The sequence below is a fragment of the Hevea brasiliensis genome, chromosome 5, assembly GCF_030052815.1.
Source record: "Hevea brasiliensis isolate MT/VB/25A 57/8 chromosome 5, ASM3005281v1, whole genome shotgun sequence".
Taxonomy (NCBI): domain Eukaryota; kingdom Viridiplantae; phylum Streptophyta; class Magnoliopsida; order Malpighiales; family Euphorbiaceae; genus Hevea; species Hevea brasiliensis.
The window spans coordinates 11,043,844-11,187,709 of NC_079497.1; the positions used below are offsets into that span (position 1 = coordinate 11,043,844).

The 143,866-nt window shown below is 33.6% G+C and overlaps 11 protein-coding genes and 1 non-coding gene across 17 annotated transcripts; 7 read left to right on the forward strand and 5 right to left on the reverse strand.

The window, feature by feature from the left end:
* The first annotated feature begins 10,063 nt into the window (after positions 1-10,063).
* Positions 10,064-10,170, forward strand: LOC131180378 (small nucleolar RNA R71). Its single transcript, XR_009149154.1, has one exon. It is a non-coding gene; the product is annotated as a small nucleolar RNA R71 (small nucleolar RNA).
* A 13,703-nt stretch (positions 10,171-23,873) lies between these two features.
* LOC110673651 (uncharacterized) lies at positions 23,874-25,304 on the forward strand. The gene is made up of 3 exons (XM_058147677.1): positions 23,874-24,305; positions 24,435-24,672; positions 24,808-25,304. Exons 1-3 carry the CDS (start codon positions 23,874-23,876, stop codon positions 25,302-25,304), a joined length of 1,167 nt encoding a protein of 388 aa, XP_058003660.1.
* A 459-nt stretch (positions 25,305-25,763) lies between these two features.
* LOC110664911 (probable beta-1,4-xylosyltransferase IRX10) lies at positions 25,764-29,623 on the forward strand. The gene is made up of 4 exons (XM_021824796.2): positions 25,764-26,238; positions 26,877-27,265; positions 28,205-28,446; positions 28,907-29,623. The coding sequence occupies exons 1-4, from the start codon at positions 26,142-26,144 to the stop codon at positions 29,418-29,420; spliced, it is 1,242 nt and encodes a 413-aa protein (XP_021680488.1). The 5' UTR covers positions 25,764-26,141; the 3' UTR covers positions 29,421-29,623.
* Positions 29,624-35,884: 6,261 nt separating this feature from the next.
* On the forward strand, positions 35,885-39,196 carry LOC110664910 (uncharacterized). Its single transcript, XM_021824795.2, has 7 exons — positions 35,885-36,266; positions 36,988-37,159; positions 37,410-37,459; positions 37,748-38,048; positions 38,263-38,451; positions 38,539-38,721; positions 38,819-39,196. The coding sequence occupies exons 1-7, from the start codon at positions 36,079-36,081 to the stop codon at positions 39,062-39,064; spliced, it is 1,329 nt and encodes a 442-aa protein (XP_021680487.2). The 5' UTR covers positions 35,885-36,078; the 3' UTR covers positions 39,065-39,196.
* A 6,394-nt stretch (positions 39,197-45,590) lies between these two features.
* On the forward strand, positions 45,591-48,659 carry LOC110664909 (peptidyl-prolyl cis-trans isomerase FKBP19, chloroplastic). Of its 4 annotated transcripts, XM_021824790.2 has the most exons (11): positions 45,596-45,765; positions 45,852-45,909; positions 46,001-46,135; positions 46,465-46,550; positions 46,662-46,712; positions 47,233-47,313; positions 47,391-47,435; positions 47,783-47,838; positions 47,998-48,073; positions 48,154-48,286; positions 48,366-48,659. In XM_021824790.2, exons 1-10 carry the CDS (start codon positions 45,682-45,684, stop codon positions 48,247-48,249), a joined length of 768 nt encoding a protein of 255 aa, XP_021680482.2. In that variant the 5' UTR covers positions 45,596-45,681; the 3' UTR covers positions 48,250-48,286; positions 48,366-48,659. The 4 variants fall into 4 exon arrangements, 3 of the variants coding, with proteins under 3 accessions (XP_021680484.2, XP_021680486.2, XP_021680482.2); XM_021824792.2 differs by lacking the exon at positions 48,366-48,659 and having other exon boundaries at positions 45,591-45,765; positions 47,783-47,893; XM_021824794.2 differs by lacking the exon at positions 48,366-48,659 and having other exon boundaries at positions 45,591-45,765; positions 47,783-47,873; positions 47,990-48,073.
* A 2,732-nt stretch (positions 48,660-51,391) lies between these two features.
* On the reverse strand, positions 51,392-54,589 carry LOC110664907 (sterol 14-demethylase). 2 transcript variants are annotated; one of them, XM_021824788.2, is made up of 3 exons: positions 54,047-54,589; positions 53,302-53,802; positions 51,392-52,576 (listed from the first exon to the last, which is right to left on the reverse strand). In XM_021824788.2, exons 2-3 carry the CDS (start codon positions 53,761-53,763, stop codon positions 51,578-51,580), a joined length of 1,461 nt encoding a protein of 486 aa, XP_021680480.2. In that variant the 5' UTR covers positions 53,764-53,802; positions 54,047-54,589; the 3' UTR covers positions 51,392-51,577. The 2 variants fall into 2 exon arrangements, with proteins under 2 accessions (XP_021680480.2, XP_021680481.2); XM_021824789.2 differs by having other exon boundaries at positions 53,923-54,061.
* A 7,576-nt stretch (positions 54,590-62,165) lies between these two features.
* LOC110664906 (mediator-associated protein 2) lies at positions 62,166-64,629 on the reverse strand. The gene is made up of 5 exons (XM_021824787.2): positions 64,496-64,629; positions 64,137-64,272; positions 63,847-63,925; positions 63,578-63,661; positions 62,166-62,865 (listed from the first exon to the last, which is right to left on the reverse strand). Exons 2-5 carry the CDS (start codon positions 64,260-64,262, stop codon positions 62,483-62,485), a joined length of 672 nt encoding a protein of 223 aa, XP_021680479.2. The 5' UTR covers positions 64,263-64,272; positions 64,496-64,629; the 3' UTR covers positions 62,166-62,482.
* Positions 64,630-67,235: 2,606 nt separating this feature from the next.
* Positions 67,236-71,594, reverse strand: LOC110664905 (E3 ubiquitin-protein ligase At3g02290). 2 transcript variants are annotated; one of them, XM_021824785.2, is made up of 5 exons: positions 71,321-71,593; positions 70,028-70,282; positions 68,258-68,690; positions 68,047-68,156; positions 67,236-67,548 (listed from the first exon to the last, which is right to left on the reverse strand). In XM_021824785.2, exons 2-5 carry the CDS (start codon positions 70,145-70,147, stop codon positions 67,522-67,524), a joined length of 690 nt encoding a protein of 229 aa, XP_021680477.2. In that variant the 5' UTR covers positions 70,148-70,282; positions 71,321-71,593; the 3' UTR covers positions 67,236-67,521. The 2 variants fall into 2 exon arrangements, with proteins under 2 accessions (XP_021680477.2, XP_021680478.2); XM_021824786.2 differs by lacking the exon at positions 70,028-70,282 and having other exon boundaries at positions 71,321-71,594.
* A 1,309-nt stretch (positions 71,595-72,903) lies between these two features.
* Positions 72,904-78,879, reverse strand: LOC110664904 (uncharacterized). Its single transcript, XM_021824784.2, has 4 exons — positions 77,520-78,879; positions 74,954-75,525; positions 74,635-74,854; positions 72,904-74,442 (listed from the first exon to the last, which is right to left on the reverse strand). The coding sequence occupies exons 1-4, from the start codon at positions 78,753-78,755 to the stop codon at positions 73,093-73,095; spliced, it is 3,378 nt and encodes a 1,125-aa protein (XP_021680476.2). The 5' UTR covers positions 78,756-78,879; the 3' UTR covers positions 72,904-73,092.
* A 22,171-nt stretch (positions 78,880-101,050) lies between these two features.
* Positions 101,051-103,879, reverse strand: LOC110664903 (indole-3-acetic acid-amido synthetase GH3.17). The gene is made up of 4 exons (XM_058146982.1): positions 103,268-103,879; positions 103,073-103,174; positions 102,099-102,961; positions 101,051-101,863 (listed from the first exon to the last, which is right to left on the reverse strand). The coding sequence occupies exons 1-4, from the start codon at positions 103,555-103,557 to the stop codon at positions 101,277-101,279; spliced, it is 1,842 nt and encodes a 613-aa protein (XP_058002965.1). The 5' UTR covers positions 103,558-103,879; the 3' UTR covers positions 101,051-101,276.
* An 11,469-nt stretch (positions 103,880-115,348) lies between these two features.
* On the forward strand, positions 115,349-116,439 carry LOC110664902 (40S ribosomal protein S27-2). The gene is made up of 4 exons (XM_021824781.2): positions 115,349-115,506; positions 115,614-115,715; positions 115,829-115,857; positions 115,981-116,439. The coding sequence occupies exons 1-4, from the start codon at positions 115,504-115,506 to the stop codon at positions 116,105-116,107; spliced, it is 261 nt and encodes an 86-aa protein (XP_021680473.1). The 5' UTR covers positions 115,349-115,503; the 3' UTR covers positions 116,108-116,439.
* A 5,376-nt stretch (positions 116,440-121,815) lies between these two features.
* LOC110664901 (nudix hydrolase 12, mitochondrial) lies at positions 121,816-125,667 on the forward strand. Its single transcript, XM_021824779.2, has 5 exons — positions 121,816-122,326; positions 124,248-124,362; positions 124,514-124,597; positions 124,854-125,003; positions 125,173-125,667. Exons 1-5 carry the CDS (start codon positions 122,256-122,258, stop codon positions 125,407-125,409), a joined length of 657 nt encoding a protein of 218 aa, XP_021680471.2. The 5' UTR covers positions 121,816-122,255; the 3' UTR covers positions 125,410-125,667.
* Positions 125,668-143,866: the final 18,199 nt, after the last annotated feature.

Genomic DNA, 143,866 nt, shown 5'->3' on the forward strand with positions numbered 1-143,866 from the left:
TACATTTCTTATTTTATTATACTTTTTTTCTTTTTCTCTTTTTTTTTTTTTTTTTTATATATATATATATATATATGGAGGAGAGAAATACACAATGAGAATTGTCAAGTGCTAGCATAGTTTACAAAACACATAAAAATGGAGGGACATTTTGATATTTTAAACTTGTATCTTGCATTTTCTTTTGATGATTGTCCCTAAAATTGCCACCCCCAAACTCATTTCTTTTGATACTTTGGGTGGATTTCTTTCATTTTGAATGGCAATAGTGAAAAGCACATATACTAGCACTTTTACAAGGTGACAAGTATTTCTTCTCCCTTTTATTGTATTTTTTCTTTTCTTTTCTTTTTCTCTTTTTTTTTATATGTACCTAATATTGTAAATAATTATTCTCATGAAAAGGGTTGGAGTGTTTGGTTCATTGGCTAGGTAACAATAAGGATTTCAAGAAAAATTAGAGGTAAAAAGGCTCAAAGGGGTTTGCAAGGGTCAATTTTAATTAGGAAAAGGGTCAAAGGTTTAAAATGAGAAGATTTAAATCAAAGAATGCCTAATCATCTCTCTTTTCAAGTACAAGCTGGTATTTCGCCTTGAAAGGTTTAGAAAATTTGTTCTAGGATTGGTGAGACATCATTTGACTACCTTATATCCAATAATTCCCTCTAAACACTTCCATCTCCAAATGACTAGTTGGGTGGCTTTTTGGCTAAGAAGATATAGGCAAGAGATAGACACTTCAAAACCTTGCACCTTTTAGGAAACTTTCAATCCACAAACCCAACTAAAAGGTGAGTCAAATCACTTTCATAGGCACATTTTCAATACTCAAGGGATTTGGCAAAAGATTTTAATGCATGGTGTATGATTCCTAAAATGAGTAATGCATGAACTAAATGGAGGAAGTCTATTTGTATGCAATTTGTACAATTTCTAAGTGATGTATAATGTGTGTGTAAATGTGTAATGAATATGTATGTATGGATGTATATGTAAAATATTTACAATATATGTAAATGAAATGGGATGAGATGCTCTTATACTCAAAATGTGAAAAATAAAGCTAAAAATCAAAATGTGCACCCCCAAACTCAAAATTGGACATTGTCCTCAATGTCTCAAACAGTAGATATCCAAAACTCAAAGCAAATAATATTGACCAGGAATTGTAAAAATAAGAACAAAAAGAAAGAGTTACCTGGTATGAGAATTCAAGTTAAAGGGATGCATAAGAAGTCGCAGTGTTATGCAGAGTTAAGTGTCATCGCAACATGTGCATAGGTAAGGTGCATAAGCCATGCAGTGCTGCATAAGAAGCAATAGATGTTGCATAGGCTATGCAGGACAGTTGCATAAGGGAAATACAACCTGTGCAGTTCTGCAGAAGTAGCAGAAAGGGTTGCACAGGCTATGCAAAGGTTATGCATGAGGAAATTCATAGCTGTGCAGTGTATACAAAAACTGCTGCATGGGAATTGGCAAGGGGAAATGTACAACCAGCAGTAAAAGTATGGAAATATAGACAGAGTATGGGCAAATATGTACAAAAAGGCAATAAGTGCAATAAAAATCAAAGAAGACGAATGTAATAGCTATTCAATAAAACTTCAAAGGAAACAGAATTTAGAAGAAACTAATTCAGAGCAAATCAACAAAATCCAAAACAAAGTATAAATGTTTGAACATATTTACAAAGAAAAGGTCCTACAAGATTGAACAAAAGTAAACTAAACACTAATCTATGTCTATTGTTTTTCCTTTGTCCAAGGATGTTGCTATAATGGTACCGCCATTTGCGAAATGATGGTGCAGGAGGAGGTGATGGAGGTGGGGTGGCATGCCCAGAAGATCATGAGTTGCTTCACCATTTCCTTCGATTCTTCTGTTTGTCCTGGTTTCCATGACAAGGTCAAATAGTTGCTCATGACGATCCTTTAGTGTATCAAGACCATCACAAGCTTCCTATCCACAAAGTAGATATCATCACTAAGCTGTCGAGGTAGGTGAATAAGGCTTTAGTGTTGAAGGGAGGAGGTGCTGTGGATGAGGTAGGTTCAGGTGTAGGAGGAATGGGCTGAGCAGAGGTAGCTGGAGTGTCCTGAGTAGGCCGAGGTGGGGTAGGGGTAGTAGGGTGCCGTGGGACCGTGTGAAAGGTTGGGTTCTGTTGTGCAATAGGCTCGGTCACTGCAGGTGGCCAAGATCATCAAAATATGATAAATGGAACCTGCTTGGTTAAGTGTGCGATATCAAAATAGGAAGTGTCCTCAAGTCTTGGGATTGAGTGCTCTGCAGATTAAAGCCAAAATGCTTGGCTATGACAGTGATGAGTCCACCCAAAACAATGTCACCAATGGATTTGGTGGCAATATGCAGCACATGTTCGCAAAAGAAGTAACCTGGAGACACCTTAACTTTGTGAAATGCACACCATAACATAAAAAGTTCAGATTTGCCCACAGCACCAGAACTAGTCCCTCTGCCCAATATGGTGCTAGCCATCAACCTATGAATAAACCTAAGTGCAGGGTCAAGGATTTGGGATGTTTTGGACCTACCAGCAGAGAAGGTTTGGGGTTGGTTTGTTATGATTCTCCAAAATTGGGCAGGATTCCAGATGCCCTTATTGGCTACCTCTACTCCAGTATGTGGTACTCTAAAGAACCCATCAATTGCAAAACCAAAAATGCTATGAAATTGATCCAATGACAGCTCTCTATTTTGCCCCAAGCATCTAAATGTCATAATTGGCTTATGGTCTACATCATGCAAGTTGAGGGTAGCAGAGAATGAAGAAATAAACTCCAAAACTAGAATTGGATAAACTACCTCTTGCTTATGCACAAATTCTGTCCAACCCATACCGTCAAGAAATGCAACTACATTATCAAATAAACCCAGAGATTGTAGAGCATCAGCAGATATATACCTAGTAGGTTGTACCCTTCTATCTTTGAGTCTTTTGAAAGCAGCTTTTTGAATTGTATCAGGGAGAGGCCAGGGTAGCTTTGATACAAATGGGGTTGCTGAAACTGTCCTTTTGCTGGAAGAAGGTGTAGAGGCTGGAGCTTTTGGCTTTTTAGGAGGTGGTTCCGAAAATGGGGTGGGTGGGTCTTTGCGTTTGGACAGAGGAGGAGCAGAGGGCATGGGTCGCACGGATTTGGATCGGATTTTGCGTTTGTATGTGGTTGATGGAGGTGGTGGTGGTGTCGTTTGTGGTGGAGGATTGGAAGGGGGATGTATCGAAGACAATGGAGAGACTTCAAGAGGAGAGGCGGGAATGTGGAGGGGAATCCATGGTCGATTGGAGAAGAGATGGAAATGTAGGGGGATTTAGGGTTTTTGTGATTAGAGCGCTGGAGAAGATGGGAGAGAGACGGCGAGAATGCCGGAAGAAATGGAGGATGAAGGGCGGTCGTGGGGGTGAAGAGTCGGGAAGTGGAGGTGGTGGGAATTTTTTTCGAAAATGAATGTGAATCGGGTTTGAGGAGACTGCATAAGGGGAAAATGATTTATGCATAACCTGTGCACTCTTTTGTACATGTTTCAAAAGGATTTAATTTTCAGAGAAGTGCTTATGCACAAGTGCATAGGTTATGCAATCGCCTTATGCATGTTTCGTGACCTGAAATGGTGAGGAGCGAAGTCATGCGGAGTGCATAAGTTATGCACTCCTTATGCATCTCTCGGCAAGAATTGTTTTTCGAAACTTGGGTCATGCGGATGTGCATAAGCTATGCACTCGCTTATGCACTCTGCGGCAATTTTTTGAATTTTGGTTGGTGGTCATGCGGATGTGCATAAGCTATGCACTCGCTTATGCACTCGCGTAGTTTTTGAAATTCAGAATTTTGGTTATGCGTATGCATAGGCTATGCACATTGCTTATGCAGTCTCGGCAACTTTTGGGATTTTCTGCTGTTATGCAGGAGTGCATAGGTTATGCACTCTGCTTATGCACTCTTCGGCTGAATTGATTTTTGGAGATCTTGGTTATGCAGAGGTGCATAACTTATGCACCTTCCTTATGCACCCCTCGGCAAGAATGATTTTTCTGGGTTTTTGGTCATGCAGAAGTGCATAGGTTATGCACTCTGCTTATGCAACCTTCGCGGACTGGAGCTTTGGAATTTTGGTTATGCGTATGCATAGCTTATGCACCTTCCTTATGCAAACTTCTACAGAGAGAAAATGAAGGATTTGAAGTTATGCAATTGTGCATAGGTCATGCACTCACCTTATGCAAGTTTTGACAGATATGAATTTTGACAAAATGAGGTTATGCAGGGTTGCATAAGCTATGCACTCTCCTTATGCACTTGCAATAAAGGTGAAAAATGGCAAGAATTGTGGTTATGCAGGATTGCATAAGCTATGCGATTCTTATGCACAAGTTAGCAAGATCAAGAATGCAATAGAACATGGATTGCAAGTGTGAAAAATACCCTAGAATGAGGAAATATAATTCCATGAAGCATAAACCATGAGAAGTTTCATCAAAAACACATCAATATATTCAAAGTTCATCAAAAGTGCATCACACAAGCATGTAAAAATGGATCCTACATAAAAGACCTTTGAGAGCTATGCCATTTTGACTCAAATTCTGCAAATCAACATTTGGCACATAAAACTCCATAAAATTTGCATGAAGTTGCATCTAACCACAAATGAGAAATGAACTCTCCAAGATTCGCCAAGAAAATGCAGCATTTCTACCTTGTATCCTATAACCCAAAGAAGCTCAAAACTGCAAAAATGACTCACTTACCACCATAATATCATTATAAGCACAAATATTAGAAAATTACCCACCCAACCTCACCAAAAACACATGTAATCTGCTGCAGATTTTATTGTTCTGCTCTGCATAAACCAGATAGCAATTTCAGCAGTTCACCAACCTTTCTCCATTGATATACATCCAACTTCATCAAAACATGAGCCATTTTGCTGCAGACACCCCTTTTTGCTGCAGAATGTACATTTCCTCTGCATGAACTAGATTGCAGCTCCTGCACAGATTATGCAGCAAAAGCTTATCAGTTCTTTTGAAGGACTAAATTTGTCAAGTTAAGAATTACTTCCCCAATAGTTCACCAGCCCTTCTTCATTGAATTACATCTACAAGAGACAAAATTTAACAATGTCAAAAATTGAATTTGGGGAGATTTAAGATAAAAACAAAATTAATGAAAATGAAAGTAAATCAACAAAAGCAAAATAAAAGGACTTGGGATGCCTCCCAATAGGGCTAATTTATAGTCCTTAGCTGGACTTTTCATGAATTTCACTGAAAAGAGGTGAGGGATTGGAGAGCTTGTAACAGCTTGCTCCTAGTATTGGGTCTCCAGTTATGTAATGCTTCAATCTATGCCCATTGACCTTAAAATTCCCAGATTTTTCACTCCAAATTTCTATTGCTCCATAAGGGAAAACCTTAGAAACTCTATATGGACCAGTCCACCTTGACTTGAGTTTTCCAGGGAACAATTTCAATCTTGAGTTGAACAACAAAACTGAATCACTTTCTTTGAATTCCTTTTTCCTCAGATGCTTATCATGCCAAACTTTAGTTCTTTCTTTGTAAATACTGCACTTTCATAGGCATCCATCCTCAATTCCTCAAGCTCATTAAGTTGTAACAACCTTTTCTCACCAAATTGCTTAAGATCAAAATTCAAGGTCCGAATGGCCCAATATGCTCTATGTTCTAGCTCCACGTGTAAATGACAAGACTTACCATACACCAACCTAAAGGGAGTAGTTCCTATAGGGGTTTTGTAGGCGATCCTATATGCCCATAAAGCATCATCTAGTTTGATAGACCAATCTTTCCTAGAATTGTTCACTGCTTTCTCCAAAATATGCTTGAGCTCTCTGTTAGAAATTTCAACTTGTCCTGAAGTTTGAGGATGGTATGGGGTAGCTATCTTGTGCACTACACCATACTTCCTCATTAAGCTCTCAAATTGCTTATTACAAAAATGGGAACCCCCATCACTAATTATAGCCCTAGGAGCTCCAAATCGCTCAAGACAAATTTTTCAAAAATTTTACTACCACTCTAGCATCATTAGTTGGAGTTGCAATAGCTTCCACCCACTTTGACACATAGTCAACCCCAACTAAGATGTATCTATTACCATATGAAGGAGGGAATGGCCCCATAAAATCTATTCCCCAAACATCAAATAATTCCACTTCAAGAATATTATTTAGGGCATTTGATCTCTTTTGACAAATTTCCACTCCTTTGACATTTATCACAATCCAACACAAATTTCCTCACATCCTTAAAAAGATTTGGCCAAAAGAAACCAGCTTGCAAAATTTTACTAGCTCTTAGAGATGCCAAAATGTCCTCCATAATCGTAAGCATGGCAATGATGCAAAATACTCTGGATTTCCTCTTCAGGAATACATCTTCTAATTAGACCATCACAACATCTCCTAAAGAGTAAAGGATCATCCCATCTATAAAACTTCACTTCATGCAAGAACTTTTTCTTTTGTTGCCATGTCATACCTAGAGGTAATATTCCACAAGATAGATAATTCACAAAGTCTGCATACCAAGGTAGTTTAGCAACAAGAGAGAAAAGTTGTTCATCCAAGAAAAACTCATCAATAGGGATTTCATCCAATTCTTCACCATCCAATTTCAACCTACTAAGATTATCAGCAACTACATTTTCAGCTCCTTTCTTATCTCTAATCTCCAAATCAAATTCTTGTAGCATCAGAATCCACCTAATGAGCCTCGGTTTGGCCTCCTTTTTACGGAGCAAATACCTGATGGCTGCATGATCTGAAAATATAACCACCTTTGAGTCAATAATGTAAGGTCTGAACTTTTCCAATGCAAAGACAATTGCCAAAAATTCCTTTTCAGTTGTTGCATAATTTGTTTGAGCCTCATCCAGTGTTCTACTAGCATAATAAATAGCATAAGCCTTTTTGTCCTTTCTTTGACCAAGAACAGCCCCAATTGCATAGTTGCTAGCATCACACATAATTTCAAAAGGTAGGCTCCAATCAGGTGGTTGCATGATTGGTGCAAGATGAGAGCTTGCTTCAACTCGCAAAAGGCATCCAAACACTCTTGGTCAAATTCAAATGGTGTGTCATTACTTAACAAATTAGACAAAGGTTTAGCTATTTTAGAAAAATCCTTAATAAAGCGTCAGAGAACCCGCGTGTCCTAGGAAACTTCAATTCCCTTGACATTGGTAGGAGGAGCCATCTTCTCTATCACTTCAACTTTGGCTTTATCAACCTCTATTCCTCTGTTAGACACCAAATGTCCAAGCACTATCCCTTCTGAACCATGAAATGACACTTTTCCCAGTTTAACACAAGGTCAGATTCGCACATCGCAAAATTTTAGAAAGGTTAGCCAAGCATATATCAAAAGAAGATCCATAAATGTAAAAATCGCCCATAAAAACCTCCATTATGTCTTCAATGAAATCGAGAAGATTGCCATCATGCACCTCTGAAAAGTGGTGGTGCATTACACAACCCAAATGGCATCCTTCTATAAGCAAAGGTTCCATATGGACAAGTAAAAGTGGTTTTCTCTTGATCATTTGGATGGATAGGGATTTGAAAAAAACCTGAATATCCATCTAAATAGCAAAAGTAAGAATGCCTAGCTAGTCTTTCCAACATTTGATCAATGAAGGGAAGTGGAAAATGATCTTTTCTAGTGGCAACATTTAATTTTCTGTAATCTATGCACATTCGCCAACTAGTCACTGTTCTGGTGGGAATTAATTCATTATTTTCATTTTTGACAACTGTCATTCCACCCTTTTTTGGGACAACATGTACTGGCTCACCCAAGCATCGTCTCGAGATGGGATATATGATCCCTGCATCAAGCAACTTCAAAATCTCCTTTTTAACAACTTCTTTCATATTTGGGTTCAACCTCCTTTGATGTTCAATAGATGGTTTACAATTTTCTTCCAAACTGATTCTATGCATGCAAAAGTGTGGGCTTATTCCCTTAATGTCATCTATGGTGTATCCCAAAACTTTCCTAAATTTTCTCAACACTCTTAACAACTTATCAGCTTCTAAAGTACTCAAGTTTGCATTTACAATTACTGGATAAGTGTTATTAGTGCCAAGAAATTCATACCTGAGCTGAGAAGGAAGTTGCTTAAGTTCTACCTTAGGTGCATCTTCTTCCTTGAATGATGATTGCTTAAATTCTGCTTTTTCCTTTTGTGTGAGTTGAAAAACTGGAGCAGAAATGAATGGTGGACTTCCCTCTAAGTGTTGAGTATATGCAGCTACATGAGGGTTGTCATAGTCTATGCCTCCTCCATGAACCAAACAATTTTCAAGTGGATCTTCTGGATATTTCTTTGAAGTGTTCTTCAACCAGCTCATCAATAATATCAACTCTCAAGCAAGTATCAGCTTCAGAATGATGCTTTTTCATAGTGTTATTGATATTGAAAATTAACTGCTCTTCACCAACTCTAAAAGTAAGCTTTTCTCCTTTCACATCAATCAATGCTCCTGCTGTAGCTAGAAAGGGTCTCCCCAAGATAATTGGAATATTAGAATCTTCCTCCATGTCCAAGATGACAAAGTCAACAGGTATATAGAACTTTCCAACCTTCAGGCACATTCTCCAAAATCCCTTCAGATACTTGATTGTTCTCACAACAATCAAGAGAAATGTGGGTTGGCTTTAGATCTCCCATGTTGAGCTTTTCATAGATAGAAAGGGGCATAAGGCTAACGCTGGCCCCTAAATCACATAGAGCTTTTGTAGAACAAGACTCTCCAATGTGGCATGGAATTGAAAAACTCCCTGGATCCTTAAGCTTTGGAGGAAGTTTCCTCCGAGGATAGCACTACATTCTTCCTCACAAAGCTACAGTTTCATCATCTTCAAGTTTTCTCTTATTTGAGAGAATTTCTTTCAAGAATTTTGTATAAGAGGGCATTTGTGAAAGAGCATCAACAAAAGGCACATTTATGTAAAGTTTCTTCAAAACCTCTAAGAACTTCACAAATTGCCTATAAAGCTTTGCTTTGTTAAATCTTTGTGGAAAGGGAATTTGTGGCTTGTAGGTCTCAGGAGGTATATACTTCTCTTTCTTCTTCAAATTTCTCCTTACTCTCTTGTTTTTCACTCTCATCGGTTCCTTTTTCATTTTCTCTCTTCTCACTGCTTTCACTCTTCTCATCATTTATAACTTTACCACTTCTTAAAGTAATAGCTTGACAATGCTCTCTTGGATTTTCTGGTTGACTTGGAAGCTTTCCAAAAGATTTGGCACTTGAGGAAGATGCTTGTTGTGCAACTGGTTTTCCAAAGATTCTGCTGTGTGTTTGCATTTGTTCCATCCTTGATTTCACCTCTATAATCTCATGATCATGATTATTTTGGTTGGCAAGAATCATTGCAATAAAGCTTCATGGTGGAATTTCGTTCTTCTTTGTTTTGGTGGAGGGTTCATATTTTTCACTGAAAATTAGGCAATGGTTGCCTATTTTGCTGATATGGAACTTGACTTTGTCGTTGTGGTTGAAAATTCGATTTTGAACTTGATTTTGCTGATTGCCCCATGAAAAGTTGGGATGATTCCTCCAATTTGGATTGTAAGTTTGAGAATAAGGATTCCCATTTGCTTGTTTCCATAATTACCAACATATGCCGCTTGTTCTCCATAATCTACTCCACAGCTGGTAGTTTCCTCTGCATAAGCCACTTGTTGTGAACTTCCAGCTGATGATGATGAACTAACCAACATACTCAAATCTTCCATTTTCTTAGCAAGGACATTTGTAAGTGCATCAAACTTTGCATTAATCATGTTGAATGGATCAAGATCATACATTCCAAAGAAATTGCCGCTTCGAGTTGAGTGGTCCTCTTGGACTACTCCAAAGATGAGTATTCTTTGCAATTTTCTCTAATAACTCATAAGCTTCATCTTCATGCTTTATAATAAATTCTCCTCCTGTTTGAGCATCAATAATTCCTCTGATTGCAGGAGTGACATTTGTGTAGAAATTCTGATTTATCATCCATTTTGGAATGGCATGATGTGGGCATAATCTTTCCAATTCCTTCCATCTCATCCATGATTCATAGAGAGTTTCATCTTCTCTTGGTCTGAAAGATGTCATTTGATTCCTCAGCTCTTGAGTTTTTCCAGGTGGAAAATATTGTGCAAGAAATGCATCAGTTAGTTGCTCCCAATTTGTAATGGAGTTGTGAGGTAAAGAATCAAGCCAATCCAATGCTCTATCTTTCAAAGAGAATGGGAATAGCTTCAATCTTGCTGCATCATCAGACACTCCAGGTTGTTTTTGCATGTCGCAAATCATAGCAAACTTCTTCAGGTGTGTGTGTGGATTTTCAGAAGGATGTCCTCCAAATTGAGAGTTTTGGATCATTTGAAGAACTCCAAAATCCATCTTGTAGCTGTTTGCATCAATCCTTGGTCTTGCTATGCTCTCTCTCAAGTCATCAAAACGAGGAAAAGCATGATCCATCATACTTCCCCTAGGCACGTTTGCATTAACAACTTCTTCCCCTTGGGCTTCATTTTCATTGTTTTGACCATTTCCAGCATTACCAACACCAATTCTAATTCTTTCATCAGCCATATCTGCTTCTAATTCAGTTTCTCTCAAGGCTTCCTTCCTTTTTCTGGTTTCTTTCTTGTTGGCCTTACAAAATTTCTCAATTTCAGGGTTGAATAATAAGGATGTATCACTTGTGCTTCTAGCTCTTCTCATAAAAGATTAAGAGTACCTGAAAAAGAACAAACAAACACAAAATGAAAAGATAACAGAGATAAAACTAAAAAAACAACTAAAATAATCAAGAATTCAATCTTAAACAAACAACTCCCCGGCAACGGCGCCAAAAACTTGATGCGTCCCAACCGCAAGTGCACTGTCGCATAAGTAGTATAGAAAATATCGATCCCACGAGGAGTTGTGTTAATGATTGAATTTTCGATATAAAAGTTGACTAAATTGAAGTATTTATGAGATTAAAATGATGAATTAATGGGTAATGGAGTGTGAAATCTAATTGTGCAAAATTAATCTTCTATTCAACAATGTATTAATTAAACTAAAATTGCATCAAATAGAAATAAGCAAGTTCAAATATGGCAATATTTAAATTGGCAAATGATTAAATTCGATTAGAAATTAACAATGGTAAAAAGGCGATTCCGGAGTTCGTGATTTCATATTCGAGCTATTTTGGGATTTTAAATTGGTTATCCAATCTTGTGAAACTAATGGGTTTTAAGGAGATTAATTCTTAAATCCTTTGAATTCCCTTTCGAGTGAGACAAAGAGTGCCTTAATCAAACTAATCCTACTTTCGTGGAGTTAGAATTAATTAAGACCCATTAAGTTCTTTAATTAATCTATGAATCCTCTTAATCCTTAGCCTATTTCTAGGTCTAAGTTAATTAAGTCCAATTTCCTGATTATCTATCACAATGCCTTCTGCTTTCTGCTTCAACCATGGATTAAGAACATTACTCAATGGGATCCTACATTAAGCATGTCATTAAGCATACAAGAAATGAATAAAACTCATTAAGACCACAAAATATGGATTACCCAATCAAAATCCTCAAAATATCTCAAATATTACAACCCTTACTCCAGAATCAAAAGTAAACTACTCACTATCCATAATGCTTACAAGATATGATGAGTTTAAATGGAAATAAAGCTTTAATCTAAGCTAAGAAGTAAGTAATTAAACACTAGAAATGTAGAAAAGTGTAAAGAAAGAAAGAAATCTGCAAATCTTAGTTGAAAATGGTGTGGAAGGTGAAATGACTCCTCAAATTCTGCTTAGCCTCCTCCTTTCTTCCTTTGCTCCTTTTTTTCTCCTCTTTTAAAATGAGAAAATGGGACTATTTATAGCATTTTTCTGACATGGAGCCCTAAAATAGTATGTTCTAGGAGGAATACATTAAGGGAATCTTCCACACTCATTAATGAACTCTTTATGGGATCGCATAAGTGGACTGCATAAGTTATGCAAATCCCTTATGCGCTTTTACTGGTTCGATCACTTATGCGGTCGCATGACTTGGTGCATAGGTTATGCACAAATTCGTGAATGTGCATAAGGGAGGTGAGAATGTGCATAAGCTATGCAGTCTCCTTATGCACATTTCGCTGGTTCTCGAATGTTGATCTTCCTCCTTATGCGAATCGCATAGCTTATGCGGCAAGTTATGCACAGTTTGGTCAATGCATATTTCAGCTTGAAAACTTGTTTTTGGCATCTTTTTGCTGTAGAAGACACTCCTCAATGGCAAAATTCTCTTTAGTCCTTCAAAAACACCATTTTTCCTACAAAACAAAGTAAAAATTACAAATTAGTGCAAAATTGACAACTATGAAAAACTAACTAATTAACTAATGAAATTAGCTAAAAAAATGACTAATAACCAAATAAAATGATTATGAAATTAGACCTAAATGACTATGCAAAATGTGTGCATCAACAGGTCGGGTGAGTCGAAAACTCCCCGTTGGAAAGTCCATTTTATGGCCGGACTCTGTCCGTTTGTTTTCTTGATACTGGGCCCAAATGGGCCTTAGAGTTGGGTTAATGAACAGTTAGGCTTACTACGGGCCTCGGGGGCTTTAGGCTGGCCCAGGTCCTAGTGCCGGTCCGGTCCATAGGTTGGGTCGTGACAAATGTGGTATCAGAGCTTAGGCTCCAGATTCATAGGGAAAAATTATCTAAGTGTTGGGAAGAGTCTACTAGGAGTCACATGCGGAGTATAGGATTCTGTTTCGTCTTTTCCTGTAATTCTTTGTTTCTAGATTCTACGTTATACCTCGGGAAATATAAGATTACCTCAGTTAGTGTCTTGATTTTCGTGGAGTACACAGAAATGTGAAATAGAGTTAGTAGACATGTGAGATCTATCATGAGGATACGTACTCCAAGAAATGTTATATTTTTGTCAGTATGGGTTTAAATGGTGTGCCCATTTCGTAAGACACGAGTACATAAAAGTGAGTCTTAAAAGTACAAATGTTGCCTAGATAAGGATGAGGATACCACTCGGCGGTCATCGGTAGATGACCCAATGTAATAAGTTTGTGATAATAGAAGATTCGGGAGAGATAAGAAATTAGGAGACCTAGTCCGTCAGACGTATCGTAGTAACTATACAATGTTCTCGATGTCCGCTCTGTAAGTCGCAGATTACGATCAGACATGAGATTATTGTGTAGAGCTGCGTGCATCCCCGTGGTGCTCCATAATGAGGGTGTTTGAGATGGCTTCGCTTTGGTACAGATTATGCGTAGCGAGTTCTATATTTGCAGAGGAGTTGGGAACTCCTGGCTAAGAGTCTAGAGTTAGAATATTGAAAGGTCACAGTTGGGTGATAACTAGAGTCAGTGACTCAGTTACCCCAGCATGAGCTAGAGTTACATCAAGAGTTGCCATCGGACTGCAGGTTTGGACTAGTTGCAAAGTAAAGGTGACACTTATAAAGTGAGAATAGTATACCTTGTGTGTATCAAGATGGAATAAAGTACAACTCTACTACCTAGAGAAGGTCGAAACTATGAATTGATGATTTATAGAGCTATGATATGATAAAAGAGTCATTAACTTGACATGGTTCTGGCAAGGTGATAGATGTAGTACCTTTGTTGCAGCAAGTTAGGATATAGTCCTATCTTTTCAGAATGGATCGAAAGTTATTACTAATAATGGTGACTAACCAAATAGTGCCCCAGATGGGACTGTAGAGTGTGGTAGAGAGTAGTTGGCTGGGGTATCCTGCAGATGATACAAGTTCCATTATAGGAATCATATATAATCAGATCATGATGGATGTAAATCCTTTGAATTGGATGACGGGTTTGGGTACCCGAAATCTTAAGTTTTGGCTAGTTGAGTAAACATGGAAATTAATAATAATAATAATAATAATAATAATAATAATAATAATAATAATAATAATAATAATAATAATAATAATAATAATAATAACAAATAAATAAAATTACTGCAGAATCAGTTCTCGAGGTAGTAAGGGTATTATGTAAGCTAAGAATATAAATCATACAATAAAAGTATGACTGTAATTTCCTGAGTTCCTTTCTAACTTCATATCGTTCAAAACAATAGTATAATCTAATTATAATAGTGTTAAGAGTAATAAAGTAGCAAAGATAAATTATAGAAGGCCAATGGATAGAGAAAGTGCAGAATGAAAGTTTGGACAATTGATTGCAGATGCAATATAATCTAAATGCTAGTGGAAGTACTAGCTAGAGTGGTCAAAGGACCAAATCTGAGTAGCATAGACATGTGATAACGTGGTAGAGACTCTGAAAGATATAGTTTGCAGGTACAGCTGTCATGTTAGGAAGAAGAATGGAACCAGGGATAGAATAGTTAAGTTCTATTTTGGGTAAGACAAAGGAAATAAATGAAAGGACAACTTAAAGAGCGCATAATAAAAGGAACAAAGTTAAGATATAGGATAGGCTAAGTGTTATTCTTGGCAAGGAGAATGACAAGGATGGAAAACCCAAAATGGGACCACATTAGTGAGAAAAGTGATGGAGGTATGGAATATAATAATAATGAGTAAATGTTAGAAGGTGTGCGATGGTATTGCGGACTACCTAAATAGGTAGAGAAAGAGAAGTTAGTAAGCAGTAAGTTGAATAAAAGTCAGTCTAAGGGATCAAATAGGTATGATGAGAGGAAAAGAATGATAGATAATGACACATAGGTTTTAGGTTAGACTTTTGAGATAGTGAGAAGGTAGTTAGAGGTTCGTTATGAATGTCAGGCAAACATTTTTAGTGTGATCAACAGAATCACTTTGTAGTGAAGCAATAACGACAGGACAATAGTAGGGGTAGAGCGAAAAGTGACAAGTCTGGATGGTTATAAATCACTAGAAAGTTCAAGGATCAAATTAATGACCCTAGATAAGGGTGGAATTAGTGTTGGAAAAATTTATTAGTGAGAGAAATCTTTCAGGATCAACAAAAGTTAAGGGCACAATAAAAATGATGATAGATATGAATCATAGGTCGAGTATAAGTAAAGTTAATAAATTATAAAATATTATGTCAAGAAGGAAAATGGTACGGTAAAGGGTTCATGCAGATGATACCTTATAGGTAGAGCATAATTGTGCTAGGAGATGATGAAATTTGGAGAGAAAGACCAAGAAACTTAGGTGAAACGTTATAATATGACAATCGAGTGTAGTTGAATATAAGAGGATATTTTCTTTCTTTTCAAGTTTAGCTTGTGCTTTTGGTTCTAGAAGGTTATATAAGGAAATGTAAACCGAGTCAAGGAGACCTAGTTATTGAGAGTTTAGTAGGCACAAATTCATACATAATTTCGATATGAGAATGACAAGAAGTGCATACCTAGTATTAAGTATGAAAGGACGAACAGAGTAATGACAGAGTTAAATTGAGTTAGCTACTAAGGCTTGCAACTGTTTTAAACTATGAGTGGAGGAAGTACTATTTATGGTTGAGATTCAATAGCTGAAATTGTTGCTGATGGGTAATTTGAGGTTGAAGTTTAGAAAGCTATGGGCAGTATATATGATTATATTAAGGAGAATGAACACGTGAAGTATCTTGTTTGGAATTAAGGCATGACACATATTTCCTAAAGCCGTGTTAGTTCAGATGGAACTTATAGTTTATGGGGCTCATATTCATCCAGGATAAGCAATTTCCTACTAAGGTGATAGGGAATGATAATGTTCGATAGTTAAGTTGGAAAAAGGGGATACAAGAAAAAAAAATTTCTATGAGTAATTATAAGTGTTACATAAGGTGAAGAATGTGCTGGTAGGAGTAAATCATAGGGTTAGAATTCTTGAAGTAATGAAACTAGTATTCAAGATAAGACTAAGAAATAAAAAGAAAGTTAAAGTTGATGATGGGATAGACATCTTTGAAGGAAAAGGTGTAAGGATGAGATAAGACTAAAATTAAGGAATAAGTACAGCAGGTTGAAATGATACCAACAATACCAAAAATAGGAAAAGGGAAGTGGATAAGATGCAAAGGACAGGAAGAGAGCTCGATAGAGTCAGTTATAATGATGAGGATAAGGAGTGTCTAACCACATCCACTGTGAAAACACTAACTATGATCGGTGAAGGATACACCGTGTCTTCGTGGCGCTTCCAGAGTTGGCCTAGGGTGTGTTTTGATGCGGAATGGAAAAGTAGTGGCTTATGCTTCAAGGCAGCTGAAGAGGCATGAGCAGAACTATCCCACCCATGATTTGGAAATGGCGGCTGTAGTCATTGCACTAAAAATCTGGAGACACTACCTGTATGGTGAAGTGTGCGAGATATACACCGACCATAAGAGTTTGAAGTACATCTTCCAACAGAGGGATTTAAACTTGAGACAGAGGAGATGGATGGAGCTTCTGGAAGACTATGATTGCCCCATCCAGTACCACCCTGGGAAGGCCAATGTAGTAGCAGATGCTTTAAGCAGAAAATCTTCTGGCAGTTTGGCGCACATTTCAGCAGAGAAGAGACTGTTGATTCAGGAGGTACATGAGTTGATGGATCAAGGTTTAATCCTAGATCTTTCAGATGAGGGGGTATTGTTGGCTCACTTTTCAGTGAGGCGGACTTGAGGGCGAGTTAGAGTTTCCCAGCACAGAGACCAACAATTGATGAAGATTATAGAAAGAGTACAGCAAGGTGAAGGTGGTGAGTTCGGATTTGCCAATGATGGCGCCCTAGTGCAAGGTTCTAGGATATGTGTGTCCGATGTGGACAACCTCAGGAATGAAATCATGCGAGAGGCACACTACACACTGGACAGTGTCCACCCAGGTTCCACCAAGATGTACCATGATGTGAAAGATAGCTATTGGTGGAATGGCATGAAGAGAGACATAGCAGACTTTGTGTCCAAGTGCTTGACTTGTCGAAGGTGAAGTTTGAACACTAGAGACCGTCGGGAAGCTGCAAGAGCTCCTATCCCGTAATGGAAGTGGGAAATGATCACTATGGATTTTGTGGTAGGTTGCCTCGTACCACGTGAGGATATGATTCGATATGGGTAATTGTAGACGGCTTGACCAAATCAGCTCACTTCTTACCAGAAGACTACATACTGCGGGCACAAGATGCCCGGCTCTACATTCGAGAAATAGTCGATTGCATGGAGTTCCGCCCATAATATCTCGGCAGAGGGCCCCATTCACTTCTCGTTTTGGAGAAAGTTACAGGAGGCACTTGGCACACAGATTGAACTTTAGTACGGCTTTCCACCCTCGCATGCATCGGACAAATTGAAAAGACAATCCAAACATCGAAGACATGCTTCGCATGAGTGTTTTGGATTTTGGAGGTCAATGGGATGATCACTAGCTTTGGTGGAGTTTGCCTACAACAACGATTATCACTCCAAAGATAGGAATGGCACCCTATGAGGCAATATATGGAAGAAAGTGTAGGTCTCCTCTGTTGGATAGAAATGGGGGAAGCGAAGGTGCATGATGTAAACCTAGTGCAGTACACTTCAGAGATAGTTCCTTTAATCAGGGAACAACTGAAAACAGCTTTCAGTAGGCAGAAGAGTTATGCAGACCCCAGACGGAGGGATGTGGAGTTTGCAGTGGGCAACTATGTATTCCTAAAGGTTTCTCCAATGAAGGGAGTCATGAGATTTGGAAAGAAGGGCAAGTTGACACCTCGGTATATTGGACCTTTTGAGGTTCTTGATAGAGTTGGAGCGATTGCTCACGGTTGGAGCTACCACCCAACCTCTCTCACGTTCATCCCGTGTTTCACATCTCCATGCTCAGAAATACATTCCCGATCCTTCTCATGTCTGCACTGGATGTGATAGAGCTAAAAGAGAACTTGACATTTGAGGAGCAGCCTGTAGCCATAGTGGACTACCAAGTGAGACAGCTGAGATCAAAACAGATCCCTATGGTTAAGGTTTTGTGGAGGAGTCAGTCAGTGGAAGAATGCACCTGGAAGTTAGAACGGGACATGCGTAGCAAGTACCCTTATCTGTTCAATGTATAATCATGTGCTTTATTCTGCCTTGTGTAAAATTCGAGGACGAATTTTCTGTAAGGGGGGAAGAATGTAACACCCCTGATTTTTTATATATTATTATTGGGCTTCGTGTAGGTATCCTCAATTCGCGGAAATTCGACAGTTGTCCGGATCTGTGAATTTCCGGCGAACAACAGACCACTCGGAAAAGTCTCGAATTGGATCGAGGTTTTGGCTACCCCACCATTGTCGACCATCGGCGCGTTCCCAAGTCGGAATCGGCAAGGTAAACCCGAACCTTGCTTTTTCGTAATTTTTAGTGCTTAAATAGGATTAAAAATCCATAAAATATTCGTGGTAGCTTAAAAATTACGATTCTTTTGCAATAGCTTAGTAATATTTCTAAGGACCGCAAGGCGAGTTTTATAATTTTTAGAGCTTATTTGAGCAGTTTTTGCAAAAATGATCAATTATAAGGACTAAATTGAAATTTTACATATTGTGATGAATGATTGATTTGATGGGCCCAGGAGGGGCTGTGTGATGTGATTGAGTTGTGGATATATGGATTGTGGATATAGAAGTGTGTTTTGAGCCCTTTTGCAGGTTGGGTAGGTCCTAGGTATAAGGGAGACTCATGGATTTTCGGCACGACTTAGGACGTATTGGGTCTTTTCTTGATTTGTTTTGAGTCATTTGTATTAAATAATTGTAATATAATTGTCAGGTGAGCCGGGACAGCCTTCTTTCTCCGCCCAGCCGCCACAGTGATTGCCGTCAAGTTTGTGAGTAAAATATTAATTTTAATTGTAATTTCGATATTATTATATGTTCAGCATGCCCATGCATTACTTATATGCATATATTTATGTAGTTAAACTCTAGGCACGATTTATGATGCATTGATAACTGTTAAAGTGCCATGATGTTGTTGTGGTAATTTGGAGCAGTGTGCGTGCGTTGGCGTGCGTGTGATGTGGTGTGGACTATGGATAGGACGGGTAGTCACGGCTTGAGTTCTTCGCTGGGACCCGATCCTTCGAGGGGTAGTCACGGCTTGAGTTCTTATTTGGGACCCTCGATTTGGTTATTAAGTGGAAGTCCGAAATGAGTTCTTCACGGCACCGAGTTGGATTTAAGAGAGTCAGATAGGGATCACGGCCATATGTTATGATTGATGCTACAGGGTGCGTGAGTGCTCCAAATTACCTTTTTGATGTTATGATGTGAAAATGATGTTGATGTTGCATTTCACTCTACAGGGTGCATTAGTTCTAGATAGTTATAGAGATTATGGTTAAAATTGATATTTTACTCTCTGAGTCGAACGCTCACTCCTGTTCAAAAATTTTTACAGGCCACAGGAGGATATTTTATTCTGGGTTAACCTGCTTTTCTACTTCGCAGGTTGTTTATCAATATTTGTGTAATTTTATTTACTCCTAGAATTTCCGCATGTGTTAGAAGTATTTATTGATTATGGTCTGTAATATTATTATCATGTTGGACCTGTAAACGTATAATGATATGCATGTTTGATGGATTGGATGAGGGAGCTGAGCTCCCATTTATTATTATGAGGATATGAGTATGTGGAGGGTGAGCTGAGCTCCCCAATTGAGTATTTATTGTGTTTACAGGTCGGGTGAGTCGAAAACTCCCCGTTGGAAAGTCCATTTTATGGCCGGACTCTGTCCGTTTGTTTTCTTGATACTGGGCCCAAATGGGCCTTAGAGTTGGGTTAATGAACAGTTAGGCTTACTACGGGCCTCGGGGGCTTTAGGCTGGCCCAGATCCTAGTGCCGGTCCGGCCCATAGGTTGGGTCGTGACAGGTTAAATTTTGAAAGGAAATGATTTGGTGGAAAACAAATCAATTTGAAATCTAAATGATAAGAAAGTAAAGGAAACATTTAACATCACTTGCATATTTTTTGTAAACTTTTTTTTTAGACAATATTTTTCTTTATAAAGTATATGCACCCATTATGTTAAATTATTGAGTTTTATTTTTTATAAATAAAAAAAAATTATATTTATGGAATACTAAAATTCAATGCTCTCTATAAGTAGAATTACTCACTAAGCGAAGAACAAATATGTGAATTGGATTGGACTCCCTCTTGAACCCACGCCTTTAGATGCTCTCCAATCAAAAGCACTGTCGATTATTGATGGCCCACCTTTAAATCAATTTATGAATTATATTTTTTTTTTTTCTTCAACTGCAAAAGAATTGCATTAATTGGCCCATGGGCATCAAAATACAGAACAGACCTAAGTTGTGCAGGATGAATTACAAGCCAATTGCAATGAAGGCTACCCCGAAGCAACACCTTAGCTATGCAGTCAGCAGCTTTGTTTGCCATTCTCTTCGTTAGAGAGAAGGAGATGGACTCAAAAAAGTTGAGATAAACTTTTGATTTCGGAGATGGACTCAAAAAAGTTTATTATTTCACCGCAGTATGCTGCACCATTAATTATTTTTATTAGGTATATTTAATATAAGTTTAAATTTATATTATAATTAATTTAATAATTATTAGATTAAATATTTATATTGAGAATATATAAATTTATATATTAATATTCAATCTAATAGTTAATAAGTTGATTTTTATATAAATTTAAATTTTATTTGACTGCATTTTTTTTTTATTAACCTTCTACTAAATATTATTAATTATTACAATATTAATTATGTTATACTCTTTTAATAATTACTCTTTTAAAATTTATAAGAGTAGCTCTTAACCTTTAATTTTTTATCAAACACTTCTTAACAGGGGCGGGGCGGATGTATGTTCAAGATAGCATATATATATATATATATATATATATATATATATATATATATATATAAAAGATGAAATATTATCAAATGAAAAACTATATTTGTATTATGTTAATCAAAAATAAAAATCTTCTTAATATTATATTGAGAGGAAAGCTTAATTGTTTACTCTAATGCTACTTGTCCTTTAATTTATTTTATTTTTTATCAATCGGTTTTGTCTTTTTTTTTTATTATTTAATAATTTTTTAATTATATATATTGAGAAAAATATTTTTTATAGTATTAATAATAAAGCAATTTTATAATACTTTTACAAAATAAAAATTTGTCAAAAACAATTTTAAATTTAAGATCATTGCAAGAATTTAGTATTTTAAGAAATTATTTTCATTTTGATTTTTATATAAAAAAATTGATATGTATTATTATTTTTTTTATTAAATAATTTATTATTTTGTATAATAATTTTCTATTTAAATTAAATAAAATAATTTTATATGACCTCACTGGCTAAACTTTCTGGCTTCACCCATGTTCTTAAGTTTGTATTTTTAAATATTATTCAATTATTAATGTATTTAATAAAATAACTTAAATAAATAATAATAATATTTAGCTGATGACTAACACATTTACTTTTTTTTTTTTCAATTTCATACTATCAAATAAGACAAAGTTCATGAAAAATTTGAGGGTCATAAACTCACTAATTGAGTTTAGTTCAAATATGAAAAAATTGAGAGTCATAAACTCACTAATTGAATTTAGTCCAAATATAAAAAGAAAAAAAGTGCTACATGTTTTGTTTGATATTTTTACTTGAATTGTTATTGAAAAAATGTCTTTATGTTAATTAAAAATTATTAAAAATTAATTTCAAATTAAATTTAATACAAAATATTTAAATAATTTTAAAAGTATTTTTTAATAATATTTTAAATAATATTTTTTAAAAAATTTATTGGAAGACTAAGTATCTTATGTTAGGGAGAATTTTTTTTTTTAATAAAAAAAATTATCCAAATATGACGGTTGTTGCTCATTAGATCCAAAGCTTATTGCTCATTTGTTGACATTTTCATTTTAACCCAACTTTACAAGAAAAGGACTTACCACCAAGGGTAGAGGGAAGGGGGTTAGTGGGGCTAGGATGGTAACGGGTTGAGTTTTTTCGTGTACTCGATCCAATTGAATCATAATAGGATGGATTTAGATAGTATATAATCGGGTTTGAGATGGGTTCGGGTTTGAAATTTAATACCCGTGAAGGGTTCAGGCCGAGTTCAAATTTTATATGTTTGGTATCAATTACCCAAACCTGTTTATATAAATATTTAATTAAATATAAAATATATGTTTTTTTAATAATATTTACAAATTTTTATATATTTTATTTTATATAAAATAAAATTGAAATATTTTTTGAAATTATTAAATTTTTAAAATATATATTATTAATAAAAATAATTTTTTATATAGATTATTAATTAAATATATAAAATAAAATGAGTTCATGTATTTTTCGGGTAATAACAATCGGGTTTGGGATAGGTTTGAGTAATTGAGAATAAATTTTAATCGGGTTTGGGACGGGTTTGAATTTTGAAAATATTAATCGAGTTTGGTTCGAGTAAGGTGATTTTCGCGGGTATCCTACCTGTTGCCATCCCTACGTGGGGTCATAGCCCCCGACTCTCCTAAATTTTCTTTAAGTAGCCATAGCCCCCCAACCCTCCTAAATTTTCTTTAAGTATATATATATATATATATATATATATATATATATATATATATATTTGAGAATATTAATTGGGTTCGATTTGAGTAGGGTGATTTTTGCGGGTATTCTACCTGTTGTCATCCCTATGTGGGGTCATAGCCCCTTGGCTCTCCTAAATTTTCTTCAAATATAAAAAAATATATATATATATATATATATTTGAGAATATTAATTGGGTTTGATGTGATTTTTGCGGGTATTCTACCTGTTGTCATCCCTATGTGGGGTCATAGCCCCCTGGCTCTCCTAAATTTTCTTTAAATATAAATAAATATATATATATATATATATTATGTATATGTATTCTTCAAAAAATTATTTTATTTTAATTATAGGCACTTCAAATAATTTTTATTATTTTATTATATTATAGATAATGAGAAATATTTTATTTTATTTTTTTATCATATATTTAATAAATTTTTATAATATTGTCACCCTCAATTTATTTTTTTTTTAGTTTAAGTTTTTAGTTTAACTATACTTTATTGTTGTATTTTTTGAATATATAACATTAACTCCTTCAAAATATATAAGCAATGTGTATAATTAATTATTTTTAATATATACATATATATATATATATATATATATACTTTATTAATTGTCAGAGCTAAAAATTTTATTTAGTGAGATCATTTATTTAATTGATCAATTTTTAGTGTGTGTATATGTATAATTTTTATTCACAATTAAAATTTGAAATAATTGTAAATAAAAAAATTAACTTCAAAAAATATAAATTTTAATAATCAATACATTTTACAATTATTTTAGTACATTAAAATATGAAAATGATAATTACAAATTAAGAGTATTTTTTTTCTCATATATAGATATGCTATCTAATAGAATTTAAACATACTCAAATTTTTATATACAATTTAAAATATAAAAAACAAAATTTTATAAATAAATTATATAAGTTTTTTAGAAAAAAAAAACTATATAGTTACTTCAACTCATCTTATATAAATTAATTCAAAATATAAAATTGATACTAATTTCATATTTTAAATTTTAATGAAAATTTATTGAAAATTATTAAAAATAATATATATATATATATATATATATATATATATATATATATATATATATATATTTAAAATTTTTTTATAAAGCTGAGTGGATTAACCCATAACAATACATAGTATATAACTCTATTATTATGTTGGTCCTCCTTATATTTTTTGGCTCCACTTTTACCTATCACTAAATTTAAAATGATATCGTAGGATGGGTTGGCACTTGTATATGAACTCTAATTCTTTGGCTAGCCGAATACTTAAAGCTAAATATTATCCTAATGTTTCTTTCTTAGAGGCTCCTATTGGGAATAATCCCAGCTATGTTTGGAGAAGCATTAGAGAATCTCAAAGTTTAATTCGTGATGGTCTTCTATGGCGTGTTGGGGATGGCAATGATATTGCTATCTGGCTAGATAGTTGGCTGCCAGATGTTGCCTTCCCTATGGTTACTACAACCTTTGACTTTAATTTTGGGGTCTATATGGTTTCGGATTTGATCACTGATGGTGCTTGGAACATTGATTTGGTGAATCGTGTGTTTAATGAAAGGGATCGAAAACTTATTCTGTCAATCCCTTTAAGAAGGAGCTCTAGCATTGACTTGCAATTTTGGAAACATGATAAGAGAGGCAGTTATTCAGTTAGCAGTGCTTACAAATTCTGAGACTCGAGAATCGACACGGTATTGGCAATAAAAAATTCTGGAAGAAGCTTTGGTCTATCCCAGCGGCACCAAAAATCAGAAACTTTCTTTGGCGTGCTGTATCAGTTCTCTACCGACGGATCAAGACTTTGTTCTCGGCATGTTCCACCACAGGTTTGTCCATTATGTAATGTTGATTGTGAATCTGTAAAGCATGTTTTAGTTGAATGCTCCTTTGCAAGGCATGTTTGGCTTGCCTCTCATCTTGGTTGGTTTTCTCCTTCAACCCATTCCTTTCAAGACTGGTTAATGCGAGCTTTAGCTCTCTTCAATCCAAATGACTCTGCAACTTTGGCGTACCTATGTTGGTCTATATGGGAGGAACGCATTCGGTGGTTTGGAAATCGCTCGGCCGCTAACTCCTGATTGAGAGGCCTTCGTCTCAAACGAGAATGGGACGATGCTCGTTAGTATACGGCCGCTATTCCACCGACTGCAGATTTGCCTACACCACAGGAATGGAAAAAGCCAGGCCCTAACTGGGTGAAGCTCAATGTTGATATCGCTACCAATGTCAATTCTGGATGGACAGGAATCGGAATGGTGGTACGTAATGAAATGGGCAGTTTTGTGGCTTGTAAGATTTCGCGCATGGTAGGATTATTCTCACCTACAATTGCTGAAATTATGGGAGTACGAGAAGCTTTGAGCTGGATAAAGGACAACAATTGGCAAAACGTTATTGTGGAATCTGATAATTTGCAGGTTGTTAATGTTCTCAATTCCATGAATGTGGAAAATTTCTCTATGATGGGTGGTATTGTTTCTGATTGTAGATCTCTTATTAATGAGATTAGTTGTGAGATTCTGTTTTCTCATGTTTTCCGTTCGGCGAACGGGGTGGCTCATGCCCTTGCTCAAGCTACTCGTTCCTTTCCGAATGCTATGGAGTGGACTCTTTCTCCTCCTGAATTTGTATCTCTTCTTTTGCTTTAATGAAATCCCATTTATTATCAAAAAAAAAAAAAATTTAAAATGATATCCCGTGATAAGTAAAATTTGCTACTAACCACCATCCAAATATAAATAATATTTAATTATCGGTACCAATATTAAGAGTTGAAATCGAGTGAGATAAAAATATTTACTAAATTAATTACCACAGCAAACGCCATTAAAATCACACATTATACATGTTGAAAATTTAAAAAATAAAAATCTTGCTTAAATCACCAAAAAAAAAAAAAAGAATAGCACCTTGATTGCTTGAAAATTACTGAAGTTCAAATTGTTGACTATCCAATCAGATGATTTCACGTGCAAAGTTTGATGGCTGATTTGCAATTAATGGTAGATGGAGTAGTCCGCAGCATATAAGTGCCAAATTCGAAGGCCAGAGAAGGGGAGGCAAAGTGGTTTTTTTAAAACGGGTAAAATGGAGGTTGTTAAGCAAAGGCAATCAGATGGACTTGTCATCCAACTGGTAAAACAAACACACCTTTCACTTAACCCACACAGATTTGAACGTGTTGTTTGCAGCTCCTGCTGCATTTTCATCAATATTCATAACAATGCTTCTTTCTCCGTTTCTTCAAGCAAATTCTTCTCTGTTTATTTCCTTTTCAATCTTTATCTCCAACTCTGTAACTCCTCCATTCTCTTCTCTTTTTTCACTCCCATTTAGCCTACTTTCTAAGTAAACTCATCAACCACTACTTCTACGACATCCCAACCGTTCACTTCTCATAAATACTTCCTTTTCTTTCTCCGTTGGACGGACCCTTTTCACCCATTTTGGTTTTTATTCAAGAATTCCTATTGGGGGCACAAAATATGAGGGTATCCATGTGGGTTTTGGTTCTGCTGTTTATTTTTGGCTTTAATCACAGAATTTTTGCTCATCAGAGGCCTCGCACTGAGCGGATTTCAGGTTTCATTCTTTTTTTATTTCCTTAATTTAGCCCCTTTACGTGTAGATTTTTAGCTGTTTTTTCTGGTTTCCCCTTGTGTGAGCTGCAAGTAGACTTCATGTGGTGTTCTTTGTCTATTTGCCATTTGAATTTTAATTTTGCAATCACGATCAATGGCTAGTAGGGATACGGATGTCTGCATTCATGTTATTTGTACTTGTGTAACTCAGCTGAGGTTCAAAACTTTTGCAATTAATCTTAATGGACCCGAACCTAGAACAAAAATTTTCACACATTTTGGTTTTTGTAGACAATTTAATACCCTTCTCTTAGGATTTAGGATCATTAATAACTGAGGCGAAGGCTAGTTGCAAAATTTATTTTCTTGATATGAATTGCATTTTAGATAAATAGTTCAAATAATCCTTAAAAGGATTGATGGATGAGCATTCTTGTTGGCATTATGGATTTATGCTTGAGGAATCTTATAACTGCATGGTAAAAATTGTATGTGAGTTTGGCCCTCTCTTTGTTTCTGACATTGCCTGCATGGACTGAAGTCTATAGAAATTGAATTAGTCTAAATTCTCGAGGGCAGTTTGCTTTTTTTGATTTTGAAGCATGAGAATCAGCTCTGCTTTGGGTTTCAATTATGCAGGAAGTGCTGGTGATGTTTTGGAAGATGATCCAGTGGGAAGGTTGAAAGTCTATGTATATGAGCTTCCTAGCAAATACAACAAGAAATTGCTACAGAAAGACCCAAGATGTCTCACCTATATGTTTGCTGCAGAGATCTTCATTCATAGGTTTCTTTTATCCAGCCCAGTTCGAACCCTTAATCCTGATGAAGCGGATTGGTTTTACACCCCTATATATACCACTTGTGACCTTACACCTACTGGCATGCCATTGCCCTTCAAATCTCCACGGATGATGAGAAGTGCCATACAGCTGATCTCTACCAATTGGCCTTATTGGAATCGCACAGATGGGGCTGATCATTTCTTTGTTGTGCCTCATGATTTTGGAGCATGCTTTCATTACCAGGCAAGATCCATGCTTAGTTGGAATCTATGTCTTGATTTCATGCTGCTAATTTATGCTTACGTGCAGTTGGTCTGATTTATATAAGTTTGTCATATGTTATGCTCGTTTTGATATTGGCCTTCCAGTTCTTTTAGGCATTAATCTTGTAGTCTATTTTCTTTGTTCCCATAGGCGGCAAATTAGAATTGGAGATTTAGATGAGTAGACCTTTGGTTGCTCAAGGTGTGTGAAATTGATCTCAGAGGTTTCAAGCCTCGAATATAAGGAATTATTAATCGAAAACCTATAGATCTAGAAACCTTAAAAGCTATGACTTTGGTTATTGGATCTGGAGATAGAATGAGGAAGACTAAAAATCTAAACAATAAAATGTGCTTGTTCTATGCATACTGGGTTAGTTCCCAATATCTCTGCCGTGTTGTCAAAGATATTATCATCATCTTTCTTTAGGCAATGTTGCCCTCATTGCTTCCTGCAGTAATTCTTAGATTTTTTTCTGCTTATTTATGTTCCTCAAAGGTGAAAGCCATTAATCCACAACCACATGGTGACAGCGTAAGTCCCAAAAATAAGACAACATATCATAAAGAAAAGATTTTCCCAGTATTTAGTTAAAACATGTCTGCTTCCACACATGATGGACATGTCGAGAAGGTTCTAGAGGTTATCTAATTTCACATTGGAATCACTTGGAGTTAAGGCCTTTTGTTTGATATGATCTCATTTTAATCATCTAAATTGCACAAATCAACAACAGTTTCTACTGTCAATAATTTGTATTGTCAAAGGATTTATGAGAGTGGAGGGTCAGCTAACTAATTGGTTAGTTCTAATATTTGGGTAATTTTAGTTCTGACCTTTTGCCAATTGTTGGTCTAAGCTGGACTCTTGCCTCAGCCCATAATCTCAATTCAGTAATATGTTTACTCAATTTTGTAGGAAGAGAAAGCCATTAAACGGGGAATTCTTCCATTACTCCAACGTGCTACTTTGGTTCAAACTTTTGGACAGCGGAATCATGTATGCTTGAATGAGGGTTCAATTATAATTCCTCCATATGCTCCCCCAAAAAAAATGCAGGCCCGCCAGATTCCCCCAGACACTCCGCGATCCATCTTTGTCTACTTCCGTGGTTTGTTTTATGATGTAAATAATGATCCAGAAGGTGGTTATTATGCAAGGTATGTTCACACTGACTGAACTTGTGAAATTAGTTTAATAAAGATGTTAGTAGGACTAACCTGCTTTAATTCCATGCCCAGATGACTCTTTGCATGGATAAAACCCCAAAGATTCAATTATTTTTTCTGAAATACAGTTGAAATTTTAGAAATTACGGTAATTAAGTGGCCATTAACTGTTACAGAGCCAAAAGGAAGGAGATCTTTTGATGGAGTTGATCGGAACCAATGACCAATACTGAAATTTAGCTTAATTAGGAATTGATTAATTTGAGTTGAACCAAAGCCAAATCTCTGAAAATTTTGATTAGTCAACTTCTGTGGCTCTAGCGTCTCAGCTTTGCCCTTGTTTTGGACTTGTGAACTTGAAAAGATTTTCTTGACCTCCTCCTTGAGTTGTGTATTTTTTGTAGCAGTTGTCATTAGTCACTCATTCCTAATCCTTTTGTTCAACTGACAGAGGTGCAAGGGCAGCTGTTTGGGAGAATTTCAAGAACAATGCTCTCTTTGACATCTCGACTGAACATCCAACCACATATTATGAAGACATGCAACGAGCTATATTCTGCCTGTGCCCACTTGGTTGGGCCCCATGGAGTCCAAGATTAGTTGAAGCAGTGGTGTTTGGCTGCATTCCTGTGATCATAGCAGATGACATTGTTTTACCCTTTGCAGATGCTATCCCATGGGAGGACATAGGAGTATTTGTGGCAGAAGAAGATGTCCCTAACTTGGATATAATCCTAACATCTATACCAACAGATGTGATTTTAAGAAAGCAGAGGCTTCTTGCAAATCCTTCAATGAAACGAGCAATGCAATTCCCACAACCTGCACAATCAGGAGATGCTTTCCACCAAATACTGAATGGGCTAGCTCGCAAATTGCCCCATGACAATAAGATTTTCCTGAAGCCTGGTGAAAAGGTTTTGAATTGGACAGCAGGACCTGTAGGAGACTTGAAACCTTGGTAAGTGTAAGTTTTGTAATGGCAGCATATACTGTTTCTGCAAATACGTTTAGTTGTATTGAGCTGACAAAGGCTTCGGCCTACCCCAAAATTTGTAAACTTCTCTTTGAAATTTGTTCCTGTAGAGATGCTTTACCTTCTTATTTTGTACATCTGAATTTTCCAAATTATATATAGTTGACGCGCCAAAGTACCTTCGTTTTTTAATTTCATATAGAATCGCAAACCTGTACCTCATTACAGTATGTGAAACAAAAATTCCTTTGAAGTTGGTTCATTTATATTATATCAAGAAAAAAAAAAGTTGGTTCATTTATATATAGGCCTGTTTATAAATTTATGAGTCAACTCATTTATATATTAATTTTTGTATATTTAAATTATAAATAACATAATTATAAAATTAGATGTACAATTAAAATATATAATTATATAAAATATAAACAATTTATGACCATTATAATTTTATTAACATACCATTATAAATCCTTCAAAAAATACATTACCATTATAATTATTAATTTAATTATTACTTCATCCTAAAATAATAGTTCATCTTTCCTTTTCTGCTATCCTAAAACAATAGTCTGATTTTTTGCTTTTAAAAATGGTTTTTTTTTTTATAAAAATTTTCCCATAATATACTCATATAAATTTTCATATATATAATTAGTGTTATTTGTTTCATAAAAAATAATTCATACATAAAAAAATATTTTTTATTCTTTAGTTATATTATTAAATTAATGATATCTGTATTATCTCATATATTATGTATAAGATTATTAAAATTTATAAAATAATTTTCTTTTTTAGAAAAAAAAAATATTTTCTATGTTCTAAGTGTTCAAATACTTAAAAAAAAATTTTCAGTAATTTAAATTAATTTAAATAAAATAATTAATTAATATAATGATTATAAACGTTGAGACGTTCTCTACTTACGACGCGCTACATCGAAACCCAGGTGTAGTGAGAAATATGCAAGGGTGTAGGGCGTTCACTAAAAGCGACTCGCCATGCCAGCGCCCGGGTGTGGTGTTAAGTGAGCAAGGGTTCCCACATCATGTGCGGGTGTGGGTAAAGAAGTTAGTCCATAGGACAGATAGTAGAATAGATAGTGGAACATAATACAGATAGACATAGAAAACAATATAAGATATTATAGAAGGAGACCAATTAGGAAGGAACAGGATAGGAAGAGGATCAGGGTTGGTACTTTGAATGTTGGATCACTTACAGAAAAATTAATGGAGCTTGTGGATACCTTGAAAAGGAGAAGAGTGAATATTGCTTGCATTCAGGAGACAAAATGGGTAGGAGAGAAAAGCAAGGAAGTGGGTAATTCAGGGTATAAATTGTGATTTATCAGAAAGGAGAGAAATAAGAATGGAGTGGGCATAATCATAGATAGGACATTGAAAGACGCTGTAATAGCTGTGAAAAGAGTCGAAGATAGAATTATACTAGTAAAGCTAGTACTAGAAGAAGAAATAATAAATATAGTTAGTGCTTATGCCCCACAAATAGGACTAGATAGTGAGAGTAAATAAATATTTTGGGAAGATATGGATGATTTAATGCAAAGCATACTGAATGAAGAGAATGTTTTCATTGGTGGAGATTTGAATGGATATGTAGGAAGTGATAGGCAAGATTATGAGAATGTTCATGGAGATTTTGGTTTTGGCAGTCGAAATGAGGAGGGAAAAAGCATCATGGATTTTGCTATGGCATACGACCTAATACTAGCAAGTACTTACTTTATAAAAAGAGAGTCACATTTAATGACTTTCAAAAGTGGGCAACATAGAAGCCAAATTGACTTTCTCTTAACTAGGAAGACAAATAGAGTTCTATGCAAGGATTGCAAGGTCATTCCAGGAGAGACTTTAACAAGTCAACATTGGTTAGTGGTCTTGAATGTCAAGTTTAGGAATAATTCAAGTAAGGTCAGAAGAAATAGTGTAGCTTGAACAGAGTGGTGGGAGTTCAAAGGAGTAAAGCAAGTGAAGTTCAAAAATGAGCTTCTCGAGTCCGAAGCATGGAAGCTGGATATGGAGGCCAATGATATGTGGATACAGATGGCATTGGAGATTAGAGAAGTAGCTAGAAAAGTACTTGGAGAGTCTAAAGGACATGAATCACCCTCAAAAGAGAGATGGTGGTGGAATGAGGAAGCACAAAAGGCAGTGAAGAGAAAAAGAGAATGGTATAAGAAATTACCTAAATGTGATAATTATGAGGCATTTGAACAGTACAAAATAGCAAAGAAAAGTAGTATAACATGACCTAAAAGCATTACACATTTTTGAGGATTTAACCCAAAATCGTTTAGAGTGGAGAAAGCGAATCCATATAGCCGACCCCAAATTTTTGGGATAAATGCTTAGTTAAGTTGAGTTGAGTCATATGAACAGTACAAAATAGCAAAGAAAGAGGCAAAAAAGGCAGTTAGTCAAGCAAGAGCACAGGCCTTTGAAAAGTTATATGAGAAACTTGGAACTAAAGAAGGGGAGAAAGATATTTATAGATTAGTAAGGAGAAGAGAAAGAAAATGTCAAGATCTCAATCAAGTTAGGTACATTAAGAATAAAAAAAGAAAAGTGTTGGTGAAAGATGAGGACATTAAAGAAAGATGGAGAAATTATTTTAATGATATCTTTAATGATAGTTAAAATGGTAATAGCGTGAATATAGACTATAGAACAATAGAAAAGAATGTGAATTATACTAGAAGGATTAGATCTTTAGAAGTAAAAGCACTTAAGAGAATGAAAGTGAGTAAAGTCTGTGGACCCGATGGAATACCAATTGAAGTGTGGAAGTGTTTGGAAGATATGAGAGTGGCATGGTTAACTGAATTATTTAATAAGATTCTAAACTCAAAGAAAATACCTGATAAATGGAGGAGGAGTATTTCAGTACCTATTTTTAAAAATAAGGGAGACATGCAGAGTTGCTCAAACTATAAGGGAATTAAATTCATGAGCCACACTGTGAAGTTGTGGGAGAGAGTTGTGGAGCATCGACTACGTCATGATACTTCTATCTCTCTCAATCAATTTGGCTTCATGCCCGGTCGTTCAACTATGGAAGTGATCTTTCTCATTAGAAGCATGATGGAGAAATATAGAGATGTGAAGAAAGATCTACACATGATTTTTATTGATTTGGAGAAGGCTTATGATAGTGTTCCAAGAGATGTCTTATGGAGTGTGTTATAACAAAAGAGGGTATCTATTAGGTATATACAAGTATTGAAAGATATGTATGAAGCAGTAAATACTATTGTGCGCACAGTGGAAGGGGACAAAAAAGATTTTCCGATCTCAATTGGATTACAACAAGGATCAGCTATAAGCCCTTACCTTTTTATATTAGTTTTAGATGAATTGACGAAATATATGCAAGAGAGTATTCCTTGGTGTATGATGTTTGCGGATGATATTGTTCTGATAGATAAGACACGTGAAGGAGTCAATAGAAAGCTAGAGCTTTAGAGAAGTACTCTAGAGTCAAAGGGCTTTAAGTTAAGTAGAATGAAGACAAAATACATGCATTGCAAGTTCAGTGAAGGCCAAACTGGTGATAAGGAAGGAGTTAGTTTGGATGGAGTGGTACTGTCTCAAAGTAATCACTTTAAATATCTCGACTCAGTCATTTAAGTAGATGGAGGATGTGAGGAGGATGTTAGTCATAGGATTAAAGCCGGATGGTTGAAGTGAAGACGTGGCACGGGAGTTTTATGTGATCGCAAGATTTCCAATAAGTTGAAAGAAAAATTTTACCGTACAGCCATACGACCGTCTATGTTATATGGTAGTGAGTGTTGAGCACTAAAGGAGTCGTATGCGTCTAAGATAAAAGTTGCAGAGATGAGAATGTTAAAGTGGATGAGTGGCCATACTAGACTAGATAAAGTCCGTAATGAGAGTATTAAAAAAAATGTAGGAGTGGTGCCAATTGAGGATAAATTGAGAGAAGGGAGATTGAGGTGGTTTGGTCATGTGAAACGTAGACATTCGGAGGCTCCAGTTAGATAAGTAAAGCACATTAGGTTAGAGGATAGAAAAAAAAAAAAAGGAAAAACCTAAATTAACTTGGAGTAAAGTAGTATAACATGACCAAGAAGTATTACACATTTCTGAGAATTTAACCTAAAATCGTTTAAAGTGAAAAAAGTAAATCCATATAATCGATTCTAAATTTTTAATATAAAAATTTAATTGAGTAGCTGAGTCGAGAAAATAATTAATTAATATGTAATTTTAAACTAAATAAATAAAAATTATTTAGAAAAGGCGGAGATAGTAATAAAACATGGCATCAGAACTTTTCTTTTATAAATTTTTTTCCCCAATTTTTTGGTGGGTTGGTCCTAGAAAGAAGCACTCCATCGCCTGGGCAGAGATTTTTTTGACTTGCGAATTTTTTTAGTGGCGAGTTAGAGAAGTGAGATTAAAACTTAAAAAAAGGACAATATTTAAAATATTAAAAAATTCATGGAGATGTTAGTCACTAAACAGTAGTTTTCTTTGTTATATTTTGTATAAAATACTAATTTTAAAAGAAATAAATAAAAGTTTATTTTAAAAAATGTAATGTTTTAATCTTTTAAAATAATATTTTTGTTTTATAATTAAACAAAACAGTTATACTTCGAAAATAATAAAACAAAAAAAAGCAAACAAAGGATTGTTATTACCGTGACTCGAATAAACGGCTAATAAATTGCGCATCCCTTCAACGACGAGAATGGTCAGACTGATCGCAGTGACAAAGACAACCAAATTTTAAGGAGCTTTATCCGTTTCCTACTGGCTCTTGACCTCGATTAACAACATCAATAATTTAAAAAATGTACGTGACATATTTTTTATATAGTAAAAGTTGAAATCTTTAATTTAAAATTTTATCAATTATATAAAATTTCTTTAATTCAAAAGTTTTTATTAAATTATTAAAAATTAAAAAATTTAAATAAAATAAAAAATTTAAATTTATTTTATTAATAAAAGCAATTTAATTTTATTAACGAATTAATTCCTATCGTTTAAATTTTTGTTAATTAATTTTCAATTCAAAACAATTTAATCTTTAAATTTTATTTAATAAATTTATATAATTATTTAAATATAAAATAAATAATTACTTAAATATTAAATTAAATTTAAAGATTATTTTATTAATAAAATAAATTAATTTATTTTAAATAAAAAATAGTAAATAATAAAAATTAATTTATTAAAAAAATAAAATTTGAATACCATGTTATCATGCAAAAACATATCAGAACTAACATGTAGATTTTTATATAAGAGATTTAAGTATAAGGTATCCCCAATAATAATAAAAAATTAATAAGGTGCCACCTACCACCAACCATTTCATGTGAAATCAAAATCGACATCTTACCTTATACAATTGACAAAGACCTACAACCAACTCCAACTTACATATTATGATAAAAAAAAATAAAAAAAAAAACTCCGACTTACATAAAAATGAAGCTGGAGGATACAACTAAATAACGACCTACTCATCACTTTAATTTGAAAATTAAATATTAAGAAATTATAAGATTTGAATCTCATAAGAATTTCCAACCGTTCCTCTGGTTCTGGTCCAATTTAGACTAGAAATTGTTCCAAACTTTCTATGGCATTGGAATCAAATTGTGGATGCACCGATAGGTCCCAAAACTGTTTGTCAAAATGTCAAGCCGGCCGTTCTCAATTTTTGTATCATAAACAGTAATACTAAATTTAACTGGTAAAACCTCTCCTCCTCCTTCTCACATGCTCATCCATTGTCGTTTCTAAATATCACCCCTTCTCCAGATTCACGATCGGTGTTGTCCCTCTATTTGTTTCATCCTCAACCTTTAGCCTTCTTCAACCAATGACCAGGTTCTGGTGCCATCCAACACGTGTCTCCATCTTCTTTCTCTTCACAGGATAGCAATCACTTAATCTGTGAAGTAGCAAGTGACTCGAGCCTTCGTTTTCATCATCACATGGTTGCACATGGCTTCACTCTTCTCATTTTCACAATGGGCTTGTTTCATTATTTGGGTTTGTTAATGTTATGAGATGGGATTGCGAATTTCCAGAAATTGTTGTTGATGCGGATCTAATAATTCAGTCCTTCAGATGATTACAGATGCGCTCATGAGAAGTTCAATTTGACAACGATTAGGTGCCTATTTTCTAAATTTTTAAAATTTTATTAAAATGTATAACACATATTTTTTTATATAAAAATTATTTTTTATAAAATAAATAAATTTTTAAATAAAATTCTTTCTCTGCAATATTCAATTCAATTTCTATCATCTTTAGTTTTCATTTAAGAGTTATTCAGCTCTTTCATTATTGTAATCTCATTGAATTGAAAATCGAATTGACTGTTATATAGCTATGTAAGTGTCTAAAAATTAAAAATAATTGCCACTAATTAGTTGTGCCTACTTCCTACCTCTGGCTTTGACCATCTGCGCGCTGCCTATAACAATTCACTTTAACGCACCTTCTCTTTAGAGACCCTTTTGCTTTTATTGTTGGTATCGTATCGTAAGAAGAAAATTCTCTCCTCCATCGCCTACCCAACACGAGATCTCTCTCTCTCATCTCTCTCTCTCTTTGATCCCAATCGCCTACATGGCTACGATTTCCAAGCTCGCAAATTCTAGCCCTGCTGCCTCTCTATCTCCTTCTTTTTCCTTCACGTCCAGATCTTCTGCACCTGTGTGCTTCGTCGATTTCCGTGCCAAGGCGTCTTTCCTTGCCAGAGCTGCATCGTCTAAGTTGTCCGTTCGAAGTAGGCAGCCTATGACCCGCTTCTTGGTGTGAGTATTACCTAGATTTGTATAATCTTTTAATCTCTCTCTCTCTCTCTCTCTCTCTTTCTCTCTCTCTCTCTCTTATATGTAAAGAGTTTCCCTTTCCAGAACTATTGTTGTTTCACTGTGCATTATGTTAACATATCAGGCTGGTGTGATCCTATGACATACAGACTTTTTTGACCCTTGTGCATGTTGATTTGGGTCCTTTCCGGTTTATCTTCTCTATGATTCCTGTATTCATTTGCACTATTTATGTATCTAATCTTATATTTGACCCTTAAGAATCACAGCCACATCTATTCTGTTTCTCATTGATAATTAGTGATTTTTTGTAAATCTATAATATTTCATCCATACAAATGGCTTACATCCGTTTCTGTAAAGATTTGGGTGCTGTCAATTATCTAGGCCACGAGTCTAACTGTGTCCTGTGTTCTGTTGAGCTGAAAAATGGCTACACATTTATGAAAAGAATTATGTTTCTCAAATGTGATGAAAATATTCAACATTATATTAACAAAATGTTGAATAATGTTCAAGGATTGCTTCTACCCTCTTAGTTTAGAGCATTGATGCTCATGGGCCTGATAGCACATATAAAAATGGATAAAGTTAGTAATCAATCCTATTGTTGTTCGCGTTTATTTCCTGGTCTGGTTGCTTGTCTTTTTTTTCTCTAACTCTGGCACATTTCAATTTGTATTCTAATAACATCTTGTTTCAGTGTTAGGTGTGTTCAGTCCACTGGAAATGGTAGTCCGATAAAGAAAACAACTCTTCATGATCTCTATGAGCGAGAGGGCCAGAGTCCATGGTATGATAACCTTTGTCGGCCTGTGACCGATTTGATTCCTCTGATCGAGAGTGGTGTAAGGGGTGTAACTAGCAACCCAGCGGTAATTGCTAATATGTTATTCTTGATTAAGTATATCCCATGTGCGTACACACAGGCACCTGCTTAAAATATGATTTTGAATGAAATAAGTTAAAGTCAGTTCACTGAATGAAAAAAGAATAAAAAGAAAATAAATTAATTAGATAATTGCAGTATAACTTAGAGATAGTGTTCAACATTTGTTGGTGCTTATTCTTTCCTAATCTTTTGTGATCTAAATCTAATGAGCTATGTGAAATGTGTGGTTCCAGATTTTCCAGAAAGCAATATCATCATCAAACGCATATAATGATCAATTCAGGTATTGCAAAAAAACTTCCAAATTTATAGTAATTAATTTGTGATGGCTGAGGATTAATTCCATTGTTCTGTTGTGTCCTGATGTATGCCAAGTGTAACTCCTGTGCATACAGAGGGACAAGATACTCTGCAGATCTCTCCTCAGTCCCTGACTTTGTTGATTGTTACAGACTCTTGGTTTTTGAAGTTGGATGTTGATTTATGAGTCAAAAATTTAAAATTGTTCCTTTTTTTTTTCCTGATCAGTTCAGCATTTTTTGTTTTCTAATCTAGATTTTTGAATCTTCAGGGAACTTGTACAATCAGGGAAAGACATTGAAAGTGCCTATTGGGAACTTGTGGTGAAGGACATTCAAGATGCATGCAAGCTTTTTGAGCCAATTTATGATAAAACAGATGGTGGCGATGGCTACGTTTCTGTTGAAGTTTCTCCCAGACTAGCTGATGATACTAAAGGGACAGTTGAGGCTGCAAAATGGCTTCATAAGGTGGTTGATCGCCCCAATGTATACATTAAGATTCCTGCTACAGCTCCATGCATTCCCTCGATCAAAGAAGTTATTTCAAATGGCATTAGCGTCAATGTGACTGTAAGTTCATTCAATACATCCTGGTTTTGGCTTAGTCATCATCTCTTATAACTGGTATAGTGATTATAATAAGCTGCTAGTTGCAGGCATGGCTCCTAAGGAGAAATCTTAATTTTTTGTTTAGATTTAATGAGTTACTTTCTTTTAATAAATTGAATGAAATTCCTATATAACACTTTTCTGACATTCTGTCCTTATTTATGTTTGTGCACAGCTTATATTCTCTCTTGAAAGATATGAAGCTGTCATTGATGCCTACTTGGATGGCCTTGAGGCTTCTGGACTGAGTGACCTCTCCAGAGTTACTAGTGTTGCGTCATTCTTTGTCAGCAGGGTAGACACTCTTATTGACAAAATGCTAGAAAAAATTGGAACTCCAGAAGCCCTTGATCTTCGAGGGAAGGTAACTAAATTGCAATATTCTTGTTCTTAAATATTGGATGTACCTGTAGCATATAATTTTGATATTTGTTCTTGTTTATTGTTTTAGGCTGCAGTTGCTCAAGCAGCTCTGGCATACCAGCTCTACCAGAAGAAATTCTCTGGTCCAAGATGGGAGGCTCTGGTGAAAAAGGGTGCCAAGAAGCAGAGGCTACTGTGGGCTTCAACCAGTGTCAAGAACCCTGCCTACCCTGATACTTTATATGTTGCGCCCCTCATTGGACCTGACACAGTGAGCCATCTTATTCATTGAAACTTTGTCTTGTGAACTTGATGTGCATTTTAAAAGTTAAACTATTAAGTTGTTAAGCAAAAAAAATTATCTGCAGGTTTCGACTATGCCCGACCAAGCTCTCCAAGCATTTATTGATCACGGAAGTGTTGGGAGAACAATCGACTCAAATGTATCTGAAGCTGAAGGAATTTACAGTGCACTTGAGAAGTTGGGAATTGATTGGAGCTATGTAGGGAATCAGCTTGAGGTTGAAGGAGTGGACTCTTTCAAGAAGAGCTTTGACAGTTTGCTCGATACCCTCCAAGAGAAGGCAAACTCTCTGAAACTTGTTAGCTTGTAAGTCTTGTTTATCGTATGTTATACTGTCATCATGAAGTAATAAAAGTGGGTTGTCAATCCTGCTGTAAAAAAGCTAGTTGGTGTCCATGTAAGAATGTTAATTATGTATCATAAGTTTTCTGGTTATGTGGGAGATTCTGCTTGCAGTTGCTTGCTCTTTGTAGCAATGCGTAAAATGGGTGTGGTATGTGGATTTTTCGCCCCCACTATGCAAAATACGATGGCGAGTCTTGATAAAATCATGCCAATCTGGCGAGCCTGGATGAAATCGTGCCAATCTGCCCTTGTTTGCGAGCTTTGGCGGCAACACTCGGGTGAGGGAGAATTATTAAATTATTATTTAGTTCTTAGAATTTGCTACTCAGTCGCTTAATTTTAAAAATTACATTAGTTCATCTCTAAGATTTGAAATCCATTAAATTTAAAAGTTCTTTGGTTGCATATAGCATTAATGGTAAGTAAAATTATAAAATTACCCTCTTAACGCCCCTTTTTTATTCAGAAGCTCCGTCCGCTTTTCACCCTTGGCTTATTTTGCCCCTCTGCCTATTGCTCTCATTTCCACTGCTCACCCTGCTCTCATTAAAATCATATAATTATTATATTAAGAATTATAATATATTTTTTTCTTATAAATATAATTATTATTATTAAAATAATATTAAAATTATAATTTATATTAATTATTGTAATATTAAAAATAGAAATTTTTATGTATTTAGCGATAAATAATCTGTTGTTAAAAGTTATTAGAGACGGAAATACATAAAAATTTCTCGAGTTGTGAAATTAAAAAATGAGCTTCTCGAGTTCGAAGTATGGAAGCTGGATATGGAGGCTAATGATATGTGGATGCAGATGGCATCAAAGATTATAGAAGTAGCTAGAAAAGTACTTGGAGAGTCTAAAAGACATGGACCACCCTCAAAAGAGAGATGGTGGTGTAATGGGGAAGTACAAAAGATAATAAAAAGAAAAAGGGAATGGTATAAGAAATTACCTAAATGTGATAATAATGAGGCATAAGAACAGTACAAGATAGCAAAGAAAGAGATAAAAAAGACAGTTAGTCAAGTAAGAACACAGGCCTTTGAAAAGTTATATGAGAAACTTGGAACTAAAGAAGGAGAGAAAGATATTTATACATTAATAACGAGGAGAGAAAGGAAATGTCAAGATCTCAATCAAGTTAGGTGCATTAAGGATAAAGAACAAAAAGTGTTGGTGAAAGATGAGGACATTAAAGAAAGATGGAGAAATTATTTTAATGATCTCTTTAATAATAGTCAAAATGGTAATAGCGTAAATATAAACTATAGAACAATAGAAAAGAATGTGAATTATATTAGAAGGATTAGATCTTTAGAAGTAAAGGAAGCACTTAAGAGAATGAAAGTGGGTAAAAGCCTGTGGATCCAATGAAATACCAATTGAAGTGTGAAAGTATTTGGAAGCTATGGAAGTGGCATGGTTAACTAAATTATTTAATAAGATTATAAACTCAAAGAAAATGCCTGATGAATGGATGATGAATATTTTAGTACCTATTTTTAAAAATAAGGGAGACATGCTGAGTTGCTCAAACTATAGGGGAATTAAACTCATGAGCCATATTATGAAGTTGTGGGAGAGAGTTGTGGAGCATCAACTACGTTATGATACTTCTATCTCTCTCAATCAATTTGGTTTCATGCTCGGTCGTTCAACTATGGAAGCGATCTTTCTTATCAGAAGCTTGATGGAGAAATATAGAGATGTGAAGAAAGATCTACACATGGTTTTTATTGATTTAGAGAAGGCTTATGATAGTGTTCCAAGAGATGTCTAATGGAATGTGTTAGAACAAAAGAGGGTATTTATTAGGTACATACAAGTTTTGAAAGATATGTATGAAGGAGCAACTATTATTGTGCACACAGTGGGAGGAGAAACAAGAGATTTTCCGATCTCAATTGGATTACACCAATTTTTAGCCATAAGCCCTTATCTTTTTACATTAGTTTAAGATGAATTGACGAAACATATACAAGAGAGTATTCTTTGGTGCATGATATTTGTGGATTATATTATTCTGATAGATAAGACGCTAGAATGAGTCAATAGAAAGCTAGAGTTTTAGAGAAGTACTCTAGAGTCAAAGGGCTTTAAGTTAAGTAGAACGAAGACAGAATACATATATTGCAAGTTCAGTGAAGGCCAAATTGGTGATAGGGAAAGAGTTAGTTTGGATGGAGTGGTACTGTCCCAAAGTAATCACTTTAAATATCTCGGCTCAGTTCAGTCCTTTAAGTAGATGGGGGATGTTAGTCATAGGATTAAAGCCGGATGGTTGAAGTGGAGACGTGCCATGAAAGTTTTATGTGATCGCAAGATTCCCAATAAGTTGAAAGAAAAATTTTACTGTATAGCCATATGACCAGCTATGTTATATGATAGTGAGTGTTGGGCACTGAAGGAGTCGTATGCGTCTAAGATAAGAGTTACAGAGATGAGAATGTTAAGGTGGATGAGTAGCTTAGACTAGATAAAGTCCATAATGAGAGTATTAGAGAAAAGGTAAGAATGGTGCCAATTGAAGATAAGTTGAGAGAAGGGAGATTGAGGTGGTTTGGTCATGTAAAGTGTAGACATACGGAGACTCCAATTAGACAAGTAGAGCACATTAGGTTAGAGGATAGAAAGAAAAAAAGGGATAGACCTAAATTGACTTTGTACCATCTCAAATTTTTAAATTTATTATTTTGTGAGTAATATTAATATTTTATTTTATTTAAATTTTAGGAAATTATTTGAAATTTTTTGGATTTTAGAAATCGGGTTTGATTTCCCGAAAATATAAAACTTTGATGATTTTTAAAAATTAATTTAAAAATCACGTGGCAAAACTAAAAATATATTTGGACCCTACGAATTTTTCTGAGTTTTTTAGAATTTTTTCCGAATTTTTGGGCCTCGTTTTCGGTCCCAATGTAGAGTAAAAATTCAAAATTTTGTATCCTAAATCGAACTAGCCGAATCAAACTGGACCAGATCCGACCGGTCGAATCGGACCAGCCTCCCTCTATCTTTTCTTCTCTTCCCCGTGCGTCCCGACCTTTCTTCCTCTCTCTACCGTTTTCTCTCTCCTCCCTCCTCCCCATGCTGGCCAGCCACCGCCCCAGCCTCTCTAGCTCACCGGCACGCCGCCTTGCCCTTCCCTCCTCCCCGGCCGCCGCCTGGAACGACGGGAAAGCGCGCGTGAAGACCCTAGACGCGCAGTGCACCGCTTCAGCTTCTCGGCTAGAATCCAGTCGATCCGGCCACCAATTGGGCCGAGTCTTGTGTCAAACATCATCTACACCTCGAGAGTTTTCCATAGACACCAAGAACACCAAAATCCATTGAGCAGTTTGTCCAATTTTTGTCCGGAAAATTTTAGCCCATTTTGATTTTTGGGCTAGATTTCTCTCAAACTGTGAACCCCATGAAAAAACTGAGAGTACCAGAGAGATCCACTAGTCGAGAGCTTCGCGGCAATTTAAATTTCAAAATTTTTCGACACCGTTTTTCAGTGGGTCCCACGAAACTTCGTAGTATTTTTCCGAGTATTAAATGAGCTTATAAAATTTCATAAAAATTATATACTAACCACTGTGTTGTGGGCTTCGTGTAGGTACCTTCAATTCACTTAAATTCTACGGTTGCCTTGGTTTGTGAATTTTCGGCTAGACAAACCGGCTACCGAAAAAGTCTTTGAATTGAATCAAGATTTTGGCTACCCCACCGTTGTAAGACGTCCCGAGCGCTTTTCCGAGATCAGAATCGGCATAGGTAAACCCAAACCTCACTTTTTCTTAATTTTCTAGTGCTTGAATGGGATTAAAAATTCATAAAATATTCGTGATAGCTTAGAAAATTATGATTCTTTTTGCAATAGCTTAGTAATATTGCTAAGGACCGCGGGGCAAATTTTTAGAATTTTTAGAGCTTATTTGGGTAGTTTTTGCAAAAAGGGTCAATTATAAGGACTAAACTGTAATTTTACATATTGTGATTGATGACTGTTTGGATGGACCCAGGAGGGGCTGTGTGACGTGATTGAGTTTTGGGTGTATGGTTTGTGGATATAGAAGCGTGTTTTAAGCCCTTTTGCAGGTTGGGTAGGTCCTAGATATAAGGGAAACTCTGCCGGATTTTCGGCACGACTTAGGACATCTTTAGTCTTTTTCTTAGTTTGTATTGAGTCAAATTTATTAAATGATTGTAATAAAAATTATCAGGTGAGTCGAGATAGCCTTTCTCCTCCGTCCAGCAGCCACAGTGACTTCGATTGAGTCTGTGAGTAAAATATTAATTTTAATTATAATTTCGATATTATTATATGTTCAAGCATGCCCATGCATCACTTATAAATATGTATTTATATAGTTAAACACTAGGCACGTTTTATGTTACATTCATAATTGTTAAAGTGCCATAGATGTTGTTGTGATAATTTGGAGCAGTGTGCGTGAGTTGCCATGTGCGTGGTATGGTGTTGGCTATGGACAGGATGGGTAAACACAGCTTGAGATCTTCGCTGGGACCCGATCCTTCAGGGTAGATACGACTTTAGTTCTTCACTGGGACCTCGATTTGGTTTATTAAGCGAAAGTCCGGCTTGAGTTCTTCGCTGGCACATGTTGGATTAAGAGGGCTGTATAGGGGATCAGCTCCCATATATGTATTATTTGACATTATCGGGTGTGTGAGTGCTCCAAATTGCCTTTTTGATGTGATTTGTATGAAAATTATGACGATGTTGCATTTTACTTCACAGGGTGCATTAGTTTTAGATAGCTATAGAGATTATGGTTAAAATTGATATTTTACTATTTGAGTTGAACGCTCACTCCTGTTCATTATTTTTTTAGGCTACCGGAGGATATTTGTTGTGGTTAACCAGATTTTCTTCTTCGCAGGCCTTTTATTAATATTTGTATAATTCTATTAACTCCTAGAATTTCTGCATGTGTTAGAAATATTTATTTGATTTGGGTCTGTAATATAATCACCATGTTGGACCTGTAAACTTATTATATGCATGTATGTTGGACTGGATGAGGGAGTTGAGCTCCCATTTATTTTTATGACATTTGAGTATGTGCAGGGTGAGCTGAGCTCCCCAATTGATTATATATTGTGTTTACAGGTCGGGTGAGCCAAAAACTCTCCGTTGAAAGGTCCATTTTATAATCAGACTTTGTCCGGTTGAATTCTTGAAATTAGACCCAAATGGGCCTTAGAGTTGTGTCGATGAATAGTTATGCTTACTACGAGCCTCAGGGGCTTTATGCTGGCCCAAGTCCTAGTGCCAGTCTGACCCATAGGTTGGGTCGTGACATAGAGGAGAGTAGTACAAAATGACCTAGAAGCATTACATATTTATGAGGATTTAACCCAAAATCGTTTAGAGTGAAGAAAGCGAAAGCGAATCCATATAGCCGACCCCAAATTTTTGGGATAAAGGTTTAGTTGAGTTGAGTTGAGTTGAGTTGCTATAAATATATTTTTAATATTTTTATAAATAATAAAAATTAATAAATGATATTTTTAAAAATTTCAATGTTCTCCCTTCTTTTATATATATATATATATATATATATTAATTGTATTTTTTATTTATTAATTTTTTACTTTAATTAATTATTTTTTATAAAATTTTATATTTAATTGAAATTATAGTATAAGTAAGACTAAAAATTTTAAATTTATTCAAACATTAAAATTATTTTAAATAAAAAATATAATTATAATTAATTTAAAAATTAGAGTATATTTTGGAAAAAACAAATTTTCCTATTCTTAGTATAGAAAAATTTTCAAAATATGATAATTTCAACTTTTTAAAGATTACATATTGTGAAATTATTAACTCAAAATTTTATCATATATTAATATGTTTAGCATAAAATAATCTCACTACACATTAACATATTGAGAAATAAGTATTCTTCTCCAAAATAACGTTGTCACCTCGCACGTATTCATTCGATTTTAAAAGAAAGTATATCAATATTTTATAATGACAATAAACAAAATTTAAAAGTAATATTTAAATATTATTGTAAATATGTATTCTAAATCAACTGCAATAATGATATTAAATAAATCAAAAAATCATGTAAAATTAAATGTAATATTATATTATTATTTACATTGATTATATCAATTGTTTTTTTAAAATTTTTATAATGTAAGTAGTATGTAATATTATATTATATATAAAATATTAATAAAAAAAAAGTAAAAGGTACATGTAATGTGGAAAAATAATGTATCAGTATATACAAAAAATTGGGTAACAGAGAAAATGACATGTGATCTTTTTAAGAAAATAATTTATTTTTTTTAAAAAATAAACTGTTTTATATTTCATAATTTTTAACGGTGATAATAAAAAAAAATCTTTTTCAAAAAAAATAAAAAATAAAAAATTATAGGGCATGGGGCCCGCCCAAATGGAATACAGAAACTAGTTATCCCAAGGGAAAGCCGTAGAAGCTGAGGCGGTTATCTTCCGGCCACGTCCTAATTAATATTTAATACACACTCTCTCGCCTCATTGGCCCATGATAAATAATTAAATATATCAATTCAATGGCTTCCATTTCAGTTCTCCGAATTCCACCGCTATCTGCTGGGAGAGCTTCAACCACGACCGCCACCACCACCACAACCACCGTACGTCGTCTTATTCCTACTTATTGAATTTTCGCTTTTTCATCATTCAATTTTGAAACATATGTGAATTTTGATTGATGTTTCAGAGATGGCGCATATCAAACGCTGCTCAACCGTCCGGTTTCTCCCATTCCACTTTATGCGGTTGCTATTTCACCTTTTTCTTTTTTAAAAAAAAATCATTTTGCTCCTGGTGGTTGGATAATGCTAATATTCAAATCTTGGGTTTGTGCAGTGCAAAGAAGCCCCATGAGTTACACAAGAGACATTGGGAGAAGAGAAGTAGTAATCTTATCCGTTGGATTGGTGAGTGGAGCTCTGTGGAATGCTTCGATTGACGGAGTAGCTTTGGCATCTGAATTCGCTGACAGTAAGTTTTGCTTCTTCTTCTTATGGGTTTTATGTATGCAAGCTCTTCCTGGTAATGCTCTTCTTCCTATTATATCCACTTACCTTCCTATTGCAATTGCGAATATTCCATTTATCAATCCAAGTTCAAGCAGTGCTTGTTGTGAGGAAGCAAAAATCATAATGTAGGAACGAATTTGAGATGTTAGTTTGCTTCAAGAGCTTAAATTTATTTTTGTGAACAATACAGCGATGTAAAAATAAAATTGTTGAGAATTGGATTTCAACACATGAGGGTATGGGACTTGTAGGAAGGACTCAATCTTCTTGCCCATATTTTTGTATATGCAGTGCCAGCAATCCGGGGCAAGGATTATGGCAAGTCAAAGATGCGGTATCCAGACTACACTGAAACAGATTCAGGTCTTCAGTTTAAGGTCAATGATTGGACAGTATATATGTTTCTAAATTTGTATTTTACATGCATGCATTCAAAAAGAGTTTATTTTTGCTTTTTAATTCCTTAATCCTAATCAAAATGAATGCAGGACTTGCGAGTAGGAGATGGCCCCAAGCCTAAGATGGGAGAGACAGTTGTGGTAAGGGGAGTTTTTTTTTTTTTTGGGTAAAAAAGGCGTTGCTTACTGTTTGGCATAAATTTTCTGAAAGTCAGCCAATTTAATAAAAGTATTTTATGGCTGTTGCTTTCATTCTGATTTCTGTTCCCCATCTTGTGGGAAATAGCACTCTTTAAAATAAACTGAAAGATTCAGTTTATTTTGCTGAAAGTATGAACTACATGGAATAATATAGAATCAGTGAGAGAAGAGATGCCTCTACTATGCTGTTCAATACTTACCAGCCTTTCCTCACTTTTTACTATGACTAAAAAATTTGGCAAAAACAATGATGATGATTAAAGAGTTTTGAATTACTAAATTTAGATGATTTCATGCTTCAGTTAAACAGTATCCTTACAATTTTTACTATGAGAATGGATTTCTTCAATGCTGACTATGTAGCTTTCAACTTTGAAGTCCAAATCCAATATTCAACTTGGTTATTCTATTCTCTAGTTGGCATAATGAACATAATTTATGAACTATGGATTTGTTTTAGGTTGATTGGGATGGTTATACCATAGGATACTATGGCCGCATATTTGAAGCTCGAAACAAGACAAAGGGTGGTTCCTTTGAGGTATCAAATGCTTCCCCATTTCTGGAGTGGAGGCGCATGACTAGTTTAACAATGTTCTGTAATTTCCTGATATGCAGGGAAATGAGAAGGACTTCTTCAAATTCAAACTAGGATCTGGCGAGGTGAAACTTATTTCCTTGATTGTGCAATGTTATCCCTGTATTCATATGGAACTTCACATTTGCACTCATGCTTTTGTTAGGAACTTTCTTTAGTATTAACCTTGGGTAGTGCTCATACTTTTCTTTGGTCTTATACATTTACAGTGTCTACTTAGCAGTTTGTCCTTTTAGAGTCAATGAGATTATATCAGAAGCTGGCAATATTTATATTCAGTTGTGTGGTGCAAGTGCACAGGCTGGGATTAAGTTGAGATTTGAGGATGATTTGACCATATTAATTTTGCAACGTGGCTCACTTGCTTCATAAATGTCATTTATACTCAAAATAGAGACCTTTTAATGTTCAGGTAATACCAGCTTTTGAGGAAGCTGTTTCTGGCATGGCTTTGGGTGGAGTTAGAAGGTGCTGCAACTGGTTTTCTCAAATCTGTAACCCTTGTAATGGAAATATCATTGAAGTAATATACTAATATATGATTACAATTTTGAATCTTTCTTTCCTTGAAAGAGAATTTGCTTTTAATATGTGCTCAATTTTCACGTTTACTTCACAGTGATGCAGGATAATTGTGCCCCCAGAACTGGGATATCCTGAGAATGACTTCAACAAGAGTGGCCCAAGACCAACAACATTTTCGGTAATGCTCGAGTCTTTTTGCTGGTTCTTGCATTGTATTTTTGTGCTTTTCCTCAAACAGGAAAATTATGGGCTTGGCAGGGCCAAAGAGCCTTGGATTTTGTGTTGAGGAACCAGGGACTGATAGACAAAACTCTACTGTTTGATATTGAACTCCTCAGAATTATGCCAAGCTGAGTAATCAAGATGCTCCGCTTGTACCATAAAAAATTAGGTTAATTTTTGTTCCCTCGTTCTTTTATCTGAACATGGATTTGTAGTTCCATGTGTAACGAGTCATTTGTCCAATTCAGGTGCCGATTCTGCTGGCACAGAATAGCTCATTACGGGAGCCATGTTAATAAAACACTACCATTCCAGGGACTTGAAGAATTTAATTCAAGAAGCTGCAAAGGTTTTGTTCATCATTTAAATATCATAGCTCTATGTCTGTAGGCATACCAAGATATGAAGGATTGGAGAATTTAGATTTTATCATCTAGTTGGTCAAAATTTTTGTCTTGTCTAATCTTATTTTAGTGTAATATCACTAGTGAAAATTTGGATTATATTGTGGCTTGTTCCCAATGGATGTAGATTTCCTCTTTCTTCTTCTTCTTCTTCTTCTTCCTTTTTTTTTTTTCAATAGATCATTGGAGATTAGAGGACCTCAACGATAAGGTAGATAGCCATTAACGTTGCTAACCATATCCAAAGGAATACAGTCCAGGTGCAAAGTCATTTGATGGTCCAACTTATTTTCCCACACAAGGCCTTGACATTTAGCATCTGGGTTCCAAATATTATGAACTTGTGATGCATTCAATATTCAAGGAAATCGACATTAACTGGCCAATGAAAAACACTCGATTTTGTTTGTTGGAAACGTGAATGAGCTCAGGATTATCATCATTGTCATTCGCTGCTATAGATACTTATTTTCTGCTTTCTATTTGAAGGCTGTGACATCTCTGTTTTGTTCATATTATTTTTTAGTGTTACTAGAACTAATTCTCTGATCCCTGTTAATATGATGTCTTGTTATTATTGAAGATATGACGGCTTCTTAAAACTATTCTCTCAAACAAATAGACTGAGCTCTAAAATACCTTCACCATCCATTTTATCCTTCCTCTTCTAATCTCTTGCGCTTTCTACTCTCCCTCCCACGCACTCCCATTTCCTACCATTTTGGAGTCATAAATCCCTTCCTTTACATACCCCGACCTTCCACCAAACACATAGATGGGCATCAAAGAGATTATTGTTGTTATAGGAAAATTAAGATGTGAAGAAACCGAACTGCAGCAGGTAAGTGAAGACCAGGGAGCCCAGCATGATGAAGGCAAAGTTCTAGTAGGAACTAGGAAGGCTGCTAACTGTAAGAAACTTCAGTGTCATAACTGTCAAGGAAGTTATGTCTAACGCCCAGGTAGATGGTCCTTCGAAGTGGAAAAAAATAAGAGAGGAGCCGGGGGGGTGGGTGGGGTGTTGTGGTGTGCGCGCTCTACGTTTGTTCCTTAGCTCACGAAGTGAATGCCCGCCGTGTACTAGAAGGCCTGCCTAGTTTAGTAAGAATGGACTCTGGTTGCAACTCTCCAAGATGTTGAGTTGAACAACTCCCCTTTTTGGCTCCAATCCCATAGAGTTTCACCAAATCAGGTGAATGAATTGAAGGCCAAATTGGTTGGAAAGTTATTCGTACTTCTTAGAGCTGTTTGGAGATAGACCTCATCCAAGAAGGCATTTTGGGCTGGAAAACGTTCGTAAAGCTGAAGGTGTTAGTTGATATAAATAAACCATTTCCCGACCAGGCTCATGAACCGAACACAAGATGGGTAAAGACAATGGGTTTCTTTCAAACATGAGATGTCAAATATCTGCTATTATTGTGGAGTTACAGGCCATATAAATCGCTATTGCCCTCTGACGAAAAATGAGCATCATCATTTCCAATAAGTGTGTTAATGTTTATCAACTTGAGCTGCCCAACTTAATAGCTAGCTTAGCTCTTAGGGTGTGGTTCTTCCAAGTTTATATCAAAGACTTAGAAGCCAACCTAAGTAATAAGTATGGGCCGAAGACAATAGTTTCAACCCTCACGAGATTTTAGTCAGCGGCGATGCTACATGCAATGATGTGGGGTCAAATGACCCTACTAATTTTTTTTATATATATATTATATATTATTGACTTAATTTCACCTCACAAAATAGTTAAAAATTTCAAAAAAAAAAAAAAACTTTTAAAAGGCCAATTGGGAAGGTAAATAAATTTTTCCAGTCTCCCTCTCCTCCATCCACTATTATATCACTTCTTTCCTTTTATTCCTCTCTTAATCTCCTCTATTTTTACTGGATTCTTGTCATTCCATTATCTAAAATTCAACATAACCCTTTAAGATTTGTTAAGTTTTTCTCGAAAAATTGAGCAGCAAAAAGTATTATTCTAATTATGTTTATTTCAATTGAAAATTAGTTTATAATTTATGAATAAGATAAATAATTAAAAATCCTCTTTGCTCATTATATGGATATTATTTTGTTTCCTTGACTTAATTAGCAAAATTTTAATAAATTAATCATGTTAAAGTTATTTCAATACATTTAGTGTGATGTCAATCTAATATATATCAAAATTTCTATTTTATTTCAACCCATTTAGTTTGATATCGTTCTAATACAATTGCATCCTTTATTTATTTATTTATTTTGTAAAAGTTGAATTTAATTATGTAAACGGATAAATTTCTTATCAAAAGAAAACCTTATGGTAACCACAAATTGTCAAAAAAATCAATGGGCAACAAAATGAGTAAAAATCTTCAAAATAATCTTGTGTGTCAATTGACTTAGAAAATCTTTATAGTGATCCAACACTGACCCACTAACTAAAGTTTCTAGTTCCGCCATTGACTCTGGTGATAGCAGGAAAGGGGAAAACTCCAGGCAAGACTAGACCAAGAGGGTAGGGCTCCTTGAAAATCATGTCCATCTGGGATGGAGATGAGGCAAAGAAAAAGAGTAACATCAGTCTGCAAGGGGATGAGAAAAACAAAGCTTAGAAGAGGGCTTAGATGGTAAGAATCTTACCCTCAAAGCCTCAAGCAATGAGTAGAGAAACCATTTTCTCTGCAGAAAATGAATCTATAGTTTTGATGCCTCTATCCTTTCATCTGTGTTTGGAGAAGTTAATTTTATGTTTGAAAGGAGGGAATGAAATTGAGATGGCATAGGAAACCATTCCACTTGTGACAACTTTTCACTTTTTAATGAACATCTATTCTACCTTTGGCTACATAAATTGCATCATTAACAGGTATAGAACAGAACCACACCTATTGATCCCCACAAACTACATCAATTATCATAAAATTTTGGAAACTAGAAAAGGCCACAATCCAGTGAAGGAGGGTGAAGCACCTCCTAGAAACATAAAAGGAAAAAAAAAAAAATCAAAGCACAATCAAATCCTAGAAAGCATAACATTTTAAATCTGCAAAACATCCACAATGCTGTTATTCCCGCTAGGTAACTGAAAGCTCCCGGCGCTTGTAACGCACCATTACCTTTCCTTTCACACCTACGACCATTGCATTCCAGTCAATCTCAGGAAAAGGAGACACCAGCTCCAATTCAAAATTCCTCAGCAAATGGCTCCATATAGCTTTTATCTGCAAATATGCAAATGGTTCACCAAGGCAGCCATGCCTGCCACCTCCAAAAGAAATATACGAAAATGCCCCTGCCGCCTTGTCTTCTTCCCTTCCAACAGCGAATCTGTCAGGATCATATCTGTCTGGATCCTTGTAAATATGAGAAAGCCGATTCGCAAATGCTGGAGATGTTGCAACAATGTGGCCCTTTGGGATGTCATATTCTTTTCCCTCTCGGGTTGTCACACTAAAATCACTGTGAGAGCTGCGTAGCAGCATTATTAGTGGAGGATGGAGCCTTAGGGCTTCCTTGATGCACCGATACAGGACATCCATCTCAGACAAAATATCATGATCAACCTTATTTCCATGCTTTCTCATGAGAGTTTTTTGCTCCTCCAATACAGCAGATAAGTACTCCTTGTAACGAAGGAGGTATGCCCCAGTCCAAGTGGAGGTGATGGAACTGGTGTGCTGCCCAGCAAAGAGAGCAGCAATGAGCAAGCCCGTAATCTCAGATTCACTAGTTGGGCGTCCATCTTTGTACTTTGAATCTATGAAGCACTGCAACATGTCATTCTCTGATCTTCCAGCAAGTTTACGAGAAGCTATAATGCTTGCAAAGATTTCTGCAAGCCTCTTGCGAGCCCTGTCACGGCGGCGGTGGGCTGGAATGGGCAGGTATGGGAACAAGACACTGATAGGGAGCATACCATTGTCCAGGTCATGGAATAGAGTAGATACATCATCAAAAAGCTTATCACGAACTTCTCGACCCAGTAGACATCTACTTGCAGTCAATATAATCAGATGTTCGAGCTCATACTTTAGATCAACTTCACCACTGTCTCCCCATTTTGAGAAGTAATCCTGTCCGATTCCACAATGGAAACACAAAAATTAGGACCATGGAATTCCTACATCATGTAGGTATATTAATCTGAAAATTGTATAAAGGAATCTTTTATCTGAAGCAGGAACATGCCAATGTCGACACCATACTGAACAAAACCATTTTCCAGAGAATATGATTGAGATCATTTTTTAACAACTAATGGAAAACGATAGACAGAAACATTTTAAAAAGTCACTTTGTTCATAAATCAAATAGCGGCTGGTTTAGACTTTAATTAAAATAACGAAGCATCTTACATGAAAATGTGTTTTACATAACCGCGAAACTTATCTTGAACAGAAATAAACAGATTTGTATTAGTCAAATAGAACTGATATAGAATTATTTATTCCCAAATCTTTTGCACGGAAAGATGCACATTTCTTTTCCCTCCAGTGAATATACTTCGTCTTTCACTGATGTACCTATCCTACCAAACTCCAGCATAAATGTATTGTTAGTCTTAGTGCCTCAGCGTTCTCGAGGACTGAATGCATTAATGAAAGCTACCAATGAATAGAAAAAGTGGTTGAATACATCTCTTTCTACACCTCCTTTCCTTTCATTAAATGACTCGGAAATGAAAAATGACCGCATCGACTTCCAATGAATACAATACAATCTAAAAAATAAATAAAAAGCAAAGCCAAATAAGATACGTAATGATTAAGATTGCCACCAAAAACCTCAAAAAGCTTACCTCTGCTTCCATAACCATCTGATCCACGTAGCCTTTGAGTTTGTTGACCCTCAGAGACTCTGTAAAGAAGCGGAACTGCTCTTGTCGCACGGTGTAATCGACATCAAACACAACACCTGGGCCAAATGTAGGCACATTGAACTGATATACCTCCTGCTGGCTAAGGTCTGCCTCTGGGGCCTTGAAGAAGTGAGCTGATACCTCAGGCCCAATCAAGAAAGTAATCTTCCAGTGAGCTAGGTTCACAGTGAAAACACTACCAAGCTTTGGGTACTCTTCACGAAGCATTACAATCGGGCCTTTCAAGAAGCGGAATAACCCTCCAACCACTGGCCAACCGCTCATAACTGGAGGCAGACGTTTTCTAGATCTAGGCATAACAAAGGCGGAGATAAGCTTGGCCACTATTAGAGTGGCCACGATGAGGACACCCATATTGAGGAGCTTGTTATCAGAATCCATGGCGATTACGGCGAAGAATACAGATTTGAAACTAAATAACTGAAAATCAAAACAAGAAGCAGAAATATCATATGAACAGTAATCACAATACTAAAAAGACAGCTAAAGTAAACATTTAATTCAGATCTCAAAACAGTCTTTGAATTCGAAATCTTAGACCTAATTGGAGAATGCGCATCTCAGTGAAAATCCTGATTCAAGTAAAATTATCCATAGAACCGGAGAAATCGAGAGAATGCAGTAACGTCAGCAAACACACAGGTGAGCGAGAGAGAATGAGTACCTGATATTGTGATTGAGATGCAGAGAGATCAGCGATGGAAAATGAAGATGGAGATAACAAAGCGGATCATGTGAACTAGGAATGGCATCTCTCTCACAGTTGCTATTACTACTAATCAAGAGTATGAGAGTGTAATTATAAAGATTAATTTAAGGTTAAAGCTATAAAGCAGTATGCGTGTGTGGTTTTCACGAGACTCATTAGGCTAGTAGTGGGACCACCTCATTGAGTTGTTTACAACAGGGAGAGGTGGTTTGGGTTGGGTTGGGTTGAATTAGGGTGGGCTCATCGCTCAATGGTTTCATAAAACAGTGGGCGTGTGCACTGCAGCCTGCAGGGCGATCCACGTATATTTGTCGTGTTAAGAATAAAAAATCGCCCTGCAACATGTGTTCAAGACATTGTGGAATAGAATCAATGGATCGCGTGAAATCACCGTGGACTGGTTTGGACGAATCGGATTTATAAAGTTAGGGCGTGAGGGTTGCTTGGTTGAATTATTGGATTTTGATAAGCATCTAAATTATTAAATCAATGTATTTAATAAATTCACTAAAAAATTGATATTGTCATATACATTTTTTATCAGATTTATAATATAAATAGTTCATGTTTAATGTTTGCACCGGTTTTTTTTTTTTTTTACAATATAATTATTCATAACCTCACGTTAATGTACTTTAATTTTATTAACATATTTTTGTTTTTATTAGTGATATAAAACATAAAATATTTATTTATTATAAAAAAAACACATTTTTTACATGTAAAATTTAAAATTATAATATTCTTTTCTTAATAATTAATTTTTTAAAATTTTATTCTTATAATATAATTTTATAATTTTAAGTATTTTATAAATATATAAATTTAACTATTTATTATTTTATAAAGCATATATCATTAATGTGGAAAATGTAAACTTTTCTTCAATACTACTGAAGAGTTTATAAGCCTGATAGTAAAATAAATTTAATTTAATATAATTTTATATAATGTTAATTTTTTTTATTTCAAGTTATTTTTAATTTATTTTTTTTAATTTTATTTAACAAAAATTAATTACACACATCTATATCAATAAGTATCAATATTATTAATTTTTATGTAAGATATAATATTTTATGTAATTTCATTTTTTTACAATATAGAGAAAAATTTTAAAAATAAGGTTGAAAAATATATTAATATTAATAAATTATTTATAAATAATAAATTAATAATTAAAATGCTCTTTTTCTATAAAAATAAAAAATCGAATTTAATAAAATAAAAAACACTGATTTTATTATAGATTATTTTTAATTGAAATGATTATAGTAAAAAATATATGGACAATTATTCAATTTACAATAAAATATTTTATTAAACTAATTTATATTGTATTTTTAAATTTAAATTTTTTATAATTATTTTTCTAGAAGTAAACATCAAATTTTTTTTAAAAAAAATATTGAATCTAAATAAATAAAAATTCTATTAAATGATATAATATTCTATTCATATGAAAATTATGACTTTTTTTAATTAAATTATCAATTAATATTTATATTTAAATATAAATTTATTAAATTAAAATAATAATTTTATATTCAAAGTATGATTTTTATTTTTTTTATACATATTCACTATTTACCAAGTTAGGATATATTATAGTATTAAAAAATTTAAAAAAGATATTATATTTTTTATATGTACAACATTAACATTTTTAAAATTTTAATAATGTATCATTTTAAAATAAAAAATAGTATAATAAATTATAATCTTTCTATTAATTATATTAACTTTATAATTAAATTGAAAATTAACATATTTTGTTCATTATTAATTTTTAAATAACATATGTTTATTTATTTAAATATTTTTTCTTGTATATGTAATTTATTTTTTTTATGTTTTGTACGTAATTATTTTTTATAAATCAACAAGTTTTTCATATATATATATAGCTTATCAATTAGTAGTTACATAAGACTTATAAATTTAATTTTAATTAGAACTAATTTATATATTAATGTAATAATTAAGAATTTTAAAAATATATCTATAATTAAGAAAAATATAAATTTACTTGAGATGAAATTTTTTTTAATGAAATAATAAGAAATTGAATTAAAAGTGAATTTCAAAAACATTAATAAAAGTATGTTTGGTCGATAAAAATTAATTTATTTTCTTATTATTCTACGTAAATTTAAATATAATTGCATTAAAATAAATTTACATAAATAATAATGAGATAGATATAAAAATACGTTAAAATTTATTAAAAAAATTATTCATATAAATAAAATACCTTCCTATTTTTATAAAATAATATAAATTATAATGGTGTTTTTATAAAATTTTCTTCAAAATTATATTATAATAAAAATTTAATTAAGTAGACATTAAATATAAATAAGATTATATGAGGGAAAATTTAAAAAAAAATTGAAAAATATATTAATATTAATAAATTATTTATAAATAATAAATTAATAATTAAAATGTTCTGTTTCTATAAAAATAAAAAAGTGATACTAATAGAATAAAAACACCAACGTTATTATATTATTATTTTTAATTAAAATAATTATAATAAAAAATGTATAGATAATTATTCGGTTTATAGTAAAATATTTTATCAAACCAACTTATAATATATTTTTAAATTAAATTTTTTGTAATTATTTTTTTAGAAGTAAATGTGAAATTTCAATAAATTAAATTTTTTATAATTATTTTTTTAGAAGTAAATGTGAAATTTCAATAAAAGAAATTGTTGAATTAAAATAAATAAAAATTCTATTAAATAATGTAATGCTCGTTTTTATATGAAAATGGTTACTTTTTTTAATCAAATTATTAATTTGTGTTTATATTTAAATATAAATTTATTAAATTGAAATAATAATTTTATATTCAAAGTATATTTCATTTTTTTATGTATATTTACTATTTACAAAGTTAAGGTAACATTATAGTATTAAAAGATTAAAAAAATTATATATTTTTTTTATATATACAACATTAACATTTTTAAATTTTTGATAATACATCATTTTAAAATAAAAAAATATTATAAATTATAATCTTTCTATTGATTATATTAATTTTATAATTATATTCAAACTTAACATATTTTATTAATTATTAATTTTTTAAATAATATATATATTTTTTATTAATTTTTTTTCATATATATAATTTATTTTTTTTTATGCTTTGTAAGTAATTACTTATTATTTAAAAATTTTAGACTCATATAATTTTATTATATTTACATACTAGTTATTTATGTCACGACCCAATCTATAGGCCAGACCAGTACTAGGACCGGGACCAGCCTAAAGCCTCCAAGGCCCGTAGTAAGCCTAACTATTCCTCAACCCAATCCTAAGGCCCATTTGGGCCCAATTTCAAGAATTCAACCAGACAGAGTTCGACCATAAAATGGACCATATAACGGGGAGTTTTTGACTTGCCCGACCTGTAAACATAATATATAATAATTTGGGGAGCTCAGCTCACCCTCCACATACTCATAATATCATAAAATCCAATGGGAGTTCAGTTCCCTCATTCAATCCAGTCATGCATGCATTTAATGTTCTTACAAATGCAACACAATATTATATTACAGTATCAAATTGATTAAAATACTCCTAACATATGCGGAGTCTAAAATTTGACTAAATTGAATAAAATACATTAGATATTACTAATTGACCTATGAAGAAGAAAAGCAGGTTAGTCACAACAAATAATTCTCCTGTAACCTGAAAAAATAAGATGAACATGAATGAGCGTTCGATTCAGAGAGTAAAATATCAATTTTAACCACAATTTCTATAGCTATCTAAAGCTAATGTATCTTAAGGAGTGGAATGCAACATCATCAGAATTTTTATACAAATCATATCATAACAGCAAAAAGGCAATTTAGAGCACTCATACACTCAATAATGTTCAAACAGTATATATATGGGAGTTGATCCCCTATAGAGCTCTCTTAATCCAACCTCTGCCAGCAAGTGTCTCTCAAGCCGAACTTTCGCTTAACAAACCAAATGCGGGGGCCAGCGAGATCATCTCGAGCCATGCCTACCCCGATTATCCATAAAGGACCGGGTCCCAGAGAATGTCTCTCAAGCTGCATCTACCCGTTCTATCCATATCCAATACCACACACCACATGCATGCCAACGCACGCACACTGCTCCAAATTATCATAGACAATAGTCATAGCACTTTGTCAATTAAGAATGCAATATAAAATGTGCTTAGTGTTTAACTATATAGATACATATTTATAAGTGATGCATGGGTATGCCTAAACATATAATAATATTGAAATTATAATTAAAATTAATATTTTACTCATAGACTTAAACCGAGGTCACTGCGGCGACTGGGCGGAGGAGGAAGACTGTTTCGGCTTACTTGACAAATTTCGTTGCAATTTTTTAATATATTTGACTCAATACAAGTTTGAAAAAGATCAAAAACACCCTAAATCGTGCCAAAAATCTGATAGAGTCTCCTCTATACCTATGACCTACCTAACCTGCAAAAGGGCTCAAAATGCACTTCTATATCCACAAGTCATACATCCACAACCCAATCACATCACATGGCCCCTCCTAGGCCCATCCAAACAGTCAACCACCATAATTTGTAAAATTACAGTTTAGTCCCTATAACTAACCTTTTTGCAAAAACTACCCAAATGAGCTCTAAAAATTCAAAAACTTTATCTCGCTGTCCTTAGTAATATTATTAAGCTAATGCAATAAGAATTATATTTTTCTAACTTATCACGAATATTTTATAGATTTTTAATCGAAATCAGGCACTAGATAATTAAGAAAAAATAGGTTCGAGTTTACCTATGCCAATCCTTACCCTGGAGACGCGTCTGGGACGCCTGAAAATGGTAGGGTAGCCTATACTCTTAGCCCGGTTTTAAAAGCTTTTCTGGTAATCTGTTTGTCTGGCCCGAAATTATAAACCCGAGCAACCGTCGAATTTTCGCGAATTGAATATGCCTACGCAAAGCTCACAACACGTGGGTTAGTATATAAATTTTACGAAATTTTCTAAACTTATATAATACTCGAAAAAACATTGCGAAGTTTCATAGGAACCATCGGAAAATGGTGTCGGAAAAATTTGAAATGGGTATTGCCGCGAAACTCTCGTCGAGTAGAGCATTCCAGTGCTCTCCGATTTTGGTGGGGTTTACAGTTTTCGAGAAATCTAGCCCAAAATTTAAAATGGGCTAAAACTTCCCGAGCAAAAATTGGACAAACCACTAATTGGATTTTTGTGTTCTTAGTGTCTATGAAAAGCTCTCGAGGTGTAGATGTGTTTTGGGACAAGACCCGGTCTAATCGGTGGCCGGATCAGCCGAATCAGCCCGAGAAGCTGAAGCATCGCCCGACATGTTGAAGAAACTGTGCGCGCGTTTTTCCATCCACTGAAGCTACAGCGGGCTTTGGGAGATGTTCCTGGAGGCGCGCCGATGAGCTGGGGAGGGAGGGGTGGTGGTGGAGCGGTAAGGGGAGGAGAGAGGAGAGAGAAAAAGGAAAGGGAAAGAGAGGGAGTTGGCGCGCAGAGGAAGAAAAGAAGAAGAGAAAGAGGGCCGGTCTGATTTGATCGTTCTAACCCAGTCCAGTTCGATTCGGTCGGTCCGATTCAAGATACCCGAATTTCAATTTTTGCTTTGCTTTGGGATAAAAAACGAGGCCCAAAAATTCCGAAAAAATTCTAGAAAACTCAAAAAAATTCGTAGGGTCAAAATATATTTTTAATTTTACCACATGGTCTTTAAATTAATTTTTAAAAATCACCAAAGTTTTATATTTTCAAAAAACCGAACCTGATTTTAAAAATTCAAAAAATTTCAAATAATTTCTCAAAATTTAAATAACATAAAATATTAATAGCTACTCATAAACTAATTAATTTAAAAAGTAGGGGTGTTACAATATATATATATATATATATATATATATATATATATATATATATATAGCTTATCAATTAGTAGTAGTTATATAAACTTATAAATTCAATTTTTAATTAGAACTAATTTATATATTAATGTAATAATTAAGAATTTTAAAAATATTAATAAAAGAATTTATATATTTAGTTGATAAAAATTAATCTATTTTCTTATTCTTCTACGTAAATTGAAATATAATTATATTGAAATAAATTTACATAAATAATTATAAAATAGAGATAAAAAACGTAAATTGAAATATAATTATATTGAAATAAATTTACATAAATAATTATAAATAGAGATAAAAATTTATTAGGATTCATTAAAAAAAAATATTCATATAAATAAAATACCTTCCTATTTTTATAAATAATATAAATCATTAGGATATTGTTATAAAAGACTTTAAATATAAGTAAGGTTAAGAATTTTGTATTTATATAAATTCTAAAATTATATAAATAATTAAATTTTAAGTTCTAAGAATTTTAAATCTGTATAAACTTTAAAATTAAATTAAATATTAAAAATATAATTACAAATATTATAAATAATGAAGGGTAATTTGGTCAAAGCTAATGTTCCTTTTTCACACATTTATATACTATATAGATAATTATTTATTATTTTACAATTACATTTTTTTAAAATTATTTTATTTTTAGTTATTTATTTTAATAATAACATAAATTATATAATATAAAATTAATAATTATATACTTACTTTAATAATAAAATAAGTTATATAATATAATAAATTAACAAATATATATATATATATATATATATATATATATATATATATATATATATATATTTATTTTAATAATAAGGTAATTGTATAATATAATAAATTAATAATTATATATTTTATTTAATAGTAAAATAAATTATATATTATATACCTTATTAATTATTATTTTACACATCAATAACAATAGTTATACATAATTTTCTTAAAAACTAAATATAAATCAATTATTATCAGTAATCAATTATTACAAACTACTCTATATTTAATTTGATAAAATTTTAATTTAATTTTTTAAATAAAATTTAATTTTATTAGTTAAAAAAAAATTGTATTCAAGTTTAATTTTTAAGTTTATTTAATAAATAAATCAGTTCCAACATATTAATACTCTATTCATTAAGTAGATTCATGAACAAACCTGCTTCATTTAACAAATTCATCAGCTGTTTCGTATAATAGGCTCGTGAATTGATTTAGTTGTTAATGTTGTATTATATAATATTATAAATATAATAATTTTTTATTATTATTTAAATCTGCAGCATAAGTAAATTATGTAAAATATAAATTTATTTTATATATTACATATTTAAGTATATTTGTATAAAAATATATAATTAGTTATATTGATATGATGTAGCTAAAAAGTTATTACAAATAATATAATTAATTTTAATTAAATAATACAATTAATTCTTTTTATTCGTTTTTTTTTCATTATGGACAAAGAATGCAAAATGGTGAAAGAAATAAAGGCTTATCCCATATTGGAAGCTGACAAGTGACAATGGGCGCGGGTTTGATTCTCTGTAAAAGACTGCCTTGTTTGGTTAGGGGATAAGTTGGCTAAGGAAATTCAATTTTTTTAGCAAGTTAATACTCTTAGTTTTCATATTTGTGACTTGTTTAGTTTGCTTATATTTTAAGATTTTTTTTTTTAATAAATTATTTATAAGAAAGTATTCAAATGAGTTCTTATGTTATTATACTTAATTTTTATTTTTTATCTCAAGGCCTAAACCTTAATGAAGTAGACAAGCAAATAGAATGCTCAACAAACACCTGTTGATGCTTATTTTAAAAAAAAAAATAGAATGGAATTAGAGCTTCTAAACCAAATCCTCACAAGGAATTTAATGATCATCGGTTCTTGAATCATATGATATGAGATTACGAACATTTGAGAGTTTAGAATTTCAATACATTGGGTTGCAAATACCGAAACACCATTTATACAATAATGAAGGTTTGGCTGACCCGCAATAACTACCAGAAAAGCAACATCAGCCACATAATAGAATGAAATAAGACCTCATAATGAGTGCATTTTAACATTCCTGGTATTACGAGGACAATGGCACAGCATATGATAAGGAATTCAACATCGATTTCCAAAATATCCATCATAACAAGAAAAGGTTTGTCAGGGAGAAATGAACAAACAATTACTTGATAGTATAAATAAGATTTTTGCACAATGCTGCAACTGACACCTATGGTCTAATTGGGAAATAAGACTTTCAGAATTACTCAAAGGCTAATCTTATAAAGGAAGACAAGAGGAAGATCAGCATACCATCTCTCATCACTGCTAAATCATTGATATCTATGAAGCAAATCAACAAAATAGAAAATTCCAGGGGAGTACCCAAGGCAAGAAGGGAAGAATTACTCAGTTTTTTTTTTACTCCTCCACTTTCCCCCGATGTGAATGCTCTGATGACCCTGAAATGGTATATCCACTGTGACCCCGCCCTGAATCTAAAGTAGACTGATCTGTCGATGCAACGCGTTCATGCTTATGCTTTCTCTTTTTTGCACCTGATTGTTCTCCAACCTCAGATAAAGAACTCTTATATCTGCTACTGTGTGTTGAGGTTGGATGTCCCCTTGACGAATATGAGTTTCTGAGCTTGGTGTTTTGAGTAGGAGTCCCAGAAGAGTTTATCAATGAAGATCCAGCTGACATTTGATATAGTCGTTTTGACTTCTTTTCAGCTTCTTGTTTTTCAAGTTCTTTAGGATCATGGTAATGAACAAGAGCAACTCGCCGTGAAATATTCCCCACTATAAATACAGACAACTATATCAACAGCACATAAATACGCAATATAACAGAATTCACACTGTTCAGTCATTCATAGAGCAACAACTCCGCATTTATTAACAATGATAATGACTCATACAATTCAATCATTTTCAATTTTAGTTATACCAAGATACAAGTAAAAGTGCTAATATATTACTTGTTAGGAATTGGGATATAATCATAAATGTTTTGTTAAGGATTCCCACAGGGCTGGTATTTGGAATTCTCACAGGTAGTGATGAAAGTTTACTCCTCATCACCATTGAGAAGGAAACCATGTATCTGATGGGGGAAAAATAGGGATTCCCAGATCCAAACGGGGAACAGGGAATCCCTACCCATTGTCATCTCTTGCATTGATTCTGAAGAGTTTGAGTTACAAATCCATTAGGATCATTCAGCTCTATCTATAGTAATTTTCTTCAATTATAATTGACATACAACTCTTACTAAAAACAAATAACACCCAGCCACAAGATTTTCAAAAGCATCCTTTGGAACAAATGGTTTTCCATAATCGATCTCTAAAGACAGTAAAAATACAAAGAATTTGCTCTAGAAAGAACAGAAAATAACCGAAACAGAAATAATAAATACAAGTAGAGTTAAGTAATTCCAAACAATACATAATGATAAACAATTGACCTTAGAATCTGAGGAATGAAAATGAAGACAGATTTGTCTAATTACCAATTTTTGTTTCAGATGCTGAGGATTGGAAAACTATTGCATCTGGCTCTTCCATAGCACAGCTGACTATATCATATACTTTTCCTGACATGGCAAGCAACCAAAAATCACAATTACTGTCAATTGCTAAAAAATGCATATAATCGATATTGGTCCATATGTATCAGAAACAAGCACTTTTAAATGATGAAAATTGCATTAACATGATAATATGTTTTTAAAATAAAAATTTCCTTTGCATGACAATTGGAGAAGATTTTTATGGATACCTGATGAACCCTCAAAACTGCCCAAACATCCATCACCATGAAGACTAAGTGATATTTCTTTCCCTTGAAAATCAGGAAGCTGCAACACGCGCAAAACAAGAGCAAGCAATCAAACTCGGATTCCGTATATTTGACTCACACAAATAAACACTTTCACTTTGGGATATTAAACAAGTTGATTTTTAGTTTGATCCAAGAAATCACTACTAACATCATCTCCAACCAACCAAAATGTTTTATTAAACAACAAGAAGGTGAGGTGACTGAAGGGCATAGAAATAAGAACTCACTTCATTATGAGGCCATTGAATGAGCCAAAGCTCTGTGGAGTCCGTCAACGAAAGATCAACAAGAGGTTCTCTAGAATCTTCTTCAAATCCCGCTTCAGGCCTGTAAATCTCCTCCTCAACACCCATTTCTCAATAACTATAAACAAATTAAATAATTAAATAAAACAAATAATTAAAGAGCCATTTCGTCGAACACCTATAGAGCAGGAAAAGACTGCTTGACAAATTTCACAAAATTACAATCTTTTTATCCGTCTTTAAAGTTGTAACAGCTGCTTACGTTTTCTGGGAAAATCAGAAACAAAACACAAAACAAATAGAGAAAATTGAAAAAGAAATTGCCAAGGAAAGAAGAATACCTGCGCAAAGGCGTAAGAAAGAGCCTACACAAGAGCGGGTTTATGTTGGTCCGAGTGGCTCTCCTCCAATTTTAATAATCCCAAGCCTAAAACCTTTTTTTTTTTTTTTTTTTTTTTTTTTAGATAAAGAAAACGAAAAATTCAAACATTACCCGTTTATTTGCCGGGATATTATTGGATTAAAAAAACAAATCGATTTATCATCATGCAAAAATTAAGTTATTAAAAATATTAATTAATATAAAATAAAACTTGCTAATTATACTAAAATAAAATAAAATAAAATTTTATTATAAATCATATTTAAAAATACTTATATATAATATTAATTGTTAAAAATACTATATAAATTTCAAAAATTAATAGTGCTCCTCGTTTTAGCTACATTAACAACTGGACAAGAATTCCTATCCATACTTATTTACTCATATTAATATTTACTTTTAAAAAATAAAATAAAGTCTAATAAATATTTTAGCAAATCACTGTTTTAATTTGAATTTTAAATATTAATTCAATTTTATTTAATTTAAATTTAATTGTTATTCTATAATATCTTATAAAAAAAAGAGTACAGTATTAAATTTATGTATTTCTAATTATAAATTAAAATTTTTTTTAATATAATTAAGTCTGATTGAGACTTAAACTTAAGATCTTATAACTCTATAGATTTTATAACTCTATACACGATTCAATATGACTAAGCTAAAACTTATTGAATTTATCATATGCGAAATTTGAATTTTAGAATCACGAAGAAGCATAATAATAATGCAAATATGCGGCTTGTTTGATTTGTTATTAAATGCGGCTACTACTAATATATTGGTAAAAATTATGTTTAATTATTTTTATTAATACGTTAAATAATTAATAATAATATTTATTATATTATTTATTATTGGATCTAGAGGTTTTCATCTATATTTTGATGATAATAAATAATTAATGTGCTATTAATCTATCTCGAAAGTATTTGTGTTAAAATTATAGGTCCCAAGTTCAAAATTAAGAAATTGATTCAAATCAATATTGAAAGAGAGCAAGAAATTGAAACAAAGATTAAAAAAATATTACAACTACAATTAAGAAATGAATCTCGTGAATCTCAATTGGTTGGTTATAATGATATAGGTTTCTCTAAATTTCTTAGTGTTTCTATTTTTAACTTTTTTCTTGATTAAGGGGAACTAAAATAAAATTTTTATTTTTGAGAAATGTAAATTTATTTTTGAAAGTGTTTTGATTAAAAAGTTTATCAGCTTAACTTTCTAATGATTTAAACGGTTCGAAAATCCGAGTTTAGGTCAAAAAGTTATGAGTTTTTAACTTTTTCTTGACTAATGGAGACTAAGATGAATTTTTTATTTTTGAGAAATGCAAATTTGTTTTTGAAAGTATTTTCATTGAAAAGTTTATCAAATTAACTTTCCAACGGTTCAAACGAATTAAAAATCTGAGTTCGAGTTAAAAGTTATGAGTTTTTAAAGTTTAAATGTCATTTTTGTGCCTTTTGTCTAGATAGCATTTTGATAGCGGAAAGTGAAATTTCGATGCCAAAGTTCACTCTTTAAAATGATGGTGTTTTTAGTTTTTAAAATATAAGCGACCTTTTTATCCAGAGAGTACTTTGACAGACAAAAGTGAAAAATTCGACAGCCGAAAGTAAGACATTCGGCAGCCAAAATTTACTTTTTAAATGATGTTTTTGGGTGCCTCAACCTTCAACAGCCAAAGTAAAAGGCTTCGGTAGCCAAACTTGTGTTTCTGAAACTCGATAAAATAAGGTTTTGAGTTGTTGCATGGCTATTTTTGCATTTAATGTACCTTCAACAATCAATTTCTTGCCAAAACTATAAATAAAGACCTTTTATGATTAAATGGACTATTTTTTTGAAAATTTATTGTGTTCTAAATATTTTTTTTCCTCCTCTCTCTAGAACTTGAGCTACCATAATTAATTATTGAGAGCCTGATATTTTAAACTGTAATTTCTTTGTTTTGAGAGTTAATTATTGTGAATATTCATTTGTATCTTGAATGTAATAGAGCATTAAATTACTCATGAACAAAGAGATTTATAAAAGAATAAAAGTTTATTTTTGTGATAATTGTAAGGGATTTATTCTTCATCAAAGAAGAATTTTAGTATAATTACCTTTTAAGAAGGGCTTTGAGGATAAGACGTAGACTTAGATAGCCAAACCTAAATCTATTGTTTTCCTTCTTTCTTTCTTTCTTTCTCTTTGCACATCTCACTTAAAAATCTCAAATTCACTCCCATCTTAGATTGCTATAAGAGACAATATTTATTTTATTACTAAAATAAATATATAATTATTATTATTTTATTATACAACATATATAAAATTAAAAATATAATTATTTTTTATATGTTATTCATATTTTTTGTCATATACGATCAATATTATAACTAATTTTATTTTTTATAATCTTTTTTACCTAATTTTTTTATAATTATAAATAATTTTTTATATAAAAAAATAATTTGAAGACACAAACATTTTATAATTAATAAATTTTAAAAGGATAATATATTCTAAACAAAAAAACTTTAAAACTGAAGATGATGGAATCAGAAGCTAATCGAGATTGAAATCAAACTATCAGCTATCCCAAAAAGGCTAAATCAAACACACCCCAGCAAACATAGAACTTGATGATAAGGTGATGCAAAATTACTAGATGCGCGCGAGCATACACATACCACCAAATGTAGAAGCAGAGCTTGCAACTGATTTTACTCAGCATGCATCATTAATAGGATCGCTTGAAAATAATGTTTACAATCAGTTGATATAACTATACATTGATCGATGGTTTTCTATTTAAAAAAAGGGCGACAAGCATTTGACCAAGTAAAGAAGACAAATTACAAGGCACTACATAGTAGATACAAGGTACAATCACTTTCTCTATTCAATAATGTTAATAAGAAGAGAGCATTTATTTCTACAGCCAGGCCTCTCCACATTTCTTTGCAATCCAATGCCGCCGCCAACTTAAGGGCTTTCACAAAACTCCATCTCCTAAAATTCCAGAAATAAGCAGTTCGTATTAGATATACCAAAACAAATCTATTATTTATTATATCTACAAAGGGTTCTCCTTGCATTTGTAACCAAGCAACCACACATATGAAGGTGGATGAACATATTTTCAAATTGCAACCATCCTGATTGGAGGAAAACATTAAGTTACATGATGCTCTCTATGTTGACACCAGAAACAGATAAATATAAGAATTATTGATTGCAGTAAATTCTGAACACACACAGGCAAGTGGAGAGGAGTCTAAATGGTCAATGGGCTTTTTAGCTTCACTTGTGCTATATCCCCACCATAACAGAATGGATACAAACACGAACATTACAAAATTAAATTTTGAGAGTATGGTATAAAACTAGCTGCAAGCAGCTTTCAAGTCTAATTTGGTAAATAAAAACATTAACTGAAATACCATACCAGAGGTACTAGCTTTTCAGACTCAAATTTGAATCTTTTCTAAAAGAGCAAATCAAGCATACCTTGCCACATATTGGACAATTTTCACTTCTTTCCAACCATTCATAAATACAACCAAGATGAAAATGGTGGGAGCATCTTGTTGTGATTTTGGGATTTTCTGGAGTGTATTCTGCAAGAAAATGATTGTTTAAAAACTATTAAAGTATAGTAGAATATTCTTATTACTTATAGGCTACCATCAGGATGCAATACAAAGATACATTAACATACCGTCAAGACAAGTAGGGCAGACATCTTCATCTTCAAAAGACTGTTGCACATAAGACAGTCCATATGTAACTTTTGTTTCCAGAGCTTTTTCTGAGGACTCTGAATGACTCAGTTTATAGTCTTCCTCCAAATCAACCCCATTCCATTTCTTCCCAAAACCAGATGATTCCATGCCAGAATTGCTCATATTTCTCCTCAATGGTTGTGATTCTTCTTGAAAATGAGTCATTGACTTTCTAGATACTAAACCATCTCGCTGTAAACGAGTGTATCTTTGGTCAGCATCATAAGGGACTGGCCTGGTTAATGAGACATGAGTATCACTAATGGAACCATCTGGTAATCCCGTGCCAACTCCTGTTGATGTCAAAGAAGTACCTCCTTCGGTTGAAGATATTGGCCGACCTTCAAGTCTATGAAACATTGCACCATACTGCAAGTGCATGAAAAAGGTAACTTCAGGAGGCCATGAAATTAGAATGAGATAAGATAGCACAAAATAATGGGAGTGATTCTAACCAGATTCAAAGAGTTGCTTGGAAAGGGAAAAAGTATAAAAACGGTAGCTTTAAAAATTAGATTCTTGTCAAGATCAAAAGACATGGTGTTAAGTAATTATGTGATTGAAATATTTAGTTAATCCATTTTGTGGTTTAAAATTTTTATGAACTAAGTGAAACACATTTGATGTAGAACCAATAGAATGAGATAAGATAGCACAAAATAATGGGAGTGATTCTAACCAGATTCAAAGAGTTGCTTGGAAAGGGAAAAAGTATAAAAACGGTAGCTTTAAAAATTAGATTCTTGTCAAGATCAAAAGACATGGTGTTAAGTAATTATGTGATTGAAATATTTAGTTAATCCATTTTGTGGTTTAAAATTTTTATGAACTAAGTGAAACACATTTGATGTAGAACCAATAGAACAATCAAAGGAGAGAGGAATAAAATTCTCAAATTTTTATTGATTCTCAATTATCAATAACAATCATCACAAGCTCTACTAAAATACGTAGATCACATGGGTATTTATATAATAACTACTACTACTAATCTAGTACTAAGATTAGGAATCCCAAAATAATAAAATACTAAACCAATGCTAATTAGAAATATTAAACCAACTCAAACTTCCTAAATAGAATACTACTACCTAAATCTCTTCCTAAAATAGGTAGCCCTAAAATCCCTAGTAGAAGGTCATCTCATGCATCAATATTATATGTTAGAACTTTGCCTCTGCCTCACCTCTCCAAATCACAGTGCACACATGCAAATATCACTTTACATCACTTTACATAGTCTCTGATGCATTGGAATATATATATATATATATATATATATATATATATATATATATATATATATATATAAACCAAAATCATTTAGAGTGGATAAAGCGAATCCATATAGCCGACCTCAAATTTTTTGGATAAATGCTAAGTTGAGTTGAGTTGAGTTGTATATATATATATATATTCACAATTACGTAGAATTTGAGGATCTATGCAATCACAGAATGGTATAAGTTGTAAAGAGGCCTACATTGCATATGTAAAAGACGGTGATAGAAGGGATACTAGCTCACATTTGGCTAGGCAACCCCCACACAAGTTTTTTCCAGATACAGCAGTTGAATAATCCCAGACAAAGCAGAAGAGAGTCAAACAACTTCCATAAGAACCTAGCAGATGGGATTTACAGATCCCGGAAGACTAAAGATAAAAGAGTCAAAGAGTGTTTAGTAGCTGAAAATTTCAATGCTCACCCCACTGAGTAACTGATGGAAAAAGAATCTTAGGCAGATGCAGTGCCTATATATTGAATTGCCAGCATAAGCATATTCTTCAAATTCATCACTGCAAGGACAGCAGCAGAAGGCACCCATATCTGTGCTTTAAAAATATATTGTAAGGAATGAATTGTTGCCAGCTACGAAGCAATCAACCAGGACTGTATCTTCAGTGTTTCTTACAATTCAAATCCAGAACAGCCGTCCAAATTATGGGATTCGAGACTGAACCTGTGAGAAATTAGGACGTTTGAATTGTTTTGTGAGAAGAAGTATCAGCAAACGAAATGATGACAAAGAAAGAGTAACAGCCAAGCCCATTAGTTATGACAATAAGAAAATCACAAATGAGATAAATCACCCCTAAAAACAAAAGGCAAAAAGCCCTTTTAAGGGCCTGACAATTACTAGTAGAGTTAAATAAGCTCTTATCAATTTAGTTGACCCTGAAAATTACTCTAAGAATCAAATAAGACCTTGTCAATTTAGTTTATTCTTTTAAGCCCCTTATAATTATGTTTGGAGTCAAATAAGTCATTATCAATTTAATCCTATGAATCAAAAATTCAGTAAAAGCCCCACTCCAGGCTATGTGTGTTCCGTTAAACATGAGTCCAGTCCAGCACGCCCAGTGCCACACTGAATTGAGCACTGCACATGCTGAATGGCAATAATTGTGCATAACATTTACATTTTCAATCACTTGTCTTCTATTGATAGAATTAAGTCACGAGAGAGAGAGAGAGAGAGAGAGAGAGAGAGAGAGCAACACAGAGGCTAGCTTATAAGTTATGTAACAACTAAAAGTCCGTTGTGTAAGTCACCTGATACAGATTAGTAATTGGTTTAAATGGATCAAGGGGCTTTAATAGATCAACTAAATTTACAAGGGCTTATTTGACTATAAGATTAATTTTGAAGGGCTTAAAAAATCTTTCTACCAAAATAAAAACACGAAAGTTCCTATTTTGGGAACAAAATCTAAACACCAAATTGATGAAGAATTGTAGCAGCTAAAGAAAACTTGTGTTCTTGCAATGGAAAGGGCAATGCACCCATTGTAGAATGTATTAACCAGACAGCAAAAAAAACATACATTGCATTCAGCAACAAGATATGTAAGATGAACTGAAAGGCCTCACAAGCAAAGCAGAAAGAAAAGAAAAGACGATAAATAAGAGCAAGCCAAAGCATATAATGTTGTTTATCTGGCAAAAAGCACAAATTTTTAGGAAAAGAAGTAGGCAGAAATTCCTTTAAACTACAAACCTGCAAAGAAGAACATAAAGAATTGAAGATTCTGATAGATCAATGTTGAGGATCGCAGGTCTCCTTAGGGTTTGTGCAGGTGGAAACAAATAGTGGAACAGAGAGAAAAGAAGAGTGCTCTCTTCGTCCCTTCTAGACAAGTGAAGATAATGATCTGGTAGAATCAAACGTTCCAAAGACTTGTGCAGTCCACAGAAGAAACAAAGGGGAAAATTGGCTCCTCTTTTGGGCGGTGATTTTTTGGTAGGAATAAGACCATACTACATTGCAAATAATTTTCTAAAAAATATGGATTTTTGGAGGAACAAGACCCATTCAATTAATTTTAATCAATTTTACTCGATTTTAAATTAAAAATTAACATTTTACTATTTAAAAAAAATAAAAAAAAATTACAAAAATTAAACATAAATTAATTGAGACAGTAGGACATTAATTAACATTAATTATTCTAATAACTATTAAAATTATCAATTATTTTATTAATTATTATAATTATTAAATATTAATAATTAATTATTTATATAATAATTTAAAATAAAAGTGTTTAATAAATAAGTCAAAAATCAGTATTTTACTTATAATTAGACAATCTATAATTTAGTGGGAAGCCCACTTTCTTTGACTCCAAATGTAAGTCACAAATTAGTATTTTAGTTTAGATTGCAGTATTGCAAAGGAAATATATAAGATTTCAAAAGTTTGAAAAAAATGGTTAATAATGATTCAATGAATTAAAAAGAAAAAGTTGTCCATAAAAACATTGAAAAAAGCATAATTATTGTCCATTTTTCAATAGATAAGAAAGGATTTAAAAAAGAAATGTTGTTAACAAAGTTAGGATGATACGTTTATGGTTGGTGAAATAAATTTTACTATTATTATTGGATGTGATGGGATTGGCCGTTCATAAAATAATCTATGAAAGGGACTGCTCAACTTATTTAACGCCAGAATTGGGAGTACCACAGCGGGCCATGTGAACGTGTCACGGTCATAAATACTAGGTTAATTCAGTAGTTTTAGAGTAACTTTTAATAAAAACTAATCAAATAAAAAATATAAAACAAGGTGAAGGAGGCCAATAACAGAAGATACAAATCTTGCCATATATCTCCAGACCTCCATGTTAATTGTATATTTAGAAACACTATTAATTCATTAGCCATCAGATCGAGAGTGCCATGGAGCCTCTCATAACTCTATCACCAATATTAGCAGATCCAGCAGCGTTTGAGTTCTTGTGAAAGCTGTAATCGCACTCGAGCGTAGCTCCCACTTCGAACTTCATGACACGAGCCTTCTTCCGAGCACATTTTCCAACACAAACATTTTTTAGAGTAAATCATATATATAAAAAAAAGAATTAAATTAAATTTAAAACTTTATATTTAAAACCTTTAAATATCTTTAAAAACTCTATCTCTCAAATAATAAAAAATTATAAAAATGTAAAAATCATTAAAAAAAAATGTATTTTACTACACCTTCTATACCAGTGTTAGTGTGATTTTTCCGCATGCCTACAGACTACGCTGTCACAAATAAATTAAAAAGAAGAAAAAGAATATACACCATTGCCATGAAAAATCAGGTTTAGTGTCGAGCATGAATTTGCTTTAAATATACTCCTACTACAAGTTCAAGTGCAAAAGTAGCTGTAGAAAGTGAGAATACAAGTCAAGCACAAGTAGAATTAAGTGCAACTCGAACCTGAAATTTAAGACCTCACTTGAAAATTGCCAGAAACATATTGTACAGTTTCTATTTGTCTAAATATATTTCATTCCCGAGATATATTGCTGTCTAGAGATTATAGTCTGTGCTATCGTATAAATAATTCCTAAGATCCCCAATATCTTAATCTTAATCACATCTGATATGATGATAGATGGAAGATTAAGGGGCACCGTTATCAGTGGCGTAGAGTCTGTCTGCTTTGTATAACTCCACACGAACCTGTTGAAAAGGATATGACTTGGGAATGTTAGAATGAGAAGGGCTAGATTCTTTACTGCAAAGAACCAATCAGGACCCCCAATGTCAATGCCCCACCCAGTATTCCCATGCCATACATCTTCCCACATGCTGTATAGGGCCGTCAATACCAAATAGGCTGATATAGCCACTGCAACAGGGAAATACCTCTGTTTGTCCCCAAAACCAGCGACAAAATCAGTGTCCTGGTTCAGAAGCAGCAAAATAGGAGCAAGGAGGAATATTGCTTGATTTGAGCCCCCAGTCAGATTAACATTCAGGATCAGGCATATAGCAAAGCACATTATTGTAGCAACATTACCAACTGCAGGCATCCAGGCACCCTCTGCTGCCATTCTCTTGATTGTGAAGGCTGGCACAGTAGATACCCGTCGCTGCTGCATGAATCTCATTCGTGGAGCAAAACTTGCAGAACTGCTTTGACTAGATTGGCTATGTCTAATTCCACCCCTTTCAAGAGCCTTTTCCCGCATTAGTGAGGCAAGTTCAAACTTAATCTCCAGTGCTATGAGCATAAAGATTGCTGCATATAAACCAAGAAGAGAGGTCCTTGCCCCCTCAACAGCCAGTAGAGTTGTAAGCTTCCTATCTTCTTCTACCATGTCTGCAACTCGACCATCTTCAAGGATGCTTTTGATTCTAACCTGACCTTCCAACAGATATGTCACAGGAAAGAGAGCTACAAGCAAAGCAAATACCCATGGTAGCAGCTTTGTGCTTGAAGCAGATGGAAAATGGGTGAAGACGACAAACACGGAGGTGCAGACCATGGTCACAACAATGAGAGCATGCAGAACCGCAGCTTGCAGAAAGTACTCAGCTGATATATATATTCCAAGAGCAATCCCAACTGCAATGGAGTAAAGTGCTCTTAGCTCTACCATGTACTTTATGGGTATGATAGACGTCACAGCTGCTAAAGTGAGTAGAATTGCCACGATAAGCAGCCAAGATGGCCAAGTAGGTTTTGATGCAATGAAGCCATAGATGGAGATGTCATCAGATGACTGACGAGCTGCTTTAATTATGTCAGAATGATATGTCCACGCCAATGGTATTGGTGGCTGCATTAAAATAAACAATGCACCTGTTGCCACCACAAGCACTAAGCATCTCTTTGCAGACTGCACAAAGAGGAAAGAATCCAGTCATTATTCAGAAACATTCATTTTGAATTAACTGAAATAAAGAAAATTAGAAAAATAATTCTAATAAAAAGGAAAAGAGATTTGTATCCATAGGTTATATTAGTTATCCCATAAATTCAAATGAAAACAGCAAGAATTAAAAAAAAAAAAAAAAAAAGGAAACCAGACCAAGACATGAGAGAAGTGCATAGCAACAATTGGTACACAAGCCAATCCCGTCAAGACAATACAAAAGCCCAAGAGTAAACCATCCAAGGGAGGCCTCCCATTCCACCATTGGAGAGCTTCAAAAATAGTTTCGCGGCAAAACCAAACTGAAAGAGCAACCACAACAGCATGTACACAACCTTGCCATGGTTTCATCTTTGACGCTGTTCGTGACTTATCCCTGCGAAGCAAAAAAAGAGAAGATCAAATAAGCATGAAGAAACCTGGATAAGTAGATTGAGAAAAATTAATGACTCAATTCCAAAAAATAAGTACACACTTGTAAAGAAGTAACGGGGGAGAAACAGCCAGTGATAGAACAGCGGAAACCCATACAACAGATTTTGATGAAATAAACAGCATGGCCAACTTCGAAGAATATAGGCATGTCAAAATCCAAACTGTCTTAGGTCCAATCCGATGATCCACAGATAGTCTTCTCACCAAAGCCAAACCCACAAAAGTTGTCATAATAACCATATAGCTTGGGTACATCACATCATCGTCCAATCCATAGAAGTATATGCCCGAGTAATTAAAAAAACGATTCTCAATATGGCATAACAGCAAGGCATGGCTGATCAAACCAAACTCAACTAAGAAATGAAGTTTCGGTGGAAGAAAAGCTAAACCAGGAACAGCCATGGCTAGGATGACACTTGCAACTATGAGTTTGCAAAAGGACTTTAGGGACATGCCTGCCAACCAAATATTTAGATCCCAGAAATTATGCAGTACAAACCATATGACCATCAAGCTCCCCAGCACAACAAAAACAAAGTATGATGACAGGCTTTTCTTTGTGAAAAAGCGAGCCAAATAAAAGCCAGCGACTGAAGGCAGTGGAAGAAACTGCAAAATAAAGGATAAATGAAATAATATCTGCTTAACACTTAAAAATAATTTATTTCTCTATTAAGTTAGACAGAAATTAATTAAGAAGACATTAAACAAAATGTATTTATATAATTTCAACCTCGACATTCAAAAATGATATCATTTTTCCTCATGAGATTAGTTAGAATTAAATGAGTAGACCTTAGGATCTGAAGCAACAACAGAGAATCCAAAATAATTTTAGTTGCATGGCTATGAAAACCCAAAGGGCACTGCTTCCCAAATAGAAACCGACACATTAAATAGAAAGCCAACATGCAAGAGGTTGTTTTCCCCAAGTACAAGCATGATAAACTTTAGATAAGGTGTAGTTACGTTATTAAAAATAATAATAATAAAGCGCAAAAGTAGAGAAAATTTAATAACAAATTCTACATGTACGACTACTGTGTCAGTGATTATACATGCAAGCCAATAAAAACCAATTATAAACGTATGCCATTGACAGGTTTTAGAAGTATGAGAAAAATTGCAAAACATGTAAAATCAAATGGTAACTTTGGTCACTGAAATTTGGTCCAAACTAAAAAGCAGTTACTGATGTACACTTTTTCTAAATTTATTCATTGAATTTCTATTATTGTATCAATCTTTAACAATTCAGAAACTGAACTATATTTAACAATGAAGAAATGACGACTGGCCTCCATGATGTAAAACAGTCCAACTTGACAGGTTTGAGAAAGGCAGCTTTCCTTTTTATTGCCTTTCTCATCATGCAACCAGGTTGTGGTCATTATATGGAACATGAAAGAGAAACACCTATTTCCATAATGGCAACATGAAATGGTGAATTTCCTTCAAACTTTTTAATTGAATTGCCTAGCCCAACAGGAGCATTTTTTTGAGGACAGGCAATCATGCGTGCAGACCCTTTTTCCCATTGAAGTCATAAATATACCTCTCAACAGTTATCATGTAGTCTCAAAGCCGTAATTTCCCTATCCTTCGAAGAGTAATAATCCTAGACCTTTCAAGAGCACTTTCAATTTCTAAGACTGCAACTCTAGCCTGAAGTTGAAAATTGCCTCAGAAAGTCAATCTCATGTAATACAGTCTAAAACTGAATACATTGATTTTCAATGAAAACTTATCATCCCATGTTTTAATCATTACGCCAATCATTTCCGGATAAGCATCTAAGCACAAGTGTTTTAGCATCATTGATTCCCCATTCTTAATAATGCTAGATAGTAGATGGTGAACTATTTTCTGAAAGCAAAAATACAAAGCAAAATATCTTTTAGTATCAGACACTTCTTATGGAAATCAATAACACAAACAACTCTTTTTAGCTGTCAAAACATGAGAACAATGTTTGTTATCTGCTCAAGGGGCTGTTTGTTTATTTCTATCCTACGAGTTAAACTTCCTGTGTTTTATGAGAACCAAAATTAAGAGATGCCTTTATTTCTTCACTCTACTTATCATAGAAAACCACACAGCAATAACTCCCCAAAAAAATTTTAAAAATACATGTCCAGCAGAGAAGTATCTTCATTGGCTAGGGTAACATAAACTTACTGGAGTATACATTAAGCATCCAAACTAATACAGAATACCATGAACCCCAAACAGAAATAAATATTTGAATCCAAAAAATAGATTCCAAAATCCTCACTCCGGTTTTCTTGTGATATGAGCTGAAATAACGCCACTTTCAGTTTCATTTAAATGCAATGCCTCATACATTTAGACAGGATTTCAATGATGAACTTCAATAGAGCTGTTTTCTGATTTTACAATCAGACTACAACCTAAAAGTGAATAACTATCAGCAACTGAGAGCTATAACCCACCTAAACGTTTCAACATCTCAACATTGAAACACAACAATCACATACTAATATTTTATTTATAGCTCATGATTGTAAACAGAGATTAAAAAAAATAAATAAGAAATAAAAAGAAGAAAAGACTGGAGTAAGTATTAGGGAGAATGTCCATACCAGTATGGGAAATCCCACAACGATTGCTCCTGCAGCACTGACAATTACAGTCAAGGCAGTGAAAGCTACAGAGCTGAACGCATCAGAAATCATACCCAGAGCATAAGCACCAGCTCCAGCAGCCCCTCCAAGCATAGTCAGGGTCACAAGAAGATAATTCAATGGCGGAGGAACCTGAATATACCGCCCAAATGAATGGAAAACAACTCTAATCTCCAAACAGAGCACGGCCACTACCAATGCAAAAGCACCATTTACAACACGTATACTATGAATCTGATGCGCATTCTTAGTAATCCACCAAAGAGCGCCCCTCGTGGAAGCATAAAGTTGGAACAAGAAAGGGATGAAAAAAAGAAGAAACAAATCACAAACAGATGCAGCCGAAGAAAATATTACTGAATAGTGAGACGCAATATGAAACACCAAAGGAAAGAATAGCAAGTTCAAAGTATGAATACAACTCTCGAGAGGAGAGAGGATGAAATTATCATCAGGAACCTCTCCCCCGTGATATTTGGCTTCCCGTTTGGATTTGAAGGAAGAAACCCGAGGAATTGCAAAAAGCCAATAGAAAATGCAATTGAAGGCCATGAGATAGTAAGAAGCGTTATTCATCCCAACTGACGAGATGGTGGCCCAGGTGAACAGGGCGGAAGAAGTGAAAGGGACGCAGGCGAACAAAAGGCGCTCGAGAGCGAGAACGATAGTAGGATTCTCGAGTTGGATCCACTTGAACTGAAGGGAGGCCCATACCCCAATTAGGAAATTAACGAAGGCGCAAAGAAATGCGGCCAGGAGGCCGAGAGGAACAGAATAGAAAGTGGTGATGAGGGAGGAGCTGAAGAAGAAGGCAATCTGAGCTGCTATTAGAGAAAGCCAGACTCCAAAGAATGCTCCAGATTTGAGGCTGAGGGAATCAAGGATGTAAGCGACCATGAGGCCAAGCGTTAGGGTAGCCACCACGGGGGCGCCGCCAAGGTCGAGAAGGAAGGCAGCGCAAGGGACGAGAGCGATGGCGATTCTAGTGTTGTGAGCGAATGAAGAAGGCAAGAAACGAGATCTAGAAGGAGTGGAGGAGGAAGAAGAAGAAGGGGAATGGAAGTGGCTGTTAGGGCTAGGATTTGGGTCAGGGGAGTAAGGGCGGCCATTATCGAGCGAGGAGAAAGAAGGGGCGCTTACGGAGGATGCTATGTAAGGTCGAAACGGTCGGGCTTGGAGCTCCGGCGGTATCATCTTCGCCGGATTAGATTGAGAGAGAATTACTGAAAGTTACTGTGGTCTGATCGCAGGGAACAAAGCGTGACCAAACAAGGGAGAAAATCTCAGAACTGCGAATCAAGGTTATCAAGGTTGTTTTGGTCAATCTGTGGGTTTTGTAGGTTGGTGACGTGTTTGGAGGAATGGGGATCGTTGGATCATCGATTAAGTTGTGGGCTCCATTGCAGAAACCTTTTGATTTTTTTCTTCAAAAGGGTAATTTACATTTAACTCGCATAACTCACATATTATTTACTAATTCTTCATTTTTTTTAGGCAATAATATAGTCTTCAAATATAATAACGTTAATAAATTACTTAAATATAAAATTTGGATATAAAGTTTATTTGGCTAATAAAATAAAAATTTTGAAATTATTTTATTAATAAAATAAATTTAATAATTAAATTATTTTAAATTAAAAATTAATTAACAAATTAACAGTTAATTTATATAGTAGAGACTAATTTAATAATAAAATTAAATTTTAAGAACTAAATTATTATTTAAAAACATAAAATAGATTAATTTATGAGTTTTCTTATATTTTAAGAACTTAATAATAAATTATCTTTTTAATTTTTTATAGTGTATATGACAAATTATTAAAATAATAATAAATATTATTATAAGATACGGTTGATTTTATTATAAAATATAATTTCTTAAATTTGAATTGATTGATTGTATTATGAAATTTATGTATTCTAATATATGTAAGAATTTCTATGATTTTTTTTCTTTATTTTCTTCCTTTTTTACATTAAAATTATAGGAAAAGAAAAATTCTCTGATTTCTTTCTTTATTTTCCTCCTCTCTTTTACATTAAATTTCCAGAAAAAAAAATCTAGCAGTAAGGCACATATTCACAAAACCATTAAAAGTGTTTTGAAATGACAAATGAACTTCTCATAAGAACAGGTGATTCCCATAAAAATGAGCGTAAAGTAGCTAATTTCCATAAGGGAATGAACCTTTTAGATGAAAAGACATAATGGTGAAGATATAATGGTGATTGGAGACCAATATGAAGGAGCAACAAAGCTCGAAATCCTTAACAACACTTAAAAGTGACCAAACAAGCAAGGTTGAGAGAAAAGTAGGCGATTTGACTTAAAATGAGCCCCAAAGCAGGTGATTAGTGATCCTATAGCTTCCATAAAGTGTGTTGCAATGTCAGGTTATTTGGGAGTAATTGGAGTATAGCAAAATAGAGTTTCAAGCTCCGGGATACTTAAAGAGTACTAAAAAGGATCCAAAACAAGAGAGCAATCAATTGCCATTAAGGAACCCTTAAAAATTGGCGATTGGAACTCCATTGGCTCTATGGGGATGCATTATAACTTAGTGCAAAGTTTAATAGTACAGACTTCAATAATAAGATTCCAAATAAAGGAACCACAATAGGGCCTCATGGCACCTAAGTGAGCCTATAGTGAATGATTGGTATTCCTCTATATTGTCCCTTGTGGCAACCTAAGACGAGAGGTGAATAGGGTGTTAATTAAAAAATTTAAAGGCTAAGAGAAATTTTTGAGTGAAAAGCACAAATAAAAAATAGAAAAGAAGGAACACAAGAGATTTTATAGAGGTTCGGCTATCTCAAGCTTATATCCTCTCCTCAATGCTCTCCTTGAGAGTTAACTACACTAAAATTCTTCTTTAAATAAAGAATAAACCCCTTTCAATCACCACAAGAGCAAACTCTTGTTCTTTTATAAATTCCTTTACACTCAAGAGCAATTAATACTTTATCACACTCAAGTAACAATAAATGCTCACAACAACCTTGAACTAACTCCTAGAACTAAGAAATTACAACTCAAAATATCAAGCTCCCAATAATCAATTATAGTAGCTTAAGTTTTAGAGAGAGAGAAGAAGAAAATATTTTGAATACAACAAATTCTCAAAGAAATAATTATTGTTGTAACTTCCCTACAGTCATAAATGGTCTCTATTTATAAATTTGGCAAGAAAATGACTGTTGATGGTACATTAAATGTAAATTTAGCTATTCAACCATCTAAAATTCCATTTTATTGAATTGCAGAAATCCAGGTTCGGCTATCGAAGGTTAGGGCGCTAAAAAACATCATTTAAAAACTAAACTTGGCTATCGAAGTTTCCAACTACGGCTGCCAAAGTGCATCTGGACAAAAGAGCAAACAAGCTTCAAAAATTAATAACTTTTTAACCCAAACTAGGATTTTTGATCCGTTTAAACCGTTAAAAAGCTAATTTGATAAACTTTTCAATGAAAGTATTTTCAAAAACAAATTTGCTTTTCTCAAAAATGAAAAAAAAAAAATTCATTTTACTCCCTCTTAGTCAACAAATTGACAAAATAGAGACATTAAGAAATTTTAGAAAATCCTAGACTTGAGCCAACATAACTAACTATGAGATTTACAAGATAAAAGAAAAATATATATTTTAGTGTCTCCTTGATATTTGCTTCAATTTCTTGCTTTCTTTCAATTTTAATTTAAAGTAATTTCTCAATTTTGAACTTGAGACCTACAATCTTAATACAAACACTTCTAAGATGGATTAGTAGCACATTGATTGTTTATTATCATCAAAACATGGATTACGACTCTTAGGTCTAACAATCTCTCCCTTTTCGATGATGACAAATAATTAGTGGATGAGAAAAATTAAGCATAAGTAAAGTATGTGTTTTTCAAAAATTCTCTCCTTTAATGTACTCCCCATTTCAAAAATAATTTATGCCTCAATAATTAGAATTTGGAGAGCACATAAGAGAGGTTTTGACTAAATGAATGTAATACCATAATGTCATGCGTACTAGATAAATGATGATGTAAAGGTATTTCTATATCAATAACAATCTAGTAGATCAGATTATGTATCATAAGTATACCAAAAACTATCATATAAATATATCAAAAAATATGTATCCCAACTAAAAAGCATATATACCATGTATAAAGCTTAGAATATGAAACTATACATCCACTATCTATAAATCTCTCCATTTTGACATCATCAAAATACACTCTAAAGGGGAAGACATATAAAAAAATATGATCAAAAGTACTCCTAAAAGCATTAAGACTCTAGAGGAGGCAGAGAAGCTATATCTGGTGGAGGAGTGTTAGAGGCCATCTGCTGAAGAAGAGTGAATATCTGGGCCATCTGCTCCTCCACGTGCTGGTGATAATGTAGCTAGCAGTCCTCTATCTGCTGTAAATGATCCTGTCCTGTAGAAGCAGTGGCTGCACCAGCCTAATCAAAAGTAGCTCCTGCTGGTGTGCTGTGTGGCTGAGATCTCTATGGCTATGGCCTCTGTGAAGATGCAAGGCGATGCCTCCTAGCATACTCATAGTTATCCTGGTAGACAGTGAGCCCCATGTGTGGTAGAGTGTCCACAGTGTAGAAACCATAGTCTCTGGGAATAGTCATGGCAGCCTCTATACCCGGATCAACTCTAAGGGCCATAAGAAGTCTCGTAATAAGACGACCATAGGGGAGACACATAGTAGAATGCCTAAAAGCTATGGCCATAGTGTGAAGGATTAAGAAGGGTAAGTTGAGAGGTCAACTCTCTGGAAGGCAGGTCATGATAAACATGTCTGTGTAGGTTAGGTCAGACCTATGACCAACTCTAGGAATTATCTCATGAGTAACTATATGGTGAACAACCTTGGGTACTACCCCAAGGTATGCAGTATGGAGACGAACAGGGTCATCAGTATGCTTACCCTAAGAGACAATCCTGACTTGATCAGTAGGAGTATAGGGCTCAGTGATCCATTGATGAGTGTTAGTTACTACTACACCATTATTTGGAATCCCTAAATGTTGAGCAATGGTAACAGGAGTGAGGGAGACTCCGATTTGGTGAACAAAGCTAACTAGAGTGATGGGGTTAGACTATTGGACCATATGTAGGTTAGCATAAAAGTCTCTAAAAGGTTCTCTCTGGTGGAACTAAGAGTGGTAATGAAAGAGTCCCACCTTTGGGCAATAAAAGGGGTAAGAAACCCATGGATAGTGAAGTGAACAACAAAGTTAGGGTCAACTGGTCTACCTAGGTCTACGAATCTCCTAAAAAAAGATGTATATCTCTGAGTTCCTAGTGATTATATCAAACTCAAAGGCTGGAGGAGAAGTTTGGGTAGATGGACCTCTATTGGACTCTCCCCTAGGTCTTTTTCCATGCCCTCTTATGACCCATTGAGACTAAAAAAACAGAGTGACAGTAATGTTATAGTACCAAGCGCAAAAGACCATATTTCAAAGTCAAGAGCAACATAATCCAAACCAACCATAAGATATATATTTAAACTCAATCGACAAAAATATGGAATTATGCACACAACTACTTGGCAAAGCATAACTTTGATCATAAGACACAAGGCAACATTAAGCAACCATAGGTAGTAAGCATAATATGTCATAAAGAAAATTAAGCACACTTAAATTTGTAACCAATATGGTCAATTGTCATATGTTTAGACATATAAAGCAGCAATAAGTTGCAACACATTTGCACTTTATCATGAAAAGGAAAAAAATTTTAGACAATAACAAAGAATTTGGCTTAAGATCTCCAAAACATTTCACAGAGTATCCATAGAATATGGTCATGAGCAACTTTAGATACATGAATAGTTTCAATAACAAATCACTAGACACCTAATTGTACTTGAACATAGTAAGGCAGTTAAAAAAAATTAACTGACATATTTTGATCACAGAGCCATATACATATATATAGATCAACAAACACAAGGTGCACAAATTTCTCAAAATTAACTCTAGGAAAGATATTGCATTAATAACTTTAGAACCATGGCAATAGCATCTAGGAAATAGAAGTAAATTCTCAAAAGAGAAAGTCAAGACAAAAAGTATAACTGAAAGCATATGTTTCTAAAAAGAACACATGTAAGTATATCTCAAATTCCACAAACATACATAAGCATAGTGAGCAAGACACAAGCTTGTGTAATTTAAAAAAAAAAAATCAATGCTCAAAACTATGGCAACTTTAGTTTCAAAACACATAAAAAGCAATTTTAAAGCAAAAAGAGTCTCAACATAAGATAATTTTGTACATAGTGGTTTTGGCATTTTATGATGTACCAAAAAGAAAAGTTGCCAAAGTAAAAGGAGTTATCTACATAAAGCAGGTTAAAATAATAAGAGCAGTAGCGCATGTTTTCATGGTAGGTAATTTTATGACATATGTAACTACACAAGTCACACAAAGCTCAAGATTTTTATCTAGATGCACACATAGCCGATGGATCAATCATTCAAATAATTCTTAATGGGGCACATAACAGATCAAGGACACAGCATGCATATAGAGATTTAGAAAGCAAAAAGTAAGTTTGACACATCTATTAAAGAAAATTTAGGATTGAAAAAGTATATAAAATTAAAAGAAATTTGATAACTCACATATTGTGCATAACAAACACCAAATTTAACAATGTCCAATCTGAGCATCAATAAAGGAATTAAATAAAAGCAAGAGAAATTCACATTAACAATCTTAACAAAATTCTCAATCTAGCATAGCTTGAAAGAAAAGGAAAAAAAAAAAAAAAAAAAAAAGAGACAAGGTTAGGGTAACTTACCGGAAAAAGAGAACAACAAAAATTAGCAGCCCACAAACGAATTAACTAGCAAATTTCATAATAAAAAAGAAAGCAATAAGTATAAAAACTAGTTAAAAATAGGTGAATTTGAAAAAAGAACAGAAAACACCTGGTTTCACAAGAAAATTCAAATGTAAAACCCCAAAAAGATGTTAAAGACTTTGAAAACTGATGATAAAGAAGGTTTAGGTTGTAAAAAGACAAATTTTGTAGGGAATTTGAATGAAGAGGGAAAAAAAAGTGAGAAAGATATGGGAGTGAGAGTCACAAGAGAAAGAAAGGGGTATAGGAATGTGGTTGCCGAATATCAAAGAGAAAGGATTGGGGATTTTTGAAAACCCAGGTTCGACAGTCGAAAAGAGGACTTTCAGCTGCAGAAAGTGCCTCTCTTGAAATTTTAAAAACAAAATTTCAAGGCCATATCAACATCAAAAACCTTTTCTTTTTTAGTAAATAAAACTTCTAACACATTAAAATTTTGAAAACATTGAGACAAATCTTAAAAATACCAAACATACACCAATTTAACAAGAATTTTTAAGAAGCATATACAAATTCAATCATTATAATTTCAGCATCAAAGTTATCAAGCATGCCTAATTCTCTCTTAATGAAATTGTAATGATCGGGCTTCAACCACTAGAGGAAGTGTTTGCTTTGGCCATAAGCCTCACGGTTTTGCCCTATAGGTAGAATGGAGAACTTCCCAGGAGGTCACCCATCCTAGGATTTCTCTCAAGCGAGTACTCTTAACCCTGGAGTTCTTCCAACTCTCCAAGCCATTCCACCAAAAGACGCCTCTAGTTATTAGTTCCGCCATTTTATATATCATTACTTTTTGAACCCAAGACCAACTCCGTGCTTTGCCGATGTGGGATTTACCTAAGGGACCTTTCTCCTCCTCTTTCAGGACTCAGCGTCCTCACTGAGGATTGCCCCACTATCGCCCAAGAGGACACGCGAGAGGCTCTGATACCAATTTTAACGATCGGGCTCCAACCACTAGAGGAATTGTCCGCTTTGGCCATAAGCCTCATGGTTTTATCCCATAGGTGGAATGGAGAACTTCCCAGGAGGTCACCCATCCTAAGATTTCTCTCAAGCGAGCACGCTTAACCCTGGAGTTCTTCCAACTCTCCAGGCCATTCCACCAAAATGCGCCTTTAGTGATTAGTTCCACCATTTTATATATCATTACTTTTTGAACCCAAGAACAACTCCGTACTTTGCCGATGTGCGATTTGCCTAAGGGACCTTTCTCCCCCCCTTTCGATCTAAATGTGACACCTCTCACCCGACTATAGTGTAGCTGAGCAAGGCGTGCTATATTCGGTGCCGGAGCACCCTATCTTATCTTACTTTATTCCTTTAATTATTTTCAAGTTATTATCTTTTAATATCAATTATTTTTCTATGGAGAAACGAACGGAATTTCTCCTGTTTTATTATATTTCGCCATGTTTTACTATTCACCTGTTTGAAATTTTTAATAATATATTAAAATAAAAATCTCATCATTTCATGCATCATCTATATATTTCAATTCCGTATTCAAATCTATACAATTTCATTCATATCCATTTCCATACATTCCCATTCATGCTCAACTCATATATGAAAATTTTCAATCTTCATTAAAGAACACGATATACAATTTAATCATATATGAATTAACCGATTTATTAATTTACATCACACACCTATTAATTACATTTTCATAATTTATATTATAATACTATAACTAAGCATTTTATATAACATACAAATTATGACCTATATGGGTCCTATCTACATGTATTGCTGAGAAGGTGACAACCTTGAATACTTCAGACACTTCCGCAGATCAGAACTTCAAAATCTCTATTTAATATTCGCTGGGCTTTACCTTCAGTATCTGCGCGAAGAAACAAATCAATCGCGCTAAGCATTTCTGCTTAGTGGCGCAATAATATAACAAGAAAATAATATATACAAAATATAAATGGAAATAAAAACCTAATTTGGGTAATCAAGAATTATTTTCATTTCATATGGAATTCCTAATATTAATTATCTTTTGTCATATTATATTGTTCTTTGGAATCGCTTGTTTCCTTAATTTACTATAATGATATACAAAATACGAAATATATTAGTATATTACATTTCTATTCATGTTACTTCAGAAGATGCAGTTGTAATTATTTATTTAAATGATATCTATTTTGCTAATATTTTTATCCTTTTACTCAACATTTCCTTGGTGTTTGGATCATTTCATAGTAAATAAAATTTTAAAACTAATTCTAGTTTCTTTTTTATTCATTCATTTAATTCACATTATTCTTAACAAATTTCACTGCCCAAGTAACCTATGATAGGCTGGCTAAACTAGATAACGGTTCGTTGGCTCTGGACACCGCGGTGCCTCGGGCAGTCATATCATGGAATGTGGAACGTCAACTACGTATGCAGTTAAAATGGCTAAAAAGCCATGATAACACATAATCAGACATAAAAGCCATGAGTGCGGGCGCAAAGCCATGAATATGGGTATAAAGCCATGAATACAGGCATAAAGCCTTTCGCAGTACTGCTAAAACAATACCCTACTGGCATGCCAATCTATCCAATCTGACACACGTGTCTAGGCAATACATGGACATATAGTACCATTTAATGTTAGTATATTGTGTTTTATGACTTCACTATTTCATGACAAATTTCAATTATAATTTATACATTCATTTGATTATTCATATGATCGCAATTCACATCAATTATCTTTCTATACCATTGTACTCAAAGTATTAGTCCTTTCTACAATAATGAGAACTAATGTCTCATTCATACATTAATATGATTCATTTATTCATTGATTATATCATTCATATTGATCACAATTTATAACAATTATTTCATTAATCACATTATCTATATTAAACATCCTAATAGTTTTTCTAATTTATTATACTATTTCCTATATCATTGGGGTTACTATTTACTTGACCATTTCCCTTCAAATGTTGACTTTTTAATTCATAATAGAGTTGTTAAGCCTAAGTTCACCAAGATACCACATTTTGCATTTTATTTTTGTTGGCATTAATTGCCAAACTCAATTCCTAACCCCTAGGTTTTATTTCAAATTTTCAGTTTTTGTGTCCTAAGTTTACTATTCCATTGGTCTAAGCTACAGTGATAATTTAAATAACTTGTCTTAATCAAAGTTGTTTCTTTATATGTCTTCTTTAATTTCCTTTTTGAATCACTATATTTGGAGTTTTCTAGCTAAAGTTATGGCCTAAATACCATAACTGGCCGGATAGGACAGTATCCAAAATTTCTGGGCAGAATCCATTCTGACAGTTTTGATGTCCTGAGTTTGGTGGGCAATTTCATTAAGTTCTGGTCAAAATTTAAAGTTGTGTCCCTCATTAAAGTTGTCCTAAATTGTCTAAGCTTTCTATTGATTTAAATTTCAGGTTAATTAGACATTTCTACAGTGAGTTATGACCAAATGAACAAACACTGTTCATTTGGTCATTTTCCAGGGACAACTTATTGGTCACCCAGATTGGGGCAATTTCTAGGTCATTATAACTTGGTTTTCTGGGCAGGTTTCCTTCATTAAAGTTGTGTCATTATGTGTCTAATTTCATGTCCAATTAGCCTTGCACTAATTGAACCTACACAACTCAAGTTATAGCTGCCCAAACTTGCTGGACTCACATCCAGTCCTGTAGGTCACTCAAGGCAACACACTCAACCTCAAATCCAAAGCTACAATTCACTTCAATTCCTCATTATACTCAGCCAAATGGTTACTAATTGACCATTAGAACTTTCATTCACCCACAAATGAGCAAATCTAAATTTTGTGCCCCAAACCCTAACTCCAACAACTACAATTCTTCATACACACAAAATCCATGAATTAAAACACCAAAATCATGTTCAATGGCAGCCATACATAATTATTATGCAATTAAATTGATGAAATCCTAAAGTACCCTAAGGCTGCTGAAATTTCATGGGATATAATCATGCATTTTTAATTCAATTTTTAACAAGTTTTCAACTTAGCTTAGCTTAAATTCATGTTTAGAAGGATGTAAGAGCAAAGAATATGGCACTAACCTCTTGGATGATTTTCTAAGCTTGTTCACACCTCACTTTCTTTCACTTTCTCTTCTTCTAATTGCTGCCCAAGTCTTGCTCTAGTGGTAAGGGAAATTTTTAGTGAAGGAAGGATGAGGTTTTGAGGTGAATTGAAGTGGGAAATGAAGCTTAAGGGAGCTTTAATGGTAGAAAGGGTTTTGGGAATGGGTTCTGCTGGTTGGAGGTAAGGGAAAGATAGAAAATTTGGTTAATTTTTCTGCCTATTTAACTCTTTTAATGGGTTGTATAACATGTGTCACAAGGTGATTGGATAGAAGTAAGCATGAGGTCAAAATTAAAATTTTAATTCATTTTCTTTTCTTTTCTTTTCTTTTCTACTTAATTTCAATTTAATTTTTAACAATATTTATTCACATTTTATGTCATAATACTTATTTACTTAACTGGACAAGTCGGCCAAAAATCATCTCTGAAGACGAAATGACCAAAATGCCCTCCGTTTGGCTTATTGAGCGAAAATCATTTGTATCGATCAAAAAATTTTTCTAAGCCTTTTCTTGGCATTATAATGCCATAGAAACCTCAATGACTCTTCTCCGGAGTCCCAAAAATTATTTCATAAAATTTTCCCTGGGTTTAGGGCTTCTAGCTATGAGGACCGCAACTTCCACAAGGTTACCCATCACTAGAGCATCAGCTCATTTAACTTGGTTGTATTTTATTTCTAAAATTTTTTGTAAATTTTTTTTACTATTATTTGAGTTATTTATGACTCCTCACTCTAGTCTAAATATTTTTTCAAATGTTCTAGCTGTCCGGACTGACACCGGTTACCGAAATAGTAGAATGTACGAAAATGGCTACAGTGAGGGTGTTACAGAAATTTAACCTATCTTCACACAAGGGTTTTGTAAAGACATCAACTAACTGGTGATTTGTATCAATAAATTCAAGAACAACATCACCATTCAACACGTGATCACGTATAAAATAATATCTAATGTCTATATGCTTAGTTCTAAAATGTTGCATAGGGTTCTTAGTCAAATTGATTGTACTTGTCTTATCACATTTAATAGAAATGTGATCAAGAGAAACTTTGAAGTCTCTCAATTATTGCTTGATCTAAAGAATTTGGCTGCAATAAAGACCCGCAGCCACATATTCAGCTTCCATCATAGAAAGTGCAATTGAGTTTTATTTCTTGTTACACCAAGAAACTAAAAAATGTCCTAGGAGTTGATAAATACCTAAGGTACTTTTCCTATTAAGGATGCTTCTAACAAAGTCAGCATTCGAGTAGCAACACAAATCAAAAGATGCATTTCTAGGATATCATAGACCTAAATGCAATGTGCCATTCAAATATTTGAGAATGCGTTTAACAGCATGCAAATGAGACTTTTTAGGACATGATTAAAAACGTGAACATAAACATACAAAAAATATAATATGCGGTCTACTAGCCATGAGGTATAAGAGACAATTGATCATACCTCTATAGAGCTTTCTATCAATCAGTTTTCCATTTTTATTCTTATCAAGTTTGGTGTTTGTGTTCATTGGAGTTTTATTTGGCTTGCTATTCTCCATCCCAAACCTCTTGATCAATTCTTTGGTATACTTGGCTTGGTTAATGAAAATGTTATCCTTAGCTTGCTTAATTTGAAGCCCAAGGAAGAACTTGAGTTCTCCCATCATGCTTATCTCAAACTCACTTCATGGTGTTAGCAAACTCTTCACATAAACACTCATTAGTAGCACTAAATATAATATTATCAACATATATTTGCACTATAAAAATGCCATTTTTATGATTTTTAACAAAGAGAGTTGTATCAACTTTTCCTTTTGAAAAATCATTTTATAAAAGAAAGCTATTAAGCATTTCATAACAAGCTCTAGGAGCTTATTTCAAACCATACAAGGCTCTAGTCAATTTAAAAATATGATTTGAAAACTCATGATTTTCAAAACTAGGAGATTGTTCAACATAGACCTCTTAATCAATAAAGCCATTTAGAAAAGCACTTTTAACATCTATTTGAAAAAGTTTAAAATTCATATATAATGCATAAGCAATCAAAATTCTAATGGCTTCTAATCCGGCTACGAGGGCAAAGGCTTCATCATAATCAATGCCCTCCTCTTGGTTATAGCCTTTGGCTATTAATCTAGCCTTATTCCTAGTTATTTTTCCATCCTCATCTAACTTATTTCTAAATACCCATTTGGTGCCTATGGATGGATGGTTCTTAGGCCTAGGAACTAAGGTCCAAGCCTTATTCCTTTCAAATTGGTTAAGTTCCTCTTGCATTGCAAGTATGGTTGCGTTCCTTTTGCATTGCAAGTACCCAACCCTCATTATTAATGGCCTCATCTATACTCTTAAGTTCTATTTGAGAAATAAAGGCAAGATTATTTCATATATTTCTAAGAAAAAATCTAGCTGTTACCCCTTTTGATGTATCACCAATGATTTGGTCCTTAAGATGATCCTTCTTGAAAGTTCAATCTTTGGACAGATCTTGTTGAACTCCTTAATATAGAACTAGCTAACCTTGTTGCTCTTGAAGCTCAACTTCATCATCTCCCAAATCTTTCAAGTGATTTTCCTTAAGTTAATCTTGATTTCTACTTGATTGAGGATCTCTACGAGTCAACTCATCAAGATTACCTATAACATCATTATCATAAGAAATATTCTTTCTAGGGCCAAAGGGGTTAGCTTTATTAAATACAATATGCATTGACTCCTCAACAACTAAAGTTCTCTTATTGAAGACTCTATATGCTTTACTAGATGTAGAGTACCCCAAGAAGATATCTTCATCAGTTTTGGAGCCAAATTTATCTAAATTGTTCTTGGAATTTAAAATCAAGCATTTGCAATTAAAAATTCTAAAATAACCTACTTTAGGTTTCTTGCCATTCCATAGCTTATAAGGGGTTTTCTTCAAAATAGGTCTAATCAAAACTCTATTTAAAATATAACAAGCCATACTAATGGCTTTCGCCTAAAAATAGGTATGCAAGTCATATCCATTTAACATAGTCCTCCCCATATCTAAAAGAGTCTTTTTTTTTTTTTCAAAAACCCCATTTTGTTAAGAAGTCCTAGGAGAAGGAAAGTTGTGAGTGATCCCTAGTGAGTTACAAAACTTTTCAAATCTCTCATTTTCAAATTCTTTACCATGATTATTCCTAATAGAAGAAATTTGAAAACTTTTTTTATTTTGAACCTAAATTTTTCTAACAAATTGGTTGGGTTAGGATCAGAATTGGGCTCTATGTTCTCCATGAAAAAAGTGGTCCTATGTCTAATCTTTCTAATGGTTTAAAAATCAGGTCATTCTGACCTTCCTAGAGTGAGTTATGGCCATTTGAACATTTACTGTTTATTTTGTCATTTTTCCAGGTCCAGCAATAGGTCATCGAGATTCAAGCCAATTTTAGATCAACTTATGGTCAGTTTTTGGGCAAGTTTTCTTCATAAAAAATGTGGCATTATGACCCTAGTTTCATTTCCAATTGGCCTCACACTAATTAGAGCAACACAACTCTACTTATGGCCATTTAACCTTGCTGTACTCATTGGTCCAGAATTTAGCAATTTAATATCCCTCACTTATCTTAATTCCATTCATCAATTCATGTTAATTCTCAACTCAAAATACACCAAATGACCACAATTAGGCATAATAGTACCAATGGTCAACATTTCATCAAAACCCTCATTGTCATAAACCCTAATTCTTCCACCTTACAAATTTTCATGCAATTCATGCAAGCATAACTCAATAATCATATACACATCCCAAATCAAGCTAAAATCCACGTTTAATTAGATTAAAGCACATCAAAACCTCACTATACCATGGCTGCCGAAAATTACCTCTTTTATTTTCCCATCATTTTCTTAATTTTTTATGCCAATTCAACTTAATTCTATATGTTTTAAAAGATTAAAGAAAGGAGATGGCTTGGAAGATCACTTACCTCTATGAAGCTTTTTCAATCTTCCAAAGCTTTTCAAATTTTTCCTTTCTTCCACTTTCAATCTTTCTACCAAGGCTAATTAACAAGGTTTAACTTTGGTGGGTATGAAATTTATGAAGAAAAATTAGGGTTTAAAGAGCTTATAGTGACCATTAATGGAGGAATTTTGGGTAAAGAGAGAGAGAGAGCCAAGAGAGGAGCTGGCTGGATTCTTTTTTGAGGGAAAAAGTGATTTATTTTCTTTTAATTTTGGTCTAATTTAGGTTATAATTATTTCCAAATTTTCCTAATTTAAAATTATAAATTAATTAGGTCATGCTTGCATCATCGTGATGTGATAAAGCATTTTAAATTTAAAATTTTCTTTTCTTTCATTTTCTTTTTACTACACATCTCTTCATTTTTAATTATTTTTCATTATTTTAATGTTACATATTTTAATGGACATTTAGGTCAAAAGTCACCTCTGAGAGTGAATTGACTAAAATGTTTCTTATCGAGTCTGATTAATTTTTCTAATAGTACTTTGTTAATTCCTGAATTCTGATTCAATTATTTGAACTCGTTTTCTATTCTTTTCTGTGGTTTTCTCATTATAATTAGTTTCATAATTATCCCTAGACCTGGGGTGTCATAGGGTCCCACACAAATTTAGGGTAGCAACTGAGCTCGCAGTCGTTTCCGAAGTCTATCACCTATCACTGGGACCTCTGCTCATTTAACCGATTATGCTTTATTTTTCTTATTTCCATTTCACCTTTAAGTGATTTCTATTAATTTTTATTTATGGCTTTTCTAGATGACTTAAATATGGTTTTAAACATCCTGACTGTCCGGACAGATACTAGTTACCAAAACAGTAGAATGTGTAGCCTACTTAGTATGGGGGTGTTACAGGTTTGGCCTAGATGTAACTCTCCTCTATTTATATATCTTATTTACATTTTATCTAGGAGCATGTTGATGAAATGAAGTCTTTCTAGTTTCATTTCCACTTGATATCTTTGGTTTTTGTCCTTTAGAATTGGACATCTTTGGACTAGGCAGTTGGGGACTAGGCTCACTTAAACTAGATGCTTTAACAAAGATAGTCTTAGAAGGAGATGCTTGAGCAAATTTGTTGTGTCCAAGTCCATACTTGATACTTGGAGACCTTTGAGAATCCAAAATTGTATCAAGTTTGTCCTTTCCTTTTACAAATTTGGAAAGAGAAGTTCTTAACTCAATAATTTTATTCTTCAACTTCTAATTTTCTAATGAGAGCTCATCTAAGGATTTTTGCATATCATTACCTAATGGTTTGTCATTCTCAATTGAGGTCTCATTCTCCTTCCTCTAACTAACTAGTTCCTTTTTCAAAAGTTTATTTTTCTTATGAATTAACTCAAGTTCATCATTCATAACTTTAAGTGTATTGATAAGTTCATCATAAGAAAATTCAACAATATCATCATTCAAAGTTACCTTATTGGAGCTTTCCTCCATTGCCATGAAGCATATTTGGGCAACTTGATCACTAATTTCCTCATCTTCGGAGTCAGTTGATTCATCACATTTTGCTTTGAGAGCCTTCTTCTTGAACTTCTTGAAAGGTTCTTCAATTTGGGATAATTCGTTCTAATGTCTCCTAATTTGATGCATTTGAAGCATATGGGAGGATTCCTCTTGCTACTTTTACCCTTGTCCTTCTTAAAGTTCCTCTTTGGAATGAACTTTTTATTTTGGAAAAGCATCTTCCTTATCCTTCTTGTCACTAGAGCCAATTCTTCTTCATCAAATTCTTTATCATCATCACTAGAGTTTTCAAAAGACACTTTGAAGGTAATGTTCTTCTTGGCCTTGTTGGGTTCCTCCACTTGCTCTCTTTTGAGGGTCATCTCATAGTTAATGAGATTTTCCAAGAGCTCATCAAGTTGCACCTTACTCAAGTCTTTGAAATCCTTGAGTAAGGTTACTTTAGGTAGCCACTCTTTAGGAAGACTTCTTAGAATCTTCTTCACTAGCTCCTCATTTGTGAATGTCTTCCCAAGGGATTTAATTCCTCCTATGATCTATCTCCACAAACCTATCATACATTTGACTTATGGTCTGATCCATTTTCATCTTAAACAACTCATATTGTTAGATTAGGGAATCCATCTTATTTTTCTTTACTTGATTAGTACCCTCATGAGTAACCACCAAAGCATCCCAAATTTCCTTTGCGGTAGACTTCATACACACCTTATTATATTCACTTCTACTTAGTGCACAAAATAAAATATGAATAGCTTTATCATTTAGTGCTACTCTTCTTTTCTCTTGCTCACTCCATTCACCCTTTGGCTTAGCTACATGCACACCATCTACTATTTTAGTTGGGGTGAATGGCTCATTTTCTACAACATCTCGCAAATTAACACCTTCTGATTGAAAGAAATAATACATCCTATTTTTCTAATATAAGAAGTTTGATGATTAAGTTAGTGTGGATCTCTTATGTTAAGTTTTTCCTAATTTTTTAATATAGTTTATTTAATTTAAAAAAAAGTTTTATCTTTTCCAGTAATGAGGTCTGTGAGTGAGTCGGGTGTGTCCAAAGGCCAGTCTTTCAGGATTCCACATCAGATGTGAAATGCGCTTGTGTGTGATTATGTAGAAAGGACTCAGTTAAAATTGTTATGGTTTAAACAGTGGTACTGATCCATTTCTATTACTAACTTATGTGTGTGTGTTCTATTTATGAGGAAAAAAGAAAGGTAACAATAGAGTATCAAAATTATAAAATTTCAAGTTTAATTTTCAGTAAAAAAAAAGTTCTTTTTGGTTTCAACTTTCTTAGGAGCATGAATAGTAACATTCAGGCACCTTCATTTTCTCAACCTATTAATTGACATCGGTTAATCATTAATCGATTAACTACTTCTTTAATTTTTTAAGTTTCATATTAGAGTCCAAGTCCATTTGGAATTAGAAAGTATAATTAATTTAGAAAGTATAATTAGTTTAGGAAGCTTAGTAGAATTTAAATTATGAAGTTTAATAATTAGAGTCCTAAAAAGACTAGATTTTAATGGCCTATATATATGAAAAGTTGGTTGGCCATTATATGTAATGTATTACAGAGAGCCTACAAAGTGGAGAGGTGTGTTGAATTCAGTGAGTTTTGTTTAAGTGATTTTGAGGGTAAGGAAAATAATTAGTGATTGTAATATTTTTCCTTGATAGTGAATTTATTTGGTGAAGTAGGCCTATGCCGAACCACATTAAATTTTATATTCTTTATTTTGTGTGGGTGCAGTTTTTAACAACAAGTGGTATCAGAGCTGTGGTTTGAGATGTCAAAGATAGCAATCACAAAATTTGAGGTTGAGCTATTCGATGGGAAAAATAATTTCAGTTTATGGCGAAGCATGATGAAGGATGTCCTTGTGTAACAAGAATTAATCAAAGCATTGAACAAGAAGCAACTGGCGACCATGAAAGATGATGATTGGGAAGAGCTTCAACAAATGGCTGTAAGTATGATTAGATTAACGTTAGCCTCAGATGTGAAGTACAATATCTTGGAGAAGATTTCGCCAGTTGTTTATAGAAGAAATTAGAGAGTCTGTACATGTCAAAATCACTCACAAATCGCTTGTACTTGAAGGAGTTATACCAACTCAGAATGAATGAAGGTACTTATATGAGAGATCACCTTAATATTTTTAATAAATTAATTACTCAATTGACTAGTGTTGGTGCAAAGGTTGATGAAGAAGATAAAGCCCTCTTACTTTTAACCTCTCTCCCACACTATTATAAAAGCTTGATGACAGCTCTAACAGTTGAGAAAGAGACTTTGAAGGTGATGGAGGTTACCGCAGTTATCTTGAATGATGAAAAGTTTAAGAAGACAAGTAGTAGCAATGAAGGTAGAGCTTTTATTACTGGTTCTAGTCGTAGTAGAAGCAATTCATGTGGAAACAATTGGAGAAGGAATAGTAGATCGAGTTTGAGACCACGAGTAGACTATAAAAATAGAGAATGCTACTACTGTCATGAGAAGGGCCACATTCAATACCATTGTATGAAGATGAAAGAAGATCTTCTAAAGTTTAAACAATTCAAAAGGAGTCACAGAAAAGAAAAAGAAGGAACTGCTGCAATTGCAATGGATGATGGTATTGATAGTGAATGTTTGAATGTGGATGATGATAAAAAAAAAGGCAAAAGATCCATTACAAGATAAGTGATTAATGGATTTTGCTTGCCCATTCCATATTTGCTCAAAGAAGGAGTGGTTTAATGTGATTGAAGAAAGAGAGGAGAAAGAGTGAAGCTAGCCAATGGGAACAAGATGGAAGTTGAAGGTATTGGAAGAGTGAAGATCAAGCTGCATGGTGATTAAGTAAAAGTGTTCGATGAAGTGAGATATGTTCCTAAATTTGAAAGAAATTTAATTTCCTTTGATAAATTGGATTCTTTGGGTTATGGGTGTTCGATTCATGGTAGAGTTATGAAAGTTAGCTGAGGTGCTCTTGTGATCATGAAGGATGAGAAGATTGATATAAAAAATCTCTATAAATTGGAAGGAAGTACATTAATTGGAAGAATGCAAGTGGAAAGCAAGAGGCAACATCAACAATCAAGAGTGCAAGGAAGTACCTAAGAGAAAATTGCCTTTTGCAGAAATTGTGAAGACTAATTCTATTTGACTTGGAGGTGGAGATTGTTAGGGTCAAAGTCCAATTAGAATTAGGAAATATAATTAATTTAGGAAGTATAATTAGTTTATGAAATTTAGTAGAATTTAAATTATAAAGTTTAATAGTTAGAATCCTAAAATGACTAGATTTTAGTGGCCTATATATATAAATAGTTTGTTGGCTATTATATGGAATGTATTGCAGAGAGCCTACAAAGTGGAGAGGTGTCTTGAATTTCGTGAGTTTTGTTTGAGTGATTTTGAAGATGAGAAAAATAATTAGTGGTTGTAATTATTTTTCCTTGATAGTGAATTTGTTTGGTAAAGTAAGCCTACACTGAACCACATTAAATTTTGTGTTCTTTATTTTGTGTGGGTATAATTTTTCACAATATTTCGATTCAACAATTAATCAATTTTGAAGTAATAAATTAAAATTAATTTATATTAATCAATTTAAATTTACGTTTTATTAAAAAAAATTTAATAATAATTTTTTTAATATTCATTACTATTATTATAAAGTAAATATGAATATTGTTATTTTTATTATTGTCATATAACATATTAAAAATTCAAGGGATTGACTGTGGCTTGGGACATAGATACGCCAGAAATTCAAGGCATTCTATTTGGTCATGAGATCCTGGGGTGCATGAATGGGTGCCACGTGGAAAGAGTGGGGGTATAAGGACAGGTTATATGAACACTGTACAATCTCTGAGGATCGTTAGACAACCATTTAAATGCTTATATGACCACTTCTAGTGGTTGGAGATATGAACTGGCCGAGTCTTCCCTACATAGCATTGTAATGGCCAAGTTAGTTTGGATAATAGAGAGGAGTAAAAGAGAATAAATGAAATGAGGCAGAATTAATGCGAATGTTAAAATGGTTAAGGAATGTTCTATACTTGATACTTACAAGTCTTATATTTTGTCTCTCAGTTAATACAGATTGTTCATGTAGTCTATTATAGCAAGTTGATCATTTCTGAGAGGTTCAATCTCTACTGATAAGTTTTATCTGTCATGCTCATGGAAACAATAGTCATATTTTGATTCTTCAATGGTATTTGACTTAGGATATGTACTTTAGGATAACTGTATCAAGGTATATAGGTTCATAGAGTTCTAATATATTAAATGTGTGCAGTCATCTATTTAATACTTTAACTAACTCGAATTAACTTGAATGTAATGTATTCATCTTATGGGCCTTAGAGTACACACTATTTAGAATTACGTTGCTCGGGCGCATTAATTAGATCTAAGCTAGGCAATTGTGGTGGTTGAGATGAGTCATGAACATTTTGCTTTCTTATAGGATTAAGATAATTGGATCAAAGCCAAGTGATTGTGGTGGTCACCGTAGAGGGGAACCATGAAAACCTTGCTCTCTTATGAATTAATGGTTGAATCTCCTTTTAGATCGTACAAAATCTGCATCTCACTACTTATTATGATTTATTAGTCATAATCAATTATATATAATATAAGAGATTTCATAACTTCAACCAAATCAATTAATTATTATATTTATCAAAAAATATATTAAATCATTTAAAATTAACTAATTGATTAATTTTATTTTAATTTAATTTTTATGATTTATCAAAATTTATTTATTTATTTTGGAATCATGAAGACGATGGGAGACAATCGGATGGACGTTCATGTGTACAGAGAATCTAATTTCCCGGCTGATTGGATTGTTGGCTTTGCCAAGACCTTTCCTTTGGGCCCGCATTTTTTCCGACTCCCTCCTGTTGTAATCCTTACATGGTGGCTATTGCAGGAGAGTGGGCGTGTCGTGTGCTATCTTTTTTTTTTTTTTGGCCCAACCCAAAACATAATTTGAATACTACTTCCTCCATTCCATTTGAATAATTTTTTAAGATTTTTACATAAAAATTATGAAAATAATTAGATTGTATAATTTTTATAAAAAAAATAATTAATTAAATTACTCTTATAATATTACTGAAATATGAAAAAGTGTTAAGGAAAGATAAATTTATTGAAAATAATGATAAATAAAGACAAAGTTAAAAAAAATAATTAATATTTTCTTAATTTTCTAAAATAATAAGTAAAATGGGACAATTTTTTTGTTTTAAATCATCTATTATAATATGACGGCAGTAAATTTTATTATTGGAATTTGAATAACAAGATATAATGCAGTGCCATTGAATTTATGCCTCATGGTGCAAAAAATTAGAGAATGTGATTTGGTTAATTTTTTACTCCTTTCGTTCAAAAATAATAGTTGTATTTAGAGTTTTCATGTAGATTAAGAAAATGATTGGATAATTTCATTTTTATAAAAAAAAAATACTAATAATTTACTTAATTATTCTTTCTTGAAAATCTAAAAAAATGAATATTAATGTTACAAATAACTAATTTAATTCAGAATGATGTGATAATATTGATTCTAGAAAATTATATAAATATTTTTTATATTTTATAGAGTTAAAGAGAAAAATGAAAGAAAAAAAATTAATTCTCCTTATTCTTATAAATATGACAGATAATTTTGAATAAAATAAAAACTTAAATTTGAATATTATATATATATATATATATATATATATATATGAATATTATATATATATATATATATATATAATATATATATATATATATATATATATATATATATATATATTCCTGTAACGCAAAGGGCATTTGTTGAAGAGTAGCATTATCGTAGTCCCTTAGTGTAGCAAAAGTCCAAGTGATAATGCAGAGTGATAGCAAATGATCACATGTACCCATACAAAAACAAGGGCCAATACACACTTTTGCTCACCATAATTTGTTCTCGTTGGTGCGAGCGAACAAGAATGACCCACCCAACATTGTTCTTTCACTTTCACTCTATAGACTATAGCACAGGACGTGACCTTATCCCTCAGCCTCTAATTTGAAGTTAAAAGACAGGTACATACACAAGCTTGTCTTTTCATTCAAAACGTCCCCAACACGAGTCCAACACACGGGTGCCTGGGTCTTTATAGCCCCTTAACTGCCAAACCCAAACTTACATCCTGTACCACTTTGGACATTGATTGGAATTTAGAACTGAACACCCTTTTTAGCTTTATCAATGTGCGAGCAGTACTTTTTCAGAAATATATTTTTTTTTTTGGGAAAAATACAAGTATAATGAATGGCGAGGGAGGGGGAGGATGAGAGCCTCACTGGTGTGCTAGGTAGAGCTGGTGGTGTGGTTAAGGCCACATGTTCCCCATAAATGTAAGAGGCAAAGCTGAAAGGCCTGCTCATGTACAAATTCCTTCCTATTGTTTGCACAGTTTTATTTGTCTCCTTGGGTTGTTCTCAGTGTCCCCTGCTATGTCCATGGTTTATGGATCTCCGCCTAACTTTCAGGACTCGTGGCCTCATTCTGGCCTTTGCCTGCATCGCACTAATAAATTAACATGTGATCTGAACTTCTCTCTGCTTTTATTTCCAAGTTTCCTTCTTTAAATTCTTATCAATAATGTAATTTCTTCCAAAGTTGACCCTTGTAGAGATTAGAGCTTGGGGATTGGGATTCACTTCCATGGATGTCCATTGATCCTTCACTTTATACTAGTTGGGTTTATTTTGGATTTTTATTCAATGCAGACTGGTAGATAACTACAGTGTTTGAAAGTTTGAAAGTGATAGTGCAAAACTCAACCTCATCTGAATTTAATATATGAAAAAAATATTAATCACAATATGGCATAAGCATTCTCAAAATGTTTCCCTATTCAACTCATCAATGTTACATCGCTGTCCTTGTGTGTGTCGGCACGCCATTCTTTTGTATTTATTTGCTTTACAAGGACTAATCAAACCATTCTCAAATAATTATCAAGCGTTAGTTGAAAATTTTACTAATTAACTTTTGAAAAAGAACAAGTAATTCTCAGTTTGAAAATTAGAGACAGATCCCTCTGAGTAATCTAGTTCTGATAAAGATTCAGGATACGCAGAAAGGAAAAATGGCAGGACAAGATTAGAGTTAATCAAAATGCGGAGGAGATTCATAGCAATTAGCATCAGCATGAGAACAGGAAATAAAGCAGAGTTTTTACTCGGTTTGCATTCTGAATGGCTCCCAGAAAGGAGTTTTCTTGCTGAAAAAATTTCCAACCACCCTTGAATCCAAAATCTTTAGGGCTGCCTCCGATTTGATGCACCTTGGTGTCTTGTATTGATTAACAGAGGATCCTTGAGAGAGGCAAAAATCCATGAGAGCATCAAATGTTCCATGTTTCACCACCCTTATCTCCAGGGGTCCAATTGACTTGTCTTTCTTCCTGCACCTCCTATAAACAGAATCCAGAGATTCTTCTACTGTGGAACAGCATTGCTCCATTATTATCGGATCAAGCTCCGCTGGATAATTATTTCCTCTCGTTATGAGTTCCCAGAAAAGTACGTAATGACCTGGGATTGAGGAAGTGTCAGCAAAGCTGGTGTACTCTGTGAGAAGGAAACCAAGTGGCTCGAGAAGAATCTTTGCTTGTGTCACTGCCTTTAATAGGTCTTCTTCATTAGTTTTGTCAGTATCTATGCTTAAAACCACATTTCTCCGGTGAACAAATCTGAATTGGGGGGCATTTTTGTGGAAGCCTGTCACCATAAGAATGTCTCCGACTCTGTATCTGTATAGGCCTGAAAACAAATAAAAATAAAATACTTATGAAGTAAGAAGCAGCAGCTTATGACCAATATAATTCTCTAAGGCTATCTCCTAGTCTGATGTACATAACGGCAGCAAATCTAAAAAATATTGATTGATAAGTTCTGGGATTAATCAGAAAATAATTACTTGTGGGGTGTATGGAATGTTGCAAGCAGATGACAAATTTGGGGCATCACTCATCTCTCACAGATAGTAAAAACATACCGGTAAAAGTAGTGACAACAAGCTCGTAGTAGTGACCAAGCTTCACATCGACAAGATCCACAGTTTCCATTTGTTTATTCTCCTTCTCATCCTCCTTGTTTATGCAATTCTGATCTGAAACACCATTGCATTGTAAATCCTGTATCACTTCTCCATAGTCTCTCTCAACAGGTAGGAATTCAAAGTAGGCCATATTAGGGAGGAGGGTGTAAGAGACATCAGAAGGTGTGCTTAGCGGCTTAAAGTTGATCCCAAAGTAACATTCAGAAGAAGCATACATGATTGAAACTAAAGGGAGCCCACCACTGTAGAATTCAAGAGTTGGGATGTATTGGGCCATTGAACCTGTAACAATGACTTCAATGTACTTTGTTCTAGGCCAAAGTCTTTTAATTATCCCTTCCCACGTTCTTTCACTACATTCATACTCAATCAAATCGGCCAATTCTGAATTCGGATTTTTCAAGATTGATGACACAGCGTTTCTGCAATCGGGGTCATTAATCCAGTCACTGATGCTACCTGTTCTTATGTTAGAGCATAATTCTCTCCAGTAGTTCTCCAAGAATTTGATTGCGCGCAGGAAAGCAGATGCAAAAATTGCACCAACCCTTAAAACCTCATCGCGCTGCACTAAACCACATAGTAATTGGCAGTACATACTCTGCTTGTTATCAGGACACAAGATTGTCTCATCAGGGCTTGTATAAACGTTGTACCGGTTGAAAGGCCGGTTTCTGAAGTTGCTGCTTTTGTAGTAGCTGGTTAAAACAGGTCTAGCCATCAAGCCAGAAGGGGTGCTAATTTCAGGTTTGATAAACAAAAGGTACATTCCTTTTCCCTGGTCCAAGCCATCTAGATACCTGAGAAAAGTTGTGTTTGCTTTCAATACAGTTACCCTTGTTTCACTGTTACATTAATGGTACAAGAAACAGTAAAATTTAAGATAATGGGATTGGAGACGATTATCTTACTTATTCAATATAGGCACAAGGAGGTTGTAGAAGAATGTCTTCCTGTCCAAATCTTCAGCAGTTGAAGGCATCATTTTCGGCAGTCCTCCTGAAGTTCCCGAGCTGCATCAAAATAATAAACTCGATTAAAAAAAAATTGAGGAAATTCATGGAAACAACACTCAGAAAAAAGATGAACAAAAAAAAATGTTATGCCTTGTGAGGAGCTCAGTGATTGGCTGAGATGAAATGATAGTTGAAGGCTCTCCATTGGCAATTCGCTCGATGCAAGGCCTAATATCTTCATAATTTACAACCGGTACTCTCTTCTTGAAGTTCTCCTTATCAGAAAGGCCATGGAGGAAGCCCCTAAGATATTCTGTGTGCGCATTTTTTTTTAGTATCTCCTCTAACACCTGCTGTTGTATTTGACATGCATTTGTTGTCAAGTCCTCCAAAACCGTCAAGCCTCGTTCATTGTCATTTGGATCATAGCTTGGCAACATCTTTGGAAAAATTGGAAGGCAAGTACTGAAATTTATGGTTTAGGCCTCAACAACATGTCATATGAGCCTTCAAATTTAATAAAGATTAACCTAAAAGCTGTTGGTAGCTTATCCTGTCTTCCTACTTAGCTGAATAATGAAAAGCAGCCTTAGCAGCTAAGGGCTAAAGCAAAAGCGAAGAAAACTTATTGAGCTAAAGATATAAGCAAAAGTTAAAAGGACTCTCCTCAAAGCAACTGGAATTTGTTTCTCGGTAGCTGCTGGTAACAGGGGTGGAAAGCAAATGATTAAATAACAGACTCTGGAGGGGATTTTGGGAAATGATGTATATATACAAAAATATATAGAAGGAGAAGGAAATGTAAAGGAAGTAGAGGCTATGGAGGTCCTACACACGTGGCCTTGTCTGGTAAGCTGTGATTAGATGCTCATGCTGCTCTCATTGGTCAAAACGACCTGCAAGCTACAAGTACCTATTTATATATTTATTTTCTTTTCTAATCAACCTATTACAGAATTTTATAAGAATAAACTTGCTTTGTCAAATTTCAAACCCAGTCACCAGCTGAAGATAAGCCTTAGTCAAAAAATAATTAAGTATTCAATCATAAATGCTCTCCTAATATAATACATACGATTAGGAAGATGTAATGTGCAATTAAAAGAAGGAAATGATTTAAGCAATAATTATTATGGGCAAGCATTAAATCAAATCCTTGTAGAGTCTCCAGAAAAGAATAGGACATTATTAATGTTGTCAATTGGCAGTCTTGGAGAAGCTTGCTTTATATCTCTTTTCATTTGTGCAAAAATAGAGTAACGGGAAACAGCATTTCAAAAGGACGAGCCTCCATTCATATTTCTATTATAAAATTAGTCCATGTTTTGCTTTCTGTTAGTAGAGGTCTTAGGCAGCACTACATATGGGGAAATGCATGAAAACACGGTAGATTATACATCCCATGACCTTCAATAGGCCTTTGTTTGTCTCATTTTTGGCTAAAAAATTAGCTTGGACTCTCTAGTGTTACGATTATGAATTCTATGATGATCGACAAGTGATAAGAGATTGTCTGCAGAGTACAGTGGGATGTAGGAAGTTTCCACTACCATGCATATATGTTGCTGAGACCCACATATAAGGCTTTTACGGCTCTGAGAAAATGAAATCTGTTCAAGGCCAATATAACTTATGTTTTTCAAACCATCTCACATGCATATCTAACCATAGAACTCTAATGCCAGTAGAACTTTTGTAGTCTGCTAATCATGCAAGTTAAGTGACTTTCTAAAGAGTATGTGTACAAGTTTGGCTAACCTGGAAAAAGGTTGTCAAATTTTATACGCACTCTTCCATTTTATTTTCTGGTTCACGGGTTGCATACGCCTATGCTAGTTTAGAAAGAAAAGTGGCTTTTTCCAAGCTTTTAGATTGACTTGCAATTCATCAATTTATATATTAATTCACAGTGCCAAAAATGAAAATATTTTTGGATTGACTTGAGCTAAAAGAATGAAGCAATGAATGAATATGACATATGGGTTGTCAAAGAGGTGAATCATGTGTCGTTTCAAGGACCCTACTCCATGATATCAACAAAATTATGATTGGAGGCCGACCACTGGAACCCAAAAAATGTTATCGGGATCTAAAAATGGGAAGCTGGTATTCAATCCAAAACATCCATGTTTGATTTTAAATTTCTTCTAGGCTACAAGTCAAGAAAGTGCATGCTTGTATATCTGATCATGACCCACCACCCAATTGAAGGATTTCATGAGGACAAGGTGATTAGCACTGTAGTGGTAAGTGGTAACCATTTTCAGTAAATTAAGCATTGCCATATGGTCTACAGCTAGCTAGAGTCCCATCTTTCCAGGATTCATCGTCTCCCAAGAAAAGCCAAAACTCTTTTCATCAGCTGATGGTACTCGATCAAAGTTAACACAAAAAGGCCATACTAGTTGGGCAACGTTGTTTTTTCCCCTAGAAGTTGCATAATAAAGAAAAGTGGCCATTTAAAAATAAAATGCACACACAAACAACTAAAAGATCCTACTTTGCTTGAATGCACAAAAGGCAATGCAAAGTCTCCGCTGATTTTACTGAAGCTTGAATATTGGAGTAGCTGCAAAAAGCTGTGTGTGCATGGCAATACGTTATAAGAATTTGTAAACCATTGTTGTACAAGATCATTGAAGATGAAGAAAATAGTAAAATAATGATTGGTGAAATATATTTGGACATGTATATCGGGATATGCTAGATTTGGTTTCAAGGTCTTCGTGTTGAAAGAAAAAGACAAAGTAGGTGTCTCATGGAGGGGACAGAGTGCCCTTGAAATGGGCAGGGGAAGAGGAGCAAAACAAATTAAACAACACCAGGAAAACTTAGACTATATATGTCCTTCCTTCGTTTCTGCTCATCAAGAACTAACAACCAAAATCTGGGTCTAAGATTGATTTTTAGCTAGACCCTATTTTTATATTACTCAATGTAACCAAAAAAACTTAAACTTTCCTTACCATCTGCCGAAAGCCAAGAGAAGGTGTGGCCTTTGGTGCATTAACATGATTTTTCAATCTTGGTCACCAGTGGTTTGACATCAGTTTACTCTGACAATATCCCAAGCACCAATACTTTGACGAAAATCACCAGATCCGAGACCAACAAGGCCTCAATATAAAATAGCCAACTTGGGAATTATGGATGTCACACTAACATTTTGATCCCACATTATATTATATATATAAAAGAAAGATCACATGAGCATGCATGATGATTTTTATCACACTAAACATTGTAGGTATTAATTAGCAGGAGTACGGTGATTGATACATGGTCTTTCATTGTTTCTTCTGTGAGAGTTGGCGCTTGGCAGTCAAAGGGAGAATATTAAAGCTAACAAGCCCATTAAACCTCTTAATTGATTAAAAAAAATCCCAGCTCTGGATTGCCAAAAAACAATGCATGTGAGGAATGATAGTTGAGGTCCACCAACATGCTGTTCTTAGATGTTTGAAAAGCATCAGTTGCATCATAGAGAAACAACGCATAATGAAGAAAGCCCAATTAAAGACAAATTAATTGCAATTTTGATAATAGTTGAGGTGTTATTACGCACTCATTGCATGTGACATCACAAGGCTCTGGTTTCTAAAAACCCACGAAATAAGTGAAGACATTCAGTTGAAGGACTGGGTTATGATTAATTAGTTCTAGTGTTTTACTACTCTGGCAATTAAGCAATAGAAAAAAGATGGTGTGCACGTTCCTTTGATTTTGACAGAGCCCAAAAGCAGCACATGAGCTCTCAATTCTTTTTCAAGGATAGTAAGGCCACGCACATGCTTCTACTTCAACACTCTGCCACCCCCGAGAAACAAACTACAGCTTCGGCTTTTTTTTTTTTTTTTTTTCCTTTAAGAAATTTAAAGAAGTAGAAACTCCAAGCTGAATGTACCGATAAATGATATCCACCTAATTGGACTAAATCAGACCAGGCCAAACTATAATTAATTTGGGGCTGTGTTTTTATTTTAATTTTTACAACTTAAAAGCCTTTCAGCCCAAATGCCATGAAATCACACTGAACAAATGTTTTGAGGAACCATAGAATTAAGCACTAAATAATTACAATTAATGTGTAAAATGTGTGAAACTAATCAGAATGAGAGTTATCTTTTATTGTGTAATTCGTTAAATTATTATTTATCTTGTTGAGTTTAATAAAAAATAATATTCAATTCACTAAAAAAAATATAAAAAAAAATAAAAACCTGCAACAATTGTGCAGATCACCTATTCTTGAGGCTGCTTTTTTAAAGGTAAATACAATATTGAGATATTTGAATTTTTTATATATATTATACTGCTGAGGAAAGAAATTAGTTAAATAAACAAGTAAAACAGTGAATAATTATTAGATGTGGGGAGTCTTCTTTTCTGGTGAGGACTCTTGCTAGAGTTAAAATTTTTGTTTTCCTCTGGAATTTGCGTCATTTGTTTCATTCCCTTCACAGTGGGATTATTGTTTGGGATGGTGAATGAATTGGAGAGATTGTGAGAGCTCTTCACGTTTACAGAGAACGAAGAACAAGTGGTAGAGTTAGTTCCTTTGTCTCAACTTTTTTGAGGGATAAAATTATCGTTGTTTAGTAGGTGTGGACTGTTGTCCCGTAAACCTATCAGTGTCAGTGGCCTAACCCAAGCTGTGGTTGGGGCTTGGTGTCTCCCCCTCAAGTTTTCCTATCATAAACTGTTTACTTGTGTTTTCATTTGTGATTTTGAATCAAAGGTGAATAAGATAAAGGCGTTAAGAGAGGAGCCTTGGCACTTTAAGTAATCTACCTCTTAATTTTAAGACCTTTGTGTCTTGTATTTATGCAATTGTGGGCTTATTAAAGGATGTGAATAATGCTTGCCTTAACACTCATTAAAACCAATAGACAGAGTTGGGTACAAATCAATTCCAGGCCCAACACACATAAATACTCTTAGTAATAGCCCAGCCCTTAAAGCCCAAAGAACCAAGGTCCAAAGTCCTGAAAAATACAAACCCCAAGCTAAACAAAGAGATGAAGCACAAGCACCGACACCTAGAGGTCTCAGCCTAGACGAAGGACCTACATGGCTGAACTAGACAAATTGCTACCAAGCATAGGTTGCATACACATCATCTTGTAAGAACCAACCCTAAAGTAGGAGAGAAACAGAGAAAACAGAAGCCTAAGAACTAAAATAAGCCAAAGAAGATAGCAACAACTTCGACAATGGCCAGTAGAGAGTGATGGCCAGAGCTCCATGGCATCTCTGAGCCTTGAGAGTCGCCATTAGTGGCAGAGCTTGGTACACGACCACTGAAGATACACCATCACTAAAATAAAAGCCCTCTTGCACAGATCAACTCTTCACCAGAATAAACGGAAACTCTCACAAGACCTTCAAATCCCTCACCATGAAGAACAACCTGCAAGAACAAAATAAAGCAAATCCACATATACAAACCCTGTCCAGAGGTGGGGAGAGAAAGACCCACGCTTCGAGCAAAGGGCCTTGCCCAAAAGGGGCAGGGAAGGCTGAGATATTTGACAGAGAAGAGGACTTTGCCTCATCAAAAAAAAAAAAAAACCAATGATGTTAAGAGTTTTCTCTCCCTAGCAAACTGTGTCCTCTTGCCAATGTGTGTTGCTCTGTCTGTTAGAGGTGTTAGGGTGTCATTTATGTGTCTTTGATGTGGCTCTAGGGTGGGATCACAAATACATATTTTCAATGAGTGCTCATGGGTATGGGGCCTTGTTAATGTCACCATTGCCTTTTAAAGATCTCGTCCATAACATATTGAACCATCTTTCCAATGAATGTGATTTCTGTGGAGAAGTAGAAACCCATAAGCATCTCTTCTTCCCTTGTCTAAGGGCCAAGGAATACTAGATTCACTCCCCCTTTCAGTTGAGATCCTATGAGATTATTGGATCAACTTCCATGGATATATGGATAGAATTAACTTCTCATCTCTCCAACACAAGAAAATAGTACTGACCTCATTACCATGTTGGTGTTCTTTCTTTGGCATCTATGGAAGAGGAGGAATGCAAGATCTTTCAACAATTTATCTATTCCTCTCCAGCTTGCTATTGATAGAGCCATCAACCACTATGGTTTTTATGGAAGCTCAAGCTAATGCTCAGATTATTTCATTGCCCTTGAGAGACAGGCAAGTAGCCGAGGGAGAGAACTTTTGGAGACCGCCCAATATCAATTTCATCATGCTCAATTTTGATGGGGTAGTTAACAAGCGTAAGAATCAAGGATCGGTGCCCCAAAGGCTACCCTTACGGCTGGGTATGCAAAGTCTTCCATAATGCGAGGGACCCCCTTGTTCTTGAATGCATGGCATGTCGAGAAGCCGGGATTTTTACTAAAAAGGTGTAATAAAATAAATTATATTAAAAAAATGTGAGTTTGAGAGTAATTATTAAAAAAGGAGTAAATTATATTGAGTTGGATAAAATGAGCGTGAGATGCTAACTATAATAGCGTATTTTTAAGGTTTGAACGCTATTTATAAATAGCATGCGTATTAAAAATTTAAAAGAAAAGCTGAACGCTATTATTCAGCTTTTTTTAAATAATAAATAATTAATTAAAAAAAATTTAAAAGTTAGAGGCTACTCAGTATCATCCAACTTTTATTTAAAATTTTAATTATTTTATTTTATATTTTAAATAAAATATAAATATTATTTTAATAAATAAAGTCATAATATTTAATATTATATATTATAATATTTTTATTATAACAATTATTTTTTAATTTAAAATTAAATTAAAATTTAATAAAATAAAAAATTAAAATTAAAAAAAATAAATATAACTATTATTTTTTAATTTAAAATTAAATTAAAATTTAATAAAATAAAAAATTAAAATTAAAAAAAATAAATATAACTATTATTTTTTAATTTAAAATTAAATTAAAATTTAATAAAATAAAAAATTAAAATTAAAAAAAATAAATATAACTATTATTTTTTAATTTAAAATTAAATTAAAATTTAATAAAATTAAAATTAAAATTAAAAAAAATAAATATTTATTTTTTTTAATTTTAATTTTTTATTTTATTAAATTTTAATTTAATTTTAGATAAAAAAATTTATAATAAAAATTTTATAATATATAATATTAATTATTATAACTTTATTTATTAAAATAATATTTTTAATTTATTTAAAATATAAAATAAAATAATTAAAAAAAAAGTTGGACGCTGCTCTGAGTAGCGTTCAACTTTTCTTAAATTTTTTTAATTTTTTATTTTATTAAATTTTAATTTAATTTTAAATAAAAAAATTTTATAATAAATAATATTAATTATTATAACTTTATTTATTAAAATAATATTTTTAATTTATTTAAAATATAAAATAAAATAATTATAAAAAAAGTTGGACGCTGCTCTGAGTAGCGTTCAACTTTTCTTAAATTTTTTTAATTATTTTTTTTAATTTTTTATTTTATTAAATTTTAATTTAATTTTAAATAAAAAAAATTTATAATAAATAATATTAATTATTATAACTTTATTTATTAAAATAATATTTTTAATTTATTTAAAATATAAAATAAAATAATTAAAAAAAATTAGACGTAGTAGCGTTCAACTTTTCTTAAACTTTTTTAATTATTTATCTTTTTTAATTTTAGTTTTTATTTCATTAAATTTTAATTTAATTTTAAATTAAAAAATAATATTTATAATAAAAATATTATAATATATAATATTAAATATTATGACTTTATTTATTAAAATAATATTTATATTTTATTTAAAATATAAAATAAAATAATTAAAAATTTAAAGAAAAATTGAACGTTAATATAAGTAGCGTCTAACTTTTAAAATTTTTTTAATTAATTATTTATTATTTATAGAAAAGCTGGACGCTATTTTGAATAACGTACAGCTTTCCTTTTAAATTTTTAATGTGCAAGTTATTATAAATAGTATCTGGACTTTAAAAATCTTATTATAGTTAGTGTTCCGTACTCACCTCTTCCCTCTCAGCATAGTTCACCTCTTTTTTATAATTACTCTCAAACTCACCTTTTTTTGTATAATTTTTTTTTATTACACCTTTTTAGTAAAAATCCCCGAAAAGCCATTCTCCTTGCTAGAGCAAAAGGCTTCAAGAAGATCATGGTTGAAGGAGATTCTCAAGTTGTCATTAAATCCCTAAAAGATGGGGGCGACTCCCCCTCGTATCTAGGGTACTATTTAAGACATCAAGGCCTTGTTAAAATCTTTTGAAGAGATTTCCTTTTCCTTTGTCTGAAGGAATCACAAACTTGCTACTTACACACTAGCATCTTGAACACTTAATAGTAGTTCCTTTGTGACTAACTCCTTAGAGCAGTTATTTTTTATTTTGGCTACCCTTGCAGAGTAGCTACCTCATTGCTGTTATCTTAAATAAAAAAAAATAAAAAAAAAGAAAAAAAAAACCCTCTACATTATAGGGTGGTTTCAAGCCTTGTGAGAGTATTTACAATAAACTTGACACTAGTTGTCTTATTTCTTTGGGCTATTTGGGACAATAGGAATACACTCATTTGGATAAGAATCACAGTCTCCATAGGTGGCATGCAGTGCAGTGTTGATTCTGTATTTCAGTATACATGCCATGCAGGTTTTTAATGGTGCTCCATGTATGTTGAGCTCTATCATCTGGTGCCCTTTACAAGGTACTTTAAAGGTCAATGTTAATACATCCATTTTAAATCAATTAATTCCACAAAAGCAAATCCATTCAACTCTAAACAAAATCAGGCTCTGTAATGCATCAATGCCTGCTTCAGCTTTGTCTCCAGATTTTATGTCTTCTTTAAGACTTAGTGGTGATGATAGATGAGAAGGCTGCCCATTTGATCCAAGAGAACTATGCACGATAGAGAAATATTCGGTGGCTAAGCGATGCCCCTCATGACATTTCCTGGCTTGCTCGTTGCCATCCACTCTTCCCAAAAATCTCCTTTAGCAACAACACTTTCAACACCCCAAATATCGCAATTGGATTCTAATTGAAAACCATTTGCATCATCAATGCCTGAACTATCCTTGTATCGGTTGCCACTCACCAATTAACTCTCAATACGTTGATAGTGTAGCCACCAACGCCGATGGCTTCCGTGGTCAATGTGAGTTAGACTGGGTTTACAATTGACTCAAGGGAACCTAGTGGATCTGCAAAAGCAGAGTCTGTTGGGATAGAGATAGTAATTCTAACTCCTCTTTCATCGACTTCAAAGTCATCCACCACCCTAGAAGCTGATAGCATCAATGCAACAACAAAAGAATATTTTATTATTTTTATAAATATTTTAAAAGATAAATAATATTTTTTATTTTTATTTTTTTATTTACTAACTGCATTTTAGTTATGTATTTTTGTATAAATTTTATATTTAATTGAAATTAAGTATAAGTAGGATTAAGAATTTTAAATTTATATGAATTCTAAAATGAAAAATTTTAAATTTATATAAACTTTAAAATTAATTTCAGTAATGAAAATATAATTATAATTAATAGATAAATTAATAATATTTTGTATTTTTTATTTATTAATTTCTTATTTTAGTTAATTACTTCTTATAGAATTTTATATTTAATTAAAATTAAATATAACTATGATTAAGAATTTTAAATTTATATGAACCTTAAAATTAATAATTTTAAATTTATATAAACTTTAAAATTAATTTTCATAATAAAAATATAATAATAATAATTAATTTTAAAAATGAAAAGCAATTTAGGTAAAACGAATATTCCCTCCTCCCTTCATAATAATAATAATAATAATAATAATAATAGATTGATTGTATTTTTATTTTTTACTTATTAATTTTTTATTTTAATTAATTATTTATTATAAAATTTTATATTTAATTAAAATTAAGTATAAGTAGGACTCATAATTTTAAATTTATATGACTTTTAAAATTAAAAATTTTAAATTTATATAAAAATTAAAATTAATTTAAATAATAAAAATATAATTGTAATTAATTTAAAAATAAATAATATTTTTGACAAAGCCAATATTTATCTTCTTTCATTTATATATAATATAGATTATGTGAAAATATAATTAAACTTATTTTTTGAGATGAAGACAATAATTTAAATATGAAACTTTAATCGAAAAATCTGTTATATCACTATATTTTTATTTGAATCCATTAAATTCTTTACATTTAATGTACGTAAAGAATTGCATTATTTTAAAATTATAAAAACAAAAATTTCATAAAAATTTCTCATATTGTGGTAAAATAAGATTTTTTGAAACATTACTATGTATATAAAAAAGAAAAAAAAAAGATTTTTTAATGTGCAAATTATAGAATAAAAATTATTAGTTTTACTGACAAAATTAATTAAAATTGTTAAAATTGAAAATCTACTTTTAATCAATTGGATAAATTAATGGAAATCACTAAAATTAAAATTATTAAATTAATTTCAGTTTTTTTTTTTGTAATTAGACCTATTTAATTTAATGTTATTACAATAAAATTATTAATTTTCTATGAGTGATATCAAAGTAAAGATAATTTTTTATTACTATGCTTTTTTTATCTTTCATTTATAATCAACTATATTAATTAAAATTTGTTTTATGAATTTCAATATTTTTTTTAATTGTTACTGTGAATTGGTGCTAGAATAATTATTGTTATTAAAAAAATTTATGTTGCAATATTACCCAAAAAAAAATTATAATATATTTTTAGTATTTGCTAAAGTAATAATCTAAAATTTTGTTATTTGTGTTGCTAAAATGTTTTTTCTTTCTATTAGCTTGATTAATAATATTTAGATTTTGATAAATAGAATTAGAAATTTTAAATTTAAATTATTTTTGAATCATCATTTATAGATTTTACTTTTTATTCAGAACGAGCAATTATTTGATAAAAATCATAAAAATTAAAATATAATTTATGACCTATATAATGTTATTTTTATTAATCAAAATATATAATTAAAAAATCAAAAAGTCATTTACATATAAATTGATTAGTGATATGTTAAAATAATTTATTGAAATATAGGCTACATATTAACTTATTTTCACTTTCTCTAATTTTTTTTAAAAAGTTTTATTATATTAAATTATTTTATTATTAATATTTACATGATCTATTTTTAATTATTTTGTTAATTTTTTATAATATAAATTTATAAGAAGCAATAATTATGAATTATTAAAATCACAAATTTTATATTGTAAATGTTTAACTAACTTATATATATATATATATATATATATATATATATATATATATATATATATATATATATATATATATATATAACCTCTCTAAGACTTGAGATTAGATTTGCATGTGTTTTTGATAATAACTCATTTAAAATACAACAGTTATAGCTTTGTTAATTCCATAGTTGTTATTTGTTGATTTATAATTTAATAAAATACAATTACATAAATAAAATGTTTAAATTATAAATTATATTACTTATTTTTTACCTCATTATTAATCTAAATTATTTTTTTTTAGTCTATTACGGTTGATATGTGATCTTATATGACCTTTTTGAAGTACCATGGCATGAATGCTCCATTTTTTTTTTCTTCGAGTAAATTTATTAAAATAATTTGAGATAATTCTTTTATATAAGTTGATATGTTGATTAATCTAAAATAAGAAAAAATAAAAAATATATAAGAGTTTTATTATACAAGATAAATTATAATTGACAAATAATATTAAAAAATAAAATATGAATAAATTATTTTTAGAATCAGATTAGTTATAAATAGCAGGTCACATATTATTGTGATTTAGGATTCTATCTGGTTTATATTAAAAAGGTGTTCAAAATGTTTACATTAATTATTTTTTAATTACAAAGGTAACTTATCATTAATAAATTAACAATATGTTTACTCGAGGGTAAATTTTTTTTTTAAAGTTAAATGTGGTAAATTAAGTATATCCAACCAAAAATGAAAAATAATATCTGAGTATTGATAGGCTTGTTGTTGGATGATATTGGCCCAACTCGCAAATTGTTGAACGATATGACCATTGACCAAGCACGGCCCAGATCAAAACTTCGCTCAAGTTCAAATTGAAGTTTTCGCAAAAAAAAAAAAAACAAAAGGGAATAGACGATTATACCCCCAGCTCAATGTTGCCCTAGAAAATTTTTGTATGATGAAAGGCTGAGATGTGATGGCACTTAAAAATCTAACGGCCGACATATCTCATCCAACTCCTTTATATACATCCTCATAAGACCCGCAGCATCCTCTACTCGTACTCGCAGCATCCTCTCGTCTCGCGCCCTCTACTAGTAGCAGCGCGTTTTCTAGGGTTTCTGATTTCTGCAAAGGCGGTTAACAGAAAAAATGGTGAGTTGAATTGTCTCAGGTGGATTCATCTTTGTTTTAATAAGTAACTTTCATGTATTATTGTTCCTTATTGGCCTTCTCATGTCATTCTGTTGTGATTCTTGCAGGTTCTTCAAAACGATATCGATTTGCTCAATCCTCCAGCTGAACTGGAGAAGAGGAAGCACAAGCTAAAGCGTCTCGTGCAGTCTCCTAACTCATTCTTCATGGTAAAGTTCTATTTGTAAATCAATAATTGGGTCTTTTTTTCCATGTTGATTGTGTGATCACATAAGATTAGATATTTGATATGTATGCTTTTTTGGATTTTGTACTGGGGCAGGATGTGAAGTGCCAGGGCTGCTTCAATATGTAAGTTTTTTTCTTTTAAATGTTGTTATTTAGCTATTCCTACTATTTTAACTGATCAAGACTTTAGGATTGGTCTTTTCAATAGTTAAGCTTATTTTGTTGTTAAAAAAAATTGTGTTGCAGAACTACTGTGTTCAGTCATTCCCAAACTGTGGTCGTCTGTGGCAATTGCCAGACCGTCTTGTGCCAGCCAACCGGTGGGCGTGCAAGGCTTACAGAAGGTTGCTCTTTCAGGAGAAAGGGTGATTGAAGATGATATGCTCGCACTGCCTATTGGTGGTAAATGTTTGTTGAGTTCTTTTTAAGGGATGATGGTGACAGCAAATGAGAGCTCTTCTGGGTTTTGATTCTGATGTGGAATTTTGTTAGCACAAAGATTATAGACCTCTTATTTATATTTTAGGATTGTTATCTGATTTTGGTTTGTTGCACTGTAATTTGGTTTCATTTGACAAACTAAGTTTATATTATTATCCTTTTGCACTTTTCTAAATGTTTGTACGTGTTGTTTCTTTGTTGCTGCTATGTCTTGTTAGGTTAACTCTTATGTTATCTTATTATGACCAATGCCAGTTTTGGAAATTTGATTGGTCTTCTAATTTTGCATATAGTGAAAAACTGCCTTTTCTTTTTCTGTGTTATAGTCTTTGTTGCAAGGTCTCGTCACTCCTGTAATTTGTTGATTCTTAAAGAATGGATATTACTTTTGCTAGGATAATAATATTCCCATGAAATGCTGTTTATTGTTTTGGTTAGTAAAAAAATTCCCCATGGATCTTGGTATGATAGAGCATAATTTCACCTAGTTGTGTTTTGCTTCAAGTGATTGTGTATGACCTTAAATTGCGTGTGTAAAAGATAAACATCACTTTAAATGTTGATTCGGCATGAACTTTCTTGGGAATAGCGAATTGCTTGTTTGGATGATTAGTCGCATGAAATTCTGACTTATCACTAGTTATACAACTTTTGAATTATTAATACTTGAGTTTTAGTACTTCTTTGATCTTCATTTGCAATGATTTGTATTCTGTTTCCTCACTCTTGTGGTTTTCTAGTGAACATTTAAAGTTCTTTTCATTCAACCCAAACTTTTATAGAAGCAGTTTAAGTTTTCAGTTAGCGGGTCTGTATATATACTCTCTGGTATTTCTTTCTGATTTGAAATTTTGGCTGTTGTTTTTCTCTGTATCGAGGCATTGAGGGTGCTGATTTTTGTATCTTTCCCCAGCAGTAATATTTATTGGTGTTATTGATTGGCGCTTCATCCTGTGTTTCCTGGCCATACCTAGTGTGGGTAATGTTTGGGTGGGCAGTATATTGGATTTCTTCTATCTGGAAGATGCATCATTTTAAATGCTTCATCTTTAGTAGTATTCCATGTGGGAATGATATCTGATTTAGTGGGTGCATTATTGATTGTTCTTCTAGTTTGGTAGCAAGAGGGATAATTGAATTGACTGTGTCATTAGACATCTTAGCTTTGTGGAACGGTGAGAAGTTTTAAGTGTCTCCTAGAGTTTTAGCAACTAGTTTGGGAAGATGAGAATTGATCAATTGAATGCTTCTCTGGATTTTCTGTGTTATGATGTGTGTTGTAGATATCTTCTGTTGCTTTGGAATTATGATCTTGGGTTTGGTTTGACACTGTTGCTGCTGTGAAAAAACACTATTTTTAATATGTTTGAAGCTAGTAAAAACTATTTAAAAAAAAGCATATTATTTAAAATTTATAGAGGCATATTATTTTGTAATTAACTATTTATTAGCATTTTTATTTTTATAGTTATCTATTATTTAAATAAAAAGATAATTGTATTTTTTAATTATATATTATTCAAGGTGCCTTTTATGGTTATTTTGATTCTAATTTGTTTCTAATTTCACCATTGGATTAAATTTTCATAATTCATGTAATGGTAGTTATTTATAAAGTGAGATGTAATATGTAAAAAATAAAGTTCCTATGCAAACTCTCACTATTTTAAGTACAAATTTTAATATAAAATAAATTATTATTTAAATATAAAATTTTAATGGAAGAATTATTTTGTTGATGGTGATGAAATAAAATCTTGGCGATTAAATTATTTCGCTCAAAAGTTATTGGAACTAATTTATAGTTATTGAAAGATTTCAATGTGTAATTTGTGTTTTATCCAAAATTAACAGGTTGGTATTTTATTTCTTTGATTGAGTTGAAAGTTTTGCTTCTCGGTGTTAATTTGTTGAAAAAAAAAAAAGAAACTTTCGATTCCTTCACTTCTGTTTTGTATTCTTTTATCCCCATTTATTTTTCTTTAAATTTTCTCCTCATGACTGGAGTCTTGTCCTTTCCTTTTCCTTCTCTCTTTGCTTTCTCAACATAATTTCTCTTTGGCTCTTCTTTTTGCGCAAGAGAATTAATTAACCAGGGATGAGATTATCTTTTGTTATCGGTTTAGTGAATTAGCTGTTACTGTTGTTAATGGTTTGCATCTTGGCTGTTGCTGTTACTGGTTACCGAAAGCGTAACAGGAGTTGCACAACCTTTTTTTTTTTTTTTATTATTCTTTGTTTTGGAATTTGAAAATAAATTTAGCAATGCATTTTTGAGATTATTCAAGGGTTTTCATGTTTCATTTTAGTTTTCTGTTCAAGTTAATTCCCATTTAGTTTGATTCAATTTAATTTCTTAATAAAATCAGTTTTATATTTTAGATGTCTTACAATTGTTCATTTTATTTTCAAGCTGTTAATCAGTAAAATTATTTTCACAGCAAATAAGATAATTCGGCTTATTTGATGTGATGGATTCGTTCAGATGAGTAGTTATCTTTTGTTTGATTTGTTTTGCGTTGCTTAAGATTTCTCAATGATACAAGCGGCATTGACGCTGGTCGTGGTTGGAGTCTAATTTGCCATTCCTTAAATTTGATATCAAAATAACGACTCCAGCTAAACCTAGTGTGGTAGAGTTTGTTAGAAGTGTTGAAGAAGGTAAGTGGGGTTTAAAAGCGACGTAATGAATCTAGTCCTCTCATTTTACACGGTTAATTATTGGATGTACTGCAGCACTAAAAAAAATAGTGTTTATTAATATTTTTAAAAAGATAAAATTCATATTTTTCAAGGAGGAAAGTATGTGTGTTGGATAATAATCTCCCGTTTTAGACAATAAACAGGGAAGGGAACCGGGGATATAGAACCGCATTGGGGTATATAAATACAGCACAGATAGTGTTTAAACTATCTTTAGCGTGGGCCTCTAGCTTGTTCTGGAAATTTGGCTCTCATTTCCATTGTATCATTACCGTAATTAAAATGGAGGACTGGGCGTCTTTTACAGGGAACATGACTAAACAGCCAGCTACCCAAGATCGCTATGCTGAAAAGAGAATAAGAGATCCACGTTGAATCTCAATCTCTACATATTACTTCCAAAAGCCCCCAGCAAAGGCGTTAACCAACCTTATTATTAATCTAAGCTGTTCCTTTTTTTTTTATAATTATTTTCCATACTTATTTATTATTTTGAAAAAAAATTAAGGAGTATTAATTATTTTTTTTTAATTTTATTTTTTTTCTAAACATAATAATTATTTATATAATTTCTTAAATTTTATTTTATCAACTGCTTTTTCTTTGTTTTAATTAGATGAGAGTAATTTAATTAAAGTAAGAAATATACAAAAATTTTAGGGCAAAAGTTATAAAAAATTCAAAATTTTGCGATTATAGTTATTTTTTTTTTATCAATTTTAGCATAATTTGAAAGTTTAGTATTTATTATCGTCTGATCAAAATTAGGGATTGGGAAGTGTTGATGTGTCGGCTGATGTGAAAAAAATTATTTTTTAATATATTATTATTGACATGATAGATGATATGGTAAAACTTTTATTTTTTTGTTGGCGTGGTAAAAATATTATTATTTTATATATTATTGATATGACATAATTTTAATAATTAAAAAAATTCTAAACTTTTCGATTTTTATTAATTATAATAAATTCTATAAGTTTATTTTATTTATAGTTAATTGACTAATTTTGATCTAACTTGATCAAAAATTAATATTTTATTACCTAATAAAATTGTAAAATGAATATTTATATCACTTAGTATAATTAAAAAAAAAAAAAATTTCCCCCTCTCTCTCCCCTCGTATTTTTTTATTTATTTAAAAATTAAAAATTCATGTTGAAAAGTCAATAACAACAATATTCATCATTTTAGCAATAATAATAATAATAATAAGCATATGTTGAATGCTTATATATTATTGGATGAGATATATATATATATATATATATATATATATATAAATATAAGGATATTTTTTAGATAGATAAAGAGAAATAGGGAGAGGTAGGTATGGGAATATTATTTAGAGGGAGAAAGATGGGTGGAGGGTGTATATATACATATTATTGGATGACAATGAGAGAGAGAGAGATGGGTGAAGAGATATTTTTAATTTTACAAAAATAATAATTTATCTATTTTCATAAATAAATTTCATAAATACCAAAAAAAAAAGAGATAGGAAAATTTTATTTTTTGTTATGCTAAATGATATAAATATTTATTTTTTTACAGTTGTACTCAGTAATAAAATATTAATTTGACCAAATTAGATAAAAATTAATCAAATGGCCACAAAATGAAACAAATTTATATAATTGGTTATAATTGGCAAAAGTCGGAAAGTTTTGAATTTTTTTAATTATTAAAATTATCACATCAGTAATAATATATAAAATAATAATATTTTACCATATCAACCATTACGTCATCAAGAACGAAAAAATTTGTGCCATGTCACTGTCATGTCAGTAATAATATATTAAAAAAATAATATTTTTTCTACATTAGTCACAATGTCTGTACTCCTAAATTTTTAATTTTGATCGCATCATAATAAATACTAAACTTTTAAATTAAATCAAAATTGAAAAAAAAAATTGATTATAAATATAAAAACGCCCAAAGTTTTAAATTTTTTATAACATTAAGTCAAAATTTTAAATAATAAATAAAAGTAGACGAAGAGAATATGCTATCGCGATCCAACGGTAAATGTTTTGAAATCATGTGAAATGGATGTCTTCTTGTTGGTGGGGATACTTCATACTGGATGAAGAGATCCATGACTCGCCATTTGTCCTTCCATTTTATTATATATATGAAAAAGAAATGTAATTTTCCATATTCAATATGATAATCATTATTAGTTTACATCGCCCACTTGTGGATTAATTAAATACAGATGATAAATCATATATGGCCGGCAGATAATGTGGCTATTAAATATTGAAGCAAAATTTAACCGTCGGATTTGCTATATGCTTACGTCTTCTGCAACAATATTAATGCAATAACCAATAAGGGTTTGAACCATCTAATTATAAATTCACTGAACAAGCAATTCAGCGTACATGTACGCAAATATGATTAAGTTTGTATCTAAATTTCTATTTTTATGGTAATTAAGGATTTGGTTATCCAACTTTCAATTCCAATTGGATCCATTTTCAAAGTTTTTCAATTGAGTCAATTTAATATTTTTTTTAAACATGATTTATTATAAATTTAAAATATAAAACATACAATGAATTCTATTTATTAAATATATGAGTTTTATATATTTATATATTAAATTTATAATAAATTAAATTTAGACGGTAATTCATCAATTTTACAAGCTAGAAATACCTGATAAGAGAGGAGAATTGATATTTGAGGTCGTAAAAGAAGTCAATGCACTCAAAATTTGCCCATTTTAACATATATGCTATATATATGACCAAGTAAATTATTGAATATGGTCAATGAGAAGAGACAGTGAAGTCCACCCCACCCAAGTCCTATTCATACGGTTATAGGAGCAATAATTTATGCTATACAAAGTGTGAGGTTAACAGGGTAGCGTTGACCTGGTCTTCTTTGAAGAACTCTGAAAGCTTTTCCTCTCTTTCTGCCGCGTAGAGTTGATGAGAGCTATTTCTGTGAAGGAGCAGAGCCAGCATTTCCATGTTGTGCAAGTTGTTAGAACTTAACAGATATGAAATCATTCACTTCTCTAGAGTTGCCATTGTTGACTGTCGACCCTCTTCACCTTTTTAATTCAAAATATTGTGATGAGAGAGAGATCTAGCTCTTTGGCTCTTACTTCTTTCCATCGGGTCATCGTCGGTGTCAACCCCCTCTTTTTAGTTTTTCATTGATTTCTCATGACAGGAGTCTTAATCATCTTTAATAAGTGACAGGTATAAAATAAACGAAGGGCTCTAAGGCTAAGGCAAAGGCAGGCACTGCATGTGCTCTTGTTTTTCAGCTTTCAGCTTCTTCTCTTTGCCAGTGACCAACTGCCCATACCCTGGATTAGAGGACACACACACACGCACACACACATCATGTCATCTCTTTCAGCGCGAACGGGCAGACACAAACAACGTTACCAAGATCAACTCAGGCTCGTAGCAGGGTAATGTGTATATTTCTGTCCTTCTTTCTGTATTTTCATTTAATTTTCAACTTGAATTTTCCTGGTAAACGAATTATATGCATCTTTAGTTGCTATCTTCGATCCCATGCAGCAGATTTTCCTTGATTAATTACTTTTTCCCTTTGGAATATGTAACTAATATATCACATAATTAGGGTTTGCTCTTCAGTCTTCAGACAAGCGTTACAGCTTTAAGCAGGAAGTTAGCAAGTAGAGTTCATTTACTATTGTGTGCTATTAAGAAGTTATTCCAATTCCAATCTGACAACCCTTCTATCTTAATTTTGGTTCATTTGATTCAGACTATGACTTGAATTCAAGTTCTTACGTTCTAAATACGACTTCAGTATAACGATAATTTTTCAGTAATGAGGGTAAAGAGACTCGGACACAGATATTGTCTTCTTGTTCACTCAATTGTGGCATAAATATTTAGTTTATCTGCGCTTGTATGCATAGAAGTTATATATAGTGTTAAAGGAAAAAAAAAGATGCCACTTTTAGACATTAGTCGTTTTCCGCAGCAATAATGATATTGGTTAGGTAGGTTGGTCCTATTTTTTATCTTCCTTTCTTCCCTTTCCGCACCTTCCTTTCACCTTCCACAGATCTTGCATTATTTTAAGTGCATGATTGAGATTGAGCGAAGCTCAGGATCAGATTGTGGATTCTTTTGTTTTCCTGGGCCAGTTTGGTACGTACTGCAGGCCTGTGAAATTCTTCATTCTATGCAAAGAATAGCTAGTTAACATTCCACAAAATTTACTTACTGCAAGTATTGAATGATGCAACTAAAGAATCATGCGAATTTCTATATAGTTGGTTTGATAATTTAAATGGGTATGATGAGCAATTAATTAATTATGAACATGCTTGTCAGCCCTAGTTTTGTAAGAAGTCATGAGCTCAAGAAGTTCAACTTTCTGGAATAATCATTGTTGCAGGTTGCAAGGAAATTAAATATAATAATAATAATAAAGGGAACTGTTTTTCGGTTATTTAACTTTCTAAGTACCAAGGAAGTAACTTTGATAAATCAACAGAAATTGATAAATGAATCAACCATAAAGTCGGTGTTCTTCCTGAAAAGAAGTTTGTAAGCCCAATACTAATTAAATAGATGAGCTCGTAACAAATAACTAGCTATTCGTAGCCCATGTCATTTCCTAGCAACTAATTTTCTAAAAAGTAGACATATATAAACCAAGCAATGGATTTTGCTCTTGATTATCATGCAAGTTTTGAAACCTGGAAAATTTACATACATACTTGCCATCACATGGTTCAATTATGGTAATTATAATTGACTTGGTGATCTAAGAACTACTTAGAGCTTGTCTCAAATTCATTAGGACTTTGGTTTAACTAGAACAAGCATAGATTTTCATGATTTTGGGTTTTGGCTTTCAGACGTATTTTTTTTTCAGGGTTTCTTTTTAGCATGTCATACCTCCAGGTTGGGTGTTTGTAAGGTATATATATTAACCTGATTTAGATTGTGATGTGTTGACACTAAGTTTTTAGTGGACCATTTTTTTCTCTAGAATAAAAGTTCTCTAGCTTCTAAAAAAAATTATAGATTTTCTGTAAATAAGGCTATATAGTAGAAATTTGTTATCCTTCGTCTATCAGCATAGATTTAGGAGAGATTTTGGTATGGGAGCTCATTAGGAGCACTGGCATTTCCTGATTGGTTGGGTGTATGCAGCTGAGTGTAGAGAAGACTTACTTGATAGTAATAGACACTAATATATTTTATCTGCAGTGATGAACTTCGGAAAAAAAAAAATCTATAGTGATGAAACACTTAAATTGGTGCCTTTTTGATTGCTTTGATGATATCTTTTGCGGACTCCTAGCTTATTCTTGATTAATTTACCCTTTGTGGTGCAAAATGTAGGTGCATTCCTTATAAACTTGACAAGAACGTTGAGGATAAAAACTGTAGGGTGGAGGACAGTGTACGTGTCCTCATGATTTCAACACCAAATCGTAAAGATCTTGTATTTCCAAAGGTATATTTTTATATCTTCCTTCCTGCTTTGTTAATTTCTTCCCAATTTGGCATAGACATTATTGACATTTGATTAGACTATACTGCAAGTCTGCAACTAAATGCATCGTGTGCAGTCAAAATAAATTGATGCCATTGTTTGATTTTTCAAGGGTGGGTGGGAAGACGATGAGACTCTTGATCAAGCTGCTTGTCGAGAGGCCTTGGAGGAAGCAGGAGTTACAGGACTACTTGGTGTAGGTCACCTTATTTTCTTTGCTTGGGATTTGGATGATTTCTCCTGCTTAAAGAAAAGAACTATTTGTTAATTGTCTAAGTTAGTCTTCTTGCAATTGAATTCTTCTTATTTGTTCTTCTTCCCTCGTGTAAATTTCTAATAGCTATTCACTGCTTACCAATGAGATTAAATTCTTTACCTGCATTTCCATTGAAATTCAAGTCCTGAGAGCTTTGCATTCAGGTTTTGCTCTGTTTTGAATTCACTTGTTATAGGAAAATCCACTAGGAGTTTGGGAGTTTCGAAGCAAGAGCAGCCAGAATAGTAGCAGTTTGGTAGGAGGCTGTAAAGGCTATATGTTTGCACTGGAGGTAACCGACGAGCTTGACCACTGGCCAGGACAGGCTAGTTACAGTAGAAAATGGGTCAGTACTCACTCAGTAGCCTTTTACTTTTCCTCCATATGCAATGAATACAATCTGATAATTAATTATGATGGAACTCATATTGAATCGACTATAATCAATGGTCATAATGAGACTGTTAATGTTCATGGCTTAGTAATAGAAGGCTTATTTGTGTGGATAATTTCAGCTTACCACAGAGGAAGCTTTCAAATTCTGCCGTTATGACTGGATGAGAGAAGCTCTTAAAAAATTTCAGGCAGGCCTCTCCAAGGACAACACTGTACACGTTAAAGAGGAAGAGCCGGCAGAGAGTCAAATGGTGTCATCAGGTTACTTTGTAAAGCCACCTGGTGTCCAGCACCTTGAAGAATCCTCTACCAAGCCTTGTTTATTGACAATCTATAATCAGTTGTTAAAGCTGTAGCTCATATTCCGATTCTGTAAAAAGCTTGGACCATTGTACAGCTCTCCAATTAATTTAATGGATAAATCTCTGATTCTTTTCTAGAGAAAATCCTAGTATTACTTGTGGTGGTGGTGCTACTCATTCAATCTTTTGTTATTTTTTCAATTCACTTCTTTCAATGTATCAAAAGAAAAGCGAATTTCTATTGAATTCCACACTGTAATAGAAAGCCATAGTGTAAAGATTCCTTTCTTCTTGTGAAGAAAATTTCAAATACTTTTGGAGACCTTTGGCTTTTTAAAAAAAAAATTAATATTACAGTTTAACATTACAATCCAATTGGAATCAACAATGTATATATTTTTTTTCCTTTCATTTTATTCAGTTTTTTGAATTATAAAAGAAAAAAGGACTTAGAGGTTTGTTAGTTATTGTCTTCTTTTTTTTTTTAGATAAATTACTATTTAATCCTTATATTTTTAATAAAACTAACTATTTAGTCTATATATTCTAAAAAATATATTATTTAGTTTATTTATTTTGCTTTCGTTGAATTATTTAATCCATATATTAAATTTTTCATTAATCAATACCTGTCAAACTACTACTTAGTGAAACTAATTATCATCAGTGAAACCAATTAGTTGTACATGTATTTTGAAAAATATCATTATTTATTTTTTTATTTTAGTTAAACTAATTAGTTAATCCTTATATTTTTTAAAATAATATTTTGAAAATATTCCTAGATGAAAGTGAAAATTTTACTATGTAGAGACTAAATATGAATTTATTTTTTTTTATATAAATTATTCAAGTACTTTCATTCAATTTTTTATGCATCATTTTTGTGTTTTCTCTATTGAAAAACAATTTTCCTAAATTATCACCTTGATTACCTAGAAATATAGGGGAATAGATTAACCATTTTATGCACAGTTTGTACTAAATTCTATGTAAAGATGAAAAACAGAGAGAGAAAAGCGTAGTTCATAGGGAAAAAATATGGGGAGAGAGAAAAAAAAAGAGGGTAAGAGAGAAATAAAAGGAGAGGGTCAGAATAGTTTAGGTGTAAAAAAAGAAAGGATTAAAGAATTAACGGAACTAAATTACAATAATTAACTAATGTGTTCTTCAAAATACAAGGATCAACTAGTTAATTTCACTAAAATAGAGTGACTCAATAGTAATTTGACTGGCATTAAAATCCTTTAACTGATAAAAAATTTGACGGGAACTAAATAGTTTAACAAAAATAAAATATATGGATTAAATAGTATTTTTTTAAAAATATAGGAATTAAACAGTTAGTTTCGTTAAAATACAAAGACCAAATAGTGATTTTTCCTTCTTTTAATAGCAAATTGCATTGCATAAAAACCCAATAGGCAAGAGCACATAAATCAAGGCCGAAGGCTTGGAATACAAAGAAAAGTCCCCAAGCTAAGAAATAAGCCTAGCAAAAAGGCCTAGAACCCTAACCTTCCAAACCTTAGACCTAAGACTCCCGAGCAGAAACTCAAGGACAACAAACCTTGCACAACGCCATTATCGAGAAGCCAGACTGGAGAAACCCATTAAAAGCTAAGAAAAGGAAGTCCTTCTGGCAAAGCCAAATATGACAAGGCAAGACCAATGAAAACCGAAGAACACTTGTTAACCTTTTTAGACAAGCCAATCACCTCCAGAAAGTTATATAGGGTTCAAAAGTGAATGACTTAGGAGAGAAGAGAGGCAGAGGCTGCAGCATCTCAATTTAATCTAACCATGGGGAGTCAGCAACCACATTTAAAACGCCGACTTTTTAGATCCTAAGGCACCTTCCTTTGGAACTTATCCCAGAGCCAAAAGCCTTCCACCAAGCAGAGGATATTTACAAGACCTAGGGAAGTAGCTCATACAAGCAGAACTTCAAACTATAGCTCCCTTAAAACTGATCTTCTCCTAACTACCCTCATTATGAAACTCTAAGATCTGTAAAACAAAACGATCAAACCAAAAAAATTATAGACAATTCAAATTAAGGAGGAGAGGGAACCCATTACCAAGCCAGAGAAACACCATTCCCTGCCCCCTGCCCAAAGGGGCAAGGGAAGGCCATCGAAGGTAGGCACCCATCAAAACCCAATGTCACAATCCGATCCCACAGGCCAGACCGACACTAAGACTTGGGTCGGCATAAGGCTCCCAAAGCCCATAGTAAGCCCAATTATCTTTCAACCCAATTATGAAGCCCATATTTAGCCCAATTTCAAGAAAATAACTGGACAAAATTCGGCCATAATATGGATCATCCAACGGGGAGTCCTCAACTCACTCGACCTATAATATCAAAACCAAACCATTTGGAGAGCTCAGCCCACCCACACAATCATCCATACTCAATATAAAATCAAATGGGAGTCCAATTCCCTCATCCAATATAGGCATCCATCCTCACAATTACATATACATGTAGATTATAAATTGCATCTAATTTAATAAATCTTATAGTACCAACTAAATAATATGTTCTTACACATGTGGAGATCTAGAATTCAAATTTAACATTACAAATTTCAAAGATAATGGCAAGAAGACCAGCGGAGAAGAAAGCAGGTTAAATACAAAAAAAAAACTCTCCTGTAACCTGAAAAAATAAGGTAAACAGGAATGAGCGTTCGACTCATAAAGTAAGATATTGATTTTATATACAATTTCTATAACTATCTAATTCTAATGCATCCTTAGAAATGAAATATATCATCTTTATACAAGCCATACAAATCAGATCAAGTCACATAAAAAACAATCTGGAGCACTCATACACTTGTGTCAAATCCATACTCACACATACATATATAGAGAGCTGATTCCTCTATACAGCTCTCTTAGTTTCAACTTCTACCAGCGAGATCAACTCAAAACCAGACTTTCTCTTATTATCCAAATGCAAGGGCCAGCGAGATTAACTCAAAGTCGTGCCTACCTTGACTTATCCATAATAAGGATCGGGTCCCAGCGAGTCAAACTCCAGCCGCATTTACCCGTCCTACCCATATCCATATGCACCACATATACACTAACTTACACACACAGCTCCAGATTGTCATAACACATCAACCCAACTTGTAAAAATACTCAAATAACATTTCTAAATCTCAATTTCCCATAACCACAACTCATCAACAACATATAGTCCCTCCTGAGCCCTCCAAAACAGTCAATATTCATAATTTTAAAAAATTATATTTTAGTCCTTGAAATTAACCTTTTTGCAAAAACTATCAAAACAAGCTTTAAAAATTCTAAAATTAGGGTTCGGGTTTACCTACGTCAATTCTGGCATTAAGAACGTGTCCGAGGAATCTGAAAATGGTAGAGTAGCCTATAATCTTGATCCGATTCTGAAGTATTTTCGACAGCCTGCCTGTCTAGCCCGAAATTGCAGACCCGAGAAACTGTCAAATTTTCTCAAAACGAAAGTACCTATGAGAATCCCACAATACCAGGAGTTAGAGAAAAAAATATTTACGGTATTAATTAAGCTCAATTGAAGCTCGAAAAAATACTATAAATTTCGTGGGACCCACTAAAATTTCGTTATCAAAAAATTTTAAAATTTATATCCTCGCGAAGTTCTCCTCGTGTAGAGTATGCCGGTACTCTCGGAATTCCCTTGGGGTTCTTAGTTTGGGAGAAAAATAGCCCAAAACTCAAAATAGGCTAAAACTTCTCGGGCAAAAATTAGACAAACCGCTCAATAAAATTTGATGTTCTTAGTGTCCATAAAAAGCTCTTGAGGTGTAAATGAGATTTGAGACTGGACTTGGTCTAATCGGTGGCTGGATCAGCCAGATTTTGGCTAGAAAATGGGCGGTACTGTGCCCGCGTGAAGGGAGTTTTAAGCCTATTTTCCAACGACCTAGAGGGCAACCGACAGTGGGTTAGGGGTGGGGAAGGGCGCCTGTGGGAGAGGAGGGGAAGCAATGGCTGGTGCGGAGAGAGAGAGAGAGAGAGAGAGAGAGAGAGAGAAGCATCGTGCGACGCGAGAGGAAGAAGAAGAAAAAGATAGGGCTAGTCCGATTTGACTGATCCTACCCAGTTCAATTTGATTCGGTTCGTTCTATTCAGAAAACTCAAAATTAAATTTTTACTCTGCCCTGAGACTAAAAACGAAACCCAAAAATTTCTAAAAATTTTAGAAAACTCAAAAAAAAAAATTATGGAGTCTAAATATATTTTTAGTTTTGTCATGTGGTCTTTAAATTAATTTTTAAAAATTATCAAAATTTATTATTTTGGAAAAATCAAACCCAATTTTTAAAATTTAAAAAATTTCAAATAAATTCTGAAAATTTTAATACAATAAAATATTAATATTTACATATAAAATAAGTATTTTAAAATTGGGGGTGTTACACTGTAACACCCCTATTGGTATAGCCTGGTATATTTCACTATTCCGGTGACCGGTGTCGGTCCGGACAATTAATGGGATTAGGGCCACACTTAAGACAACTTGAGAAGCCATAAACACAAATAATTAGTAATGTTTAATTAGTTAACTATAAATAAGAAAAACAGAACATAAGAGGTTAAACGAGCCGAGAGTCACAGCGATGGGTGACCTCCTCGGGAACGTCTGCGAAGTTGTTTTAAACTCAAATTTCGAACCGTAAAAAGTGACGCTGCGGTCCTTAGGACCCTTATGAACACAGTGGAAAAGAGAAAATTACGAAAAAGAACTGTTAAGTCAGTCAAATAATTAGGTTAGGGAGCCGGAAGAAATATTAGATTATTTGCAAATCGGGATTAACCGGCGATGGGCAATTTGGTCAATTGACCCCGAGAGCTGACTCCTGACCTAACTGTCAAATAAAATCAGAGAAAAGAAAATTTCAGAATCGAGAATTAAATTAAAGAATTAATAGAAAAAAATAAATAGAAAAAAAAAGAAAGAAGATGGAAAAGTCAAAGGTGATGACATCATGCATGATGTCATAAAGGATTAATTAATTAATTTTATTAATTTGGGATTTTTGGTCTTCAAAAAGGGGATAAGATTAAAGAAAATAAAACAAAAAAAAATTTAGAATTGTCTTCTTCCTTTCCCTTGGTTGCCGCCCCACTTCCTCCATGAATCTCCATGGAATTTTCTTCCTTTAAGCTTACACTTAAGCTTAATTCTCTTCACTTAACCTTCATAACTCCCTTAAATACCTCACTAGAACTTGTAATCTCAACTTAGGAAGAAGAGTATAAGAAGAAAGAAGGGCTAAAGCTAGAGATTTGAAGCTTTAAGTTAAGGTTAGTATGTTAACTCCTTATTTTTCCATTTAAATGCATAATTAGTGTTTGAAATGAGCTTAGAACTTGATTAAATAAAACAAATATGGGGGAAGGACCCATGCTGAAATTTCGGCCTGGTTGAAGGGAGTATGAATTGCATGAATTTAATGGGTTTGAATGAGTTAGAAACCTTCCTTAGTTGAATGATTAGCATTAAAACCATTAAGTGTGATTGATTGCAACAAAGTAGTGAGATTAGGGTTTGAATGTTAGGGTTTGTGAACCAAAATTTGGAGAAATAAGTAAATGGCATGTTTGACCTTTTGTGAGGTGAAAAAATGGTCAATAATGACCAAAGGAGATGTGTTTGAATTGTTGGAAGTGAAGCCAAATTCGAGGTTGAGCAGCATGACCAAACCAACTTTGAAGGACCAAAACGGAAATTTTACAAGTCCAATTGATATGCCATCAATTGGAGATGAAAATAGACATAAAATGCCACAATTTTTATTAAGGAACCATGGCCAAAAACTGACTAAAACTTAGTGAACCAATTGACCAAAGTGAAATGAGAGCAGGCTGCCGCTGTACAAACTGACCAAATGAACAGTGTTTGTTCATTTGGTCATAAATCGAGCTAGGCAGGTCAAATTGACCTGAAATTTTACCAGTAGTTAGATCACATATAGACCTAAAACTTTTATGAAGACCACAAGTCCAAATTCTGCCAGCAACCAAGCCATTTGGCCACCCCAAGTTGGTGACCCAAATCTACCAGCACCAAAACTGCCCAGAAAATCTGGGTTACTTTCCATCCGGCAGCCCTGATTCAAAGGGCCATAACTTGAGCTACAAAACTCCAATTGGGGTGATCCAAAAATGAGAATAAACTTAAGACATTAAGGAACATTTTCTATGAAGGAAGTTTTGTCAAATTCTAACAGTAAAATTGCCAATGGAACAGTGCAACTTGGAGAACTAAAACTGAAAATTTGACAATTTGGCCAAAAGGATTTAAGCTTTGAGAAAATGACCAAAACCAATAAATTTAATGACCAAAATGTGGTATGTGGGTGAAGTTGGAGTTCCCATACCTATTAAGTCTTAAAAAGTCAACAATTTGACTTGAATAGTGTAGTGAATAGTAACCCGAAACATAAAAACTTCGGGAACGTCGAAATTAGTACATTATAGCTAGGTAAAAATGAAGTGAAATTTATTTTTGGATTTATGTTAAGTTATGGTACTGAAACACTGTGAAATTGTGTGTTTCAGCTGAAAAAGACTTGGAAATTCGAAGAGACTGAGTCAAGGCTTCAAGGCGACTCAAGTCAGGTTTGTGCACAATAATAATTGTTTAAATATTTTAATCTAAAAAATTTAACTTCTTTGATTAATTATGTACTGTGTTGCCATTTTATAATCGTAAATGTGACTTTGGAAATTAATTAGATTTCTCATAAATTGTTTGAATAAATTGATTTGAATTGATTTTATGTTCACACTTAGCATGACAGTATCACATTATTCCTCCTCCATTTATGGGGTTGAGATCGTTTATTTTCCTCCCTCTCTGGCTTGCAAGTTGAGGTTGTAGATCGGATGAGTACTCATTAGCTAGCTAGCCACCTCCCTCATTGATTTCGATTAATGGGGTTGAGATTGCTTTGTCGTGGTGTACAACGCGGCATTGATCGGAAATTTTGTGTCATGGCTTAAGTTGTGTATGACTTTGGCAACACTGTGTTTATGAAATTGTTTGACTAAATTGTGTTTAATAGATTATTTGACAAAATGATGTTATTATGAACTTTAATATTTGTGATATGTGATTGAGAAACATTTAAATTGTGTTTGACAATGAATGATTTATTTATTGCATTTTAAATTTTTATTGTGCACCACTGAGTATTTTTATACTCAGCGATAGCTTATTTTGTTATCGCAGATAAGAGCAAGGAAAAAGCAGCAGAGTGAGCTGCTGTTAAATCGATGACTACTCTGACCATTTTGTACGGGTATTATTTTATACCCTTGTAGATAATCTTGATGTAAATATAAAAATGTTATATGTATCAATGTAGTTGAGCATTTGTAAATAAATTGTAATAATATTATTTTTGATTTTCTTCTGTAAATTTAATATTTGTACATATAAATTTCCTGCTTTATGCTTTGTGAATGGAAATATTAAATATTTTGAGATGAGAAATCTTGAATTGTATTGTGAAATTATTTTGAAGTGTGTTGAACTGAGTTGATTGAGTTATTGAAGGTTGGGAGTTGTGAAATATTTTTGGAAGTGTTTTTTTTAGGTAATTGAAGAATTGTTTCCTCCAGTTTTCAAACAGAACTCTGTCAAAATTTTTATAAAATTTGCTGCAAAATTTAAAATGGACAAAATTTTTACTAGTATTTAAGTTTGAACAAATGGTTTTTAATTCTCATCAAAATGCTCACCACTTTCAAAATGTAAGAAAATTGTTTTAAAATCCCTTGTAGGGTATTTAATGAGTTATCAGTAAGTGAAGTTCGGTAGTTCATTAAGTATTCTACGGGATCATGTTATGCCTTACAGAGGGGTAAGGTGTGACATGTTTTAGTGGTATCAGAGCATTGTTTTTCAATAAATTTTGACTATGTGTACGAACATTTTATTGATAAGTACAACTGCTCAAGTGTCTTTAATTGATACATATGACGTATTTACATCATGAATATGCACTAACGAAGGTCAACCTCCTTGTGTTTGATCTCAGGAAGTAGAAATTTTGAGAAAACGGAATGGAAGGTGGAGATCATTCCGAAGAACAATCTGTTGAGGCTGAGGTTCAAGGGGAAGCCCCAGCACTCCAGAATGTGAGTGGGTCAGCCACTCCAGCTCCTGCTCTAGCACCGCAGTTTCCTGCTCAATTTATGCAGCAGATGGCTGCCTTCTTTTAGCAAATGGCGGGTAATGTGCCACCCCAAGCTCAGATGCCAGTACCTATAGTACAACCACAGCCCTCAGCTCGACAATATGAAAAATTGATGAAATTTGGGGCTACCGAGTTTAAAGGCACTGTGGATCCACTGGAGGCAGAACAGTGGTTGGAAAGAATGGAACGAGTTTTCAGAAAGCTGCAATGTACGGAAGAGCTGAAGTTTGAGTATTCTGTTTCCTTGTTGCAAGAGGATGCGTTTGAATGGTGGAAGACCATCCCCCACAGCCTGGTTGAGCCACCTGTGCTGACATGGACAGACTTTTTGAGGGAGTTCCGACAGAAATGGGTTCCTGATGCATATGTGGATATGAAGTTGCAAGAATTCTTGAGTTTGAAACAAGGGAACTGAACTGTAGCAGAATATGAGAGAGATTTCTTAAGGCTAAGCCACTATGCTGGAAGCTTAGTCTCCACCCCCAGAGACAGATGCAAGAGGTTTGAGTCCGGATTAAGGCCGAATTTGAGAATACAAGGTGTGGGTTTTCGACATCAGAATTTTGCTGAATTGATCTCACAGGCTTGGAACTGGAAAGGATAGAATCAGAAGGGGCAGTGAAGAAGGGTCCTCAAGAGAAAACTGAAAAGACTGTGGGGCAAGCATCTGAAAGTGGTTCTGGGAAGAGGAAACAGTTTGGGGGATCTAGCTCCCATAAATCTGGCAGAGGCACATTTGCTGGCCAAAGACCACCCCGGTCTGGTCAGCCGACCCAACAAGCTTCTCGAGAATCTCTATCAGTACGACAGTGTGAAATTTGTGGGAAAACTCATGGCGGGGTTTGTTTCAAAGCTACTGGCGCATGTTTTAACTGTGGAGGGAGCGGACATTTCATGAAGGATTGCACTAGTCCGCGCCGGTCTGGATCTTTTACTACATCCGAAGGATCAGCCCAAGTCTCTGCACCTAGAGGGTCACCGTCAGCCTCTAGAGGTAGAGGCAGAGGTAGGGGTCTTGGTACTACTCCTAGAAGTCAAAGCACTGTTAACTAGCCAGTAACCAGTGGCGCACCAGTCAGAGTGTATACTATGCGTCAGAGGGAGGAAGCTAAAATATCAAACGTAGTAGCTGGTATTTTCTCCATCCTTGACCAAGATGTGTATGTGTTATTTGATCCTGGCTCCACACATTCATATGTTAGTGCTAGTGTGATGTGCTCTACTGCTATTCAGTGTGTACCGATGGACTATGATGTGCTAGTAACTAGTTCATTAGGCCAGGAGGTCAGGGTAAATAGGCTATATAGGGATTGTCCTTTGGTGATCCGAGGACACACTTTTTGGTCTGATTTAATTGAAATGCCCTTCAGAGATTATGACATTATCCTGGGCATGGATTGGTTAGCCAGGCATCATGCGATGATTATTTGATCAGAAAAGATCACTTTTGGTCTTCCTCAGTATGGTGATGTAGTAATACATGGGGAGAGACAGTTATTACCTTCAAACATCATTTCAGCTGCACTGGCCAGGAAGATGATTAGAAAAGGGTGTGAGGCGTACTTGGCACATGTGATAGACACCCAAGTGGGGAGTCCAGCACTAAAGGACATTCCTACTGTATGTGACTTTCCGGATGTATTTCCTGATGAATTGCCAGGATTACCTCCAGAAAGAGAAGTGCAGTTTGAAATTGATGTTATGCCTGGTGTGGACCCAATCTCCATAACACCATACAGAATGGCACCAGCAGAACTAAAAGAATTGAAAGTGCAGTTGCAAGAACTGCTTGATAAGGGCTTCATTTGCCCTAGTGTGTCACCTTGGGGAGTGCCAGTGTTGTTTGTAAAGAAGAAGGATGGCACTCTCCGATTATGCATTGATTATCGGCAGTTGAATAAGGTGACAATAAAGAACAGATACCCATTGCCTCCCATTGATGACCTATTTGATCAGTTGAGGGGTGCAGCTGTGTTCTCCAAAATTGACCTGAGATCAGGTTATTATCAGCTGAAAGTACAAGAGCAGAGTATTCCTAAAACTGCCTTCAGAACCCGCTATGGCCATTATGAGTTCTTGGTTATGCCATTCGGGTTAACTAATGCTCCGGCTGCTTTTATGGATCTGATGAACACTATCTTCAGACCATACCTCGACCAGTTTGTTGTGGTATTTATCGATGATATATTGGTCTATTCAAGAAATGCAGAAGAGCATGATAAACATTTGCAGATTGTACTACAGACTTTGAGGGAGAAACAGCTATACGCCAAATTATCGAAATGTGAATTTTGGCTGAAGGAGATATCCTTTTTGGGCCACATAGTATCAGCAGAGGGTATTAAGGTAGATCCTAACAAGATTGAAGCTGTCCTTAATTGGAAGCCACCCAGAAATGTCACAGAGATTCGCAGTTTTCTGGGATTAGCTGGATACTACCGTCGATTTGTGAAGGGATTCTCTATGTTGGCATCTCCATTGACCAAGTTACTTAGAAAGGATGTGAAATTTCAGTGGACGGACAAATGCTAGCAAAGTTTTGATGAATTGAAGAGATGTTTGACAGAGGCTCCAGTCCTGACTTTACCTACACCGGGTAAAGAATATACATTCTGACGATGCTTCTCACAATGGGTTAGGCTGTGTATTGATGCAAGATCGAAATGTCATTGCCTATGCATCACGCCAGCTAAAACCGCATGAGAGGAATTATCCGACACATGATTTGGATCTTGCAGCTATCGTGTTTGCTCTTAAGATCTGGAGACATTATTTGTATGGGGAGAAGTGTTACATCTACACAGATCATAAGAGTTTGAAGTATTTGGGCACCCAGAAAGAGCTTAATTTGAGACAGAGGAGATGGTTAGAGTTGATAAAAGACTATGATTGTCTGATAGACTATCAGCCAGGGAAGGCTAATGTTGTGGCTGATGCCCTAAGTCGCAAGACTATGGCAAGTCTACAGGTTACTCCTTTGTCTTTGGTATATGAGTTGAGATTATTACATGCCAGTTTAGAGATTAATGATGAGGGGCAGATAGCAGTTGCATGGCATGTACAGCCAATGTTAATTGATCAGATCAGAATGGCTGCTCAGAATGATGAAAAGTATCAGAAGTTGTTGGAAGAAGTTCGGCAGGGAAAGAAACCAGAGTTCTCAATCAGAGATGATGGTCTATTGCTACACCAGGGAAGAATATGTGTTCCTAATGATATTGATTTAAGGCAGATCATTTTGAAAGAAGCACATGAGTCTCCTTTTGCTATGCACCCTGGTGGTACAAAAATGTATAGAGGGCTAAAGGAGCATTACTGGTGGATGGGTTTAAAGAGAGATGTGGCAGAGTTTGTATCCAAATGCCTAACTTGTCAGCAAGTAAAGGCAGAGCATCAAGTACCAACTGGGTTGTTACATCCACTGTCAGTGCCAGAATGAAAATGGGAAAGAATAACTATGGATTTTGTAATGGGACTTCCAAGGACACAGAAGAGTTATGATGCAGTATGGGTCATTGTCGACAGACTAACTAAGTCTGCTCATTTTCTGCCAGTCCGAATGGACTACGCCTGAAACAATTGGCGGGTTGTACATTGATGAGATTGTGAGGCTTCATAGAGTGCCAGTATCCATCGTATCAGACAGAGATCCTAGGTTCACTTCTAGATTCTGGGGTAGTCTTCAGATAGCCCTAGATTGAACTTCAAGATCGCATTCCACCCACGCATGATGGCCATGCGAGAGGGTAATTCAGATCTTGGAGGACATGTTACGGGCTTGTGTAATTGAGTTTGAGGGTAGTTGGGATACACACTTGCCTTTGATTGAGTTTGCTTACAACAACAGCTACCAATCAAGCATTGGGATGCCTCCATATGAATCTTTGTATGGCAGGAAATGTAGAACCCCATTGTGTTGGGATGACATGGGTGAAAGAAAAATGATCAGACCCGAAATTGTTCAACAGACTGAAGAGAAAATCAGGGTGATCAGAGATCGACTTAAAGCTGCATCAGACCGTCAGAAGTCCTATATTGATTTGAAGAGAAGGGATATTGAGTATGCAGTGGGTGAGAAAGTTTTCCTCAAGGTTTCTCCTTGGAAGAGGATTATGAGATTCGGCAGGAAGGGGAAACTAAGTTCCCGTTTTATCGGGCCATATGAGGTATTGGAAAGAGTGGGTCCTTTGACTTATCGTTTGGCACTACCTCCAGAGTTGGAGAAGATACATAATATCTTTCATGTGTCTATGTTGAGGAGGTATCGATCAGACCCATCTCATGTACTACCAGTAGAAGAAATTGAAGTAAATCCAGACCTCTCATGTGAAGAAGAACCCATAAAGATTCTGGCTTAAGAGGTGAAGCAGCTACGGAACAAGTAGATACTATTGGTAAAAGTGCTGTGGAACCATCATTCAGGCCAAGAGGCTACTTGGGAACGAGAGGAGTACATGAGGAGACAACATCCACAGCTGTTCAGAGATTGATACCAGGTAAAATTTCGAGACGAAATTTATTTAAGGGGGGGAGAATTGTAACACCCCTATTGGTATAGCCTGGTATATTTCACTGTTCTGGTAACCGGTGTCGGTCCGGACAATTAATGGGATTAGGGCCACACTTAAGACAACTTAAGAAGCCATAAACACAAATAATTAGTAATGTTTAATTAGTTAACTATAAATAAGAAAAACAGAACATAAGAGATTAAACGAGCCGAGAGTCATAACGATGGGTGACCTCCTCGGGAACGACTGCGAAGTCATTTTAAACTCAAATTTCGAACCGTAAAAAGTGACGCTGCGGTCCTTAGGACCCTTATGAACACAGTGAAAAAGAGAAAATCACGAATAAGAACTGTTAAGTCAGTTAAATAATTAGGTCAAGGAGCCAGAAGAAATATTGGATTATTTGCAAACCGGGATGAACCGGCGAGGGGCAATTTGGTCAATTGACCCCGAGAGCTGACTCCTGACCTAACAGTCAAATAAAATCGGAGAAAAGAAAATTTCGGAATCGTGAATTAAATTAAAGAATTAATAGAAAAAAATAAATAGAAAAAAAAAAGAAAGAAGATGGAAAAGTCAAAGGTGATGACATCATGCATGATGTCATAAAGGATTAATTAATTTATTTTATTAATTTGGGATTTTTGGTCTTCAAAAAGGGGATAAGATTAAAGAAAATAAAACAAAAAATTTAGAATTGTCTTCTTCCTTTCCCTTGGTTGCCGCCCCACTTCCTCCATGAATCTCCATGGAATTTTCTTCCTTTAAGCTTACACTTAAGCTTAATTCTCTTTACTTAACCTTCATAACTCCCTTAAATACCTCACTAGAGCTTGTAATCTCAACTTAGGAAGAAGAGTATAAGAAGAAAGAAGGGCTAAAGCTAGAGATTTGAAGCTTTAAGTTAAGGTTAGTATGTTAACTCCTTATTTTTCCATTTAAATGCATAATTAGTGTTTGAAATGAGCTTAGAACTTGATTAAATAAAACAAATATGGGGAAAGGACCCATGCTGAAATTTCGGCCTGGTTGAAGGGAGTATGAATTGCATGAATTTAATGGGTTTGAATGAGTTAGAAACCTTCCTTAGTTGAATGATTAGCATTAAAACCATTAAGTGTGATTGATTGCAACAAAGTAGTGAGATTAGGGTTTGAATGTTAGGGTTTGTGAACCAAAATTTGGAGAAATGAGTAAATGGCATGTTTGACCTGTTGTGAGGTGAAAAAATGGTCAATAATGACCAAAGGAGATGTGTTTGAATTGTTGGAAGTGAAGCCAAATTCGGAGGTTGAGTAGCATGACCAAACCAACTTTGAAGGACCAAAACGGAAATTTTACAAGTCCAAAATAGACATAAAATGCCACAATTTTCATTAAGGAACCATGGCCAAAAACTGACTAAAACTTAGTGAACCAATTGACCAAAGTGAAATGAGAGCAGGCTGCCACTGTACAAACTGACCAAATGAACAGTGTTTGTTCATTTGGTCATAACTCGAGCTAGGCAAGTCAAATTGACCTAAAATTTTACCAGTAGTTAGATCACATATAGACCTAAAACTTTTATGGAGAACACAAGTCCAAATTCTGCCAACAACCAAGCCATTTGGCCACCCCAAGTTGGTGACCCAAATCTGCCAGCACCAAAACTGCTCAGAAAATCTGGGTTATTTTCCATTCGGCAGCCCTGATTCAAAGGGCCATAACTTGAGCTACAAAACTACAATTGGGGTGATCCAAAAATGAGAATAAACTTAAGACATTAAGGAATATTTTCTATGAAGGAAGTTTTGCCAAATTCCAACAGTAAAATTGCCAATGGAACAGTGCAACTTGGAGAACTAAAACTGAAAATTTGAAAATTTGGCCAAAAGGATTTAAGCTTTGAGAAAATGACCAAAACCAACAAATTTAATGACCAAAATGTGGTATGTAGGTGAAGTTGGAGTTCCCATACCTATTAAGCCTTAAAAAGTCAATAATTTGACTTGAATAGTGTAGTGAATAGTAACCCAAAACACAAAAACTTCAGGAACGTCGAAATTAGTACATTAAAGCTAGGTAAAAATGAAATGAAATTTATTTTTGGATTTATGTTAAGTTATGGTGCTGAAACACTATAAAATTGTGTGTTTCAGCTGAAAAAGACTTGGAAATTCGAAGAGACTGAGTCAAGGCTTCATGGCGACTCAAGTCAGGTTTGTGCACAATAATAATTGTTTAAATATTTTAATCTCAAAAATTTAACTTCTTTGATTAATTATGTACTGTGTTATCATTTTATAATCGTAAATGTGACTTTGAAAATTAATTAGATTTCTCATAAATTGTTTGAATAAATTGATTTGAATTGATTTTATGTTCACACTTAGCATAACAGTATCACATTATTCCTCCTCCATTTATGGGGTTAAGATTGTTTATTTTCCTCCCTCTCTGGCTTGCCAGTAGAGGTTGTAGATCGGATGAGTACTCATTAGCTAGCTAGCCACCTCCCTCATTGATTTCGATTAATGGGGTTGAGATTGCTTTGTCGTGGTGTACAACGCGGCATTGATCGGAAATTTTGTGTCATGGCTTAAGTTGTGTATGACTTTGGCAACACTGTGTTTATGAAATTGTTTGACTAAACTGTGTTTAATAGATTAAATGATGTTATTATGAACTTTAATATTTGTGAAATGTGATTGAGAAACATTTAAATTGTGTTTGGCAATGAATGATTTATTTATTGCATTTTAAATTTCTATTGTGCACCACTGAGTATTTTTATATTCAGCGATAGCTTATTTTGCTGTCGCAGATAAGAGCAAGGAGAAAGCAATGAGTGAGTCATTAAATCGAGGACTACTCTGACCATTTTGTACGGGTATTATTTTATACCCTTGTAGATAATCTTGATGTAAATATAAAAAAGTAATATGTATCAATGTAGTTGAGCAGTTGTAAATAAATTGTAATAATATTATTTTGGATTTTCTTCTGTAAATTTAATATTTGTACATATAAATTTCCTGCTTTATGCTTTGTGAATGGAAATATTAAATATTTTGAGATGAGAAATCTTGAATTGTATTATGAAATTATTTTGAAGTGTGTTGAACTGAGTTGATTGAGTTATTAAAGGTTGGGAGTTGTGAAATATTTTTGGAAGTCTTTTTTTAGGTAATTAAAGAACTGTTTCCTCCAGTTTTCAAACAGAACTCTGTCAAAATTTTTTATAAAATTTGCGGCAAAATTTAAAATGGACAAAATTTTTACTAGTATTTAAGTTTGAACAAATGGTTTTTAATTCTCACCAAAATGCTCACCACTTCCAAAATGTAAGAAAATTGTTTTAAAATCCCTTGTAGGGTATTTAATGAGTTATCGGTAGGTGAAGTTCGGTAGTTCATTAAGTATTCTACGGGATCATGTTATGCCTTACAGAGGGGTAAGGTGTGACATGTTTTAGTGGTATAAGAGCATAGTTTTTCAATAAATTTTGACTATGTGTATGAACATTTTATTGATAAGTACAACTGCTCAAGTGTCTTTAATTGATACATATGACGTATTTACATCATGAATATGCACTAACGGAGGTCAACCTCCTTGTGTTTGATCTCAGGATGTGGAAATTTTGAGAAAAAGGAATGGAAGGAGGAGATCATTCCGAAGAACAATCTGTTGAGGCTGAGGTTCAAGGGGAAGCCCCAGCACTCCAGAATGTGAGTGGGTCAGCCACTCCAGCTCCTGCTCTAGCACCGCAGTTTCCTGCTCAATTTATGCAGCAGATGGCGTCCTTCTTTCAGCAAATGGCGGGTAATGTACCACCCCAAGCTCAGATGCCAGTACCTGTAGTACAACCACAGCCCTCAGCTCGGCAATATGAAAAATTGATGAAATTTGGGGCTGCCGAGTTTAAAGGCACTGTGGATCCACTGGAGGCAGAACAGTGGTTGGAAAGAATGAAACGAGTTTTCAGAAAGCTGCAATATACGGAAGAGCTGAAGTTTGAGTATTCTGTTTCCTTGTTGCAAGGGGATGCATTTGAATGGTGGAAGACCATCCCCCACAGCCTGGTTGAGCCACCTGTGCTGACATGGACAGACTTTTTGAGGGAGTTCCGACAGAAATGGGTTCCCGATGCATATGTGGATATGAAGTTGCAAGAATTCTTGAGTTTGAAACAAGGGAACCGAACTGTAGCAGAATATGAGAGAGATTTCTCAAGGCTAAGCCACTATGCTGGAAGCTTAGTCTCCACCCCCAGAGACAGATGCAAGAGGTTTGAGTCCGGATTAAGGCCGAATTTGAGAATGCAAGTCGTGGGTTTTCGACATCAGAATTTTGCTGAATTGATCTCACAGGCTTGGAACTGGAAAGGATAGAATCAGAAGGGGTAGTGAAGAAGGGTCCTCAAGAGAAAACTGAAAAGACTGCGGGGCAAGCATCTGAAAGTGGTTCTGGGAAGAGGAAACAGTTTGGGGGATCTAGCTCCCGTAAATCTGGCAGAGGAACATTTGCTGGCCAAAGACCACCCCGGTCTGGTCAGCCGAACCAACAAGCTTCTCGAGGATCTCTATCAGTACGACATTGTGAAATTTGTGGGAAAACTCATGGCGGGGTTTGTTTCAAAGCTACTGGCGCATGTTTTAACTGTGGAGGGAGCAGACATTTAGCGAAGGATTGCACTAGTCCGCGCCGGTCTTGATCTTTTGCTACATCCGAAGGATCAGCCCAAGTCTCTGCACCTAGAGGGTCACCGTCAGCCTCTAGAGGTAGAGGCAGAGGTAGGGGTCCTGGTAGTACTCTTGGAAGTCAAAGCACTGTTAACCAGCCAGTAAACAGTGGCGCACCAGTCAGAGTGTATACTATTCGTTAGAGGGAGGAAGCTGAAACATCAGACGTAGTAGCTGGTATTTTCTCCATCCTTGACTAAGATGTGTATGTGTTATTTGATCCTGGCTCCACACATTCATATGTTAGTGCTAGTGTGATGTGCTCTACAGCTATTCAGTGTGTACCGATGGACTATGATGTGCTAGTAACTAGTCCATTAGGCCAAAAGGTCAGGGTAAATAGGCTATATAGGGATTGTCCTTTGGTGATCCAAGGACACACTTTTTTGTCTGATTTAATTGAAATGCCCTTCAGAGATTATGACATTATCCTGGGCATGGATTGGTTAGCCAGGCATCATGCGATGATTGATTGTTGACTGAAGACAGTCACTTTTAGTCTTCCTCAGTATGGTGATGTAGTAATACATGGGGAGAGACAGTTATTACCTTCAAACATCATTTCAATTTTGACCGCAGAAGATGATTAGAAAAGGGTGTGAGGCGTACTTGGCACATGTGATAGACACCCAAGTGGGGAGTCCAAAGACTAAAGGACATTCCTCAGATGTGACTTTCCGGATGTATTTCCTGATGAATTGCCAGGATTACCTCCAGAAAGAGAAGTACAGTTTGAAATTGATGTTATGCCTGGTGTGGACCCAATCTCCATAACACCATACAGAATGGCACCAGCAGAATTAAAAGAATTGAAAGTGCAGTTGCAAGAACTGCTTGATAAGGGCTTCATTCGCCCTAGTGTGTCACCTTGGGGAGTGCCAGTGTTGTTTGTAAAGAAGAAGGATGGCACTCTTCGATTATGCATTGATTATCGGCAGTTGAATAAGGTGACAATAAAGAACAGATACCCATTGCCTCCCATTGATGACCTATTTGATCAGTTGAGGGGTGCAGCTGTGTTCTCTAAAATTGACCTGAGATCAGGTTA

Bases quoted from the DNA above. Each gene is read 5' to 3' on its own strand.
- LOC110664909 (XM_021824790.2), top strand. From the start codon at position 45,682: ATGGCTTCCATTTCAGTTCTCCGAATTCCACCGCTATCTGCTGGGAGA. The intron at 45,910-46,000 runs GTTGCTATTTCA...GGGTTTGTGCAG, and splicing joins CTCCCATTCCACTTTATGCG to TGCAAAGAAGCCCCATGAGT. The intron at 46,136-46,464 runs GTAAGTTTTGCT...TTGTATATGCAG, and splicing joins GGCATCTGAATTCGCTGACA to TGCCAGCAATCCGGGGCAAG.
- LOC110664903 (XM_058146982.1), bottom strand. From the start codon at position 103,557: ATGTTGCCAAGCTATGATCCAAATGACAATGAACGAGGCTTGACGGTT. The intron at 103,175-103,267 runs GCATAACATTTT...ATTTTGATGCAG, and splicing joins ATCACTGAGCTCCTCACAAG to CTCGGGAACTTCAGGAGGAC. The intron at 101,864-102,098 runs GTATGTTTTTAC...ATTTGTTTTCAG, and splicing joins TGTTGTCACTACTTTTACCG to GCCTATACAGATACAGAGTC.
- LOC110673651 (XM_058147677.1), top strand. From the start codon at position 23,874: ATGGGTTGGCACTTGTATATGAACTCTAATTCTTTGGCTAGCCGAATA. The intron at 24,306-24,434 runs GTTAGCAGTGCT...GTGCTGTATCAG, and splicing joins ATAAGAGAGGCAGTTATTCA to TTCTCTACCGACGGATCAAG. The intron at 24,673-24,807 runs GTTGGTCTATAT...CACCGACTGCAG, and splicing joins TGCAACTTTGGCGTACCTAT to ATTTGCCTACACCACAGGAA.
- LOC110664902 (XM_021824781.2), top strand. The intron at 115,716-115,828 runs GTAAAGTTCTAT...GTACTGGGGCAG, and splicing joins CTCCTAACTCATTCTTCATG to GATGTGAAGTGCCAGGGCTG. The intron at 115,858-115,980 runs GTAAGTTTTTTT...ATTGTGTTGCAG, and splicing joins TGCCAGGGCTGCTTCAATAT to AACTACTGTGTTCAGTCATT.
- LOC110664901 (XM_021824779.2), top strand. From the start codon at position 122,256: ATGTCATCTCTTTCAGCGCGAACGGGCAGACACAAACAACGTTACCAA. The intron at 124,363-124,513 runs GTATATTTTTAT...TGATTTTTCAAG, and splicing joins AAGATCTTGTATTTCCAAAG to GGTGGGTGGGAAGACGATGA. The intron at 124,598-124,853 runs GTAGGTCACCTT...CACTTGTTATAG, and splicing joins GAGTTACAGGACTACTTGGT to GAAAATCCACTAGGAGTTTG.
- LOC110664905 (XM_021824785.2), bottom strand. From the start codon at position 70,147: ATGGGTGCCTTCTGCTGCTGTCCTTGCAGTGATGAATTTGAAGAATAT. The intron at 68,157-68,257 runs GTATGTTAATGT...ATTTTCTTGCAG, and splicing joins CTGCCCTACTTGTCTTGACG to AATACACTCCAGAAAATCCC. The intron at 67,549-68,046 runs GTATGCTTGATT...CTGGAATTTTAG, and splicing joins ATTGTCCAATATGTGGCAAG to GAGATGGAGTTTTGTGAAAG.
- LOC110664910 (XM_021824795.2), top strand. From the start codon at position 36,079: ATGGCTACGATTTCCAAGCTCGCAAATTCTAGCCCTGCTGCCTCTCTA. The intron at 37,160-37,409 runs GTAATTGCTAAT...GTGTGGTTCCAG, and splicing joins GTGTAACTAGCAACCCAGCG to ATTTTCCAGAAAGCAATATC. The intron at 38,049-38,262 runs GTAAGTTCATTC...GTTTGTGCACAG, and splicing joins GCATTAGCGTCAATGTGACT to CTTATATTCTCTCTTGAAAG.
- LOC110664904 (XM_021824784.2), bottom strand. From the start codon at position 78,755: ATGATACCGCCGGAGCTCCAAGCCCGACCGTTTCGACCTTACATAGCA. The intron at 74,855-74,953 runs GTGTGTACTTAT...TTTGCTTCGCAG, and splicing joins CCCCCGTTACTTCTTTACAA to GGATAAGTCACGAACAGCGT. The intron at 74,443-74,634 runs GTCTGGTTTCCT...CTCTTTGTGCAG, and splicing joins TGCACTTCTCTCATGTCTTG to TCTGCAAAGAGATGCTTAGT.
- LOC110664907 (XM_021824788.2), bottom strand. From the start codon at position 53,763: ATGGATTCTGATAACAAGCTCCTCAATATGGGTGTCCTCATCGTGGCC. The intron at 52,577-53,301 runs GTAAGCTTTTTG...GGAATCGGACAG, and splicing joins AGATGGTTATGGAAGCAGAG to GATTACTTCTCAAAATGGGG.
- LOC110664911 (XM_021824796.2), top strand. From the start codon at position 26,142: ATGAGGGTATCCATGTGGGTTTTGGTTCTGCTGTTTATTTTTGGCTTT. The intron at 27,266-28,204 runs GCAAGATCCATG...TCAATTTTGTAG, and splicing joins GAGCATGCTTTCATTACCAG to GAAGAGAAAGCCATTAAACG. The intron at 28,447-28,906 runs GTATGTTCACAC...TTCAACTGACAG, and splicing joins GAAGGTGGTTATTATGCAAG to AGGTGCAAGGGCAGCTGTTT.
- LOC110664906 (XM_021824787.2), bottom strand. From the start codon at position 64,262: ATGGGTGTTGAGGAGGAGATTTACAGGCCTGAAGCGGGATTTGAAGAA. The intron at 63,662-63,846 runs GTATCCATAAAA...TTGCCATGTCAG, and splicing joins CAGTTTTGAGGGTTCATCAG to GAAAAGTATATGATATAGTC. The intron at 62,866-63,577 runs GTAATTAGACAA...CTGTATTTATAG, and splicing joins AGCATCTGAAACAAAAATTG to TGGGGAATATTTCACGGCGA.